The sequence below is a fragment of the Lacerta agilis genome, chromosome 12 (assembly GCF_009819535.1).
Source record: "Lacerta agilis isolate rLacAgi1 chromosome 12, rLacAgi1.pri, whole genome shotgun sequence".
NCBI classification, from domain to species: Eukaryota; Metazoa; Chordata; class Lepidosauria; order Squamata; family Lacertidae; genus Lacerta; species Lacerta agilis.
The window spans coordinates 25,556,958-25,700,558 of record NC_046323.1 but is presented as its reverse complement, the minus strand read 5'-3'; the positions used below and the strand labels follow the sequence as shown (position 1 = coordinate 25,700,558).

At 43.3% G+C, this 143,601-nt stretch overlaps 5 protein-coding genes and 1 long non-coding RNA gene across 9 annotated transcripts in view; 3 read left to right on the top strand and 3 right to left on the bottom strand.

Annotated features, from left to right (window-relative positions):
• Positions 1-2,746, bottom strand: part of SOSTDC1 (sclerostin domain containing 1) — a 4,467-nt gene extending 1,721 nt beyond the window's left edge. Inside the window, exon 1 of the mRNA XM_033165764.1 lies at positions 2,414-2,746. Coding sequence (XP_033021655.1) covers positions 2,414-2,609 — 196 coding nt within the window. The 5' untranslated portion in view covers positions 2,610-2,746. The remainder of the gene's footprint in view (positions 1-2,413) is intronic.
• Positions 2,747-34,463: 31,717 nt separating this feature from the next.
• LRRC72 (leucine rich repeat containing 72) lies at positions 34,464-52,909 on the top strand. 2 transcript variants are annotated; one of them, XM_033165872.1, is made up of 8 exons: positions 34,465-34,574; positions 38,385-38,454; positions 40,980-41,061; positions 42,906-43,019; positions 48,792-48,881; positions 50,145-50,303; positions 51,568-51,595; positions 52,708-52,909. In XM_033165872.1, exons 3-8 carry the CDS (start codon positions 40,995-40,997, stop codon positions 52,871-52,873), a joined length of 624 nt encoding a protein of 207 aa, XP_033021763.1. In that variant the 5' UTR covers positions 34,465-34,574; positions 38,385-38,454; positions 40,980-40,994; the 3' UTR covers positions 52,874-52,909. The 2 variants fall into 2 exon arrangements, with proteins under 2 accessions (XP_033021764.1, XP_033021763.1); XM_033165873.1 differs by lacking the exon at positions 38,385-38,454 and having other exon boundaries at positions 34,464-34,574.
• A 1,509-nt stretch (positions 52,910-54,418) lies between these two features.
• Positions 54,419-71,593, bottom strand: ANKMY2 (ankyrin repeat and MYND domain containing 2). Its single transcript, XM_033165549.1, has 10 exons — positions 71,495-71,593; positions 68,644-68,708; positions 64,382-64,520; positions 62,664-62,762; positions 61,028-61,188; positions 59,610-59,824; positions 57,648-57,783; positions 56,738-56,866; positions 56,291-56,432; positions 54,419-55,093 (listed from the first exon to the last, which is right to left on the bottom strand). The coding sequence occupies exons 1-10, from the start codon at positions 71,559-71,561 to the stop codon at positions 54,870-54,872; spliced, it is 1,377 nt and encodes a 458-aa protein (XP_033021440.1). The 5' UTR covers positions 71,562-71,593; the 3' UTR covers positions 54,419-54,869.
• A 496-nt stretch (positions 71,594-72,089) lies between these two features.
• Positions 72,090-115,876, top strand: BZW2 (basic leucine zipper and W2 domains 2). Of its 3 annotated transcripts, none has more exons than XM_033165253.1 (12): positions 72,090-72,222; positions 89,455-89,519; positions 90,882-91,058; positions 92,296-92,399; positions 92,856-92,921; positions 98,616-98,751; positions 102,318-102,427; positions 103,253-103,423; positions 105,000-105,146; positions 105,633-105,771; positions 111,163-111,285; positions 115,442-115,876. In XM_033165253.1, the coding sequence occupies exons 1-12, from the start codon at positions 72,110-72,112 to the stop codon at positions 115,477-115,479; spliced, it is 1,389 nt and encodes a 462-aa protein (XP_033021144.1). In that variant the 5' UTR covers positions 72,090-72,109; the 3' UTR covers positions 115,480-115,876. The 3 variants fall into 3 exon arrangements, with proteins under 3 accessions (XP_033021144.1, XP_033021146.1, XP_033021145.1); XM_033165255.1 differs by lacking the exon at positions 72,090-72,222 and adding an exon at positions 72,497-72,518; XM_033165254.1 differs by lacking the exon at positions 72,090-72,222 and adding an exon at positions 87,659-87,681.
• Positions 115,877-124,435: 8,559 nt separating this feature from the next.
• Positions 124,436-131,030, bottom strand: LOC117055648. The gene is made up of 3 exons (XR_004427664.1): positions 130,920-131,030; positions 126,398-126,524; positions 124,436-124,479 (listed from the first exon to the last, which is right to left on the bottom strand). It is a non-coding gene; the product is annotated as an uncharacterized LOC117055648 (long non-coding RNA).
• Positions 131,031-131,107: 77 nt separating this feature from the next.
• TSPAN13 (tetraspanin 13) overlaps positions 131,108-143,601 on the top strand; it is a 14,939-nt gene continuing 2,445 nt past the window's right edge. The window contains exons 1-3 of the mRNA XM_033165346.1: positions 131,108-131,289; positions 140,466-140,633; positions 142,855-142,935. Of these exons, the coding sequence (XP_033021237.1) occupies positions 131,227-131,289; positions 140,466-140,633; positions 142,855-142,935 (312 nt within the window). The 5' untranslated portion in view covers positions 131,108-131,226. The remainder of the gene's footprint in view (positions 131,290-140,465; positions 140,634-142,854; positions 142,936-143,601) is intronic.

Genomic DNA, 143,601 nt, shown 5'->3' with positions numbered 1-143,601 from the left:
ATGGTATCAGAAGTTAATACTGTGTAAAAGCTCCCATCCATCTACCTGACTTGCATGAAATCATTGTCCTGGATCTTGATCTAAAATGGATTTGATCCAAGATGTTAAGTATTTGTTTAGCTAGTGTGAAGATTTATGTGTGTTGTTTTGGGAGTTTAGGAAATTAATATGCTGGATTTAAATAACAGCAATACAAAAAAGCTCAATGTATGCATACCATCTTCAAGGAAAACTCTAGCTCTGAGGAAGATTCTTAGAAAACTGTATTCTATACATTTTTCTTTGTCAAAATACACAGTTTTCTTCAGGCGACAGTATTGCAACATTGCTTGTCAGTATGCTTACTTAAAACAGGTAATACTGCTAAACCTGAGGCAATATTATTTCATTTTTTAAAAAAGGCAACTGACATTGTACCAAGGCACTGAACCAGCCGCAAATACAGACATGTTTGTGCCTGCTTACATCTGCAGAGATATACCCTCAACGAAGTAAGCACAATTCCTTATTTTAATAATTACCCTTTGAAATGAACACACACCATGAGTTTCAACACACACCTTTCACTCTTATGCTTTCTCTTTCTTAAAGAAAGTGGAAACTGTGCAATGTTATTCAAGAGCAATGCAAATAGCAGAATTATAGTTAATTAGCAAAGCGTCATGCCCATGATATTTCAACTTATGTTTGCTGCTTTGATTTCAAGTGGAGTTGAATTACCTTTATATTATTATTATTATTATTGACTTTTTGAAGTCTCCTCAATATGAAGGGATACTTGTCTGGAAGAGCTTATGGGAAAGGTTTGTATTATATAGGCACAACCTGGGGGGGGGGGTGTTAGGTGTAATCTAACACTCCATGCACACTGGATTTTTCAACCAACTCCGTTTTTCAGGAACCAGCAGGTATTCCTTAAGGCACACTCTGCAAGGAAGTTCTTTTGTGCAAGATGGCACCAATAGGGTTCACACAAGAGATCTTCTCCAAATTCTAGTAGGGCAAAGCTGAATTTGCTAATGTGCCAACATGCCATGGTTATGTCCATCAACCAATTCCCTCTCTATGGTGACATTCTGCGGGAAGTCCTCACCCAGGGTGTGTGTGTGTGTGACTATTTATTATCTGAAGTGTCTGCAGCTTCACAGACTATTCCCCACTGACTATTTTAAGAGGAATAGATTTCTGCACACTATTCCTCGCCCAAATAATTTTGATCCAGGTCTGCATCCTGCACCTGGCTCAGGAATGTGAGTGAAAGGAAGTGGTTGCCACTTCGCATTGTCTGTCTTCTTCAGTGTTTGCATGCATACAACTTTAGCTCTCCTCCCACCCCCATAGTGACAGTTCGCTGACAATGAATGCATACCGGGCTGTTCATGTAATCTTGCATTGACAAGATATTTCCTGTGTATTTAAACTATGCTTAGCAGAAATGCAGGCAAGCCTTTTTCCCTTGTTTTAAAAAAACGTGGTCATCAACTTTTTTTTACCCTTTTGGGAGACAAAGATGTTAATACAGAACCAGTGTGCCTTTCATATCTTTCAAATCTGGTTGATGGCTCAAGTCAACTCGACCCACCCCCTTTTTCCAGTCTGTGCCCCCCCCCCTTTTCCAGTCAAAAGCCTAATCAGGGGAGCAGGGCATTTTCAAGGCAAGTTGGAGCAGAGATCCGGGGTAGGTTGTGAACCTGTTTGTTGACACTGACTAGAGGAGTTAAGCAGGTAAGTGCTAATTCAGGAAGTAAAAAACTAAAATGCTGGAACCAAATCAAAGCTTGGCTGCTGAAAGTAAATGTTAGCTTTGTGAAGGGGCACAGGCGAATGAGCTAGCTGAAAAGCCCGCTGTTACAGAGAGAGAGAGAGAGAGAGAGAGAGAGAGAGAGAGAGAGAGAGAGAGACTCTAGGAGAGAAAGCATTGTCTCTCCTGAATTACAGTACTTTGTCCCTTACAAAGACGCTTTATGAGAAATGAAAGGTAATATCAAGTAGCCCCCGATTTGGAAGGAGAAAAAATAAATAACTCAAGCACTTCTCTTTTTCTCCATTTAATATTCTGTCTTTTGCTCCCAGTTCAGATCTCATGAGCACAGGATTCAGGAGAGAACTCCCAAATGCAAAAGGCCTGATTCTGATTTGGAATTAATAATAAGCCTGCCACGTTTTTGCCAAGAGAAGTCATTCATTTTCATTTATTTTTTAAAGCGTGCTTGGAGAGAGCGCCGGCCCCCCCACCCTTGAGACGGAGTTCTCCACAAGAACTTCTAAAGGGGTGCATCCTTAATGGCAAACAGAATTCGACTCTTGAAACACCCTATGTAAAATAAAATAAAATAAAATAAAGGGCAGGGACTGTACTTGAGGAGGGAATAACGCACAGAGCGCATCCGTACAACTCCAAACAGATACTTACTGATCCGGTCGAATCCCGGGTGTCTGCCTCCATTTCTCGCTTGGTTCAAGGTGCTGTTGTTGCTGGAGCTGGCCGGAATGGGTTTCACCACGTGGGAATAAAGGATCTCTGTGGCATCGTTCTTGAAAGCCCAGCAGCCCTTCAGGAGCAGGCAGGCGAGCAGAATGCCAGAGAGCTGAAGAGCGGAGAGGAGCATGGCTGGCTCAAGCTGTGCGCGCTCCTGTTGAATCCCAGCTCCTGCTGCTGCTGCTGCTGCTTCCTCCGCCGCCTTTTCTGCAACTGTGAAATTCCTCCCAGAGACTCCCTTTATATAGTCCCAGAGGCTTGGCACTCGTGTAAGCTTGGGGAGAGCTTCAGGATGAAAACACAGACAAGGAGAGGGTGGGATCCCCTGGAAACAGCAAAGGATTCTTTTTTCTTTTTTTTTACCAATGGAAGGCTGGAGCAAAGGAGGAGCTTAAGGAGGGAAAGTCACTAATTGCAGGATTCCTAGGCCAGGTTTTTTAGGATGGGGAGAGGGAGGGAGGAATCTAAGAACTGTTCAGTAGCAACCAGACACTGTAGAGGGGATAAGCTGGTTTGCAGTTTTGGACACTCTGCATACCTGACCCCCTCCCCCCTCACCCGGTGTGATTGATGCTGCATACTGACAATATGTTTAAAGCACATTCAAAGCACATTTTCTCCTTCAAAGAATTCTGGGCACTGTGGTTATGGGTTGCTGGTGGGAGTTGGTAACTATGGGAGGGCTAAACTACAGTGCCCATAATTCTCTGAGGGGAAATGATGTGCTTTGAACATGTTTGGATTCAAGGTTTCAGGTGTATGCAGCCTGAATCACTGTTGCCGGCAAGGATCTGTCTTCCTAAGACCTTCTGTGTTGGTTGGTTGGGTGGGTGGGAGAGAGAGAGAGGTGGATTTTGTCTATTTATGTGAAAGATGCAAAATTGTTCTGCACACTGCGGAAAAAAGGTTCAGGGCAAGCATACTTTTCTGGAAGCGGGAGAAAACTGCAGCCCACTATATGTGTCCCGTGAATAATTTAAAGATGGCCTAGAGAAAGATTTTAATAATGTAGCTTTGATCAACGCAAAGCTTTCCTAAAGCAACGTTTGTGTTAGGGGAATCGTCTCTTCTCAACATGCAGAGTGCTAGGAAGTCTCTGCTGTACTTCTCTAACACTGCTGACAATGATAATGTGCATTCCTTGCCCCAAAGGAAGTTTCTTTAGACAGCTTCTGCAGCTCACATGGCCCAGGTTAGCCTCATTAAACCCAGTGGGAATACTCTAGCATAAGTGGCACATAACTTGGAGCTTTCACTTCATGAATCGTCTACTGCTATTTGAAGGATGTGAAAGTATATTTTACATAATGAGTAATAATAAGCTGTTCTGCAAAGAGGGGAAGGAAATCTTGCTTTGACCTGTAGCGTTCTGCTGATGTCTTACTTCCAGATATTAAACATTCATTTGAGATTCCTCTCCCTGAGATACTGGGCAACTGGTCCTGCAATGATCACATGCACTGCCAAGCCACTAACCATAGTTTAAGCAAATTAGTCTTCCCATGTGACTGGCATGCCTCCACTTTGCTCCTTCCTCCGTTGGGGGGAACAAGCATGCAGTATACCGTAGCTGACTTAGTGTTATGTCTGACAGCCAGTGAGATGAGTGGTTAGAATGTTGGACAAAGGAGGATTTGCGAGATCTGGGTTCTAATCCCCACTTGGCCATGAAACTCACTGGGTGACCTTGTGCCGGTCACTGTCTCTCAGCCTAACCTACCTCACAGGGTTGTTGTGCGGATTGGATGAGGAGGGGGAGAACCATGTATGCCACCTTTAGTTCCTTTGGGGGGGCATAAATGCAAAAAATAAACAAATAAATAAACCAGTGCTCTTAGCTGGCTTTGTTCCAACAACCAACGTTTGTGGTCCCCTGATTGTAGCTTGTTTGGCAGAAACATACTTCAAAGCTGAATTCCTGCAAGGCAATCTCTGCACTTGATCTAGGTCAGGGTTTCCCAAACTTGGGTCTCCAGCAGTTTTTTGGACTACAATTCCCATCATCCCCAGCCACTGGTCCTGCTAGCTAGGGATGATGGGAGTTGTAGTCCAAAAACAGCTGGAGACCCAAGTTTGGCAAACCCTGGCCTAGATGCTGCAGTTAGTGCAGAATGCTGCAGCGTGATTGCTGACAGGAGTGAAACCTTGTCTACATATAACACTTGTGCTTGGAGGTCTGTACTGCTTGCCAATTTGCTGCTGGGACAAATTCAAGGCGTTACTATATACAGTCATACCTTGGGTTACAGATGCTTCAGGTTGTGCGTTTTTGGGTTTCACACCGCGCCGAACCCAGAAGTACCGGAATGGGTTACTTCCGGGTTTTGGCGTTCGCGCATGCGCAGAATTAATTGCTAAATCGTGCTTTGCGCATGCGCAGAAGCACCGAATCGTGACCCGCGCATGCGCAGATGCGGCACTGCAGATTGCGAACGCTGCGGGTTTGCGAACATGCCTCCCACACGGATCACATTCGCAACCCGGGTGTCCACTGTAAAGCCCTTAACAACTTGGGTCCAGTTTATCTGCAAGTTCACGTTGACTTATGTCCACTTGACCACTTCAATGTATGGAACTGGCACTGGCCACATAAGGCCCATTCTGCATTTGTAAGAAATCACTTTAGAACTCCCAGCAAGTACATCTATTTCCAAGTAGGTGCACCAACCTGCCATTTCAAGTAGTGCATATTTTGCATGCACATACCGAACTTGTGCAAACGGAGGCAAGGGACACATGGTCAGAGCAACACCTCCAGGTGTTGTTGGACTACAACTTCTGTCAGTCCCAGCCAACATGATCAATGGTCAGGGATGATGGGAATTGTAGTCTGACAAGTATTTGGAGAACCACCGTGAGCTAGCTGTAACACATCACAGGGCACTTCATATGAGTGCCTGTATAGCCTCTTCTGTGGAGCAACATTATAGCACATGCTTCCTCTATTCAACCCCCAGAATTAGAAAAAAGAAAAACCACCTATACCCAACACGCTTGTGCAACCTCAATTGCTTGATGTACGATTTAATCCAATTCAGACTGATGTAGCTAGATTTAGCTTGAATGCCAAATACTGAATTCTGGCTGGATGTGGCATCCCCAAGGCTTTTACCTTCACCATTTAAGTTAATGAGAACGATGCCACTCATGTCAATGATGGGAGACCGCGCACCACCCAGGTGACAGCTTCTGTGGAAGAGACGGAGGCAAGCAGGAGGTGTTGAAAAGCAGAACCCATAAGTCTCTTGGCAGCTGCAAGTGAGGAGAGCTCGATCCGTACCTGCCTGTGTTATTATAACTGGCCACACCCTTTTCTGGAATAGCAAGAATGTTGCAGGTTGGAACGGCGGTGTATTAGCAGTTGCTTTTGTGTGGAAAACCTTGATCAGGACTTGGCGGTCCTGTGTCTCGCCACAGCCAGACGATCAGCTCTCCTCTTTTATACCTATCCAATTTAACCCACCTAAAAAAAAAAAAGTAGACATGATGAAATCTATTTTGCTTTTATAAAGCAATTATAAAGTAAGGCTGCTTTGTATTAAACGATTCGTAAAGGCGTGCTCAGCTGTATCAGAAAGATATTGTATATAATTATGACTTACCCAAAATATGCTTCCTTTGTTTTTCCATGTGCAGCCTTCTTCCTCTGCACTACATAATGGGGAACAGAAGAGCCTCGTGGAAGTGAGCGCTTTCTGTCCAATAAACAGCAATGGCAACACACTAGGCATGTTGCTGGTCTAATTTCCGAAGTGGAATCGACACAATACAGATTTCCCATTGTTCTGCTTTAGATTTCTGCAATGGTGTGGTTGTAAATTCTGAAGTGCTTCTATGCCACACACACACACAAAGAGAGAGAGAGAGAGAGAGAGAGAGAGAGAGAGAGAGAGAGAAACAAACAGAGAATTTTTGACCAATGCAGACATTATGGCTTCAACATCAGACCAGCTTTTTTCCCCCTCACCCCCACTTCCCCTGCTTTGCTTTAGGTCCAACCTGAAGAACAGCTCTGGTGGACTCAAAGTATTGCTCACTGCAATTGTGACATTTTGGTTGGACTCATAATAAATGGAATTTTTCAGAACAGAAGTGGCAGTTTAAACCTTAGCCAGTAGTGGTCATTGGGGAGGAGCAGAAGTGCTAACCTCACCTTCTATCGCGGACATTGCTGCGGTTTACTGGGAGGAAGCAAAGTGAGGTGGCAGTGAGGTTGGCGTGGTGCAAATGTACTGGCAGAACCAATGTGTTTGCACTGTGCTGAGCTCACCACCACTTCTCACCTGCAATAGGATCTGCAATTTCGAAGTGTCTCTTGCAAGCATGTGAAATTATCCAAGTCAAGCTTATGTCTTACAAGTATTTCCTCTCCAATAAAGTTGTCTCTTTGTTCAATGTTTTCCATATGCTCTGCATACTTTATGTATATTTGCTCCTGCAATTCTCTTTGAGGCTCATCAGGAGATTTTTAGATCATTTGATCTGTGAGATCACCAAAACATGGGCGACAGTTACTAACATGTCATATCCAGAAGATGCAGTCTCTCTCTCTCTCTCTCTCTCTCTCTCTCTCTCTCTGTGTGTGTGTGTGTGTGTGTGTGTGTGTAATAGATACTTTATGTAGTCCAGACAACCATGAGATCATCTTGGTAGATTGCCTCACCTTTTGTTAAGGTATTCTGCAATCTGGAAGTATTTCTGAGTGACCATCTGGATCCTGGATTCTAAATTGCATTTCTTTTCTGTCTTTGATCAGTAGACTGTCAGCATCTCTCTAATGAAGGCTTTGCCAAACTTATCTGTTCCTTTATGATCTCCTGATTGAATAAGTGTGACATCTTGTCTATGGGCTGCTCCTGTCCCAGTCTACAGCTACTCCTCCTATTAAAAAGGACTCCTTGATTAATTAGTGGTATTGGCCATAGACAGCATAATGCCTTTGAAGTCTATATTGCCTTCCTTTTTGCCCCCCAGGTAAAATATCGCTATTGATCTATAAAGACCTATCCTCTTGGAGCCCTGCCTGACAGATCTTCTATCCCAGTTGTGTCGCACTGACAGCTGACATTTTCTACTTCCTCAAAGGTTTGGGATCTGGAGGTGCATTTTTCTCAGAACCTCATTGGTCTGTCAAGAACTGGAAGAGCTGCCAACTGCAGGAGATTCATCACTTTCTTGTCAGGCTGTGGGGAAAGTAATCAGCTCGTATCTCCAGGCAGGATGGATCTCTTTTGTGTGTGCATATTGAATTTAATATCTGGTGACTGGGCAGTAGAAAAATGGCAAGTTGGCAAAGTGAGGCAGTTTAGAGCAATTATGGTTCGCCTTCGGAGCAGTTAAAAGCAATTATGACCGAAAAGAAGTCCCTGGCTCAGCTATTGGCGCGTAACTCAGTGGGTGGCCTTACACAAGCCACTGTCTCATGCCCTCAGTCCAATCCATAATACATGGATAATCACACTGCCCTTAGGGTTGCTTAGGTAATTTATGGGAAAGAGTTTGAGTACTTAGGGGAAATGCTATATAGAAATACTTAACTGGTGTACTGAAGAACCCTGTAACTTGAAACAGCTTTAAGATATAAATTCAAAAGAGTAGCCAAAACAGCAACAGATTGTGCAATATCTGGCTTTGATCTGGCCCATAAACAGGGAGGACAATGAGAGCACACCTGATATCCCCCTAAACCTAATATGCCTACCTCACTTCTTATGTTGCTTATGCTGCTGGACTTTATGTAGATAAAAGTGGGGAATGCAGATTTTGTAGGGGTAGGGGAATGGATCTGACAGGTGGATCAAATCTTTATCGCCCACCCCCACCCCCATGAGCCAAAATTGACACCTGTCCACCTGTCAATCACCTGACCCCACAATGACACCAGGTGACCCATTTCAGTCTGCATTTTTGCAGCTGATCATTGGGGTTTGCAAAGCACTGTGCATGGGGCTAACGGTGCCAGAGGTTCACTGCTGCTGATGTAGATCTGTTGATGTTCGGGTGTGGCATGCATGCATCAAACTAACACGTGTAGGTTAATTTCCTGGCAAAAATTCCATAATCAACAGTGCAGTGCAGTCCAAGCCTAGACATGCCACACATTGGATTTATGTGACCCGGCCACATTTTGATGTTACTGCCCTGCATGACAGTCTTGCAACATAGACGTCTAGGGATGCTGCAGGTGGGACACATATGGCTGGAGAGCATGGGGGGCCCACCTTTGCTCCTCTCCATGCATGAGGTAGATTGAGGAGAAGAATCTGATCTATCCCAATATTGGCTAGCTTTCTCAGAACATCCATCCAAATTCTTAACTCCCTACAATCCCTAGAGACTTACTGGAGTCTTTAGTATCCAAATAGCATAGGAAGTTGCCTTATACTGAGTCAGACCATTAGGTCCCTCTAGCTCAGTAGCATCTACACTGACTGGCAGCTGCTCTCCAGAATTTCAGACAGAAAGCCTCTCCAAGCCCTACCCAGAGATTCTGGAGGCTGAACCTGGAACCATCTCCATACAAAACAAATGCTTTACCACTGAGCTATGTATGTCCCTTCCCAAGAGTTTGGGAGTGAGGAGGGGACAGCAGAGAACGCAGTACTCTATCAATGTCTGGTGCTAATTAAAATAATTAAAACTTCCCCTCATGCAGCTGGATCTCGCCAATTGCAGAGAAAGGATTATGGGCTAGAAGACACCAACTTTTTCTGATATAGTTCAGCTCTTTCTCATGTCATGAAGTCAAGAAACCTACTATAATATCTCCATAATATGTTCAGTACAGAGATGTAGAGTTACACCCATGAAAAATATATCTTGTTGCTTTGATGTACGTTTTAGCAGTGCTGGTTTGCTGGGGTACATTTTCTCAATGACTGAAGGGATAGAGGGATCGAAAGGACAATTGTCAATATATGACATCTAATCGATTTTACAGTTTGGTAGGATAGTTCATCCGGGTTGCATGTTTCTGTGGAATTCGTTAAGTATACTTCTCAAGATGCTTATTCTTGCTTTTTGCAACGTCATGGAAAAACATGCATCCTTTCAGCTGAATGAATCTATAATAATGCACTGCATAAGTCCTGTAAAGGTCATACAAGATCATTCCTATTCCATATAATGTTATGGTCATTTATAAATCTGTCAAGATCCCATCCCCATTGTGCCCTAGGCATCAAGATGATATCTAAAGGGGAAGGTATTTTTCAGAGCAAACACCTGTCAAGCAACACAAAAGTCCCAGAACATATGCATAGACAAGTATAAATTACTAGATCATAGGCTTGCCCATGCAATCCTCACTTCCAGTGTACATCAAAAAGTTAAAAGCTCTGCCTTCGCCAGATAAGACTGGAGTTGGTGAATCAGCCCAAGCTGATAAAAAGACATTCCTGGCCCCTGATGATGCCTTCAAGGGAAATGCTGAGTTGAAGAGCATCTCCAAATGACATGTTTGACCCTTGGGAGGGGGCATGCAACCCCATCCAGAACCCACATAACTTCCCTCTTGTTTGGATTAGGTTTCAGTTCATTTGTCCTAATCTACCCAAGACACCTGTTTGGGGTTTCCATCAACTTCTTCGGAGGGAAAGGAGAGTTACAGCTGCATGCCATTCACATATATTGATATCTCCAGATGACATCACCCAGTGGTTCCATGTAGATGTTCAGAAGCAGAGGGGGGGAGAGATGGAACCCTGTGGCACCCCAATGCCAAGAGGTGGAACAGACATCCTTCAGCATTCACTTTCAGAATGCTACTGTCCATGTGCGACTGGAGGCACTGCAAAACAGTGCCCCCAAGTCATATCCCAGAGATACAACTGGAAGGATGCCATGGTTCAGGAGAACCAACGGGGTTGCTTGCACTCGCCCTGTCTATTCCCCAGCACAAGTCATCTGCCAAGGTAACCAGAGAGGTTTATTTCCCAGATCCAAGCTGGAAACCATTCAAATGGCTCTAAACAAACCAGTGTCCTCCGGGACTCTCTTGTGCATGAATGGTGCCATTTTGGCTGCACACTCACCTCTGAATATCAGAAAAAGAGGGGGTTTTTTTGTTTTGTTTTTTGAGAACCCAAACATTTCACCTCTAGCCAGTTTTTCAAAACAAAGGCACGCTAAATAAAGTGTGAGACAAGCAACTGCCAAATGGACGTTGACGTTAATTGCTTTGCATAGTGTGGTAGCGATGGAATTCAAGCTACCCCCCCCCCAGTAATAAGCCTAGCAATGAACTTCAAAGCAGAATAAAATACAATCTGGAGCACGATAAAAGAACAAGTCCAAAAATGAATATAAAATCATAATCCATATAAAATTCTTTAGGACTTAAAAGAGAGTTGTTGAGCAACAGGTTTGCATAGTTTGAAGGCCTCGTAACGAATACATTAGAGCTGCAAAAGCAGAAAAATAGAAACTTTTTAGAACGTGGTGCTTCCATTTTCCTGTGAATGCTGAATCTATTCCGAACATTTCAAGGATGTAATATGAAACAGGGACAAAAAATAATAATGATCACAGATAACCTCTTCTTCTGTGTATCTCTCTCTTAACATATTTGAATACAGAATTTGATTTCATTTACCTTTCTTCCATGCCTATTCTTAGCAGGCTTGATTTGTTCTTCCTAACCAATGTGTTTCCCAGTTATAATGAAAAAGATAATCAGTCTTAGCTGGGAATGACAATTCACAATGCAAAATATTGTTACATGCCACCCCCAATCTCTACCGATCAGTGACAAGATTTCAGAGGGGTTCCAAGCACTTACCCAGGGTTTTGTTTGCTCTTGGACCATTAGGCACTGTGGAGACTGTAGTGTCTTTACAAAAAATGGTTTATTTATGCATATTTACAGCCTGCATCTAGATGGAGAGAGTTCCCGGATCCACATCACAAGAGAGTCCGTTGTTGCTCTCCTCAGAGCAGGAAACTCATATCTACAAGCAGAGGGATCAGCCATGCTGCCTGGCCTGTGACTTGTCATGGTTTGTTCTTCTTAGCCCCACATGGCTTTCTCCCACTTCCTCCCCCTGCTTCCAGGAAGAACTTGCCACCCATGATGCCTCCCCTTCCACTTACATCATCACTCACTGTAACCCTGCCAACCTTCTTTCACAGAGTCAGAGGATATTTTCTCCAACTCCACTTCTCTCCTGCTTCTTATACCTTTTGCAAAATGACCACCTTTCTCCCGTAGTCTACATAATCCAGGGGTCAGCAACCTTTTTCAGCCATGGGCCGGTCCACCGTCCCTCAGACCATGTGGTGGGCAAGACTATATTTTTGGGGGGGGGGGGATGAATGAATTCCTATGCCCCACAAATAACCCAGAGATGCATTTTAAATAAAAGCACACATTCTACTCATGTAAAAACATGCCGATTCCTGGACCGTCCGTGGGCCGGATTGAGAAGGCGATTGGGCCGCATCCAGCCCACAGGCCTTAGGTTGCCTACCCCTGACATAATCCAACACTGTAGCCCTAGCAAACCCTGTTTCACACATTCAAAGGATTTTTCTTTGATGAGCCATTCAGGCTTTGTCCCCTGTTAATGACCCACACTTTTCTGCATTCAGTACAGTTTTAATGGAACCTTGATTAAATTGTGCCTTTAGTAAATCCCATAACTGATATATATATTTCTGTGAAATAATGTAACAACTTTGGTGACAGTGATGATGTTTCGCATACTAAAGTCAACTGTTTTGCCAGTAATGATTCAGATCCCAGTTCAACCGCAAGGCCATGAGCCACAGGCATCCTTCGTGAATAGCTATGAATGCAGCCCCAGAACCTTGGGGCTTTGCCCTTGGGCTGTCAATGGCTGCTGTGGGTGGAAGGGGGATGCTAAGCACTTGTGATGCCCCTCAGCACATTGCTTAAGCAAAGGTCTCTGAGCTGCCGCTACCACTGCTATTGGCACTGTGGTCTAAACCACAGAGCCTCTTGGGCTTACCAAATGGAAGGTCAGCAGTTCGATTCTGCACAATGGGGTGAGCTACCGTTGCTCTGTCCCAGCTTCTCCCAACCTAGCAGTTTGAAAGCATACCAGTGCAAGTAGATAAATAGGTACTGCTACAGAGGGAAGGTAAATGACATTTCTGTGCGCTGTGGCATTCATCACGGTGTCCCGTTGCACCAGAAGCAGTTTAGTCATACTGGCCACATGACCTTGAAAGCTGTCTGTGGACAAATGCCAGCTACCTTGGCCTTTAAAGTGAGATGAGCGCAGCACCCCATAATCTCCCTTGGCAGGATTTAACTATCCAGGGGTCCTTTACTTTTTACCTTTACCTATTGCCATGCACATTGCACAATAAGCTGCAAAACTGATACCTTCCTTTCTTCCCAGGGGCATCTGTGGTTTCAGTTCACTATGTGCAGGATGCAGCAGCAGTAGATGTTCAACCACCAGCTTGCCTTTTGGTTCAAGTTATTAAAGAAAAAGAGAAAAAAAGGAAGTCCAATACTGGGCACCTCAGACTAAGTATTAGGGAGTGTGCATTGGCTCTGCATGTACACCAAATGGTACACACATTGTTGCATTTCCCCCCTTCTGTGCTACCGAGACTCATGGGCACTGGTTACCAGTGACTGAAGGCCTAGACGCTTTTAAACTTCTCCCTAAGTGGCAGATTACAGGAAAGCATGAAGGTCCTGGAACATCAAGTCCAAAGGGTGCACCTTAATTCAGAGTTAATTAAAGCTGGAGCAAGATGATTGAAGAGTGTATCTTCCTAAATTGCGGATTAAACTTTTAATATATCGTGCTAATTGTGTTTAAATTTGCTACTTTGTTTCCAATTATTTAAGTGTTTTGAAATCACTGCAAGAGCGCCTTAGAAAAATATGTACTCAAGAGCAAATCCGTCCGGAAAAATCTGGCACAGTTGCATGGTGTTTCTTCTTCTTCTTCTTCTTCTAAATAAGTGCTTGCCAAACCTGTTCTTTGATCCAGCAAAACAGTCATAATTTAAAACAAGGCCTAGAGGCCTTCAAGGAATCAGGGAGGGATTTCATTCCGCTCTCCTTCCTCTTTTCCCCAAGGGGACCACTTCACCTTGCTCAGGTTGTAATCTACAAAGCGCAGCTCCCACACAAGCTGAATGAAAATAAATGGGTCTGTGGACACACACACACACACACACACACACATTATGCCTTGTGTGGAATGCAACGCCTTTTGGGAGCTGCATTCTTTAACCAGATGCATATTTGCAGATTCCGCCATGCAGAATCAAAGGTAGGATAAGATGCCTAGTTTTCATTTAAACGGTTAGAGAATAGTTACAAATTAAATGTTGCTTTTAAAAAGGAAACAAAAAGGATTAACCAGAGGAAACAGCCTTTTTTAACATTATTCAAATTTGATAATTCTATCAAACTTTCTATCTCAAGGAAATATTTTCCACACGAACTTGTCTGCCAGAATGCTTGCTCTCAATCCCAAAGCATTTTAATCATGAACTGAATGAGTTGTATGATCTGTACTCTTAATCGGCATAGCGTAGCGACAAATTCGGAAGTGCAAGAACTCATCATGGCAGCCTGCAAAGGTATACCAAAAAGGACTAAAAAAAACCCTGAGGTGGCTGTTGCTCATCCATGATTATATAAATGTGCCCACCCACCACGGAGCAGTGGTACACAGCATAACAGGACTGGCATAACTGAAAGGACTGGTGTAACTGAAAAGCTAAGCTCAATTAAACTCAGTATTGCCTACTTCCGACTGCATAGGCTCAGCTTCTGAAACACATTGTGCATTGACAAAATATATTGAACCAGCTGAATTGCAACCATTAGCTTTTCATCAGAAATTCCATCTTGCAGATAAGTGTTGCTCTTTAAAATGCTAGCACGGAGTGGGACCCCCTCTAAAGAAAAGGAAAGATGTATGCAGCCTCTGTTTGATTATTTCCCTCATTCATTCCCTTAGTCTTCCACTAAGAAAGCCTCACCTCCCTCACTTTTGCACTGTAGCAGAAGTTATAGTTAATCACATATTGCTGTGCAGAGCAGTGCATAGATCTAGACTGAAAGTATCAACTAGCACTTCAGGTATAGCACAATGTTTCTGAATGTTTCTCTGGAGTTGATCATGATACATATAGGATTAACATCAAACAAGTTTCCAGTAAGTAACATTGCATTACTCCTAGAAATAACTCCCACTGAAACCTGTGGGACTTACTTTCATCATTAAGACTAGACTGTCTCTCATAAATGGTTTCTAAATAATTGTTTGCTATGATACTTTTTGCATATACGTGTTTGTTTCTCTTTAACTGCAAGGTCAACAACTCAATTATGGATATGAAAGTCATTATGCTTTTCCTGGCTCATCTATAAAGCTAAACATTATCATCTGTAATCATATTTTGGCAGTCACAAACCTTGCTGATGACACACAATCTAGACCTTACTTCATTTCATTACACTATAGCATCTACTAGTACTGCTTAAACATCAACCTTCCCATTTTGGGGGTCATCCAAAGCCAGTTGTGTTTTCTGTCTAAATCTGTATCAAGATAACTCATGGAAATAATGCTCCCTTTTTTTCGGTAAGCATCTAGCAATCTCAAAGTGCCTGATGTTCCACAAAGCAGTTCAGTAAATGAGGGTGTGTGTGTGGCCGTATATGCATAGTTCACTAGAGGCCATCCAAGGAACATAGCACATCTTATCTGTTTATCTTTTTGTTCCAGAAGAGCTTAAAGAAGCGAATTGTCTTGAAGCACGACGGCATTTCTCAACTCCTAATGAAAGCATACAGTTCCCCGTTCTTCACATTACAAGTTAGGCTATTTGGAAAGCCCAACAGCACACATGTCTTGAAAGCTGTGATCTCCGTAAATAAAAGCTCAAGTGAAGCCATCAAGACAGTAGAGTAAAAATCCAATGCTTAACTTCATCTGAAAATAAGGTGGCAGAGACCATATTATAACACGCAACTTCTCTGCATGAAAGCCGCATACTCCTAACTTTCAAAATGACGTCTGTGCATTGGTTCAAAGCACAGTATATTTACCCTGCATTGAGAAAGCAATGACCCAGTTCAGATATTTACTGGGCAATGAGCCTATTTGATACCATCAATCATGACATCCTTCTGGACCATCTAGAGGAGCTGGGAGCTGGGGGCACTGTTATACAGTGGTTCTGCTCCTTTCTCCTGGGCCATGTCCAGAAAGTGGTGTTGGGGATGAGTATTCAGACCCCTGGGCTCTCACTTGTGGGGTGCCTCAGGGTTCCCTCCTATCCCCCATGCTTTTTAACATGAAGCTGCTGGGAGGGTTTGGGCTGGGTGTTCATCAGTATGCAGATGATACCCAGCTCTACCTCTCTTTTAAATCAGAACCAGTGAAGGCAGTGAAGGTCCTGTGTGAGTGCCTGGAGGCGGTTGGAGGATGGAAGGCGGCTAACAGATTGAAGTTGAATCCTGGCAAGACAGAAGTGTCCTATACCCCCTAAATTAGCCTCCTTCCCTCAGATTTCCTGCAGGGTGCTAGTAGTGAAGTAAGTTTCAACTGCAGCCATCTTCTATAGCTGAAAATGCAAGGAGGGGGTAGCCATTTTCTCCTTCAGGCACCAAAATGTCTTGAGCCAGCCCAGCTCCTCTATCATAGCAGATGGAATATTACCTAAACCAGGATACTGTCACCTGTATGGGTGAGCTCTGCATCTGTGATGGGTTTCAGCTCTCAGCCAACCATGAAATAAAGGTTGTATCCGATTCTAATCCTACTCAGAACAGATTCTTTAAAATAATGCAAATGACTAACTTGGCTCCATTAATTTCAATGGATCTTCTCTGAGCTTTAGACGAACCCTGAAATTTGCCAAAAGCTGTTGGACATCGAAGAAGAGGGTTGGCTCCAACATGTTTCCACTTAGGAAGCTTTATGACTGCAACATTCACAACAACAAAGGATGCCATGATAATTTATTCCAATTTTCTCAGTCTATGTGCTGGGGAGATTATATTATCCTTACATAAATATAAAACAGATAGCTTTCATCAGAACTCATCTTTTATATAATGGGCTTACTTACACCAGATGTTTAAGTGAGATGATGATATAGGATGGAAATATTTTCAGCCCCAAATGTTTCCATACCATGTGTCAAGGTTGTACAAAAGTCAGGAAAAATACAGTCGAACAATGGTTTTCAATCTGTGTTCTGGGTAAAGTTTTGGTTCCTCTGCTTATAAGGGATTATCAGAGTGACCTTATCATGTTAATATCAACCTTGCTCCTGAAGGTTTCCCTTTTGGCAAAAAGGAATTTATTTATTTTTCAGTGAAGTTCTGGAGAGGGTAACTATTGCTGAGGAAGATCTGGGCTGGAACTCTGACAGCAGGATGGACTAGTCGGGCATTAACATTTTATCCCTACTACAGTCCATATATGGACTGGGCTTCATCTGTGTTGTTGACTTTGGAAGAAAAATTACCATTTGCACTAATGGAAGAATTTATTCCAATGCAAACAGCAGGTATGTGGTGGGGGGATCTGAATTGTGACTGTAAAGGAGATAAAAAGTTAAAGAACCCTTGCCTCAGAGTCCAGGAAAGAGTGCCTGTTATTTGCACTCACAGTTAATGCACAACTCATTAACTTAATGTGCAGCTCGTTAAGGGAAAGGGATTTCACTCAGGGACAAAGTACCATATATACTTGAGTATAAGCCTAGTTTTTCAGCACATTTTTTGTGCTGAAAAAGCTGCCCTCGGCTTATACTCGAGTCAGGCGGGTGGTGGGGGTGGCGAGAAAGATGCCCTTTCTCTCCGCTCGTGCCGCCACCCGCTCTCCCTAGTCAACCATTCCTTAAGAAGTGTACAAGAATGGCGGTTCTTTACTCTCCCCAGGCAGCTTGTTCCATTCCTGAACTGCTCACATAAATGCAAACTTGGCAAAGGAAGAAGAGGAAGGAGCAGCCCAAAGGGTTGCTTTCGGGCTGCTTGTTCCTCCTCCTCCTCCACAGCAGCAAAGCTGAACCGGCTTATACTCGAGTCAATAAGCTTTCCCAGGTTTTTGTAGGAAAATTAGGTGCCTCGGTTTATACTCGGGTCGGCTTATACTCAGGTATATACGGTACATCCTTTCCATGCAGAAGTCGATGGTGTCTCTGAATAGGCTGGAGAAAGATTCTGGTCTGAAACCTTGATGGAGCAAGCTTGTTTTCTCCTGCTCTGGAGGGTAGGACTCGAACTAAGAGATTCAAGTCACAAGAAAGGAGATTGCGACAAAACATCAGGAAGAACGTTCTCATGGCAAAAGCTGTTCAGCCATGGAACGGTCTCCCTCAGGAGAAGAGCTGTGGGCTCTTCTTCACTTGAGGTTTTTCAGCAGAGGCTACACGGCCATCTGTTATGATGCTTTAGCTGAGATTCCTGCATAGCAGGGGGTTGGACTAGAGGACCTTCAGGGCCCCTTCCAACTATGATTGCTCAGATTAATGAGCTGGATTGGTGCCGTGACTGGTTGGGCACAGAGGAATGGTGGGAGGAACCAGCTGGGGAACCTCCAAGGGCAGAAGGCGGGGCAGCGGTGGTGGGACATTGATGGGTGAGAAGAGGGAGAAGACTGGGAAGAAGAGGTGTTGGAAGGGGCAACAGGGCTTAGTGAGTTGGGAGAGTCTGTGGCAGAGAGACGTCCAAAATCAGAGGCAGAAGCTGAAGCAGGAGAGTTGGATGTGGGGGGCCAAAAGGCAGAGAGGAAGAGTCATGAGTTTCTCCCCCTCCTACTGTGGCAAGCTTTTCTCCCCTCCCCTCTTCTCCCAGAACCAGGAGAGGCATGAAAAGGATGGAGAAGAAGAAGAGTTTGGATTTGATATCCCGCTTTATCACTACCCGAAGGAGTCTCAAAGCGGCTAACATTCTCCTTTCCCTTCCACCCCCACAACAAACACTCTGTGAGGTGAGTGGGGCTGAGAGACTTCAAAGAAGTGTGACTAGCCCAAGGTCACCCAGCAGCTGCATGTGGAGGAGCGGAGATGCAAACCCGGTTCCCCAGATTACGAGTCTACCGCTCTTAACCACTATACCACACTGGCTCTCACACCACACTGGAGAGATTGGTGGTGTGAAGACGCAGTCTCTGATTGCTTGGGGGGGAACCTGGGGGGGGGGCTTAGACAGCTGTGAGGACGTGGGTACTTTCCGTCTTGGCAATGCATTTTCATGGAGTAAGACCACTGGGTCGTGGTTTTGCCTACCTTATAGCAATCATTACAACTTTGGAGGTTTAGGCATTGGGTAAACCTTAGTCTTGGGTGGAGGGGAGATTGTGGTCTCTGCCTCCCACTCCAGATGTTAAACGGATCAGGGAGGAGTTGCTTCTGTCCATGTGCCCAGGCAGGGGCTTGGGCCTCAGCATTCCTCAAGGTGTCGATCCCCGTGGGGGTCCCCCTATTTGATGTCAGTCATGGGAAGCCTCTGCTGCCGGGTTGACACTTGGTGTCACTTCCAGCAGGCGGTGCAGAAGCATATGATTGCCCGGTGCCTATGCCCAACCTCTTACATCTGTAGTCAATAAAGTTGTGGCCTGATTTGACTCCATTTAGGCTGTGTTGTGTCCTTCATTCCTACCCAGTCGAGGAGGTGGGGAGTGTGGAGTCTGGGCATGCATCCCTCCCTTCCTCCATCCCTGGCTATTCAACTTTCTCACAGTTCCAGCTGCTCCCCTACTGCACTGTACATACTTTCCTGTGATGCAATTAAAAAAAGAAGATAATGGCAATGATTTCCACTTTTTGGCAAGTACGAAAGGTATAAACAACAGGGCATGAACATGCCACTAAGATGCCAGAAGTGAAGGTGTGTGCGTCAATGAGAACACATTTGTCTTTCCATATGTCAGCAAATCCTCATAGCAAAATTCTTATGAGCGTTTTTGACAATTTGGTGTTGAAACATTTAAGACAGTCAATTGGCTTCATAATGGAAAAGATACAAGAGTTGTCTGTGGTTTCATTAAGGCACATCTTGCTTTGGTACCTGAGGGTCTGAACTGAAGCCCACTGACATCAACGGAGGTATTTCCGTTGACTTCAAGGGTCTTGGATCTGAATATTATTTTTTTCCTGCAAAGTAAAAAATGTTGTCGAAGAGTGCCCCCCAGGTGGAAACATTTTTGCTTCCTTTCTTATTCCTAGCATGCATGTTACAATATGAATCAGGATAGGAGATAGGAGAAATCTGGAGGGTAGGATGTAAGATGAAAATGATGAAAAACGTAAATGAAGGAGTGGCATTTAACCATTAAGAAGATAAAACTATTTTTGCCAGTTACAGCAAGAAGAATGGCAGCCACTGTTCATGTATCTGCATCTGAAATGAGGTTTCATTAACTTTTCAATTGCTTTTACTGGCATTGAGGTTATGCATTAGAAAGAGTCAAACACACTTAAGTAGTTGCTTAATAATAATAATAATAATAATAATAATAATAATAATAATAGGGATCTCTTATCAACCCGGTTGAAATCCTCCAAATTGTGGATGATTTTCTTTGCGCTCTGCCTCTCAGCATGGATATGCTTTGTGTGTGGTAGGAGTATCTCCCAAAAGCTCATTCCTATCATCTAAAATCTCAGACATGCATTATGTTTTATCATTTTTTTACAGCTATAACAAGAGCGAGCTTCTGCAAGCTACCCGCAAGCATGTTTCAAGCAATCGCCTTGATCTAGAGATCTCTGTGACCTTGGACATGAATGCAGGTCTTGTGTGCACAAAAGCTGCCCTAATTATTCCAGTGGAGTGGGAAGATCTGCATATCCAGACAGATGCAAACCATATGCAGTCAGAATGCCTGAGACTCAGCTATACAGCTGTAAATAAAACGTTTTAAGTGTGTTTTAAGTGCAAGACACAATGTGACACTAGATGGCGATGGTGAGCCTTATGGAAAATTCAATGTGTTTTTTTAAAACGCTTTTTAAAAAAGCATTTTCAGAATGATTATTTATTTATTTATTTATTTTAAAGCTTGCAGAAACTTGATTTAAACCTTACAAAAATAAATAAATAAACAATACAATTTTCTCAGTTACTGTATACATTTCTCTTCTTACATCTACTGATCCCAGTATAATGCTCTGGAACATATCTTTGCCCCCATACCAGTCCTTTTCACATTAAAATCAGAACAATTTTTATATTTCTGTATATTCCACCTTGGACTCTACACAACTGACTGCGGCTAAAGTCCAAAACTTACTCATTAAAAGTTAAAAACTTGATGGTAAGATGAACCCAAACCCACCACTGCGATCCTGATCACCATTCCACGGCTGAGCAATAATTCAAATCCTTTACTTAAACATCAGACAGGACCCTTCTCGATTAGGCCACTGGATGAGGTGTAGTGCTCTTTTATTGTTAAGGTTAGAGGCAGACAGTCAGGGATCCACAGGAGGAGAAATGACCACTGGGAGGAGCGCAAAGAAGAGGCGCCATGTTGCATCTGAAACAGTGGAAGCAGATGCCTTCATGTGCCCCACTGTCCCAGCTGCAATGAAACATGATCTCTCCTGTGTTGGTCTCTGCAGCCACCCCAGGCACTGTAGCTCTCCAATGGTTTGACTTACCCCTGATGGCATCCTCTTCCGTTGCCTCTCGAGACAGGCCGATGCCAACGATTTTGGCCAGCTATTCTGTATTGCCTCATGTGGATCGTTTCATGCTTCTGTTTCTATATATTGTTGTTTTACAGAAAGCAGTTCCTAAATGCCGGAGAGGCAAGCTGTGCACCGGTTTAGAAACAACAGCTCTCCTCGTCAGCAGACCCACCAGCGCATTTCTTTGGTGTCCTTTCTTCATAACAATGATTTGTGAACCCTTTGAGATAGTTTAGAACGTAAGGAGCCGTAATAATGACCTGCATTATACTACTGCAGCTGCCTCCATGGGAAAAGTTGTGCAAATGGAATATTTATTTATTTATTTATTTATAAATCTTTATTGAGAATTGTAACATTCATACATTAAAAACAATGCACAACAAAACAAACATCACACACACACACATAACCATAATACATCAAAAAGAAATTTGAACAAAACAAATCATACATATTCATTCATTGAATCATGCTATCTATTAATAAAATATCAAAATTCACTACTTAAATAAATAAATCATAACCGATCCAAGTTAATCATAAATCATAAATCATAATACCTAGTTGTAAACCTGATTTAGGCTTCCGCCTGCCCTCCTCCCGGGTTGCTTAATTTACTCATTACTGCGTTTTCCAATCATTTAACCAAAATTCATGTGAATTTATCGACTTTTTGTCTTTCCTTCCCTTTTTTTACCAATACAGAATGTTAGAAATGGATCCAAGTTTTTATATTCGGGCACTGGTTTTTCATATATGTTCCAAATTTCTCCCATCTTTGATTAAACTTTGATTACTACCACCTCTTATCACTTCTGTTAATTTTGCCAAATCCAGGAAGCTAAATAATTTTTCTTGCCATTCCTGTATACTAGGTACTTCTTGTGTCTTCCAGTAAGATGCAAATGGAATCTTTAATTGAGAATCATGAGATTTCTCTTCCCAAGCTGGATGGAGGAGGGCTGCGGTTCTGTAGAAAAATGGTTAATTTGCATGCAGAAACTACCAACCAGAAACTGGCATCTGCATGTAGGGCTGGGAGAAACCCCTGTCTGAAGGAAGGAAAAAGGTGTCTGAAGCAAAATAAACAATATCCTTTAAATTAAGAGACTATGTTCTGACCACTCACGTTCTACAAAATAAAATCAATCCTGAAAATATAGGGTGTGCCTAATAAGCCAACATCATCCTGGCCACGTTGCTCAGTCCAAAGTCCGGATGAGATCATGCCTTATTGCTGTTAGCTGCAAAGCAGCCTGTTATCCTCTAAGAGCCCTGGAAGTAAAATAATAGTTCTCCCAGGCTATCATTAGAGAGCCTGGGAACAGGGGCGGCCTTTGTAATATGGCGTCCTGTGCGAGGCCAACATTTGGCACCCCCAACTAGACCTTCTCCATTATGGATCTTCTCATTTTTGCATTTCCTCCACCTGCACAACTCTAAATCCAGTGCTGCTGGGAGGTGGAGGGACTTTTACCTCCTTTAACAGAGGATCCTGTCACCTTTCATTGAGAAGATGGTGAGCCAGCAATTGTGGCAAGTACCCAGGAAGTCTGAACAAACACAACTACTACTACTACTACTACTACTACTAATATTAATAATAATAACAATAACAATAATTTATTTATACCCCACCAATCTGGCTGGGTTTCCCTAGCTACTCTGGGCAGCTCCCAACAGAATATAAAAAGCACGATAAAACACCAAACATTAAAAACTTCCCTAAACAAGGTTGCCTTCAGATATCTTCTAAAAGTCAGATAGTTACTCATCTCCTTGACATCTGATGGGAGGGCGTTCCACAGGGCAGGTGCCACTACCGAGAAGGCCCTTGGCCTGGTTCCCTGTAACTTCGCTTCTCACAGTGAGGAAACCGCCAGAAGGCCCTCGGCGCTGGACCTCAGTGTCTGGGCTGAACGATGGGGGTGGAGACGCTCCTTCAGGTATACTGGGCCGAGGCCGTTTAGGTCAGCGCCAACACTTTGAATTGTGCTCGGAAACGTACTGGGAGCCAGTCTAGGTCTTTCAGGACCTTAGCATGGGTGGTGGTGGAGGGGCCGAATAATACAGTATGGGTGCCCTTCAGTGCTGGCTGGGGCTGATGGGGTTTGTACTTCAAAATACCTGGAGGGCACCAGGCCCGTGAAAGCTGATGGATAACCCATTGACATGCCCAGTTAAATTCCTGGAAAGGCCCACGTTGGATTTTGCTTCCCTGCCTTGAAGGGCTGCATCCCACATTTCTCACATTTCATCAGAGGTTACTCTTGAAGAGACTTGGCAGAAGCAGGGGTGCCCCTGGGTATTCTGCAACAGGGTGTTTCTTCACAGATTAATTTAAAAGGAAAACAAATTAAAATGGAAAACTTAACTCATTTGCTTTTTTAAAAAAATTCTTTCCTTGCTATGTCCCCTGAACCCATTGTTTCTTTTCTAGTCTTCTTCTTAGATTCCCCCCCCCATCCTAAATGGATGAGGAGGGACTGTTCTTCTTCTTTTGGTCCATGTGTTCATGATGTTTGGTGCTGATTTACAGCAACAAAAAAATACAATTTAATGCAAGCCTTCTCCCTTTCTCCAAATTTCCAGTTTGGCTGAAGATAAATCACATTAATCCCCCCCCCCCCCCGACTGTGGGTTGGGAACAACAGTTATAGTCAATAAATTTCTCTAGATGGTTTTCCAAACATGCATTAGTCGCCCGGCCTTTCCCATGGAGGCAGCTGTAACAATATAATATGCTTTGTGTACAAAGTTCATTCTGAAATATCTCCAAGGGTTTACAAACTCTTATTATGAAGAGAAGACATCAAAGAAATCCACTGGTGCTGACGAGGCAGGCTGCTGCTTTGCAACTGAACCATGGTTTGTCTCTTCAGTTGTGAAAGCTGAAAACAACAAAGAAAGATCTGGCTGCACATACAATTCAATATCATATGTGCCTGCTTGTACCTTCTTCAGTTTCTGGCATTTCTTCCAAGTTAAAGTTTTGCAACATAAAACTTCCCATATTATGGTTTAAAGACAACATTTCCGGCGTCTTTTCTTTAGAATCACAAAGATGTGTGACTTCTCCTGACCTATTTATTGAGCTTCCTTCCTGATTTGCTTGCACAAAGCTTACGTGAAGGTTAGATTATATATTTACTGAGCATTTGTTCCAATTTGTTTGCAGGGAGATAAATGTGGCAATGAGCCTCGATCCTCTTTTGTTTGCAAGGTGCTGTTTATGTCTTTCTATTAATCATGCACCCATTCCACACTTTTCAGTGTACTTCCCCGTCACTTTTTTAACTACAAAAGGCTTTTAAAAAAGTGGGTTTGTTGTACGTACTAGAGTGGAAGAGTACTGTACTTGAATTCACTTTAATAGTGCAAACCTAAATTTCCATGTATGCACTTGAATTCTCCTTACTGACAGCCTTGAACCATTACTTTCCCCCCAAATAACACATGCAGTGTTTATGGCTTTCCCCCAGAGAATCTTGGGAATTGTAGTTTGTTCAAGGTGCTGGGAATTGTAGCACTCTCGGGTGTAAATTGCAGTTCTCAGGATTCTTTGGGGAAAGCCACATGCTTGAATGTATGGCGCACATTACTGGGGCCAAGCTAGATGCAACAGAAACGAATCTGTACTGGTGGAGTCTCATTCTTTTTTTCCTTTTTAAAAATATTTGTTATTAAAGATTTTCTTGATTTACAAAGGTATGTGTAATGTCTCTCTCGTATTTTTTCCATGTAACATTTTTACAAATCAGTTACGTTTGCTGAGACATTAGGAAGAAAAGGGGGGAAGAAGTGGGTGGGGTGGGAAGATGGGTGGGGTGGGGTGACGATGTTTCTATTTTACTTAGTACATGTAGGGTTTGGTGTCAGCGTTGTTTGTGCAGGTTCTCTGTTGTTCGCTTGTGCTCCTTTGGTGGTGAGAGAGGTCAGGGTTGGCGTAGGGTGTGATTGTTCATTTGTGGTTGGCTGTGGTGGTCTTTGGTTTCCTGTGTGAGTGGGGTGGGTGGGTGTTTTTGATCAGGGTAGCCATATTGATTTGTATGCTGTCGGTAGATTTTTGTCATTGTCTTGTTGGGCTGTGTGTGTGATGAAGGGGAACCATACCGGGGTGAAGGCATCTTCCCCTATTTGTCCCTGTGTCAGTTTCTGCTTACTGGTTAGTTTTTCTAGTAGGGCTGTTTCCCATAATACTTGGTACCATTGGTCCATGCTTACTCCTGACAGGTCTCTCCAGTGTCTGGTTATGGTGGAGTCTCATTCTGAAAGCAAAAAAAGACCTAACTTATGTCTCTCTGTGGTCCTTTTCACCCTGCCCAAGCAACAACTGGTATCAGAGTTAGGCTGATGAGAGAAGCTGTAGGGATGTACGTTGTTTGTGTGTGAGAGAGGGAAAATTCACTAGTCTGCTTCTCAGTTCAGACCCCCACCTCCACTTTCTACCTGATTGAGGCAGTTCTGTTCTTAAACAAGCATCTCTTCTGGCTCCCAAGCAACTGCATTGGCTGAAAGCAACTGCGTTCAATCCACCGTCCCAAACACTTGCCAAAAACAAGCCACACATGTTGAATAACTAGAAAGACTCATATTTTGTAAACAGGAAATTCTGATGGCTGTAAAAAGAAAGGGGGAGGAGAGAGAACAGCATGGAAATTTCAGATTGCTCAGACCATGAATTTGGCATGTTAAGAGGAACATGAAGATGCACATATGAGGACGTTGGTCAAAGTACAAACAAGATGATGAAAACGGCTGAGTCACACATGCAAGCTCTTAACGGATGCTTCAACAAATATTACAAGGAATATCCTCAATCACAGCCTGAATGGAAAGCACTGTGTGGTCCTGGGACATAATTTTCTAATGAAGAAGTCTTTACGTGTTGTTTTTTATGTGGAGTCTGTCTCACCAATCTGTTCTGGCCTTTCGTGGAATGAGAGACCTTCGTTTCGGTATTGTTATGAGTATGTGGGTGCTAGGAACCCTAAATCCCTGGGTCCAGTAGTTATTAATCAGTGCTAAGAATATTAAGACTGAGTGCCAGTATTAAGACTGAGTGTGTATGAGGCCAGTGTTTCTTAAGCCATACGCGTGTGTGTTGAGCTGTGTGCTAGATGCTATTGATTCCCTGCAATCAGCAAGTATTAACAGCTAATTAAGCTAGGCAGCACTGCCACCCACCCTCAGCTGCGGCACACCTTGCACCTGGCAGCAGTGGCTCTGCTGCCAGGTCATGTCTGACCAGGCGGCAGAAAGCATCCCACCTTGGCTGCGGCGAGGCGTCCCTGGCCGTAGTAGCTCCACCTCTGCTGTTGGGTCAGGCCTGACTCGGCAACAGAGGACAGGAGGAAAGTGGGCAGCAGTTTCCCTGACCTTCTCCTACCCTGAACTGTGGCACACACTCCGTCGCTGCACCACAACAGTATGAACCCCAGGGCCCTACAAATGTTGAAACTGTAGTGAAAGCCATGTCAAATATTCAACACATGTGACAAGGTTGAAGCCACTGTGCAGCCATCTTGGTCTGAGGCTGTGTTTGGACCAAGAGGAGACCACTGACTGTGTTAACTGCGCAGGCCACAATCACACAGATGCTGCTGCTCTCCTTCTGAAATTATCATCTTACCTCACCTATGTCAGTTCCAACCTTGACTCCCCTTAAAGACCCTGTGGCTTACACCTAAATATTGCACAATAGCCAGGCCTCCTAAATGGAAGGCCTACTTCCATATCAATAGTAAAGATGGACACCCAGTTGTGACCCATCGGTTCTGCTTAGGTAAAGGTAAAGAGACCCCTGACCATTAGGTACAGTCGTGGACGACTCTGGGGTTGCGGCACTCATCTCGTCGCTTTATTGGCCGAGGGAGCCGGCATACAGCTTCTGAGTCATGTGGCCAGCATGACTAAGCTGCTTCTGGCGAACCAGAGCAGTGCACAGAAACACCGTTTACCTTCCTGCCGGAGCGGTACCTATTTATCTACTTGCACTTTGATGTGCTTTCGAACTGCTAGGTTGGCAGGAGCTGGGACCAAACAACATGAGCTCACCCTGTCACAGGGATTCGAACTGCCGACCTTCTAATCGGCAAGCCCTAGGCTCTGTGGTTTAACCCACAGCGCCACCCGCGTCCCACATCGGTTCTGCTTAACTTTCACTAACTCCCTGGGCTCCTCTGTCACCTGTATCTTCTGACAAAGATGACTGAGGAGAGGCTTTTGAGGAGAGACCTAATGGCCTTACTTCGCTGCTTCCTTTCTGGTCAATACTGCACAGGTTGAGGATTTTTATCCTCCACTTCATTATTAGTTCTGCTATATTTTATACAGGTGGTGGTGGTGGTGGTGGTGGGGTTGCTGGTAAGTATCGCCCCATTTTGGATATAGCCAGAAATACATTTCAAACTGAGATTGAGATTTATACCAAAATTCTTCTCAGTCAGTTCTAAGGACAAATGCTTGAAGATTGCCATCTAGTGGCTACAAGCAACGTAGGAACAAATACCGTACTTTTTTTTTTGTTTCATCTGCTAGATACTGTACCATATGCTTGCGAGACTACCACTACTGTATTTATGGCCTGCAATATACTTTTAAATCCTATTAATAACACACAGCACACACAGGTGTAGATAAATATGCACACAAACGTAAGTGTTTCCTTATGTGCATATTTAAAATATTTCTAATCTTCCTTTATTGCTAGCAATACCAGGTGTGGTACAGTAAACCAATTTAAAATCAACAATTATATCCAGCCAATAATAACATAAGATCAACAGCTGCCCAGCGGGAAGGATGTTTAAGACTGATATTACTTGTAATCTGTCTTGGGAGGATTTGTATCCTGAAAGACGGGATTAAATAACTGACATGAATGAATGAATGAATGAATGAATGAATGAATGAAAAATTAGTAAACAGCACACAATACATAAATACTGTGTTTTCAAACTTGGCCTAGAACAAATACCTTAGAAATGCCTGATTGTAAGAACAAATACCTTACAAATGACTCACCTGCATAAGCAAGTCTTCAGCTGGTGACACAACCCAAAAAGAGATGGTGGCAGCTGTATTTCAAAAGGGAGGGCATTCCACATACAGGATGCTACCACAAAGAAGGTTCTTTCCCATTCCCCCCCTCCCATATCAGATATCAATGGCAAAAAGATGTTTCTAAATTTATCTGGCAGGGGAAGAAACCAAGGATTAAGTATAAACTACTGTATTAACAGATACCAAAGAAAGAGGTGGCTTCTTTCTGAAATTATATTATGAGGCGTCATGTCTCTGCTGGCTACGGGAGTGGATAACGTTAAAAAATACAGATTAGACCTTGAGGGTTATGATAATAGATTTGGTTGGCATGCATATTTATGGTATGAGAAGACCAAAGTGCATAAAGGGTTTTTTAATCACTTGGTAAGAAAAGCAATTTATGGTGTATGGGAAAAATATAAAAACCTGTTAGAGCAGAAGACACCATGGTGGTTTTCCCCGGTGGAAGTGATATCCTTGAAAAAGACTAATGCTAAAAGTGAATGGGCAACCTATAATGGGCAACAGGGTAACAAGAAGGGCATCTCCTGGCAATCTTAACAAATGTGTGGGTTAATTCAGGGGAAATGCTCCTCAATATTTAAGTCCCAAATGCTGCACACGACTTTAGAGGTCATCTTCTGCACCTTGAATTTCACCTAGCTGCACACTGGCAGCCACTCTTCCAGGATCCTATAAGCCTAGGTTCCTTGAGAAGATGGCCTCTATCTTCTGTACTGGCCGAAGCTTCCCACACAGTTCATCACAGTAATTTACTTGATCAGACATTCAAATATGAATTTTCTTATGGAATTTTTGTTTCCTCAGAAATACAGAACCATGAACTGGCCCAGCCCTACCACTGGGTAGAGTGAGGTACCTGCCTCAGGCATCAGATTTGGAGAGGGGGCACCAGAGAGCATCAGCAACGTGTTAGAGAACAAAGCTATGTGTGTCCCACAGCCTGGCCTGCATCTCCTAAGCAAACTTGCTTCCCTCAGAAATGCTGTCTTGTTGACAGCACTGAAGTAAAGCTCAATTGCCAGACCAATTGGCTGAAATCGCTTCATGCCACAAAATCTCCTGGGCCAGCAGTCTTGCATATTAATTTAGCTCTGCTTAGGGACTAGGATTTTTTTTTTTTGTGAACCAACTCATGAAACAGATTCACAGTGAAATGCTAAAGAAGAATGTGCTTAACCTGGCATTTTCTGTTTCCCAACAAGGGTTAGCGAGAATAAGGTCTCAAATGCAAAGAATATGTAATAACCACTTATGTTGAGCTGTTGACAGAGAAGGGGTGCTTTATGCCAGTTTTCAAGTTTGATGAAACTGGGTGGCATTATTTTTCTGTTGGGAGCAGGAGGGGAAGTTAAATTATTATATTGCCTTGAGGTACTGAGAGTCATAAGTGATATGAAAGTGGCAAAACATCAAGAACACACATTCAGCAGGATCCCAGAAGGTGAGTCAGGAAACAGGAGTTGTGGGTCAAGCACAGTGGCCCTGAGAAAAAAACAAGATATAGGTCTGAGATACAAGCCAGAAATCAGGATCGATAAGCAAATCAGGACCAAAAGACAAAGAAGGAGGCAGAAGCAAGCCAGTGATCATGACTGGAGGATACACAGGAACATCCCAGGGCTCAGGAAAACCTTGTTGTAAGGCTCAGTTGGAATAGGTAGCCCTGCTATTACTCCTTCCTATCCAGAAGATCCCATGACTAGCCAGAGTGAGCAGAGTCAGTCTCAGGCCTGAGGGTACTTCACTGACGTTGCTTCAGGAGGTGACATGATGCCCTCCTTGCCTGAGCTCTCTTCCTTCTGCATTTCTTCAAGGCACATACAGTTTTCTTAAGTAGCCATGGGGAAGGTTAGGGATGGGCTGCCTCAAAATTTCTCTCAGGCCATTGATGGCTCCTTTAGAAGTTGATAATATGTTCTCCCTGGTCCATCAATCAACATGGAAACTAATTGTGTAAGTCTAGTTTCTGAATCAGTGGTGTAGCGTGGTGAGCAGAGGGGCACAAGCAGGTGCAATGCTCGCATGCTCCACCCCTGAGTTGACAGAGCCACCAGGCCAGGAAGACATGTGACCACTGCCACCAGGAGCAGCAGTGGCAATAGTCATGTGCCTCATGGGCTCCACATGCGCCCCTCCCCAGCGCATGGCTCCATCTCAGCTTCCCAGTCCACCAGGGTGGTGCAACATTTGCCCTGCTCCGGGCACTGGCAACCCATGCTATGTCTCTGTTCCAAATGTTGCTCTGTCTACTATTTCATATACCAGTATAATGGAAGTGTAATATCTGAATCTGAGTGAGTTAGCTACTATACAAAATAAAGTAGACCCTATCCCTATAATGTGTACAAGTGGTTTCAAAGAGTCAATACTCCAAACACTGAAGATGAAGGGTCAAAATGCTATTAGCTTTGATGAGCTATAAGTTGAGCTAGTTTTTAGTGTGACTACCTAAGCAGGGATCCAGGCTGAAAATAGAAACACATTCACTACGCACCCAAGTTTCAGCAAGCATCTTAATGTCGTCAAAAAATACTTCAAAGTCAAAGCCTAAGGCATCTGCTCCCAGAGGCCTAAAGCAAGCATCTTCCCCATTTAGAAGTCTGCTCTTTAGTGATTAATCCTGCTGTTGGAAATGTTAGTGATGACATAATTTTTCTATAAGAAATGAAAACGTTATTTCTATTCTTTTCTTTTATCATTTGATCTGTCCCCATAGAGTTCTAAAGTGAGAGTTTTGGCACATTTTAGTCTAAACATATTTTTTTCATGTGTGAGACCTATAATAAATACCCTGTTTTTATGTGTAGTTGTGCTTCAAAGTCACATATGTTCCTCCTTGGTGTATGGGACAACCATGTCACTCCAATTACCTAATGTAGTTTTAGTAACTAAAAAAGAAGAAAGAAACATGATACTCTGATATACGTGCTATGGTTTATATACTTAAAAGAAAACTATACTGATAAAACAGAGGCCCCACGGATACTAAATCCCCATGCAAACTAAATTTCTATGACACTATTTTTAGCTCCATCCATTTATCATTCATTTTATAGAGGTACAGACAAGGGCTACATTCATATCATACATTTAAAGTACCATGTTACCACTTTAAGCAACCATAAGGTAAGGGTAAAGGGACCCCTGAGAGTTAAGTCCAGTCCCGAACGACTCTGGGGTTGTGGTGCTCAACTCGCTTTACAGGCCGACGGGGAGCCAGCATTTGTCTGCTCCGCAGACAGTTTTTCTGGGTCATGTGGCCAGCATGACTAAGCCGCTTCTGGCACAACAGAACATCAACACCAAAGCAGCGCATGGAAACGCCATTTACCTTCCCGCTGGAGCGGTACCTATTTATCTACTTGCACTTTTTGGCATGCTTTTGAACTGCTAGGTTGGCAGGAGCTGGGACTGAGCAATGGGAGCTCACCCCATCGTGGGGATTCGAACCAACCTTTTGATTGGCAAGCCCAAGGCTCAGTGGTTTAGACCACAGCACTACCAGTGTCCCATGGCAACCATGGCTTCCCCCAAAGGACTCTGGGAGCTGTAGTTTGTTAAGGGTGCTGAGAGTTGTTAGGAGACCCCATTCCACTCCCAGAGCTATTACTCCCAGAGTGGTCTAATAAGCAATCCCTCTTCTTTACAGGGAATGCTGGGAATTGTAACTCTCTGAGGTGAATAACAACTCTCAGCACCCTCAACAAACTACAGCTCCCAGAATCCTTTGGGGGAAAGCCATGATTGCTTAAAGTGGTATCATAGTGCTTTAAATGTATGGTGTGAATGTGGCCAAGGAGATACAGGCACATAAGTAATTCAGTCCATGCCACCTTCCCCAGACTTACTTGTCCCTTGGGATTCTCCCCAGGCCACATTTTTCATCAGCCCTTCCTCATACCTTGCTCGAGTGTTTTCACCTGGCTGAAATGTGCCCTTGAACTCTGATAATTCTTCTGGCCTGCCTGGATGGAGAACTGAGGCAGGTGTGTAGAAATGCAGTTGTTTTTATTTGTAATTGTTTTTAGAACTGTTTAACTATTCTAGAGTGTTTTCCTTTGTTTCAGTTTTTGCTAATTGTGCATCTGTTTGCTGCCCTGGACTCCCCTGGTGGGGAAAGGCAAGATATAAATTCAGTGAATAATAAACCTGATGCGGAGGACACAACAAAACACACATGACCAAGAATATGACAACTAGAACTTGCTTTTCAACGGTTGACTCAGCACCCTGAAGGAAAGACAGTCGGAACTATTGATATTCCAGCCACAAAACAACACCACCCTTCCCTCCCTCAGCTCCATGATTGCTGTTCCCTTTTCCCTGATTCTTAGTGGCTGACTTTGCTGTGATAGTTGACTGGGAAGCGCAGTTCCAAAATGGCGGCTGTTTCAAGCTGCAACAAGAGCCTAGAGTGGGAGCAGGTGAGTGACTCTAAGCACTTGTCTGTGCCCGTGCAGAAAGGCTTTGTGTTCATATGGTGTGTGGGAAGGGACGCCACCAATAGACCACTTGAAAAGATAACCCCAGTTACAAATGCACCCTTTTTCTAATTCTGCATGTATCTCCTTTCCTTCATCCACTACAGACCGCGATGTCTGTGGGCAAGGCTTTGTGAGTTCACCATAAATGCCAGGCTGCTCCTCATCTCCACCAGTCTGAGGTAGCCAGGTGGAGAGGCTGGCCCCCGAGTGAGCAACTATAAGGCCAGCTGGCAGGTGTGGTCGCAAGGTGGAGAGCACATTCGCCTGCTGGCCTGATGCAAACAAGAGGAAAGTGAAAGGAAAAGAGGTGGAAGCAAGTTTCAGGTGTGATAGTTTGAATGAGGCCAGTGTGGAAGGCTGCTGCTGCCGCCGCCTGTCAGCATGTCTTTAAGGAAGGTTGAGTTAGAATGTCAGTTAGAGGCAGTCAAGCTGGATTCTGCTTCTCCTCCTTTGTGAATGAAGCATCCAGGGGAAGGTTGGTTGGCTGGCGAAGGGGGAGATTATGCACCCTGCATCCAGCCTGGGAGAGAGGTCTTTGAGAAAGCCTGGGGAGCCACTGGGCATCAGTGCAGAGGCTGCTGAGGTAGGTGGATGGATGGTCTGACTGAGGGTAAAGCAGTTTCTTCCTGCATCTTGAGCCAGTGTGGTGTAGTGGTTAAGAGCGGTAGACTCGTAATCTGGGGAACCAGGTTCGATTCCCCGCTCCTCCACATGCAGCTGCTGGGTGAGCTTGGGCTAGTCACACTTCTTTGAAGTCTCTCAGCCCCACTCACCTCACAGAGTGTTTGTTGTGGGGGAGGAAGGGAAAAGAGAATGTTGGCCGCCTTGAGACTCCTTCGGGTAGTGATAAAGCGGGATATCAAATCCAAACTCCTCCTGCTGCTCCTGCTCCTCTTCTTCTTGAATTTCATGACATGGCAGGGGTAAGGAAGAGACCGGCAGTTCCCTCTGTGTTGTAGAGGCAACATGGGGTGGGGGGCTTCTGAAAAGGCTGCAATTGAGGTCTCCAAGGAGCATGCCGCAGCCATCGCTGCCCCTGTGGCAGCAGCAGGCAATGCCTTCCTTAGAGGCCAGATCTGCTGTCCCAGTGGGTACTGCCACCCAAGGCAGCCACTGCACCTTGCCTCATGGGTGGGCCAGCACTGCAGATTACATCTGTGTCTTAAACGTCTGTGTTGTTTTGTTTTCATCTGTTGATGCAAGATTGGTAGTCTGAATTGCCTGGCAGCTGCAGTTCTGCACATCAAGGAATCCTAAAGCTGGTTTAAACAGTATCATGCTTGCATCAGTCTGGTCTGATAAGAAACTTTGGCAGAAAACGTCCAGCCAATTAAAAATGATATCATATGAACTGGCCCTAAACTCATGCTCAGCCATGAGTTTATTAACTCCAGTAGAACAAGGCTCCCCGCCCCCATACTCTTATAGCTATGCTTTGAATATATGATTTGTAGGAGTGAATCTTTTTTCCCCCCTTCCAAATTCCCATGACTCTAGACTGACTAATCACGAAAAACAAAGAATTAATAGCTGGGAGCTACATAGCAATCCTCATATCTACGTTTCTTCCTCTATCTTCCAGGAGCCAGTGTTGCCCCAAGGCATTCAGTGCTGTCTTCGCCACAAATATGTGGTAAGGCACGTACTGAAGCGAAAAGAAGTAAGGAGAATAAAAACTGGAATGTAATAGCTGTAGGTACCCCCCCTTCTATTTAAAAATAGGCGAGAAAGAGATCCTGTGGGTTCAGTTTCTCCTTTTATATATAATAATATATTTTGTTTGATTATGAGCATTGTTTCTGACACACAATTTGTTTCCAGGCTTTAGGAAAACAGTTGAAAATATGCGGCTATAAGAAAAATAACGAAGTCACCGATTTGTATCTTGGTGAAAAGTAAGTATATCATTATTTTTCTTCTTTCTTTTTGCTGGTTTAAGGCGCTGTTCTGTTAGGCTCAGCTGAAAAGAATCATTTTAAGACTGATTAATCTTTAAGCAATAGAAAGCAGAAGTTCTTTTTGGTTCCATGAAAATAAAATAGTTTGTTTCCAGGACCAATAAGTTGCCATTTCATTCTTCAATCTTTATTTTGTGAGGCCAGCACATTCCCTAGGGCTCATCACCCTAAGGTAAAGGTAAAGGACACCTGACAGTTAAGTCCAGTTGTGAATGACTCTGGGGTTGTGGCGCTCATCTCGCTTTATTGGCTGAGGGAGCCGACGTTTGTCCACAGACAGTTTTTCTGGATGTCCACAGACATGTCCACAGACATGGAGCCAGTATGACTAAGCCGCTTCTGGTGAAACCAGAGCAGTGCACGGAAACGCCGTTTACCTTCCCGCCAGAGCGGTACCTATTTATCTACTTGCACTTTGATGTGCTTTTGAACTGCTAGGTTGGCAGGAGCTGGGACTGAGCAACAGGAGCTCACTCCGTCGCGGGGATTTGAACCGCCGACCTTCTGATCGGCAAGCCCAAGGCTCAGTGGTTTACACCACAGCGCCACCCGCGTACCAGGGCTCATCTTAGAAAAGGCTAAATATCAGAATTCTCTTAGTGATGTGCTAATTGTGCTAGAAGAATGGTTTGCACGAGAGAAGGCACAGGAAGCCAGCATAATGAGCAGGCATTATTATCGTCCTTACCATAACACAGTAGGGGTTGCACTAGCAGTCAGAGAATGTTGAATGTAGGCCAGAGTTTGCACATCCAAACCAGCAAACTGATTTGTAGTTTCCCTCCAAATCTTAATTGCTCACCATGATTTGCTTCTGTTTTGCAGTTCAGGTATATGCTAAGCAGCAAGCAATTCATTGTATCTGCCCATACAAGGGGAAGAAAGGAGCAAAAAAACAAACAAACCCCACAGCATGGCCGTTTCCACACCTCCCAAACCATGCTTTGCAACATTACTTCTAAACTGGCTTACTTGTGTTGTGTTGATTGGAGCGGGGCTGCTATAAAAAGCTAATAAATATTTAAGTCTGTGCTGCATTAAAATCCTCCAGCACTGTTAATGAAGCACAGGAAATTCTGCTTCTGAGAAAGCTGTCATCTTGAGGAAATTGATTAGTTTAGTTGTAAATTGGAAAAGAATGCTGGAGGCCCAAAGGGCATGCAAAGACTAGAAAGACCTGCATAAAGGGGCAGGTTTTTTTTAAAAAAAAAAAATTATTGGAATTAAACTCTCCTTGGAAGAAATTTAATGCCTTTGGGTGCAATCCTCAGATGAGTTTCTCCAGATATGCTCTATTTATTTCAGTAGAATGTCTCTAGAGTAAGTGGTTTGCGGGCTGCAGTCTGTTCATCAAAAGGGTAGGCCTGGAGATATGGTGCGGGGGTGCGGGGGTGGGGAGGGGAATGAAGCCAATTAAAAATAAGTTTAAACTTTTGGAGAGAGAAATAGGAGATAACTTGCATGGGGATAGAAGTCAGTAAGGAAAAGTGGTTGTTGTGTGTGCATTGTCCAGAGCTCCAGCATTTTATATATCGGGTTCTACCATGAGTAAGAGCACGTGTTGCGATCGGGACCTGGCAAGACACATCCCTTCCTGTGGGGGTGGGGCCGGTAGCCGGCCTTAGCAGCTATAGGGCAGAGAGGAGTTACTGGGCAAAAGTAAATGTTGCAACTTGTGATGGACAGCTTAGCATCCTATATATTCCTCTGCACACAGGGTGATTCTTCTCTTGGCTTCAGCTTCTGATCACCCATCCCGCCCCCCTCTTTTTCTTAGGCCTCTGTGCTTGACCTTGCAACTGCCTGTCATGGGGTCGTCTGCTTTTGGGGCAGAGGCCCAGTAGGAATTTGTCCATCTGGCTGATTGGCTGTTGCCATTTGGTTTTGCCTACTGCAGTAGCAACTTGTCACAACTTGTAAGGTTGGCGGTTAGGCATTGGTTCCTGTGTGGATTGCTGGTATGGGCAGTGCCAATCCAGAATCATGATGATGCTGGGAATTCCGTTAAAGGAATCCGGTGACTCTTATGCTTTGTCCGAAGCCCCCGGTAGGGGTTAGGGCCGTGGCCGAGTCCCCGGGACCATGGGGAGAGGGAAGCGTTGTTGCCCCCCGCTCCTTAACTCTCCTCAGCAGCATTCTCCCAATCGCTGGTTCTAGGCCAGCCTCTGTCCCGGTAGGACAGTAGTCTGAACCAATGCCTACGCAACCACTCACCGAATTTGTATTTAAATAAAGTTGTGACCTAAATTATTGCCAAAAACCCAAACAAAAATTATGTCTCCTGTGTCAAGTCATGGGGGGGGGGGTGGCTTGAGGTCCTCGATACGCAAATAAAAGCATAATGGGATTGAGAATTTTGCCCAGGTAGTTCATGTTTTGTCAAGCGTCCTTTAAGTCACAGTTAAATTGCCAAGAATCTGTGCCATAACAGATTGCAGTATGCAGAGTATCTTTTCCAGGTTGGTTTTTCCCCTAGAGAGATCAATCCAACCACACTAGGCTTCCTTTGCCATTGTTAGACAGGATCTTCAAGCCTGGCAGCAGAACAAATAGAAGACAATTGTTCATTCACCACACCATCTAGCTCCCATTAGGTGGGAAGCAATACATCTCCAGCTATTTCCTCACCCCAAATAGTTCATAGCTTCCCACCGTCTTTAATATACTTTGATCATGACAAATGGAAAGAACATTGAGACATGGCTGCAATATATGGACGTTTTTTTTTTTTCCTTTTTAGATAACCACTTAGGGCCAAATGTGACATGGAAGATCTGAGGTACATGGAAGATCTCAACTTCTTTTGTTTTCACCAACAGCAGTCATGGGTGGAGGAAGCTGGGCTTTTATGAGTACAGGAAGCTCCCCACTTCAAAAGAGACCCCTCTAACTTACTGTGATGGTAATTGTGATGGCAACATATAAGGGAAGGAGTGGACCCTTGCTGCTCATCTCACACCTGAAGAGTGCTAATGTTAATTTATGAATGGACATTTTACCCACACACTCAGTTGCTTTGCAGTGTGATTACTCAGACCATTAAGTCTCTAATTAACTATGGTTTTTGTTTCATCCAAAACAACCAAGATTATCAGCTTCAGAAGAAGGCAGAATATTAAAACATGATATTATATCCTGACTTGTTCCAAAGCTGATCATCTGAAGTCAACCACCGATACTTGCTTTCCTCACCAAATCTGAGGTAAAATTGTGGAGACTGAGAACTGTTGGTGCTTAACAAAAGTCATTTATTTACTACTAGAGATGCTCAGCAACCACTGGGTGCGAATGAATTTCCATATACAGTGGTACCTCAAGTTACAAACACCTCAGGTTTCAAACGCTTCAGGTTACAAACTCTGCTAACCCGGAAGAGTTACCTTGGGTTGAGAACTTTGCCCCAGGATGAGAACGGAAATCATGTGCCGGCGGCACGGCGGCAGCAAGAGGCCCCCATTAACGAAAGCACACCTCTAATTAAGAACAGTTTCAGGTTAAGAACGGACCTCCGAAACGAATTACCAGCAAGTTCCTAACTAGAGGTACCACTGTATTACTTCATAAGCAGTGCTGTATATGCTTTTCTGACAAAAGAGGATTGCTTACTGCCAACAGTATGTGAGCACATTGAATCAAAAAGCAGCTGTTACTGATGCAATTACATAACTGCTTCAGTGCTTATTTCTGATGCATAATAGTTTATTAAAGTGGGTATTAACAACTGAAGTTATATAACTTTTGTTTCAGAGGATTAAAAGACATCCCTGATTTATCACAGTTCCGGATATTAAGCCATTTGTGGCTAAATAATAATAAGGTAATAAATATAAAGTTTACATTATTTTTTATATTTTTTACTTTATTTTTTGGCAATAAAAGGTAATGGGGGATTTTGTAGCATTAAAAAAAATAGCTTAGAATTTGTTGAATTTATAGACTGGGTCCAAAGCTAAAATGCAACCCCATTCATTTCAAGAAAAGAGATTTAAACATATACCTAACTGCCACAATGGAATCAAATTTTGGCTGTGTGTGTAGTACTAGTACAGAGGTACCTTGGTCCTCAAACTTAATCCATTACGGAAGTCCATTCCAAAACCAAAGCGTTCCTAAACCAAGGCGTGTTTTCCCATAGAAAGTAATGCAAAATGGATGAATCCATTCCAGACTTTTAAAAACAACCCCTAAGACAGCAATTTAACATGAATTTTACTATCTAATGAGACCACTGATCCATAAAATGAAAGCAATAAACAATGTACTGCAGTCACACACACAATCAATCAGTCAGTAGCTGAACTGGGTTCCACACAGTCATAAAAACAAAACAGAAAGAGCCACAAAAGCAAAAATGTAAAAGAAATAGCAAAAACAGACCTCAGCATATCACTCAAAACGGAAGCGTGGCACTCAAATCGGAAGCATAACACTCGAAACGGAGCACGTTTGGCTTCCAAAAAAAGTTCACAAACTGGAACACTTACTTCCGGGTTTGCTGTGTTTGAATTCCAAATTGTTTGAGTACCAAGGCGTTTGAGAACCAAGGTACAAGTATCACCATATGGTTGGGAGAAAGGGCTCTAATGGATGGAAAAACTCCCATGTGAAATTGCTGGTCAGCGCAAACAATACTGAACTCTGGGGACAAATGATCTGCCATTTGTCAGATACTTTCAGCGGCTTCCTCTGCTTCTGTATTGCTGAGACAGGGACAATTTGCCCTTGGGTACTTTCCCAGAGCCATTTGCTCCCAACCCCTGGAGAGCCGCAAACACCATCCTTTCCAGTTCAGAGATATTTGGTGCCCCCGTTTGAGACTGAACATTGAGTGCATTTAGGCAGCCTCTGCAGTGGGGCAGGTGCACTCCTTGGACTCTCAGGGCAGAATATATTCAAGTTTAAAAGCACAAAAACATTTATCAAAACATGAATACATGTTATAACAATTAATCAAGAAGAATAAATAGGCAGACGGAAGGCTTTTTGAAAGTCACACAGTAGCCACAGGTTCTGTCACTGGCTGCTCATGTATGACTATAAATACATACATACATTTCTAAAGCTAGGAAAAGATACTGTAATATTCCATATAATTTGGGAGAACATGCAGGTTTATCGCCTTGGGCTAAGAGTAATTGCATGCCATATAATGCCAACCATGTTGAAAGGCTGCCGTTGTTACAATGTTTTGCATCTTTCAGTATGCTAGCAAGCAGACAGCTTCTTTGTACAGCTCGGGCCTGTACAATGTAGGGGCCACCTGTATGCTTGCTTGCTTGCTTGTGCACCCCCTGGGTTAATTCCAAATACCTGCTGCTTGTTTCCCATACCTGTGGAAAGTTGAAAGGCTGAGAGAGTGGAAGTCTTGAGAGCAGTTGCTGGTGGAGGAATAGACATAAAGTACCAGGGATTGCGGAAGGGGAGGGGAAAGATAACCTAAACGTGAAATATAGGATGCAGAAAGACTTGTGAGGTGGAGAAAGAGCGTAAGAGAGGGATATTTTATATATATATATATATATATATATATATATATATATATATATATATATATATATATATATCTCAAAAGAGTGAGACTGTTGGATGGGAGAAAGGTAACAACACCACATTTATGGAATACAGAAAGTCTATGAGCGCTTTCACTCACACACGCAAACATTTTATTACATCTATCCACTTCCAAGATGCAATTCAAGGTGGTTTACAGGTCACTGAGCCTGGCTAAGTTCAGCAAGCTTTCTGCACCTTCTCCCTTCAGCCCATGTGCTGGGACCAGCTTATCGCTTCCACAGTTTGTGAGAACTGAGCCGTTGTTAAAGGTGACCCAGACTTCTTTGGGAGGAATGGAAACGATAGAAATTTAATAAATAAAATGGGCATTCCACCTGATCCTTGTTTAACGCTCTAACACTCTGTATTTTCTGAGAATCTGTATTAGCAGATTATATATCCTTTGCTGAAGCTCTCCTTTTCCAACTGTATGTGGTTTGTGCCAAATACAAAGGATGAAGAGGGTAAAATGGCTGAGGTTTCAGCACAGTGGGTGGCATTCAGTGAAGTTTTACTAAGAGCAGGCCTACTGGAATTAATGGACCTAACTTAGTTACGTTCACTAATTTCAACAGTATGGCAATCATATGACATCCAAAAACATGTTATAGGTAGATGCATAATATAGAGGAAAAGAACATTTCTATACTGCGCATTTTTGGACCTGTTATGTTTTTAATTCCTTATATTTCTTCACAGGACTTTTTAAACCCACAAAGATAGCATATAAGGTATAGTTCTTCACCAATAAAATCACATGAACCTATTGTTCTAATTCTCATAATTCAGATTCAGAATCTAACTATGTTGAAGCATAACTGCTGCTTGACAGAACTGTACCTCAACAATAATGAAATCCGAGATATATCAGGTATTGCATTAACATAATCTCTTTTGTACCGGGAGTGATTCCTGTGAACATAGATGTGTTAAATTTGTATGAAAAAGACTGTAAGAATGTCCTGGAAATAAGACGAGTGGTGCTTCATGAAAATAGAAAAAAGAGAGAGTGAGTCTCTAGTCCTAGAAAGAGGGCTTGGGGTCCCTTCCAACTCTATGATTTTATGAGTGTATGAAAGTTATGAAGCAAAATGTGCAAGTATCCTTCTAAGCAATTTCTGTGACATGACCCAGTGCGGCTGCTCTTGACTGTCAGTGTTTTTAACCAATTAAGCAATCAATGAAATCAAAGCTGTGATTGATAAGCAAGTTATTTCCCCTTAAGTGCACTTTCCCTGCTTCTCTCTTATTTTCCAGTTTTTGGAATTCAGAAAACCTAAATAATTACCAGCCAGTTGCCAATCTCCCCTTCTTGGATAGGGTTATTGGGTAAGTGGCTGTGGAACAGATCCAGGTGCTCTTGGAGGAAACTGATTTTCTGGATCGATTTCAATCAGGGTTTAGCCCTGGTTTTGGCACAAAACCCGCTTTGGTCTGCCTGTATGATGACCTTTGTCAGGAGAGAGAGGAAGTGTGTCCCTGTTTAATTCTCTTTGACCTCTCAGCAGCTTTTGATACCATTGACCATGGTGTCCTTCTTGAGCAGCTGTCTGAGGTGGAGGTGGGCGGCAACACTTTGCAAAGGGTGTTTCTAGAGGGTGATGCTTGGTGAATGTTCTTTGGCTCCGCGGAGCCTTCAATGTGGGGTTTCTCAGGGCTCGATTTTATCCCTCATGCTGTTTAACATCTACATGAAATCACTGAGTGAGGTCATCCAGAGTTTTGGAGTATTTTGTTGGCAATATGCTCATGACACACATCTCTACTTCACCTTTACATCTGCAGGGGAGGCAGTGGATGTGCTAAACGGTTGTCTTGCCTCAGTAAAGAATTAGATGATAGTCAATAAACTGAAGCTCAGTTCAGATAAACTGAAGTACTATTAGTTGGTGGTTCCTGATGGCTGGGAGGTTGATGGGTTTACAATCCATCTGAAGGAGCAGGTACAGAGCCTGGGCATTTTTCTAGTGTGGAGTGCCTTCCATCAGATTTAATTGGTGGCCCGGCTGCATCTTTATTTGGACAGTGATAGCTGAACTTCTGTTGTCTATGCTCTAATAACCTCTAGGTTAGATTACTGCAATGTGTTATATGTGGGACTGTCTCTGAAGATGGTTCAGAAACTTCAGCTAATGCAGAATTCAGTGACCAGGTTTCTCGCTGGGACAAAATGGTTTGAAAACGTAACACCAATCCTAGCTTGACTGCACTGGCTGCCCATTAGCTTCCAGGCCTAATTCAAATTGTTGGTTTTGACCTTTGAAGTCTTAAACAGCTCAGGACTGCAATACCTCAAGGATTGCCTCTCCCCATATGAATTTACTCCGTATGAATTCACCCCATCTTCATGTGCCTCCTCCATGACAGGTCTAGACAGGCAACATGAGAGAGGGCCTTTTCTGTGGTGGCTCCCTGTTTGTAGAGTGTTCTTCAGAGGGAGGCTTGCCTTAGATATCTTTAGGCTCCATTTCAAAACTTTCCTCTATAACCAGGCTTTCAGCCTTTTAACTACTTGTGACCTTTTAGAAGTGGGTTGGATGTTTTTTTAACGTTTAATGTATTTTGGTTCGAATGTATCCATCTGGGTTTAGTTTTTTGTTTTTTTGTTAATTTGGTTTTTGGTTGTAAGTCACAAGGAGATGTAACAAACTGAAGAAACAAAATAAATGCACAAGTAAGGCATTATTTTATTGTTAATTGTTGTTGTCATTTTAGGTGCTCTGAAACATATTCATGTGTTGCGAATCCTGATGCTTCACAACAATCACCTGAAAAACCTGGAGAAAACTGTGAAAGAGCTTCAAGGAATGCAACATCTGCAGACCTTAAGTAATCATTTACCTTTCCCTCTCTCTCTCTCTCTCTCTCTCTCTTTCCTCCCCATGCAGCACAGCATTGACAGGACCCACTCATATATTTAGTAGAAAACAGATAGTTTTGAGGAGAAGGATTGAGTAAGATATATTAGCCTTTTTTTGGAAATGCTATTTGCTGAGCAAATAAGATTCTCTAATTAAACATGCCAGTATCAGTTTTAACTAGTGTCTGCATTTGTTTTATTTTTTACGTTTACTGACAGAGCAAGGGGTAGATGAAAATGCTTGAGACTCTGAAATTTCATATTAAGATAAACAAGACAGTGCTGGCGCCACTAAGCGTTTGCTGCATTGAAATCGCCTTCAGGGAAGTAGGATTATAAACTGTTAACCTGTTGAAAGTGAAAGTGTAAGCAATCTTTCTCAGGTCCTCCCCCCCCTTTAAGGAATGTGCTCATAGATCATACCAGGGCTTTCAGAACTTTTAAGAAGCAGGAACTAATTTAATGCCTCGGTAAAGTAATTAATAGAGGTATTTAATATTGTTACAGGCCACCCCAATCTCTGCAGAGCGGTAGCAAGGGATTCCAGGGGTCTTGGCACTTAACCAGGGTTTGTGTTTCCTTGGGGGAAATGGTGCTGTGATATCTTAGAAATACAGTTTATTGACTCATGCTTACGCCTGATTTTTATGGAGGGAGAGCTCACAGCAATTATATCCCGAGAGGGGGGATGCTACCCTTCAGTCCCACATGGCGTAGTGTCCATTTCCTGCTCCTTCTTCCCAGAAACCTCTGCTCCAAAAACCTGTTGCAAAAGGACACACTCTCTTCCTGTGGTGGCATCGTGCCCCACAGTTACGCTGGCAACCTCCCCACTTCATCTCTGCTTTTGTCTTCTGCTAACTAACACACATCTGGGAGGAAGGACAGCATCTGCACGGTCAATTGTTCTTTAATGGCCCAGCCACATTTCTCCTTGTGTTCTTAATGGCAACAATATCAACTTTTGGGGTGGGAGGGGGCCTCAAATATTTTATTGGAGGTGTGTAGCAAAGGGACCTTGGCCCCTAGGTGTTGGCTCCTATGCCAAAGACCTTTCTATTCCAGCTTTCCATTCTCACAGTGGCCAACTTAATGCCTTTGGAAGGACCACTAACAGGAGATGAGCACATTTGTCCTTGGCAAATGGCATTCAGAGGCACATTGCCTCCAATACTTAAAGGTAAAGGTAAAGGGACCCCTGACTATTAGGCCCAGTCGTGGACGACTCTGGGGTTGCGGCGCTCATCTCACATTAATGGCCGAGGGAGCCGGCATACAGCTTCCGGGTCATGTGCCCAGCATGACAAGCCGCTTCTGGCGAACCAGAGCAGCACACAGAAACGGTGTTTACCTTCCCGCCGTTGTTGTTGTTGTTCAGTCGTTCAGTCGTGTCCGACTCTTCGTGACCCCATGGACCAGAGCACGCCAGGCACACCTATCCTTCACTGCCTCTCGCAGTTTGGCCAAACTCATGTTAGTAGCTTCGAGAACACTGTCCAACCATCTCATCCTCTGTCGTCCCCTTTTCCTTGTGCCCTCCATCTTTCCCAACATCAGGGTCTTTTCTAGGGATTCTTCTCTTCTCATGAGGTGACCAAAGTACTGGAGCCTCAACTTCAGGATCTGTCCTTCTAGTGAGTACTCAGGGCTGATTTCTTTGAGAATGGATAGGTTTGATCTTCTTGCAGTCCACGGGACTCTCAAGAGTCTCCTCCAGCACCATAATTCAAAAGCATCAATTCTACGGCGATCAGCCTTCTTTATGGTCCAGCTCTCACTTCCATACATTACTACTGGGAAAACCATAGCTTTAACTATACGGACCTTTGTTGGCAAGGTGATGTCTTTGCTTTTTAAGATGCTGTCTAGGTTTGTCATTGCTTTTCTCCCAAGAAGCAGGCGTCTTCTAATTTCGTGACTGCTGTCACCATCTACAGTGATCATGGAACCCAAGAAAGTGAAATCTCTCACTGCCTCCATTTCTTCCCCTTCTATTTGCCAGGAGGTGATGGGACCAGTGGCCATGAGCTTAGTTTTTTTGATGTTGAGCTTCAGACCATATTTTGCACTCTCTTCTTTCACCCTCATTAAAAGGTTCTTTAATTCTTCCTCACTTTCTGCCATCAAGGTAGTATCATCAGCATATCTGAGGTTGTTGATATTTTTTCCGGCAATCTTAATTCCGGTTGGGGATTCATCCAGTCCAGCCTTTCGCATGATGAATTCTGCATATAAGTTAAATAAGCAGGGAGACAATATACAGCCTTGTCGTACTCCTTTCCCAATTTTGAACCAATCAGTTGTTCCATATCCAGTTCTAACTGTAGCTTCTTGTCCCACATAGAGATTTCTCAGGAGACAAATGAGGTGATCCGGCACTCCCATTTCTTTAAGAACTTGCCATAGTTTGCTGTGGTCGACACAGTCAAATGCTTTGGAATTCTCTGGCTTTCTCCATAATCCAGCGCATGTTTGCAATTTGGTCTCTGGTTCCTCTGCCCCTTCGAAATCCAGCTTGCACTTCTGGGAGTTCTCGGTCCACATATTTAGTTCTCTTCCCGCCGTAGCGGTACCTATTTATCTGCTTGCACTTTGTCGTGCTTTCGAACTGCTAGGTGGGCAGGAGCAGGGACCGAGCAACGGGAGCTCACCCCGTCGCAGGGATTTGAACCACCGACCTTCTGATCAGCAAGCCCTAGGCTCTGTGGTTTAACCCACAGCGCCACCTGGGTCCCTCCAATACTTAAAGACATCCAAATTGGCAGACAACAATGCGCCGGTGAAAAATCCATGGTTCAACAACATGCTGAGTGAAGTACTTCCTCTTGTCTGGTATTATGACAGGGGGGAGGCTGTATAATTTCTCCAAATTATGCACGCCTCTACCATGTCCCTTTCTTACTTGCTTATTTTTTCTGAATGAAAAAGCCCCCAATGTTGTAAACTTTCCTCAAAGAGGACTTGCCCCATTGATCATTTTGACGCCCCCCCCTTTTCCAGCTCTATAACCTCCTTTTTCGAGGTGCAGCAACCAACACTTTAAGGCAGCATTTCGACTGCAGTTATGGCAATGAAGGAGAAATGATTAAATCTCTCCTGCTTAGCCATAAAAGTAGTGTTCTTTCTACTACTGCCATCTAGTGGTTCTTTGCATGCAATTGATTACCATGATTTATTTTTGGCCGAGGAACGAATTCACAAAAAAATAGATGAACGAAATTTTTCAGGATATGGCCAGGAAAAAAGAGATAGATTGTGTTTTTTATCCAGATATTGTCATTATTAAAAGAAATCACTGATACATTGAAATGTGCCTCACTTCCGAGTTGCTTCTCCGTCAGTTTTTTAAAGCTTTCCCTCCTCTGCCATGAGAAAAATGGAGTAGCATAATGAGCTAGTTCACAATTAATATTAAAACATGGTTTAGCGCTGTGTGTGTGTGAGTAGAAACAAGCTTCAGCCAAATCTTGTGCTTTCACCCTTCCTCCTCCCCTCTCGTCCTCCCTATGCGGCCAGGAGAAGGACTTTGCTAGCATTTACTTTGTGGGTGATTTGTTTGCATTATTAAATAAGCTTCAACCTGTTTTGAATGGGGTTGCACTTCTAAGGGAGGAAGTTTGTAGTTTGAGGATGCTCCGTGATCCAACACAGGTTAGCCTCAGAGGCACAGTGTGTGTTATTTCTGTTTCACTGGATATACCAATTAGGACTGTACAGTATCTGGGTGGAGATAAGCTTGCAGCAGTTATCTAAGCTCTGATAATCTCCTGCTTAGATAACTGTACTGTGTTATATGTGATGCTGCCTTTGAAAATAGCCTAGAAAGTCCAGCTGGCCCAAAATAGAGCGGTGAGATTATTAATGAGTACAGGTGTATATATAAATATACACCTGTATGCATGTGTGTGTGTGTGTGTGTGTGTGTATATATAATCTTTTAAAAAGGTGATAGAATGGATTGTGGAAACTATCAAGGCATCGTTTTATTTTTTAAGGCATCTCTTTATTAGCTGTGGTCAGCAAAATTCTTGCAAGGATCTTAGCAAACTGTCTCCTAACAATATCTGAGGCCACCCTTCCTGAATCCCAAAATGGTTTTCAACCCTCTAGGGGGATAGTGGACATGATTTTCACCACTCAACAGCTTCAAGAAAAATGCAGAAAGCAAAACCAACACCTGTATATGGCATTTATTGACCTGACTTAAGGCCTTCAACACTGTAAATCGTAATGCCCCGTGGACCGTCCTTTTGAAAATAGGCTGCCCAGATGAATTTTTGAACATCCTTCGAGTCCTCTGATAATATGACAGCAACAATCACAGATAACAATGGCTCTCAAAGTGCACCATTCAGTGTGGGATCAGGTGATAAACAGGGTTGTGTTATCACCCCAACTCTATTTATTAGTTTCATCACAATGATCCTAAACTTTGCCGAAGGGAAACTCCCCAGCGGAGTAGAAATCATGTACTGAACAGATGGAAAGCTCTTTAATCTGAGTAGGCTGAAAGCAAAGACCATTTTTCTTAGAGACAGTGGCCATTTCATGTCCTTTGAAGTATATCTATACTCTACCAGGGAAATGTCACGCCCTGCAGTATTCTGCTGGTATTACACTTATCAGCATTTCTTTTATACTGAGAAAGCCATTGCTGTGCAATGCAGCAATAGAGAATCACATAAGATAGTTATGTAATGAGCTTAAGGTCTGGAGGAGACTGCAGATGACTTACCTGCATTGAATTCTGAAGCATTTCAGCCACAAGACCAATGATTTTGATACGATCCCAGACACCCAATTCCTGCTAGTCACTTTTTCCTAATGGAATGATAACCAGCAATCTGCATTAAAAGATGTGATTTGCCCCTTTGGCCAGGATACTGGTTATTTGTGTAATCTGCTTTTTGTGCAACTGTGTAGATTTGGATTGGGTCGTCCAGAGTCCTTTTTTTTTACATGTTGAAGACAAAGAATTCTGGAACCAACTAATGCTGGTTCCCATTGTACACTCACTGTAAAAAGAAAGGTTCCTATTTCCCCACCAAAGAACGACCGTCAACTATGATGTGCAGGCGAATCACGTTGGGTTGGTTATATATATATATATATATATATATATATATATATATATATATATATATATATATATATGGGGAACTAAATTAAATGTTGTGCTGATCTAGACAGACAAAATGGAGTGGTGCCTTTGTCAAAGCTCAGTTGTCACACACAAAAAGGAAGACTAAAATTAGAGCAGTTTGATTTTCTGAATGCCTTTTTTGCGTTCACCAGTCTGATGAGGACTCTTGTGAGTGGCTGGACCAGTCACAACACCTCTCAGCCAGGAATGGAGAAGTGGAAATTCTTTTACCGTTATCATCTCCGTCTGCTAGATATGTTTGGGATTTGCTGGGGGTTATCTGTCTGTGTTAGCACTGGGAGGGCGAGATGCATTGGTGCAATACATGATGGGAAACTTGATCAGAGTATCAGAATCTCTGGTTAATCATAAAGGACAAACAAGAAATTCAAAGGCTCATAACAAGCGGCAAAAAAGACATTTGCTACAGAACCTTTTTCATGCACCTCGCAATGGGCAACAACATTCAGGAAGGATGTGCTTTGTGAATATAAACTGGTTGATTATGTCTGTATAGTATCTACTGAAATATGGAGGAGGTTGCCAAGTCTTTGCTCAGTTATTCTGACAATTGTTCTCTTTGTTTCAACTCCTGCAGACCTGTTTAATAACCCCATGTCTCATGATCGCAGATACCATCTGTACGTAATATACCACATTCCTTCAGTAACATTGTTTGACAGAAAAGGTAGAAACTGTTTCTCCCCTGCTTTCTTTCCTTAATAGACATGAAGGATAATCACTTAATGCTTTTATAATCACTTAATGCTTTTATATCTGAACAAGAAGCAATATATTTGTGGCTGCCCTTACTCAGCAGCCATCAATTTTGTAACATTACTTACAATACTTGTTAGTATTGGGTGGATACATTGCAAGACAGCAGGCACCTTTAATAGAATTATTTGGCCCTACTTTTAAGAAACCTTCATAGAAATGAATGTGCATCTATACCCTGATTAAGTGCAATTGTAACAGCTTATTTATCAGTTTCCAAGGGAGTTGTCTTTGTTCGTCTATTGCCACACAAGCAACAACATTTTATTGCGCCTTAAAGACACATAGATTTATTATTATTATTATTATTATTTGCCCTCCCATCAGATGTCAAGGAGATATGCAACTATACAACCTTTAGAAGACATCTGAAGATAGCCCTGTATTGGGAAGATTTTTAATGTTTTGTTTTTATATATTTGGAAGCCACCCAGAGTGGCAGAGCAACCCAATCAGATGAGTAGTGTACAATTATTATTGTTACTGCATACATTTTTGTCCGATGCATTTGTTGCATGAAGGATTTTATTATCCTCTGTTGATGGACGCAGTTGTTGTGTGGACATAAACAGTGAGGTCAGAAGGCCGCGAAATGCAAAAAGTACAGACCAAGCATTACAGACCAAGTACTGTATTTGAATGTTTGTAAAGTAAGCATAGCGGCCATTTGACAAAGCAGTTGCGAAAACACAAGTAGCTGGCATTGCTAAATTAATTTGCAAAGTTAATTAATTAGTTTCGTGGAACAAGCCCTGTGTAATGCTTACTAAAACTGGCCTATTCAAGGTGGACTATGGGAGCCTATCATTTAACACCTTTCACATACTAGCAGTAGGAAGTCCTCTCAATTCCCATAACCCAATCATTTGTAAGCGACATAGGACAGTTCCAAAAAGCAGTTTGGAATATAGCAGGGGAGACTGTAGCTCGTGGGGGTGGTGGTGTCAAAAAGCCCCACAGGGAGCAGAGGTAACCCATGGGTGCACCTAAAAGAGCTCTCTTGACTGTGGCCAGAAGCCTGCCTCTCTAGAAACATTAAGCTACTACTGACCGCAAATCACACAAGCTGCAACATCCCTTAATGCTAGGCTGTCACCCACCTAAAGAATAAATGAGTACAGTATGTCAGCAGCTGGTTGAGCTCTTGATAATGCCATCTATTCCTATGTTACAGAAGTAACTCCAAAAGAAAGAGTATCAGCTGTTCATATATATGACCATGAAAGGTCCCTCGTGCTTCATTCTATAGGATTTGGGAAGAAAATCGATGAGCCGTTTTTGCCTAAGCCATCATTTTGCCTAACACCAACCAGAGTGATGAGATTGCCTCCAGGTATTTAACAGTGATTTAGAAAAATAATAATAATAATAATAATGCAGATGAACAAGCATTGCCTCCTTACGTTAAATGACTTTCATAATTTATATAAACTTGTATAATAGCCTCGCTTTTTAGCAGTCTACTTGGGATTCTTTGAGGGCTTGTTGTGATTTACACGCATTGCCATTCTAGACTTCTCAGTAAAAGCTGTTATCTTTTAGAAGAAAAAACCACTGTTAAATTACTCAAGGTATTTACTGTATAATTCAGCTATTCTTCTCTCTCCTGGATATCTAATATTGGTCTTTGAGATTTTAAAGCTTAAAAAGAAAATGGGCTTGGAATGTGCTCCAAACACATAGCTGCTTTCCTTCTCATTTATAGGGCAGCTTTTTCGCCTGGTGGGTCAGATACTGCCCCCACCCACCCCTTTGGCAGTCAATGTTTGGCACATTAGGAGCAAATGAGCAAGCAGGATTGAACTCTACATATATCAGCTGGAGGGCAGGTTCAGTCCTGCTTCCTGCAGGGATTAGGTGGGTGAGCAACCTCTCCTGCACATCCCAAACCAAGCAGAACTGAACTCCCCAAGCATCAGCCTGATGGACATGTGTTGTCAGGTGTTGAACAGGCAAGCAAAATTTGGCCCACAAGTCATAGATTTCCAGTTTTATGGCAAGTCTCTTCAGTTGTATTGCAGTGACTACTGCCACAGCCATTGAAAATTCCTAATCTGTGCACAAAAATCTTTAGAAACCTCTACCTGCTGCTCCCTTTTTCTTAGTTATGTGTAGTTGAAGCATGTGACAAATGGGAAGCAAATATGATTTTGTCAACAGGGAGAAATCAATCACAAGTTAACTGTATACAGTGGTACCTCGGGTTACATACGCTTCAGGTTGCATACTCCGCTAACCCAGAAATAACGCTTCAGGTTAAGAACTTTGCTTCAGGATAAGAACAGAAATCGTGCTCTGGCGGCGCAGTGGCAGCGGGAGGTCCCATTAGCTAAAGTGGTGCTTCAGGTTAAGAACAGTTTCAGGTTAAGAACGGATCTCCGGAACGAATTAAGTACATAACCAGAGGCACCAGTGTATAAGGCTAAGCGAGTAACTAGAAAGAACTATCTCACTCAGTGAACCATTTAGGCCAAATTGCTAATTTACAAAACTTGCCATTTGAATCTAATGGAATTTAGAATTGTCTGTATCTGTTCAGTATTCTGCATGTCAGGGGGTATGCAGACATGAATAACTTTTTCCAATCTTTGTTTTAGGTTGCGAGTTTGGAAATCACCTGGTTAAGTAAGCAAGATCTGCTCTTCCTTTATTTCTAATCCATTAATATTTAGATACGAGGCTCCCAGTCTAATGCCAACTTAAAAACAAAATATTTATTTTGCCCTAATATATCATGCCTGTTTCATCTGATGCATGAAGTGTTATCCTCGGCTGGCAGATACAGGTTAGCCAGCCATTCCATTCACATTGCCCCAATGTGCGTAATTAACCGGCTACTGTGCATGGAGAAAGTGAACATAATCCGCTAATGAAAAAGGGAATTGTGTTCAGTAACAAAAAGACCACTTTCCCAACAGGCCTTGTAGAATAAGCACATCTCAAATGCATTTATTTATTTTTTACATTCTCTGGTCACTATGCAACACTCTCTAAGAAAATGCTGATTATTTCTGTCTCTAGTTCAGGAGCAGACAAATGGTTGCTTGCAGCCCGCTTTCTAATTGTATGCAAATTGCAGCATCCCCTCCTGCTGATAAGCAGGGGAAAGGAGGCATCGCTGCAGTCTCACCTCCCTCCCCTCCCCACTTCTTGTCATTGGCCAAACAGAGGTTGGGAAGAGTGGAGGGCTGTAGATACACATTTACTCCTCATTCACAATGGGACTCCGCACAAGATTCCTTCCATCTATAAATGTTTTTGTGTGTGAGAGAGGAGGCAGATGTGGGTGGTTATCTTCCCCCACCCCCGTAAAACCCTACATCCATTCATTTTGAGAGTACATGCCCATGAGGAATGGATTCTCACACGTTCTCAGCCCCACCTGTAAGCCATTCCTCCACCCACACAAATGAGCAGTAGGGAAACAGCTGAGATGTGCAGAAAGTGTGGGGAATGGCAGCAGTCTTGCTGCTCAGCTGGGAAGTGGGGGTACAGATAAAAATCTGTAGCGAAACCACCCCCTTTGCTTCTGTTCTTCATTCTATTTCCCCTGACTTCGCTTTACTTCTTGACTAAGGGGTACAAAATAAACATTAAAAAATATTTGCTATGCATTGGGTACCATATTAGTGTCAAATCCATTCACGTTTATACTTTATAGTTTTCTCATCGCAAAAGGAAACATCTGGTCATTTACTTTCTTTTTTTCCCGTTTTTTTTGTTTGGTTCTTTGGAAGGATTCCGTATGAGAACCCAGAACATGCTGTACTTGTGAGGGCCATGAGGCGATCCGTCATGGAGTTCGCCACTGTTGACTGGGAGAAGATGCCCACCTGCGAAGAGAAACGCCTTGGTAGCAATCCAGAAAAAAGGCCAGAGAGACTGACAATTAAGTTTCGATAAATGTGGCTTTTCTCCGACAGTTGTCTCTTTAAAAAACCGAACAAACCACATTTCTTTTGCTGCTCTTGGTATTGTTGCGCTTTAAACATCAATTAAAATCATTTCAAGCAGAAAAAAAAATCCAGGTATGTCGCCATTTTAGCACTTAATGCATAGTATGAAGGGGTGATATTTAAAGCTATAAAAATCATTGGTTAGTTAAACAAGCGTATGGTTTGAAGTTGGGTTATTGAGCAGTTGACCACGGTTTGCTGTAAGCCAGATTCCTGATCTGCATATAGGTTTAAGTTGAGACGCTTTCAAATGAAAAATAAACTTGGCAGCATGTTACTTGCCAAGTTTGGAGGGGCTTTAATTTCCTAAGGTCGCAATCTCTGGGGGTTGTAAAGCTAAGAAACAGAGTAGTTGTTTAGGGAGCTTGATTATGACTCAGGGGGCAGTAGGTGAGCTGACCACTGTTCTATTGGTGATTAACATCTGCATATAGGAGAATAAAGCCTTTCTGCCATTTTTACCAAGTATATAGTTAACAGACCAGAAGAGATTTCTCTTAATGCCTTTTGGGGGAGAATTTATTCATCCTTTCCCTGTAAATTCAGAGGGTAATATAGCACACCCTTATCTCCAAATAGCCCAAAGGCATGCTGCTGTGCATTTGGGCTGACAGATTGAATGCTCCTCAAAGAAGAAAGTAGCATGTAGCATGTAATGGATGGGTGAGTGGGTGGGTGGAAACGAAGGTAGAACTTGCTAGTTTTCTAGCTAGAGGGCAGTATGGAAGAGAATTCAGCCATATGCACTTCCATTTGCAGGTTCAAACGTTGCAGTTCAGCTATAGGTTTGACAATTAGTTGAGCCCTAGTCTTAAGATTAGAGCCATTGAATAGGCCAACTTTACTGACAGTTATGAATATACAAATTCTATACACTGCCTAAGATTTCCTTGACATCCATCAGATGTAAAGGACACAAACAAGTACCTGACTTTTAGAAGATCAGATATGCAGCAGCTCTGTATACGGATGTTTTTAATGTTTGATGTTTTACTGTGGTTTTATAAGTTGTTGGAAGCTGCCTAGAGTGGCTGGGGCAACCCAGTTAGATGGGCGGGGTATAAATAATACATTGTTGTTGTTGTTGTTCTAAATTCTAATCCTTTACACAACTCACCCTGTGTAATTTCATCCTGCTTCTCTAGTAGGAAATGGACACTTGGTTGCAACACCTCTGTATGTGATCCAGTGTTTCCGCTACTAAAGCTTGCAAGTATTTGGAGTAACTGGACCCAGGTCAACAACCCTTCCTCCTTACATTTGCAGACACTCCCAATCCAACTGGAGCAGACCTTTCATGCTCTATCTATTAGTACTTAAAGATTAGTGATGCTAAGTACGAACAAAATCATGATGTATCTTATAAAAGTGTAGCAAAATGCCACCATGAGCCTCTTTTCCTGGGGAACACTAATATTTTTAAGCTATGATGTGTTCTTAATCATTGAGCCACTTAAGTGGAAAGAGAAACTTCAAGGAAGTTAAGCCAACATAGATGAGCAGGATTTTGTTTAATGAAAACAGACTGGTAGCTGTACTGGCTTTCAAAATCTGTAGCCAGAAAAACTCAACTTTTAGATGGTTGCATCCCTTATGATCTAACAGTATCATGACCAAGCGCTTTATTGCACTGAGGTCTTAAGATATTTTTAAGATTTCACTAACAAATGGCCCTCTTCTCAAGACACCTTTTAAGTCTTCTACGCTTTGTGCAGGTATGAAGGCAGATGGGTATGCTCTTACAGTTTTGATCAGATGGTTCAGCTCTTGTCATCACAGTCTAGGATGATGGGATGTAGTTACACAGGACAAATAAGTTGACACATGCTGGATCACAGCATATGTCAAGAGTGAGCATTATAACCGCATTCCATTGACCTGCATATCCCGATGTTGTGGTCTAGAGGACATCCTCCATAAAGCCTTGAGCTCTCCAGGTTTTGTTACTCCTCAGACTCATGAGCTTTTTCAACGGTGATGTCTGCTAGACTAGTCTCTCCTTCAAGGGCCTTGTCATCCTGAGGGGATGGTGCAGGCACCTCCTTCTTGGGGACCATCTCCTCAGTTCTGTCTCCCACGCATTTTAGTTCCTCTTCTTTATTGTCTCCTGGTTCAGAGGCCAACTGCTCTTCACTTGTTAAAGCAGATTCAGCTGCACGTGTTGCCTCTAGAGGAGAAACACACGGCGTGAGAAATACATATATTGCAATGTGCAGCAAATAAATAAATAAATGCTCCCACAAGCAACACCGACTCCTTCATCCCAGAAACTAATGCTAGTATTAGAAGCTATTTTGTAGTAACTAATCAAACCAGGAATAGAAGTTAAAATGGCTCAGAGAACAAAATTAACCAAACTGTGATTCCATGGGCGGCTTCAGATAGCAGCTACTTGTTATAGAGCACAGGCAAACTCAACTGTTCCAAAACAGTACGTTGGGTTTAGAGGGCGGGTGGCTGCTAATCCATGAGAAGAGGGAGTGCATGTGATGTGCATTTCTATGGCTGCAATCCTAACTCAATTTAGTAGGGAGAAATCCCCACGTAACTCTGTAGGACAGGGTCAGCAACCTTTTTTGGAGGGTGCCAGTTCACCGCCCCCAGACCTTGTAGTGGAGGGGGCTTCTCTCTGTCCCCCTCTCTCTCCCCTCCCCCTGCCTACCTATGCTGCTGCCATCGGCTCCTGTGCCTGCCCTTGCAAGCGGCAGAGGCTGGCGGCGGCGGAGGGACGAGTGGCCCGAAAGGGCTGGCTGGCTCCGGAGAGGTGCTGCCCAAAGTGGCGCTCAGCCAGCTCCCTTCCTCCACTATGCAGGGCGAGAATGGCGGGGAGAAGCCAGGAGGAGGGAGGGAGGAGGTGCCCTGTGAGAGGGAGGGGGGAAATGGCACCAAAAAAATGGCGCCCCTGAAAAAATAAACGGGGGGGGGGGGGAATAACAGAATCACCAATCCACGGAACATCCGCAGACCGGATACTGAGGGCAATTGGGCCAGATCTGGCCCGTAGTTTGTCAACCCCTGATGTAGGATGTACTTCTATACAGATGTTATTGGGGGTTCCTTACTGACAGTGCAATCCTAACAGATCTAGGGGAAGAGGAATGAACCTCATTTATCCTTAACCAAAGCCAACACGGCCAATGCTTTGTTTTTGTTTAGAAAATTCATAACCTGCTTGACAAACGAAATAATCTGTTAAGTGTTGCAAGCCCAACATCTGGATTGCCACTGTTCCCCCCCACCCGTTGTTTAAGAAAACACTGAGTAGTCAGATGTTGCATGATTACTAGCATTGCTTTGAAAACCTCTCTGCTCTAATCTGGCCACAAACATGAAAGCTGTTGCAATGACAATGGTGTGTGCCAACCTCTCTTTTGCTTTGCTTCTTGCTGTTTCTTTGCTTTGGCAGCTTCCAACTCCTGCTTCTCGTGGGCTTCCTTTAATGTCTTGCACACTTTCTTGTGTGTGAACCAGTGCATTTTCTGGCAGTTTTGGTCACAGTAGATCACCTGCGAATGAAACAAGCCATGCATTCGAATCAGCCAGGCTGTATAAGGCACCCATTCATTTCTATATGGAAAACTGGAAATCTAAACCTTGCAACAGCTGGCTTATTTTAACAACAACAAATAGTTTGTTTCTGTTGACGTGTGAAACCAGGAACAGCTATTTCCTCACTTTCACTTTAGGAGATCCAAGATCTAGCACCTGTAACATCTATGCTGCTCCTATAAAGGAACAGTCTCCGGATACAGGAACAGTTGAAATCTCTTGCTGGAATCTCAGTCAGTAGTATTTACCTGCAGGTTCTTACCATTTTGCATACGGAACATCTTTTGGCTGCACCTTTCCCCCCACATGTTGTACAAAACTCAGCATCCACAAAGCCCACTTGGCCAGTAACTGCTTGTGTCAGTACAGAGAAAGCTGTAGGATCAGAGCCCTGGGGGGAAAGGATAAAGACTGTTCAAGTCATTGCAAACATACACCCCCCCAGCCAATGAGAAGCCTGCAGCTACAGCACTAATGCAGATATAGAAAAAAATCTGCATATTTTCAATGTACACTTTAGTACTTATGCACTGCTCTTAAATGCAAGACCTTAGCCTGGCATATGGAGGGAAGCAGGGAAATTATTTTTCCACTCTCCCAAGATTTAACTTTGCTGACCGTTCCAACGTAAGGTGGTGACATCATTGAGATTATTTGCAAAATGGGAATGAAAATCAATTCAGGGATGCATAAGCTTTGGCTTGTTGCCACTTATGTCTGAGTTTCCTGGCATGCGTAGTGTTTTGAGAAGGGAAGAAGGAAGAGGGGATTCCTATTACGCTAGACTTTAGAGTAGACAAAGGCACATTGTTTCTTATGCTGCTTCTGTGGCCTCTGAAGCTCAGTGTGGCAGAAGAAGTAAATTCCCCCATACCCCGGTCAGGGTTTTGGAAAAGGAAAGATTATGTTTCTGCCTATATCCTCAGCTGCACATGACACCCCCTCCTTTCCTCTCCTATAAAGCTAAGAAGGAACTCTAGCTCCTGGATTGGGGAATTCATAGACACTATCAGAATATAAAGGAAACTCATTAAAAAAAGACCTTCCACCCTCTGTATGAAATACAGTTCTTCAGAATAACTGAAAATATCAAGTGTACCCATTAAGCTGCATCTTGGGGGTTTCAAATGTTCTGCCAAAGAAAGAGAAGCTATTAAACTAGAGACACTCACAATTTCAACTGGGGCAATGCTTCTCACAAGCTGCTGGAGCAAGGTTGCTTCACAGTAAGGAAATTTTCGAATGCATTCTCGGATGAGCTTCTCTTGAAATACTGGAAAACCATCTGCATCTCTGCCTTTTAACAGGCTGGAGAGATTAAAGCAAAAGATGAATTAAAAAACTCATGGCAATCCTATTGGACAATCACTTAGCTTTATTTGTAGTTGTCGTGCTTGCCTTACGGTGCAATCAACACAAGATAATACCACCAAGGCAACTCTCTGTAAACAAACAATAAACATCCAAAAAAATGGCAAAAGTAGTTTCTTTCCCAAATACGTTTTATCTTAAACAATAGCAAACACAGTAAATAAATCAGTGTAATATATCAGTGGTTCAGTGCTCATTTCTTCTTTTTCCAAAATAGATTTTATCTTGAACAATTGCAAATGCAGCAATAAAGAGTCCACTTGTCATATAACAGTGGTTCAGTGCTCAAACCACTGGTGTTGATAGTGTTGATTGCAGTGGTCATTGTACCACCCCCCTGTTCATTGTTTTATTGTTATTTACAGCACCGTACACAGGCCAAGATTTTAATATTCAAACTACATACCCACAGCTTAACAGAGAAAGATGCTAATGCACGAGCTTTCTGTGTGCCACACTTAAAATACGTATCTATATCATTCATCTCTGAGATTTCACAATAACATTTCTGCAGCTAAAGATACTCTTGCCCTACAACAAATGATGAGGGCAACTAAAACATAGACCTGATTCATGCAACATGGTAAGCTAAACTATGGGCTATTGGGAACATAGGAACATGATTGGCGTAACTGGGCATGAGCATAAATCACCCCATGGGTGAGGTAATCGCAGGTGCAAGGCAGCCAAGCCAGCTGCTATGGTAACTCCCCAGTGCCTCAACCATATCTGTGATTAATGCATGTCAGCTCAGCAGTGTGTCAGTATGTTGGTATTACTTATCCAGTGTCATGTCTTGAATTGCTGGTTTATTTGGAGCAACAGAGATACTTTTTCCTTGCATGTACCAGCGTCTGCAAAAGCCTACTGCTGTTTATATCTATGCCCAGAACTGTTTTACTAAGCCTTATCTTCTGCAACAATAAACTAACTGGATCTTAAGCTCCTACCATGTAATGACTGGTACTGAGAACAACTTCCACTGCAGGGTATCTCACCTAAGATTCCCAACAGACATGTGGGTACCTTGAGAGGACACTGTCGCCACTTTACTCCTCCCAAGTCCTTTTTGCTCCCACAACATTGCACGGATCTAAACCAAGCTCTGGCTTAGCGTATCGTCCAGACCCGAGCTCATGGTTACACTGTGTCCTCACTAACCACAAGCTATAGCCAAAGCTTGCTTGGCTTGTTGTGCCATGTGAACAAGGTCATAGCACCTTTTACTTAATTATCTTGTCCATCAGTGTGAATTACTGCAATAATTTTTTTTTAAAAATGAATTACTGCTGTTACAGCAGAACAGCCTAAAAAGAATCAGCAGCATCCTCAGATCTTTAAACACGTTAGCAGATTAAAAGGCTGCAGCAAATATTCAAAAATAATCTTGGTCTAGCATAAAAGAGACACAGAAGAGCCTTGGGAAAGAGGATCAAGAAGAGAGGCTAGGATGAAGGAAATGATGAGCAGAATACCTTCCTCATGGGTAGGATATATATATATATATATATATGAATGAAGGGGGTTGTGTGTGCATCTCAAAAGATGCATTTTTTTGTCTCTTTCCTCAAACTAACGGCTTAACCTGTAGATAACTATGGAGAATATTCATCTAGCTGTAGATAGCATGGGGATTTGAAGGAAACTGAGCAGCAAACCATTCATTTTACCATTCAAGGTAAGCAGTTTGTCTTTACTTGGATAGAAATGAACACAAATACTTTTCTGGGTGCATTAAATGTCATTCATGGTGGGGATCATACCTTTTGATTAATCCATCCAATTTATCCTCTCGCTCCTTAAGGAAGAGGATGCATTTCTGGAAAATACAGCTAATGTAGTGCATTTTTATTGCTAGTACTTCATTCATCTCTCTCTGCTTCATACACTTCTCGCAAATCAGATCCAGCACTCTGTAGCATTTCTGCATTGCTTCAACTTCTGCTAGGAGAGGGTTTTCTTTCACTAGCAACACGATCTATAGGAAAAGATTAACAAGAGTTATCTTTCCTGGATAGATGATTTAAAACAGAATCAATAGGTGATTTCTAAGTGCTCACATTAACAGGACTTCATGCTCTTTTATCTTCTTAAATAAGCTATATTGCCTAAGAAACTTGCCAGGCAATAGGTGGATCACATTTGGAATATGACTGACCCATTTTAGTGTCCACAATGCACGCAATACTGATTACAGGAAGTGATAGTTATACAAAATGAATGCATCTTTGATCAAGCAACTGAACATCATAATCCTCTCTATTTCCAAGGTTCAGGGTGTTAAGTGACATTGCTTATGTAGCCAAAATGCCTATGTACAAGAGGGAAGTATCAGCAGACTTGTGGGGAACCCCCAAGTTTCGCAGAAGTACAAAAAATCCCCTAAGCCACAAAACCCACAGGAACCCACAAAACAACCCAACAAGGACCAAGCAAGCCAAGTGGGCCTTGGAATGCCAACAACTGTTACAGACAGGGAATGGAATGGAGCAATTCACACAGCAATTTTTTGTTTGCAGGTCTCACTTGTGGCTTCTAGCTACAAGCGTCAGGGCCCTTTCTGAAACTACAGGGTTTCACAGAAACTGATAAGAGAGATGAGTGTCACACAAGCAGATTTCAGCTCTTATTTTCCTTGCAAGTCCTTATGAGATGCTGTCTTGCTTCTGCTAAATCACTGGTCTTTAACTGGTGTGTTGAGACACACTACTAGGTTGTGAGCTAATCTAGGGTGGGCCATTAACAGCAGCATTACCATTGTACAAATATATGATTAAGAAATGGGCTCCCGGATGTCTGTTTGGGTTAAAAGTGGGTCCTGGATCTCAAAAAGTTGAACACTACTATGCTAGTCTTAAGGTGTATATCCTTCAGTACAATGGGGTACAATGATCATCAGTGGGCTAATCTTTGAGCGTTTCATGTTGGGGACTATTTTAAATAAATATCTATTTTACAATAAATATCTATCCATTTGAGAATGAGGTACTATAGCCCCTATGAGCAGGCCAGGACTATGGAATATGAAGAACAAGCTGAGAATCATAAATTAGTTGCTGGCCAAATTTTGCCACCCAACTCCATAGGCCAAATATTTTTTTCTTAGAAGGCCGACCTGAGCAAGTTTGTAAGTTATTTGACAAGTATGCCTGAAGGATAAGCCAAAATATGAACACTCTACCTTAACAGGATGCAAATTGGTAGTTGTAATGATCTTATGCAGAGGTCCAGCTAACTTGACTGGCAGTTTGGGTTCTTTGTCAAGTCCTTGTGGTTTTGTATAGTAATCTAACCTTTCTCGAGGAAAGAAGTTGTTGATAACAGTGACACAGTCATGTTGACCTAAAAAGAGAAGGGTGCATGTTTTATGAAGATGAAGAACAATTATTTCACACATGAAGCACAAATCACAGAGGTTGTTCACCATTTAGAGGAAGTACTAATAAACCACTGAAGAACTAAATGGATGTACCTTCACAAAGAGGCAATTTTTCAAGGCTCAATGCTTATATGTAATATGAAGTTTACAGAACTAAACTAACTCACCTATTCAGAGAACTTAGGATCTGATGAGCAAAGCAGCTTTTAAGACACATTATGAAACAGTTCTAAAGTTATTCCCACTTTTATAAGTTTGTTTTAGTTCACTGCACAAACTAAATCTAAAAATGGTGCTGCTAACCAGTCAAAAATTAAATTCTTTTGGAAGATATGACATTACATTACATTTCAAAACAGCTCATATGAGATTGCATGATTGATGCTGGCTCACCTTTCAGCCAGCGGTAGAATGCTTAGTGATTACGCCTCGTTAATAGGTGTGTGCTTTTTTAATTTTAGAAACAATGACTGCAAAGTTTCCAATGCAGACTGGCAATTACAGTGACTGAATCTCTGACTAAGTACAGTACTGACTGTTCAGATGTAGGGGATGTGATATGTGGGTGTAATTTTCCTCAAGTTGTAAGCAGATTCCTGCAATAAAGTGGTAGGTCTTTTGACTAGATGCACTAGCCTCCTTGTCTCACAATCCTCTTTGTGTCTGGTTTTTTGTGTGTGTAATCATCAAAAGACTTGACTTTAGAACACTTTTAAAAAAAACTATCGGGTGAACGGTCTCTCCTCACCAGTCCTTCCAACCCCTTCGCCAGGAAAAACAAACAAAAATATATTTTTCTTCTTCATAGTCTATCTTTAAAAGGAAATACAGCTCAAAGAGCACCACCATTTATTTATGTAAATATATATTTATATACAGTTGTCAGCTCTACTCTTATCTAGCAAACTCCTCCCTGCTGCTAGTTAAAATCTTCCTTCTCAAAGAAAGGGGGAAGTGAGCAAGGGGAATGACAGAAGCTGGCCACAAATGGAGCTAAACCCATTTTTGAGCTGGATTCAGATTTTTACCGAAAATCAGGTTGAGTTCGAAATAGAGCAGATTTCTTTACAGATTACGAATTCAACATCCCCCCCTTCTGCTTCCAACTAATGTTACAGAGCAATTCGAGAAAAGGAGCAACCACCCAATGAATATATTTTTAAAAATTCTTCCCCTTGAGTTAGTTAAGAAACTGGTACTGAACATCCCCTTGCCAATGAACATTAAATCAAATCAATTTCCATCTTCTCAGAGCCTTAATGCAGGGGTGGAGAACCTGCAGCATTCCACTTGTTGTGGGGCTGTATCTTCCATCTGCCCCAGGCAGCACAGCCAATAGTCAGGGATTATGGAGTCAAAGTCTAGCAACAGTTGGAAGGTCACAAGTTTCCCGCCCTGGACTTCATGAAGGGTAATTCAACATGGCCGCTCCATTTACCCACAAAGGCAGCCATCTGTGCTGCTGTCCTTCCCACTGAGTTCACGGCATCTGTGTCTGCTCCAGCCTCCAACATCATCCACGTAATTTCCTTGTTACCTAAACACAGAAGAGAACAGCTTTCATTTAAATTTTTCATAATGTAGAAAAGTTTCAGCCACATAAGTTTTTTTTGGTGGGTCGCCTCCCTACAAGACATTAAAACATTTCATTCCTCGTAAATCTGCAGCTTAAGGAGGCTGCTGCTGCTGCTACTAAACATTTAGAAAATGGGGAGCTGCTTTATACCGAGTCAGGCAAGTGCTTCATCTGGCTGAGATGAATACTGTCTACACTGACTGGCAGCAGCTCTTCCAAGTTTTCAGACGCAGGTCTTTCTCAGCCCTATCTGGAGACACTACGGATTGAGCCTGTGTCTTTCTGCAAGCGAAGGAGGTGCTTTTCCACAGAGCTACAGTCCTTACTCATACCCAGTAACTGGAAATGGAGATGCCCATTTGCTTTCTCTAGGTTTCACCCCGCCCTCTGTCTTGCCAGTATGAATAGATTCTGCACCAAGGCCTGACGGCTCCACCAGCCTTCCCCAGCGGCATCACTTTCTTCTGTCATCTAATCCATTTTTGGAAATTGCTAATTTTTTTGCAGCAAGGAATTCCATGGCTTAGCTTTCTGTGAGCTAAGTTCAGACATGTGCTCTGAAAGTATTATGACACGGCCTCCTGATTTTAGGCAGAATTTTCTAACCCAGAGGCTCTAGGTGAAGAGCACATTATTTTATATTTCCCCTTTCCACCCAATGATGTCTCTCAAACTTTTTTTTTTTTACACACATATCCTGTAATTTCTTTTACCGTATTCCGCACCCCAAGAGAAAACCGCCAGTTTCTTTCCTCCTCTCCTCCATGATCCTTTCACATTCACTTCTTCCTTCCATAACAACTTTCCTCTCTTATCTCCTTCCTTCCTTTCTCCCCTCCCCTCATGTTATTTTAATAATTCCTATTGACATTTCCTCTCACGTTCTTATTCCTTCAGCGCTTTCATCGGCTCTTTCCCCTCAGAGGAGGGAGGCCTCTTACACCCACAATCTGATATATGCATTCACAGATATTGTTTACTATTCATGCATCTACCTTTTGCTAGAGAGAGAGAGAGAGAGATTTAACAGACCCTGAAATCCAAACCATATTTTTGGGGGGGAAATGTTATTCCATTTGGAGCAACATCTGGACGGCTGATGTTTAATTTTATTTATTGCTTTAAAAACCCTGACAATTGCTATGCACACACAATATAAATACTGTACTCTGCTATACCTACAACACCTTAAATGGCTCAAGGACTGCCTCTCCCCATATGAACTGACCTGGACCCTGCAATCATCATCTGAGGCTCTTCTTCAAGTGCCTCCTCCATGAGAGGTCCAGAGGGTGAAATAGATATCCAAGAGCAAAACTGGGTCTTCAGAGTTGTCTGATTAGCTATTAATTCTATCCCAATTTTCCAGCAGAAGGCTGCTATCAGTGGCTTACAATAAAAACAGTATTTGGTTAAGAAAAGAATAGCAATCTTGCCTATAAAGTAGAGGTAGACCTTACCTCTAACACACCATCCTTTAACAAAAGATAAAAATTCTGCCTACGCAAAGACACGAAGGATTCCTTATCTGTACCAAGAAGCAGGTGTAATTAACTGAACGGGGGGAACCTCATAGGTACCTGAGAGCCCAGCAAACATCAGAGCCGTATATCCGTGTTCATGTTCGTTGCAGTTAACATCAGCCCCATGCCGCAACAACAGTTTGCAGACCTCAACTTTCCCTTTGTATGCAGCATGCATCAGAGGAGTCATGCCATGCTAAGGAAAGAAGAAATAAATGCAGGCGCTTTAAATATATCTGTTCGTTCTTCTCCAGTAGTATTTGAATACAAGCAAGCTACGCTTCTAAAATGAAAAGAAAGCACTCCAAATATAGCCTTTTTGATGTTCAGTTTGCTACATTTGAATACTATTTAACTATATTCTTTCAACAAAATCCAGCTTTTAGAAAACCAACTACCCTTCCACCCCAATTTAGCAGGGGATACCTTTGTACACATGGGACATGGGTGGCGCTGTGGTCTAAAAACCACAGAGCCTAGGGCTTGCCGATCAGAAGGTCAGCGGTTCAAATCCCCGTGATGGGGTGAGCTCCCGTTGCTCAGTCCCTGCTCCTGCCAACCTAGCAATTCGAAAGCACATCAAAGTGCAAGTAGATAAATAGGTACCGCTCCGGCAGGAAGGTAAACGGCGTTTCCATGCGCTGCTGTGGTTTGCCAGAAGTGGCTTAGTCATGCTGGCCACATGACCCGGAAGCTGTACGCCAGCTCCCTCTGCCAATAAAGCGAGATGAACGCTGCAACCCCAGAATTGTCCACAACTGGACCTAATGGTCAGGGTTCCCTTTACCTTTTTACACATTCAGCTTCAATGTAAGCTACTAATGAGAGGGAAACTTCAGCTATGATTGCATGCCTTATGTGTGGGCAACTGCAAGTCTTCCCCACCCCCCACAGCTATCAGTACTTATAAAAATTATACTAATGACTATATTTATGAAAAGCTTTTCAGTTTATGCTTTTGGAGTAGCTAGTATGCCTTGGTATATCAGCGTATAAGAGCAATTATGTTGCAAAGCATCAATAATATTTTTTTCTTTAGATTTTTCAAAGGGTGGAGGTTAGAATGAACACTGAAGTGTTTAAGTTTTTAATTCCTAGGGAACTATTCTAATAATAAACTGAAGTATTAATGAAAGTATTAGTAAGATTTGTTGTTGGTTTTTTTAAAGTGCACATCAGTTGCTTTCACACAATTAACAACATGTCTAATTTGGTAGGAAACCACACAATTCTCTTTGCAGGTCTCCCTGCTTGCAGCTGTTAATCTCCTCAGAGTTTGCAGTATGGCAATTTATATAATAGGCAAGTTTTATATTTGGGAAGCCATGTGGGAGAGATGGATCATTACCAGCTTTGGGTAGTTTCTTTAGCTGCAGGCACTGGTGAAAAACCTGTCATTTTAAGCAGCAGTTCACATACACTCTCTGTTATGAATCATACATTTGCTAAGCCAGAAATGCACAATGGCATTTAGGACCTCTGCTACCATTGTTTCTCATTTCCAGCAGCTCCCTTTGCTTTGTGTTCTTTTCTAAAGAGATTAAAATGCTTATATTCAGCACGCGAGTCTTCCGCATGCTGAAAATATATTTCAAGTAGTGGGGTGAAATTTTGCGCCTTAAGGAGCAGTGAGGTAGGTATTTGTACAGGTCACCTGTACAGGCAGCCAACTCTAGAGTGCCTTAAATCTGCTCCTTATGGATTGATAATGAGGATTTTTTTTTTTTAAAGACCACCACCTGGCCTCAGAGCTATATAGGAGAGCCAACTCACACATTATACAGCAGTTCTGGAAGACATTTCAAAAATAATCTCAGAAGTGGAGAAAAAAGCCAAGTAACTGGAAGATGGAATACGATGCTATACAAACAACACGTAGACAATCAATATGAAGAAACCACAAATTGAGTGCCTCATGTTATGTAAATATAGTGAGCTGGATTCAGATGAACAGGAATAAAACCGTCGCTGTCAGCAGACTTGCTATAAAAAGTCACACGGAAGAGGGAACAAGCTTGTTTTCTCCTGCTACAGAGGGCAGAATTCGAACCAATGGCTTCAAGTTATAAGAAAGGAGATTCCAAATAAATATCGGGGGGGGGGGGAATCTTTCTGACCGTAAGAGCTGTTTGACAGTGGAACAGGCTCCCTGAGTTGTGGACTCTCCTTCCTCAGAGGTTTTAAAGCAGAGGTTGGATGGCTGTTTGTCATGGATGCTTTAGCTGAGATTCCTGCATTGCAGGGGGTTGGACTAGATGACCCTTGGGGGTCCCTTTCAACTCTATAGTTCTATGAAAACGACATGACACAAAAGAGGAAAAGGGGATAAAGAAGATGAGAACAAGCCAACTTGGTCAACAGTTCTTAATGTGTCATAGTAGTAGTAATAGTAGTTCTTATAAAGATCACCTAGAATGGAAACAGTTCAGAGAGAACCAAATGGTCTCTCAGCAGAGCTGATGGGAGTGGCCTCCTTCCCATCCCTCCCCCTGCTGGACCCTGATGGAATGGCTCCTGCCCAGTGGTGGTTGATGGAGGAAGGGGCCTGATAAATGGGGTTTACAAGATCCCATTGAAAACAGTGGGACAAGTTAGTCACAAATCCCATCGATTTATATGGAAACAACTAAATGAATCCGGATCCATTCAACATCTCTATTCATTCACTGCAGTTATTTAATAGTTGCTTTTTGGGGGCCAAGCCTTCACAAAGCAACATATAAGGGGGTGGGGGCGGGGGTAGGATGACAACAGAACTGCAGGGAAAGTATGAAGCATTGAGTGACTGCAAGCAAATAGATGCAAGGCATATAATGAGATCACCAAAATTATCTTAAGGCAAGGCAATAAATAGAAAAAAATGTAAGTTTTAAAAGCCTTCCTTGAATAATGCTCTCCCCCACGCATTAAAAAGCAGCTCTTATTTTTTCTCATTTATGTCTTTAGAAACGTGGTCCTTTTTTGTATAAAAATGATACATCTGAAGGACATTCAATACCGAGTCCAGAATGGATCCACATGCCCCGCCCCATGACAAAGTTACAAGGGTCAAATGCAGCAACTGTGCCCAACTCCCGACAGGGCAACATTTCCCATTGCATATTAAACAGACCAGCAGCTTTGTAGAGTATTTCCTTCTAAACTAGAGAAAGGATATTTTACAAGGGACTCACTGTGGAACCTGTCTGGTTATGAAACGGAATACAGCAGTACCTTGGTTTAAGAGCAGCTTAGTTTATGAACAACTTGGATTAAGAACGCTGCAAACCCGGAAGTAGGTGTTTTGGTTTGTGAACTTTGCCTTGAAGCAGAACATGTTTCGCTTCCTGTTGAGTGTGTTCCATTTGTAAATTGAGTCCCCCGCTGCTATGGGAAAGCATGCCTTGGTTTAAGAATGCTTTGGTTTAAGAACGGATTAAGTTCGTAAACCAAGGTACCACTGTACTTTCCCCCCAGGTACTGCATTAAGTGTTGATAAAGCAGGTTTTCTGGATGGTATGGGAAATACTTTCCTAGGAAAATCCTACAGCTCTTGCCAAGATGAACAATTTCACAAAAAATAAAATAAAATAAAATATCTACAGGGACAACAGTCAAAATCCAGCATGATACGAGGCAGGCTTAACCCACTGACTCAGCAATGGATTCTGGCCAGTTTGTGAGAAGTTAGTTGCCAAAGCACAAAACGTGTTATGGTACATATTCCCATGAGGAAGCTGATCTAAAAATACACTGTACGCTTTTTCCCATAGTAACACTTTTGAGAGACTCACCTTTGACCCCCCCTGCAATAAAAGTCAAACAGAAATAGCCAATTGCAACTACATTTTTTAAAACAACCCGCTGTGTTTGTGAAATATTCAGTTATGTAATATGTTGCTTTCACTCTTCAATCAATCATAAGGCCTTGGGAAAGTTGAGGTTTCAAATATGTAATCTCAGAAGATGATAAATAAATCTGACATTAACAAAAGTTCAGGTCGCTTTTCCATCAGAAATAGAGGATTTCTTATTTTTAAGAAAGCATTAGCTTAACGGTACTTTGAAAAATCAAAGAGAATATTTCGGGTCCAAAAAAACCCAGCATATTATACCTCTGTTCAGGCATGTTACACTAGTTCATTTTTAGCAGGGAATACTGCTTGACCGTAATCATTTTCCAATATACTCAATTGATACTTTCTGATTCCAGTAAGTTAAACAGGTTTCCTTGATAAGTATTATTTTGCTTACAGAAATCTGCCAGCCTTTGAATTCCCAACGTTTCTTTAATTTGACTCTACCCAATCTAGACACATATTTTGAGTCAAGTCTTTTACCTCATCCAAACAATTCACACGAACATTCTTGCTGCCAAGCAGTTGTGCAGCTTCTTCGGGGCTTCCTAAGGGAGAGGAAGAGTTTGTGAAGTCTACCGTTAAACAGAAAATCAATACAGTGAATCTATTAATTAGTTACATTTGTATCCTATGCTTCCTCCAGTGAGGCCATGGTGACGTTTCCTCCCCTTACTCCCTTGTGAGACAGGCTAGGCTGAGGAATCATGACTGACTCAAGCCCATCCAGTAAATCTCAGGGCTGAATGAGGATTTCAGCCTGAACTCACTCCGAATCATAGAATCATAAAATTCTGCCACGTTCTGGCAAACATTCGCCCTACCACACATATTGTAACAACATTGTATGGCTTACTGCCCCCAAATCGACACTTTTGTCACAATTGTTTTCAGAATGGGGGTTATTGTTTTTGTTTGTTGCCACGTTATGATTTTTTGTGTGTTTTTATATTGTAAACTGCCCTGTGATCCTCAGATGAAGTGCGGTGTGGAAATTTAGCGAACAAATAACAAGTTCAAAAACTAACATTTATTCTATTCACATGCAATGCTAAAGTATGGCTTAGTGCAGATGTAGGCAAACTTGGACCCTCCAGGTGTTTTGGGACTACAGCTCCCATGATCCCTAGCTAACAGGAGCAGTGGTCAGTGATGATGGGAATTGTAGCCCCAAAACATCTGGAGGGCAGAGTTTGCCTATGCCTAGCTTAGTGTAAATGTGTGGGTTCTTGGAGAGGTTATTAGGGTGTGATGTTTTTGTTTGTTTACTATGTTAGGCATTTATGTGTTTACAGTAAACCGCCCTGTGAGCCTCAGATGAAGGGTGGAATGGAAATTAATAATAATAAAGGTGGTGGTGCTACTTTGCTTGTCCTCTTGTCCTGCTGCTGCAGTGATTTAGTTTAGCATGCCATCCAACCATGGGTTTGTCCCACTCCATACAAACCATGAGCTGTGAAACCAAAAACAAAACGTGGTTGCAGCTAGTAAGAGTGCAATGGCCGAAATCTCTGCTCTGGGAACCCTCTTTTCCGTGCTGAGCCACAGTTTGACTAGCGCTATGTGTAAAGAATCTCAGTAGCTACTTCCGTACGCAGAAAATAACACATTAACATTGTTCCCCTGCTAGTGATTCCCAGCAGCTGACATTTAGAAGCACTGCAAAAAGGCAAGGCATTATTTCCATGAATAGATAGAGCACCATGACCGAATAAAGTAGCATTCAGCTAAATCTAGCACATGCAGTTTTGTGTGCATCGTGTGGCTACCTCCATCCCCAAATACCAGCAACTTGCAGCTGGCATGAATGGTGGCTCTCACCAAGTTAGTGATGATAATGGACACTGAAGTCACGTGATCTTCACAATACAAAGATCACATCCAAAGGAAACAACCACCTGCCAACAACTTGGGAAGTTTTGGCGCCAACACCACACCCATTAGTAAACAAAATAACCAACTCTGAAATAAGGGGGAAATCTGAAAGGCATATTTCCTCCATCCGCCAGTTAACACTCTTTTACAGAAGAAGCATGTACTCCAGCAAAGGAAGGGAAATAACTTTCCATGTCCTCCTGCTGCTGCTGCAACAAAAGTGCTGCTTAGGAGCAGCCGCTGACAAGGTGTGCTAGACCTCTGGAATCGTATGACGGAAGTGTTGATTTTTACACTGGTCACTGCAGCCTGCCTTACTTACTCCTCTCTGCACTCCACAGTGAGACTTTCCTTGAATGCAACTATTGAGTACACACCATGAATTTAAAGCACTCCCCTCCAAGTTATAATCCCCAACACCCATATACTCCAGTTCACAAGATTATTGGGGTGTGTGTGCTAGAAATGTGTGGTATGTAGGTAGCGCTCATTCAAATATTTACTCAGACATGAGACTCACTGGATGACCTTGACCCAGTCCATAGGAGCCAACTCTTAAGGGCCAAAGTCCCTTTGCCCCTCCCCAATAAAATATTTGAGGAGGCTGCCCCCCCAATGGGCATTGCCATTCAAATGTTGTGTGCATGCCATGTTTTGTGATTCATCATGTGGGGCTTACCTGGACCCTCCAATATTTTACTCAGCCCAGTCCATCTCCCTTAAAGGTTGGTTGTGAAAATAATGTTGAATCATATGAACTCCTCGGAAGAAGGGGTAAATGGGATAAAAAGAAACACAGTCCCTTGTCTCATTACTGCAGGCCAGTTTAGGGAAGTTTTTAATGTTTGATCTTTTATCGTGTTTTTAATGTTCTGTCGGGAGCCGCCCAGAGTGGCTGGGGAAACCCAGCCAGATAGGCGGGGTATAAATAAATTTTATATATAATTTCCCATTTAATATTATACAACATTAGCATCATCATTATCCACTATACCGCCCTGGCTCTTAGAGCCTATCGACTTCCTTCTCTCCCACCTCCTGGCTTTCAAAATTAACCTTGATATCAGTGCCATTTATATGTTTTCCAATTCTAATTACACTCATTACAGAATGACTCAAAAATTTAAATAAATATAGAAAGATAGAAAATTTCTCATTACAAGTCTTCGGAAGAGATTATTATTATTATTGCTTATTTTGCATGAAAATATGCACGACCTGATAAAAAGCAGCCGTCGTGCAACAGTCACAGGGAGCAGCGGCCAGTCAAAGCACACGAGAGAAGGCAAGGAAGCAAAAACCTAGGGAAAAAGCCCCCCTCCAGAAGCAACCGCATTAGCGCGGGCCGGACGCGCAAGGCCCCATCGCATAGAATCAGAGCGGCGGGCAAAAGGCAGCCGACACGCGTCACTCCGCCTCTCGGCTTGGCCTGCAGCCAGACTTCCCTTGCCCGCCTTACCTTTCCCAATCACTCCCAGCAACTCCTTTTCCTCCTCGCTCAAGTCCCCTCTCTTCAAAGACGCCATAGCTTTGCTGGCTGCTTTATTTCTTCCTCTCTCTCTCAGCCACACGCAAGCACCTTCGCCGCCCTCCTCCTCCTCCTGAGGAGAAAAATGAGAGCAGCCCCCAACGCTCTGCCAGAGCAGAAGGAATCTCGGCGCGCTCCCCCCACGCCCCCCGCCGCCCTTCGGCCAGCGGATATCCCCCTCTACGCCCGCGCCAGGATCCCCGCCGCTCGCGACATTGTAACTTCCTCTCCCGGAGCTGCCGTGAGAAAAAGAGGGGGGGAGGAGGTTAAACCACTCGCTCAAAAGACAGGGGGGTGTATAGAATAAGTAAACAAAGCGACGCTCGCTCCCCAGTTAGCATCTCAGCCTGGAAGGGGGGCGGAGGAGTCGGCTTGGACGCTGCCTAAAGAGGAACGCGTGTAGACAAGAGAGTGCCCAACTGGACATGCACAATTTCCTTAATTTTTATATTTCCCCCCCTCACTGGTAAAATGGTGCGGCCGGGCGGGGAAGGAGGCGGGGCCTGAGCCGGCGCTCTGCGTGTGTGTGTGTGTGTTTGCGCGTTAATGTGCCCGTCCTTCACTTCTCCATTGTCTGTGGCTGCTGCATCTGGCGGAGGTGCTGCTGCTGTTGTCTCTTTGCTTCTTCTCCTTAGACAAGAGCCACTTCCCCCGGAGAGGTAAAAGCTTGGCATTGTGGGGAGAGGGGCAGGCGCCGAGGTTGGGGTGGGAAAGAGGGTGCGGGTCCAGGAGGAAGGAAGACAATAGCTGGGGAGTGTCCGCGAAATGCACAAAAGAGGCAGAAACGCGCCTGCACGACCCTCTCCTGCAAAAGGCAGGGGGACAGAGGGGCACCGCTGCTCAATTGCCTGCTGACGCCGCGGCCGCCGGAAAAGCAGGGAGTTCAGCAGGCTGGGAGGGTCCGCTTTCCTCTTTACGCGGTGAACTTCGAGGTTGCGTGTCTTCCTTTAGCAAGGTGACACGAGACAACTCGGGCATCGGTGTTGCGGGGGGGGGGCAGCTGTCATTTATATGGGGCAGGGTGAGAAAAACAACAAGCCGGGGTGAATTGAGCGCCTCTAGGAGAGGGGGATGCTGGAGGGATAGCTCAGTCCGTGGAGCACGAGACCCTTCAACTCAGGGTTCTGGGTTCGAGTCCCACGCTGGGCAAAAGATTCCTGCATTGCGCGCGGGGGCGGCGGTTGGACTAGATGACCCTTGTGGTCCCTATGATTCTATCATTCTGGCAGTGAACTGCTTTCTGGTTGCTTCGGCCGGTGCTCGGCAGTGGCTGCTGCATGCGAAGAAACGTGTTGTGTATGTATGTGAGAGGGTTCAGACGTATCGCCTTCTCCTTGCCTGCATCCTTGGCGGGAGTCCGTTCTGCTGGGTGCAAACAGGCGGCAGAAGGAAGGAGTTGCCTTTGGTCCCTTGTAGAGCCTTTCTGGCTTTTGGTGAGGTGGGGGGGGGGCGGCGGCAACAGACCCACTGGGCGCTGGCTGCGGTGGGGAGGACGCGGTGGTTGCTTCGCTCCGGAGCCGTGCAACAAATCTGTGTGTGCAAGGAGGAGGGGACGGTGCTGCCTTGTGCGCAGTTTTATTACCGAGGCGCCATTGGAACTCTTAACCTGCGTGGTGCCACCAGCCCGCCTGGCTTCATGTGGGGAGCCATCCCATTGTCAGGTTGAGGCTGCAATCCCGTACCCATTCTCCGGGGAGTAAGCTCCATGAAACTGAATGGGACTTGCTTTTGGTGCATAGGATGGCGCTGGAAACGTTTCCCTTAAAAAAAAAAAAGATTCTTATGAAATCTGGACAGCGATGTCTTAATTTTCAGGCTTTTAAAACGAAGGTGTGCTTCAAAAGTTGGCTGAGATTCATTATTTAGTCATCCTAGCGGTTACAGGTGTTTTGTAAGCCTCTTAGAGGAAGAAAAAGTCTAGACATCGCTCAGCTGTTTACTTTCTGTTTACGCATTAAATTGGAGATCTGAGTTCTTTGAGTTCAGATTTTCTTCTTCCACTTTAAAAAAGGGGGGAGGGGAGGGAGTTGCGTAAAAGGGGGAAAGATCATTTCAAATATGTAATTGTTTTATATCCTCTGGATACAAGTCACCAGTATTGCTTAGACCCTTAGATTGGGTAGTTTTGCAGCCTGAATGAATTACAGTGAATTTATAAGTTAAGAGCCTTTTGCTGCTCTTTTTTCAGTTGAGGATTAAGGGAATTTCTACTTGGCATGCTTGAGTTGTAAATTAATACACCTCCTGAATAATTCTATTTTTGGTAGGCAAAGTGATTTAAATAACGTTTAGATCTTGAACTAGAGAAAATCTTGTGTTAAATGCAGTCTGATCCTAAACATGCTTACTGAGCAAGTAGTCCAGTTGTGCTCCATGGGGACTTAGCCCCTGCTAAGAGTTCTTCAATTGGAATAATCTGTGTACTTTCTCAGAGGCCAGAAGGGGAGGAACAATGGTGTTTCCCCTCTTCTTTCAATGCTTTACAGGTAGGGTGTGATGTCAAGCAGTGTTTGTGATTTCTGAGCATGGAACCAGAAAGTGCAGGTAGTCTACTGTACACATGCAGCAGAATAGGATGATGGGCCATAGAAGTGAATACAGGAGGTGCTCTTTTTGAACGATTCCAGTGTAAAACCTCCCTGGCAGTAAAACACACACCCCTCTTAAAAACAAAACAAAAACCCCATAATGCAGCAGACTGGAAAGTTTTAATTCGGCCCCTTCCTACTCTGTTAAATTTCCACTAGTAGGGAATTTTGTATGTATATGGTGTTGTTAAAAATGTGGGTTGTAAAATAGAATGACCCATTCTGTCATCATATTTTCAGGTACTCAGGACCATATATTTTTTATTTCCCACTCCCTTAGATATGCTGTGCTTTAAGGTAAAGGTAAAGGACCCCTGGACAGTTAAGTCCAGTCAAAGGAGACTATGGGGTTGTGATCTTGCTTTCAGGCTGACAGACAGCTTTCCGGGTCATGTGGCCAGCATGACTAAATCGCTTCTGGCGCAACAGAAACCAGAGCACACGGAAACACCGTTTACCTTCACGCCGCAGCAGTACCTCTTTATCTACTTGCACTGGTGTACTTTTGAACTGGTTTAGACCACAGCACCACCCGCGTCCCTGCTGTGCTTTAAAGACTCTTTGATGTAGTATGTCATGCCAACTTTGTGCAAAATGTTTAGTTTTCCAGTCCTTTAACTGGCTTGTGCAGGATGCAGCTGTTGAAGTGCGTGTAAGTTTGCATGTCTTCCTTCTGTTTATACACAAGATAGAGATGTTAATTTATTATATAAAATTCATAAAGGACTTTTTTTTAAGAGGAAGAACAATATAGTAAAGTACTGCGGCTTGACATTTTTGTAGTAACTCAGTGCCAAAGTTGGTAAAAAGTTTTGTGTAAAAAAAAAAAAGTTTCAGATTCCATGGCGTGATTAATTAGAATAGCTAATAACCCCTCTTTATGGTTTTCTGGTTTCTGCAAATTCACCTACAATTTACAAACATTATTTCCTTGGGGAAATGACCCTCTGGGATGCTTTGTAAAAAAGCAAAATGTCATCACTATGTTCACAATAAAACCTAACTTAGGCAACTGTAGTTTGACTGGAAAATAATTGAAACAGTAGGTCAGGTGTATTATAACTAATTAGAACTTTTGTTTTGATTATTGCTCGACCGTTAAAGAGAGAGGTCTCCTCTTCCACTTGCAGATGGTTGCTAAATGCATTTCATATGCCTTGATTCCATTATGCATATGGCACACACTGGCAATACTTGTAATTAGATGTGCTCCTTCATGTTGACATTTGAGCATCAACCCAGTCGTGGTTAATGGTTCACTATGAATCTCCACTAAAGAGTGAAAGCAACAGTTCACAACCCTTGGCTTTATGTTTATGTCTGCACAAGGATCCTGGTTTGTCTCACTCTAGCCAAACCACAATTGGTAAGCTAAGAATAAACAGTGGCTTCAGATAATGACTTGTTTGGTGTGAAGCAAACTATGATCCCTGGTTTGGATAGAACACTTAGCCACGGATTGTGGCCTGTCACTTCTGCCCCCCCCCCCCCTAGCAGGGAGGAGTGATCTGCACATCTGTGGAAAACTCTTAGCTTGACTGGGATATGTGAATGCAGCCAATAATGGATATTAAAAGCCATTCAAAGCTGTGGGCATCTCTCTTGCTTGTGCATATTGTTTGCTGTGGTTTAAGGTAGCAAAATCTTTTAGACTGGCAAAATAATAGATTTTGTAGTTATTATATGCATGTACCAATTCTTTTTCTTAAAAAAAATAATTTTGTGATTTTCATTTATATACATTTCACTAGTAGTTTAACAGTAAATCAAACATTTCAAAACGACTTATTTCCTCTTTCTGAAGTTCATTAATTTTTTTATCCTCATTCCCTGCATATTCCAAGTTATATTAAATCATTCTTTTATTTGTCTATGTTCATGTATCTATATTTTAAAAACTGTGGGTTATTACAATAGTCCTGTCAATGTTTTTATCTGTTTGTAAATATTCAATATACCATTTCCATTCCTTTTATAAAAAGTTTGTTATCCTGATTTCTTATTCTTCTTGTAAGTCTCGCCATTTCTGCATAGTCCATAAGTTTTTGTATCCATTATTCTTTTGTTGGGATTCCTTCATCTTTCCATTTCTGGGTGCATGTAGCATTTCTGAATCACTTTATTTTTTTGGTGCTTTATGGTTTTTGTCTCATTTTGTTAATGAACAAGTAATTACAGTGTATGTTAAGCAGTGCAGGGAAGATTGCTAGTCTATGGACTGGTCTAAAGTGTTTGATTTAGAACAGGCAACTAAAGTTGTAAAGCAATAGCTCCCCGCCCCCATTGTATCCTGAGAATGTTTTCCATCACCCTACCTCCTCCCCTTGTGTTAGGTATATATGTACTCGCCCTCCCCTTGCAGAAAAATAAATAAATCAATGTCTATGGTTGCAGCCTTTTTCCTGTTGTGTGACTCTCTGATTTGACATTGCTTCAATTCTTCCTGTGGTTTCTTCTGAAAATGCAAAAACAAGCATGTGCCACTGAATATTTAAGGATAAGATTGTAGGTTTCTATTTACGTTAAGCTGTCTTTTTTTCAGCAATATCAACATGACCTGTGTAGGATGTTAATTCAGTATGTAAGAAGAAAAATATGTACATTAGTGCCTACCACATTTATTTTTCTGCTTTGTGCCTGTAAAGAGAGATGGGGAAACTATTTATATCTTTGATCGCTTTAAAAAAATATGAACACTTGATTCCATGTTTATTAGAGGGGTTTGAAAGAATAAACACTGTACAGGTTGAGAGATTCTTGTGCAGCCCAAGGAAAGCTAATTGGTCACTGAAGAGGTGTTCTAGTCTGAACCTTGTTTCTTTTCCAAAATCACACTCATCTCCCGCAAATCAGTAACAGGTGACTAGGTTGTATGCAACTAAATTTACTCAAGAGTAGATCCAATGAAATTCATGGACCCAAGTTAGTCATGCCCATTAATTTCAATTGGTCTACTCTGAGTGTAACTGGGACTGGATAGAATCTAGTGTTTCTAGTCTCTTCTATATTTTGCCATAATGTTAAAAATGTTTTTAATGGAACATCCAAACCATGGCAATTGAAGTATATTCCCGGGCATTCCTGGCCTAAGGCACTTCATCAGGTTTCTATAGACTCACAGAATTGTAGAGTTTGAAGCGGTCAAGAGATTAAGAACCTCATGCTCTATTGACTGAGCTATCTCGTGCCAGGGTATTGTAATTCTTTAGGCAAAGGTCATCCCTCATCAAAAAAAGGAGTCTGTTGGTATAGAAAGTCTTCTGTCCACCCTCAGATTCCTTTCAAAATTGTACATACACTTTAGGTAACTAATGCACACATAAACACCCCCATGTAGGAAATATGTCAATTGTAAGGTGACTGCAATGCTTTACGCTTCTTGGACTTCTTGGACATTCTCTATCATAATATGGCCACTAGATTAGGTAAAGGGACCCCTGACCATTAGGTCCAGTCACGGACGACTCTGGGGTTGGGGCGCTCATCTCGCTTTACTGGCCGAGGGAGCCGGCGTACAGCTTCCGGGTCATGTGGCCAGCATGACTAAGCCGCTTTTGGCAAACCAGAGCAGCGCACGAAAACGCCGTTTGCCTTCCTGCCGGAGCGGTACCTATTTATCTACTTGCACTTTGATGTGCTTTCGAACTGCTAGGTTGGCAGGAGCAGGGACCGAGCAACAGGAGCTCACCCCATCGCGGGGATTCGAACCGCTGACCTTCTGAACCCACAGCGCCAAGGGGGTTAGATAAATTCATGGATAATAAGTCTGTCAGTGGCTACTAGCCATGATGATTTATGTTTTACATTCAGTACTGCAGGCAGTATTCCTCTAAATACCAGTTTCTGGAAATCATATGTAGGAAAATTACTGTAGCCCTTGTGTTCTGCTTGTTGGCTTCCCATGTGAATTTTGTTATGAGGACAAAATTCTGAATTAGACACACCCTTGGCCTGATCTAACTGGTACCTTCTTAGGTCCTAACATTTGTCAGCTGGTTCAGTCTGCCCTTAGTTGCTCTTCTGCTAAGCAACTTGGGACACATTTTCCTGTTCAGAATTGTGCAACATATAGCATAATGATAAGATATTGCTGAGGAATAGTAGACATGGTGGGGAAGAACATGAAATGTGACATTTTGGAGAAGGGCAGGGAGAACACGTCAAAGGATCCCTAATTGAAGATGTGGCAAAGGAGCTGTTTTTTTTTTTTTTTAAAGCAACCAATCTACAATTTTTTAAGGCCTGGTGCTGATATGCAGGGCGGGGTATGTTTTTACTACATTTCAGCAAACCTTAAATCTCAAAAAAAACAAAAACAAAACAAAACCCAACCCAGAGGCTTCAAACAGCATGAATACAGAATGAATTCTCAGTTTTCTGTGTAGCCAGAAGTTAAACATGTCTGATCCTAATAAGAGCATTATGCTGTCAACTTAGCCCATGAATAGGTTTATTGAAATACTTTCATTTTAAACTTGGAAGTAACATGCACATTATTTCTGTATATTTATTAAGTCTTTTATTGCCAATAATTTTATTGTCACCAATTTCCTTTTAAATTCAATTGTGTGAGTGTAATTGCTGTTCCTGCGGGGGGGGGGGTTGTTTTGTTTTGTGTGTGTCTTGTCTTGCTATGAGCTCAAAGCTGAAATAAACTGATTTGATTTTCATTTTTTAAAAATCCAAGGTTGAGCATGATAAAATAACCTCAAGAAGCCAAAGGCACGGCAAAGGAGAACAATAAATATATCCACATTGCTTGCAGAATTGTAAACCTCTCTCTCTCTCTTTTTAAATTACAAAAATATAATACAAAAAACAAAACAAAACAAAAAATGGAAAAATTACATACGGCATATTAAACAGTTTTTCCAAAACTTATAACACACTCAATGTTAGAAATGACTTCCAATTAATCTCACCGTATTTTACACATTAAACCTTTTGTATCGCACAGTTACAGATTTCTTGGTTATTTTCTATTTATCTCTTTCATTTTTTTAAAAAAAATTATTTTATACCCAGTTCAGTCTAGTTCTGACATTAGAATTGTAAACCTCTCTCAGTTGGTGACATTTCTTCCTCCCAGGCCACACCCCTCACCATGAACTTCTTAAGTGTTTTTGGCTCCATTCCGTTTTTTAAGTGCATTTGGAATTTGTCCTTGCTGCGGTAATAAATACTGATTTCTTGAATGGAGGGATGTATGGGTTTGTGTGGCTGGAATGTAGCCGTATTGGACTGCCAGAGTCACATCCCTTGCTTCTTCCACTTATGCCACTGCCCAAACTCACTTTCGTCTTCAACAACACTGGCACGTGGCCTCAGGTTGAGAAGCATGCCCTACTCCCAGTCTACACTGACGGGCTCTCAGGGTTTCAGAGAAAAATGTTTCCCAATCTTCCCTGGAGATGCTAGGAACTGAACCCATGTGCTGTATCACTGAGCTATGGCCCTTCCCTTAATGCTTTCTACTACCCTGCAGTGCACACACACACACACACACACACACACGCAACATTTGCTGATCCACTTGCAAAATTCCAGGTTGTCAAGTTCCTGAGCCAGCTGAATTCTTCCATTATTTCCCCTCACTCCCTGTCGTTTCTGTTTCTTTGGAGTTCCTGGGAGATTGAGCATCAGTTTGTCAGCAACGCTCACAAAATAGCTTGCTTATTAGCAAAGTGTATTGAGTTGGAGTGGCATCAATAAATGCCCGAAGAACAGCAGGCTGACATATCTGCAAAAGGCGGGTTTCTCCGGGCCTTTAATTATCCACTGTTTTTTGACTATGTGTTTTAGGGGTAACCATGTCAATGAAATTACCGAGTGCACTCAACATGCCTCACTTCACAGATACTCCATTTGTGGCACGTCTACCCTTTCTTTAAAATGGTGGGAAAAAATGAGGTTATAGCTATATGGCGGAGTAAGAAGCTTCAGGAATGAGTGAGAGCATTTTTTGTGCTCTCTAGGCAACGATCTGCTGGGAACTTCTCTTGAGCAGGCCCCGTGAAACATAAATACAGTGGTACCTCAGGTTACGTACTTAATTCGCTCTGGAGGTCTGTTCTTAACCTGAAACTGTTCTTAACCTGAAGCACCACTTTAGCTAATGGGACCTCCCGCTACCGCTGCGCCACCAGAGCACGATTTCAGTTCTTATCCTGAAGCAAAGTTCTTAACCTGAAGCGTTATTTCTGGGTTAGCGGAGTCTGTAACCTGAAGCATATGTAACCTGAGGTACCACTGTAAATTGCACACACGAGAAAATTGTGGGGTTGGCTTCTTCTTCTTCTGAGTCCAAAACCAGGTAACTGACAAGCTTCATGAGAGGAAGGCCCAGACTCTGAGTTTTCTTTCTTCCTTTCAAAGAACATTATGAAGCAAAATGCTGGCACCATTCAAAGCAATTACGTACTTTGTGAATCCCCCTCCATTTTGGAGAAGATCCAAGACCAGCTTCAGAATAGCTCCAATGTCCCTTCCCCAAACAATGAAGAAGGGACTTTTTAGTTTATTTTGAAGCTGTTTTGGGGTCTTCCTTGGTTCATTTGTCACCCTAGAATTTTCTCTCTAGACATGGAGAATGGGGAAGGGACTGCTTGGCTTCGTTTTGAAGCTGTGTTTTCATCTTTCCTGACAGAGAAGTGATGGTCTCCCAGAGAAAATAAGTTAGGAAATCTGGGATTTTACTGTAGGTGTGACCTGGGCAGCAACTTGTCCACCAAAAAAGCCAAAGGTGGTCGCAGTGGCAGGCGTTCATATTTTATCATGTGTTTAATTTTGTGGTTGGAGGCGGGAGTGTGACATGTTCAGAAAGTTATGGCAGAAAGATAAACACAGAGTGTGGAAATATACCATATAGATTCAGGCTTCATTGTTTGAAAGGATTGCTAGGGGCGAGCTTTATTTTGGGTGTTGTTTTAAAGAACTGGCACATTCAGAAGGAAGGATAGGCTAGAACGGGGTTTGGGGAACCTTTTCCAACCACAGTGCCACATTCCACCCAAGGCAGCTTTCTGGGGGCCACATTCTGCTAACAGTGGGGCATAGGCAATAGCGGGCAGTAGATCTGCAACTTGCTTTTGCACATAGGCTACATTTTGGTCAGAACATTCTACACACAGATTCCCCTACCCATTGAGGCATGTGAAGAGACTTTATCACTGTTCAAGGATGTGTTCCAGTAAGGCAGAGGCACTTTGGGTTGTGAAGCAGAGTCCACAAACACTGGGACCTGAGAAGAGTCTCAGGGGCCAAGTAGAGAGGCCTGGAGGGATGTATTCGGCCCCTGAGTTACTCACCTCAGGGCTACAGTTCATCACTGTCTGGCATACTGGCTTTTTACAGGCTTCAGTCATATAGCTCCTCCTATGTTCTGTTTAAAAATTAATAATTCTTGATACTAATTCAAAGAGATACAAAAACATGCAAAGTATATTTTTGCAATATACCGAGATAAAACGGCTACTTAGTCTATAAGAGAACAAAGCCAGAAGGAAGAAAGGTCATGGAAAGGAGAAACCTAAAAAAGAGAAAGCGAGGAAAAAACTAAAGATGAAGAAAATAAAAGAACTTCTAGTTCTCTGCACTGCAGCTGTATATGCTATTCATTCCTCAAGATCCAACCATTCTATCGTCTATAAACCAGTATTTTTTCAATCTTCAAATCCAGATATTACAAGATCATTTTCTCTTTCATGCAAAAAGTCTATAAGAAATGTCCAATCCTTAACACCTCTCCTACATTTGGAAGTGATACTGTCATTGAAGGCTATTACCACCACTGTATTGTCAAATGGTTTTTTTCTGAATGGGAAGACGAGCAGCCCTATGCACCAGTTTTAGCTACCTTGGCCTGTGTGCGCATTCATGGGTGGACCTTGCAGCTGTTGCTAGCTGTCATTACGTGAAATACATTTGACAAACACACAAAACGTAACTGGCTGTGCATTCACATAAACAAAACTCTTCTGTATATTCTTATCACAATATCAAATGTTTATCTTGCACATAAACAACACATGAAGTGCAATAATATAGATGGAAGTCCCAATAGATCAGTTCATTCATAAAGACCAAATATCTGCTAGTTTCTGTTCCACATAGGTTCATAAAGTCCAAATTGGAGCCTACTACAGTTCCACAGGGCTAGCCTCGTTTTAACAAAGATGCAGAAAGTATTTTTGAATGGGCTTTAAAGTCCTGTGGGTCCGTCATTCATACTTGGGCAGCATAGATAACTTCTTGTGTTCTCTTCTGTTCTTGTACTGTGGCGACTTATTTCTCTATCCATCTGCAGCAAGGATGAGAGACAAATTCCATATAGCCCTGGCAGCATTTGATGGGGATTTCACAAGAGGCTGCTGCTCTTCCATCTCATCCAGATGCATCCTTTCATCCTGTCAACACTTTACAGCACTTTCCTTTTTCCAAACTTGAGTGATGCACGTACACTTGTTTTTCCACTTACAAATTTAGTTCGTGTCTAACTTTGGATGTTCTTTCACTTTGTTGCACAATGAAGTAACAGCTTTTCAGACCTGGCTGGGTCTGCATCCTGCAAAGCATCTCTCTATCTCTGACCGCATACAAACCATACGCCTAAAGCACACACCCCTCAAGAATCTTGGGAATCGTAGTTTCCACTCAACAGAGCTGCAATTCCCAGAATGCTTAACAATCTACAGTTTGACAGATCGCTCTTCTTCCTAGGCTGAGAGGGAAAATGGCAAAAAACAGGTTATTTACTGGGATAGAGTGACATTTGCAGCTGTTGTCAAAGTTGCAAAAACAACGAAGCACAGGACTGAGGGAGGGAGAAATTTCTGGAGAAACAATGGGATATCAGCTCCGCTCAAGGCATGATGGATAAGAGCAACAACTGTGAAAAGATAGACATAACACTTTACAAGGACGGGAAGAAACATCATGGACAGAATAAATGTCACACACAGGAAGAACAAGGAGATCCTCGCTTGTAGTTCTATAAATCATTTAATGTGTCAGTACGAATAGAAGTTTTAAATACTGCAGCCTGTTGTATAAGGGATTATTATTATGACTGGAATGTAATTGAAATCAATAAGATTTTGGAATGCAGAAATAAAGAAAAGCATCAATTATAGCACGTGGGCCCCCACTAAATTATATAATTTGGTATTTTAATGATTGATAATAGTAATTTTATTTTAAATTGGTGTTGTTATAATGAGGCTATCATTGGATTATAATTAAAAATTAATAAAAAGTATTATAAAATAATAATTACAATTCCCAGGATTCTTTGGGGTAAAAAAATGTTCTTTGAATGCATGGTGTGTACACAGCCCCTACTTTTTGTAGTCGCTCCCCGGTGGGCCATGGAATAAGCTTTTAAGAAGCCAATTTGTTGCAATATTGTTGGACTCCACAGGCTTTCTCTTGTGTTGTAAAACCTGCATCTGAGCAGGAATGAGTGTGCTGCGCTGATCGCTGCCCAATCTCCATCTCCAGTAACCTGTAGTCGGCAAAGTTCTGAAACAGAGAGCTTAATAATTAAGATTCTATATTATAGGGTGAGTCACAGTGAGTAGAGAAGGCTCCCCACTTCAGAACTTTGCTTTCCATGAGTTGGTGGTGATGATGCTGTGGGATGAGCTTCACACATTCATCTCTGCTCACATGTAGGTTTTACAGCACAACAGAGTACGCACATAATCCTTTTGTTCCACAGCAAGAGGCTGGGTGCCGAATAGGGTGCCGAATAATGACTAATCAAGGCCTTGCGCTTTTGCTTTATAATGTAAGAGCATTTTTCTCTCAAAGAGGAAGCATGATGGCAAAATCTTCGTTTGTGTGCCCTGCTCTGAAGACGCTTTTCCAGGGTGATCCTCCGCTCCATCGGCTGGCATGCGGACAGCAAGTTTACATGTGCTACTGGCTCTAGCACTGCCGGCTCTGCATTTTGATGGCATCAAATCAATCAGTGTACAATGGGAGTGAAGATAGCATTGATCAACGCCATGCCTTTCAGTATAGGCCCCGCCTGCACTGCAGGCTCTGTGGCAGCACAAAGCAGAGAGGATAATTTCCCACTGGCCTGCCATCATGTGGTCCAGGCTAGGGGTATCAGAGAATTCTGACAAAAATGGAAAAACAAGTGACGAATACATGCCAGAACGGAAATCTTACATCCCTAGTCCAGGCTGAGATGTCAGTCATCCCTGCACAGCCCTCTGTTATCCTGCTGCCATTTCTGTTTCACTACTTCCACTGCTCATGGAGCAGCTACCATGAACAATCTGATCATTTGAGATGGTTAGGCTTTCAACTCTTTTCACTGCATGTCCTCACCATATATTCTGTTCATATGGTATGCCATATGGTGCTCTTTGCATGGGAATTTTAGATGAGGCTAAACTCGTTAAAAACTTGCCAAACTTAAGCTTATATAAATAGGAAATCAACATTATTGGAGGGTAGTGGGATGCAGCTGGAGGTTAGCTTTGCCATTTTGTTTTGAAGGAACTGTGACAACATTAACTGCATGCCAGCTGCAATATTTTGTATGTGCTTTGTTATATTTTTGGGAATGAGGCCTGCAAAAGGCACACGAAAAGACCCAGCATAACCTGGGTGGAGAATGACTTGCATATTTTTTTATTAAAATGCTACACCTGTTTCCTCCCTCTGCTGTCTCAAAAACTGGAGTCGCGCTTAAATTTTAGTGCTTTCTTTTGGATAGTGCTCCGCTGTACTTTCTTGCATGTGCATGAATGCTGCAATTCACTCTTGTGATTAAAAACATTAAGGAAGGAGGCCCCAAAGTGTGTCTGTACACAGAATAGCCAACGATTCATTGCCCTCCTCAGGGATTCACTTACCAAAATGACAAGCATTTCACTAGTATAATGTACTGGCGATGCTGCTGGCGTGAAACAAAATAGCCAAGATATCCAAGTACCATTATTAGCCTCCAGTTCTGTTATACAACTCTGTAATGCAGTTAGACTCTTCTGGACTCTGCTTTTGTTGGAGGCAGTTTTGATTCAGTGCCTTCTGCTTCCCCCTCCCCCCTTCTCTCTCTTTTAATCATCCACTTTTCTTCTTCATCCATGCTTTGATTAAGTCATACTCCAGCATGTAAACAGAATTACCCTTCTCTCTTCCCCTCTGTCCATGCCTTGTTTTTTGTTTTTTGAACAACTGCCACCGTGCGTGCTTCTGTCTGACATTTAAAAAATGTTGCCTCTTGCACAAAAACAACCTGTTTGAGGTTGCATGGTCTGACATTTTGGAAGATGTATGCTTTCTGAAAAAAAGCAGATAAGGGTTACCATAATTGCAGTTTTGGCTTTCCGAAACTCAAATCATCGTCTGAAGGAAGTTCAGTGTACTGTATGATGCAGTGTAGATATCAAATCAGAGAGCAATAGGAATTTGCTGTGTGTGTTTCCTCAGAGGGAAGTCTTTCTGTGTTTAATTGGACTTACTACAACATGAGTGGGATTAGGCTTTGCAGCCTAATTCAATCCTTTTTTGAGAATCTCACATGCCTCCTGCCTCCCGAGGTATTATCCTACATAGGTGACTTTCTAGCTGTGTTTTAGAGAACTCGGGGATTTACTGTATGCTTATCAGAGTTTCTCAGCAAGCAGATTATTAAATGTGGACAAGCTGCCTGAAGAACAGCTTAGTGGTGGGCAACATTCCCCTGCAATGTGATGATATCAGTGCTCACCATCCACTCACCTGGAACAGCAACTGAGTAAACACCTGGAGCATGTATTGCAATTGTTTGCAACGTGCAGAGGGGGCCCAGGAGATGCTGAAGAGCTCCATGGCAGACAAGTGAATGTGGGAAATACTCCTTAAAGTAAAAGGTTAGAAAATCATAGTTTTGCATCATCCCCCTGCCCTGTCACCTAGGGCGGTAGCCATTATGATTCCTTGTCAGCCATGTGTTGGATGATCAGAAGTACGCAAAGCCTTATGGCAATGCTGTTGATTTCATTGCCGTCCTCTTCCAAGCCTCACAGCTGCTTAGATTTTTTAAAGACTGGGCTAAAGACTCCTCCATCGCTCGGTCCCAGCTCCTGCCCACCTAGCAGTTCAAAAGCACGTCAAAGTGCAAGTAGATAAATAGGTAGCACTCCGGTGGGAAGATAAGCGGTGTTTCCGTGTGCTGCTCTGGTTTGCCAGAAGCGGCTTTGTCATGCTGGCCACATGACCTGGAAGCTGTACACCAGCTCCCTCGGCCATTAATGCGATTTGAGCACTGCAACCCCAGAGTCGGACACGACTGGACCTAATGGTCAGGGGTCCCTTTACCTTTAAAGACTCCTCCTTAGGGGGGTGTATTTACACCAGCTTTTAACCTGCCTTTCCTCCCAGCAGCTTGGGCTAGGTTGAGGTATGTTGTTTCTCCCCAGTCCCCTTCACTTAATTCCTACAATATCTGAAAGGGATTATTGTTCGAAGCCCAAGGTCACCCTGCAAGTTTCATGGCTGAGTGAGGATTCAAACCTAGATCTGCTCAGTTTTAAGTCCATGACACACAAATTCATTTGTAACTGTGGCTGTGCGAGGTCTATAAGTGTGTGGGCCCAGGATGTGGTCTGTAAAGAGATACAGGGCCACCATCTAGTTGCTGCTAAGTAGGCCTGGTCATCTCCCAGATGGGTAACTGCCTGGGAATAAACCACTTCTATACCACCTTGAGGTCCACAGTGGAAGAAAGGTGGGGTATAAATGTAAGCAAATAAACAAATGCACTTCCCAAGGTCAGGGGTGGGGAACTGGGGGTGAATGTGGCCCTCCAAGCCTCTCTGTATGGCCCCCAGGACTTTTCCCAGGTCACACCCACTCCTGGCTCCTGCTTTGCACCATTCCTGAGTGTTTATGCTTGGCTGGAATGTGTCATTGGACACTGATAATGCTCCTTGCTCCCTTAGACAAAGAATATAAAATGGTTTGCGTAGAAACCAGCCTACTCTGCAAAGGTAATAATTGCATCTATTGCTCTACCCAATTTTGTCTTTAGCCCTACTGATGTGTGGCCCCCAGAAAGTTATCCAGAAGGGCATGTGGCCCTCAGGCTGAGAAGGTTTCCCTACCCTTACCCTACGGGAGCTCTTTTTTCCTCCTTTACACCAGAAATGAGAGGTTTTCTCATTCTATCCTGCCACAATTAGTGCCGTGGGTCTCTCTGTTCTGTTATTTTGGCTGTTGTTTTTCATTGTTTGCCACATTCTGGCGTAGGAGACTGCATTCCTCTCTACATGCAGACCTGCAGAGTCTGACCTGACGCGCCTGAAATGTGTCTGACTAGCAGTTGATGCCTTTTGCCCTTTCCTTTGCTCTTTCTCCCTCTCGTGCGTATTCCTTGACCCCGTGCTTTAACAGCTACCTTATAAAGCCCCGACCAAAGCAGATTAGAGAGTGTGATGCATTTTAAAGCTAAATATAGAAACAAGATCCTGTTCTGGTACTAATAACCTCTGGAGTGACACTCCTGTACGCAATTTGTCAAATCTGCTACAAGTGGTGAGTTTGCTTTTTCTCCTCTTGGTTTTTGCTTAGCTTTGGCACTCACCCCTCCCTCGTCACCTCAGTGTTTTTAAAGGGCTTATTTGTGCATTGGAGGCTGCGTTGGGGGGGGGCAGGGAGTTGCTTCTGTTCCACGCATATCCACTCAGAAATAAAAACACGCATTAATAGAAGCAGGATGGTGACCAGAAGTCTGCACAACAGTTAGAAGCCTCTGAGCCCTTGTGGAAAAAAGGCTAGCAGACTTCATTAGCCTTGTTGCCTCAGTCTGAGAAAGACTTCCCTTGGTCCCAGTGGGGAAGGGAGATCCACCTTGCATATTTTTAGATCTCTGTTGCTGCAGAGTCGGGTGTCTGTTGTGTTTATTCAGTGGCTGCTCTTGGTGCCAGCTTCTTGTGTTTATTTCAAGAGGCGCCTGCCATCGTTAATGCACGGGGGTGTTTATTTATTTATTTCATAGACTCGTGGAGTCAGGCAGGGCCACGAGGACCATCTAGTTCAACCCCTGCACTCTTTCGCCCAATGTGAGAGGCTCAGACTCACTGCCCCGGGATTAAAGAGTCTCATGCTCCACCAGCTGAGCTATCTATTAGACTGTTTTGTAATGTTTGAACCCCTTAAGGTTTGCTGTGTCAAAAACGTGCTGTTTCCAAGAAAGAGAGGAGGTGGTTTCAGAGGGCAGGCAAATGAAAACTTGACCCTTGCTCAGATATGGGTGTGATTCAGTGTTGTTGTTGTTGTTGTTTTGATGCAGCTGTTTCACCTTGTGTGGAACTGCTCTTGCTGTTTGCTAACCCCCAAAACCATTAACACCATAAAATATAGCAGCCAGGGAGTTTATCCTAAGAATCAGATTGAAGCAGGAGATAGTCAGAGGGACTCAGACACTTGCTAATCTGTTCTGGGTCTGTTTATTCCCCACACTAAGTTTTCTTCTGGACAACTCTTGCTGAACTGAGGGCTTAAACACATCTGGAAAGTCTAAACTCTGGCTTGGGACTCTTTCTTCTGAGACTCTATCTGCAGTATATATTTAAAGCAGTATCATTCCAGTATCATAAACGGTCATGGCCTCCTCTGAAACATCCTGGGAGCTAGTGGCTTGTTCTGGAAAATTCACCTTGGAAACATGGTGATGTTGGAACATAGAGGTGGATTCCTGGTAGCAGAGTTCAGGATTGAGAAGGGGCTTGTTCTGATCTTCAGGAAACACAAGGAATGTGATAGATTCAATAACCGGAATGAGTAAGAGGCAAAATCTTTTGGAAGATAAGGAGTTGTTTGGATGCAAGGTAATCACAAGAGAAGGGGGAAGTTGAAGAGGCGACCAGGGAGTTGATTGAGAGAGTGGGAAACTGGAGCTAACTGGGATTTGGGGTCGTACAGCAGGAAAGATTAGGCTTCATTGAATGGAATGTGTGGAGTTTATATGGCCACCTGCAAAAATTAATAGCATTAAGTGGTAATCGCTTGACATGCAAGTTTCATCAAGTGTGGCTTTTATGGGTTCCCGAATCAGTACCTATCAATGTCACCAGTAATTTGTCCTTCACTTGTCTCTGGGATGGGGAACTTGAAGCCCTTCAGGTGTTGCTGGACTACAACTCCAATCATCCCTGGTGGCCATTCTGGCTGAGACTGATGGGAGTTCCTGCATCTGGGGGTTCCTTTCCTATATAGTTCATATTATACTAAGGTTTTGATATCCTTTTGATTTAAAATATCTCCATTAAAACTGTACATCTGTAACATTCTACACTTGTATTCCAGAAATTTTATGAATAAGCATCAGAAGCCGGTGCTAACAGGCCAACGGTTCAAAACTAGGAAGAGGGGTAGGTTTGATCATTTTGTTTTGTGAACGTTATATACAGTTTATTGAAGACTTTGCACAGTGCTGCCTGCTGTGTTTTGTTTCCCCTGCTTATCAAATCAGAATTTAACATTAAAGAGTAGAGGGACTGAATCAGTTGACTTGTGGGTATACATTGAGCTCCCTGTGAACAAAAGTGTAATACTTATTCACCATACTGGAAGACTTTTCTCTAGCACAGGCTTCCTCAAACTCAGCCTTCCAGATGTTTTTGCCTACAACTCCCATGATCCCTAGCTAGCAGGACCAGTGGTCAGGGATGATGGGAACTGTAGTCTCAAACATCTGGAGGGCCAAATTTGAGGAAGCCTGCTCTAGCAGTATTCATGTCACCTATATTGTCTTAATAGAAACTTTGTTTTTTAAGAAATCAACATCAAACCATGACTAATAACCCTGGCTTGTTTTAATAAACCAGCTTTAATGCTAGCCACAGTTCCAGATTTGGAGATACAGTGGACGCTCGGGTTGCAAACGTGATCCGTGCAGGAAGCACATTCACAACCTGCAGCGCTGCATCTGCGCACACACGGGTCACGATTTGGCACTTCTGTGCATGTGCAAAGCACAATTTAGCGCTTCTGCGCATGTGCGAGTACCGAAACCCAGAAGTAACCCGTTCCAGTACTTCCGGGTTCAGCGCAATGCACAACCCGAAAATGCGCAACCTGAAGCGTCTGTAACCCGAGGTGTGACTTTAACAGCAAGCCATGGTTAGTTGAAAATGGAAGTCCTTCTGGTCTCTTCATAGACATATCAGTGGAGAAAACAAGCTTGTGGTTTGTGTACATAACAATAACCAAACCATTGTGATGTATAACTTTATTTATATATGAAGGACTCTCCCATCTCACAGAAGAAACATGATTCTGTTATACCCTTCTACCACAAGAGGCCAATCCAGTGAAATATAACCAGCTTAACTATTTTGTATGTTGCTCTCTGGGACCAACACTGTAACATGCCAAGATCATTCATAGCAATATATCAGTTTGCAATACATTGCCCCATTGCTCGGTTTGCAATACATGCCCCATTGCTCAACTTCCTCTTGAGAGTATGACCTTAAATGCAATTAAGAAAAGGTGATTGGGAAGGGGGGGGGGAATCAACAAGAAAACAAAATATTTCATGTGCAGCTTTATATTGTATAAATTCTGTAACCTAGTGAGTAGCATGTTACGATGCATATGTAAGGTAGGAAGAGAACAATTCAGCAAAGGTTGTTTGAGCCCCTGTAGAACAGAATGCTTGAATATGACTGAGAAATGGAAACTGGTATTCAGCTTCCATAAAACAATTTGACTCTGGCTCTCTGTTTTAGATGAAAAAGAGAAATTTGAACCAACCGTCTTCCGGGATACAATTGTCCAAGGTCTCAATGAAGCTGGTGATGACCTGGAAGCTGTAGCCAAGTTTCTGGATGCTACAGGCTCAAGGCTAGATTATCGCCGCTATGCCGACACTCTGTTTGACATCTTGATAGCTGGCAGCATGCTAGGTATGTATGTCACACTGAAAACTCTCAACACTTTCAAAGCTGATCCTGGAAACATGCCCTCTTGGTCTGGCAGCTAATGTTCAACAACTGTTGCTCTCCCCTTGGTCTGGATCCTCCTCTTCCTCATTTTCAGTTATCTGTGTTTTGCTTTCATGTTTCTCTTACCTTTTTGGTATAATTTGGCAAACTTTGTCGGCTGTGCCCAACTAAGTTTAACTCAAGTATAGACCCACTGATATTAATGGACCAAAGTTAGCCCTATGCATTAATTTCAAAGGGTGGTCTTCAACTTAGAGTACACCCATTGAAATTAATGAACATGGCTACATGGAGTCCATTCAATTCAATGGGTCTACTCTGAGTATAACTAGCATTGGATGCAACCCTAAAAATGTTGAAATAGTGTTGTTAAAGTTAGATGTAGAGTGTATCCAGAATAGCAATGCTGTGCTCTTTTACATTAAACAAAATGGCAACAGGTTGGACCCTAACGACTAGAGAAAGTTGGTCAATATATGGGATTGTAAAGTCTACACTGGACTCCTCCAAAGGACCTGTTTATTGAGCATTCATCCTGATTTGCTTGCAGAAAACTTACATGCATTGAAGCATTGCACAAAGCAGAATTGACTTCCCCTCACATCTGTCAATAGAAAGGGAGGTCAATCCTGCTGGGTTCAGGTGCTCAGTGGAGCTCACTGCAGGGAAGTGAGCACACCCAAACCCAACAAGAAGTATGATGGAAACCACTGCTAAAATTGTCCTTTCCCCCTTTGCTTTAGCAGTGGTTTCAATGCAAATGCCTTTCTGAATCAGGAAGGAGCTTGCACTGAATACTGTCAAAATGGGCAGGCTTTAATACCACCCCCTTCAGTTTGGCTGCACTTTGAAGTCCCAAAGTCCCTGTGCTTTCAGGCGCCGGACAGGTGGGTGGCTCAGCTCACCAGTCAAATTTGGCTCCTGAGAGCCAAAAACGTTCCCCATCTGTATTGTTGTACAGTGCCATTGTCAATGGGTGGTGCACAGAGAGGGTGAGGCAGCAGAATTGACACCTCACGGTATGTGGTGTTCAAGCCATTCCCATCGCCAGAGGTTTGTGAATTCTTTATGCTGGCTCTTATTTCACTTTTTAGGTGCCTCCATGACACATGTGTGCAGCATGTACATTATGAAGAATAAAAGCTGGCTCTTTATTTCTAACTTCCAAGATATGTTTACATTGCTTCTATCTCTTCAGCTCCCGGAGGGACAAGAATCGATGACAATGACAAGACCAAGATGACCAATCACTGTGTGTTTTCCGCAGATGAAGACCATGATGCCCTCCGAAATTATGCTCAGGTTCGACCAATTGGATTTCATGATGAAGCTTTCATGTCGACTACAATACTATACAGTAATACACCAGCTGTTTCTATTGTTCTCTACCAGACCCAGAATATAAAATGGCTGCAGTGTCCGTTACTTCTGGCAGTATTTGGCACTGATGCATTTCGCCAAAATTGAACATCTCTACAGATTATGGTTTTTATTGGAGTAGCAAATTGCTTGAGGCAGTAGGATTTCATAATTATGAAAGTATTTACCTAAAAGCATTTTGTTGTTCTGGAGTAAAGTTATATGCGATTGGGAAGTATCCTGTATCATACTTGCAACAACACTTTCTTGTCTTGCTAAATATAGGAAGTATATTTTTATATGTTGTTTCTGTTTTATCACAGATTAATTATGAACGCTGTAGGAACAGTTAGGTTCTACTTCTCATATTAAAGATGGCTGCTTATCTTTATATTTTAGGTCTTCAACAAACTCATCAGGAGATATAAATATTTGGAAAAGGCATTTGAAGATGAAATTAAAAAGGTATTATTGCCAACTTGGGGTGGTGGTGGTTAAAGTCTTCCTGTATTATGTTCAGAGTCAGTAGCTGTTTTTTTTTTTAAGCACTAGATGCTAAGTTGTGAGATGGTGACTTCATATTTAATAGGAGGGTTTGTATTTACACACTTTTTCTAGGTAAGACAATATGGAAAGCCTGTGTGTGTTTTGGGGGTTGTGCATGTGTTGAGGAGATCTCTAAGCAGCACTCATGCAAAATTACATGGTGCGGGCCCTTGAACTTGTACACGATAGGATGAGAATTGTATATTTAAGGTATTTTCTCTTTAAGTTATGCAGCTCTCCTTTCCTAACCTTAACTTTACTGTTAATATTGTGATGAGTAATACTGACTCATACACTCCCAGGCACAGAAAGCACTTTATGCTCGTTCAAGCAGCTGTTTTTCTTTTCCACCTCCATCCTCTGGGGACTCTTCATTGTTAATGGTTTTTTAGCACAGTTGTGACAAACTGTTCTGTTTATTTTAACATATCAGGCTGGGAGCTTATTTGAGGCTTTGTGTACTGCAGTAATAAGTAATGTTCTGCATTAAAGGCTGTGCACATAACAGTGCCCATTGCATACCACACCTAGGACTCATCTACACTCGTGGCTAAAAATGAGTTTAAAAGGGGTTAAGATAATCATACAGACATGTGACATTCTTTTAAATGTGACACTAGAGGGTGCTGCAGAGCTCTCGCAATCAAATACCCCAGAGGACAGGATCACACTTCAAAATGACCTTAACAGATTAGAGAACTGGGCCAAAGCAAACAAGATGAATTTTAACAAGGAGAAATGTAAAGTACTACACTTGGGCAAAAAAAATGAAAGGCACAAATACAGGATGGGTGACACCTGGCTTGAGAACAGTACATGTGAAAAGGATCTAGGAGTCTTGGTAGACCATAAACTTGACATGAGTCAACAGTGTGATGCAGCAGCTAAAAAAGCCAATGCAATTCTGGGCTGCATCAATAGGAGTATAGCATCTAGATCAAGGGAAGTAATAGTACCACTGTATTCCGCTCTGGTCAGACCTCACCTGGAATACTGTGTCCAGTTCTGGGCACCACAGTTCAAGAAGGATACTGACAAGCTGGAAAGTGTCCAGAGGAGGGCAACCAAGATGGTCAAAGGCCTGGAAACGATGTCTTATGAGGAACGGCTTAGGGAGCTGGGTATGTTTAGCCTGGAGAAGAGGTTAAGGGGTGACATGATAGCCATGTTCAAATATATAAAAGGATGTCATATAGAGGAGGGAGAAAGGTTGTTTTCTGCTGCTCCAGTGAAGCAGACACGGGGCAATGGATTCAAACTACAAGAAAGAAGATTCCACCTAAACATTAGGAATAACTTCCTGACAGTAAGAGCTGTTCGACAGTGGAATTTGCTGCCAACGAATGTGGTGGAGTCTCCTTCTTTGAAGGTCTTTAAGCGGAGGCTTGACAGCCGTCTGTCAGGAATGCTTTGATGGTGTTTCCTGCTTGGCAGGGGGTTGGACTGGATGGCCCTTGTGGTCTCTTCCAACTCTATGATTCTATGCCATGATGTGATCCACAGAAGGAAAGGGAAATATGGTCTATCCCGATAACATGTATGTGTGTTCAATTTGACCAACATTATGCAAATGATCTGGATCACAGTGGTCCTTTTGATCATGTGTTTAGTCTTGCTCCTCCTTCTGTTACTTCACTGTAGCTCACTCCATGGTATGACTTCCACATCTCTCCCTTTACATTCAGCAAAGTATGTTATTGCATCTGGAAGCTCACAACATAATAAATTAGTTAAGCCATGCTCTGGAAGGCATATATGTAAAGCCTTTAGCGGGTGTTGGGCTTCTTTCAGTTTGTTTCAAAGGGCTGTAGCTTGCTAGGGGAGCAGATCCTTTGTGTGCAAAAGGTTCAGTCACTGGCATTTCCATCTTCTTTCTGAAACCCTGGAGAGCCACTGCCAGTCACTGTAGGCAGTGTGTAGAGTTCATTGACTGTTCCATCAGTGCAAGGATTTATTCTTACTCAGAGGAACTGTCTCCTCCTTTCCTCCATGCACCCACTAAATCTATTCTAGGCAAAGAAATTACAGTAACATAGGGAATTATGTTGGTCCATCTTTTCTGGTTATTGTCTACAGTGATCGGCTCTCCAGGAATTGAAGCAGGAGATACTCCCAGCTCTACCTGGAGATGTTGTGGATTGAACCTTAGACCTTTTACATGGAAAACACATGCCCTACCCCTAAGCTACAGCCACAGCCTTTCTCCAAAAGGCAAATGAGCTTCCACTCAGGCATTCTAGTTCATTCTTCTTTCATGGAACTTAAGGTGGTATGCATGTGGTTCCAAGGCTGCATCCCATCTAGGCACTACTTCTTCTTCTTCTTCTTCTTCTTCTTCTTCTTCTTCTTCTTCTTCTTCTTCTTCTTCTTCTTCTTCTTCTGTGATCCCTCATAGCTGAGTAAGATTATCTTCCATAAACACGGTTTTAACAGTGAGTCTGTAAGTGACTGTGGAGACCAGTTCTGGATCCACACGTCTTTCCACAGTGGAGACATAGTTTCTGGGTGGGAATTGATCACGGTGAGGGTTTGCCAAACGTGCCTTCCTCTTAGCTCGTTTCTCCTTATCACCCTGAGTTTGTGCTGCTTCAAAGTCCACAACACCTTTGGTAAAGGCTGTTTTCCAATTGGAGCACTGGCAGGCCAGAGTTTCCCAATTGTTGGTGTTTATACTACATTTTTTTAGATTTGCATTGAGAGATTCTTTAAGCCTCTTTTGTTGACCACCAACATTACGCTTTCCATTCTTAATAGAGTAGTTGCTTTGGAAGACGATAATCAGGCATCTGCACAACATGACTGGTCCAATGAAGTTGATGTTGAGGAATCATTGCTTTGACATTGGTGATCTTTTGCTTCTTCCAGTACACTGACATTAGTTTGCCTGTCTTCCCAAGTGATGTGTAAAAATTTTCAGAGGCACCGTTGATGACTAGACCCAGACGTGCTTTAGCTCTAGCAAGGTGCTGGCCTCATTAGCCTTCAGATCATACCCTGCGAGATCCTAGCACTAGAAAGAGTGCTTTGATTAATCAGTTACTCCTGCAGCAAAAAAAAGGAGGAGTTTATGTGCCGCACTGGGGCACACCAGGCATGCTGATTTCCCCTAAAACCATACTCTCTTCATGTAGTGCACGTAGTTATACCAGTGATTTTCTACCGGCTCACAAATTGGAGTCCTGTGGGTGGCAGGTCAGTGTTATTCTGAAACTCTCCAGTGTTCTCTGACCTCCCCTACAGAGCTGGAAACCAAAAGTCTAATAGTGATAGGCAGGGAAGAGTTCTGAATGCAATCAGTGCCTCGAGTTGCTGGCGGTAATAACAACTTGAAGCTGAACATTGATGGTTTCTAAGTGGGTTAATTAGAATTGGAAATTTTCCCCATTAGCTAATTCAGTCAATGCTTAACAGTTGAGTAAGGGACAAATAACGCCTTTTGAACAAAGGAAAATGATATCCCATGAAATTACAAATGTGCTCCAGGGTTGTCCGAAGCCAGAAACACGGGCCTTGTTTCTTCCGTGCTGCTCATCTTTGTGGCAAGCAGAATGGCATGCTACCTCACCTCTTTGTCAAGTGTGTGTGTGTGTTTTCCCAGCTTCTACATTATTACTATTATTATTATTATTATTATTGAAACCAATATGCAATTATGGAAAGGCACATTAAACAGTTTGATAAATCTGCCGCATGCACTTTGCAAATCGTTTTCATTCATTGTGTTGCTTCCCTCTGAGCCACTTGGATTCTGACCAAGCATGGGAAGCACTGGAGGGTGAGGTTTCAGAATGGGAGGAAGGGGGAAGAAAGAGACTGTGCAGCAGAGCCCTCTTGATGAAACAGCCCATCCCCAGATGTGCCTGGATCCACTGATGAGGCAGGAGACCCACGGCCACCATCATTGGCCACACTGGCTGGTGCTGATGCAAGTTGAAATTCAACTTGAAATGGCTGCAGGTTCCCCATTCCTGATCTATAAGAAGATTGTCTGCTAAAGGGGGGAAAAGCACCTTCATATTTACTGGAAACCTTTTAAAAGTTACCCGCATCTCATTCCGTATGGAGAAGGGGTTTCTCGCTCTGGGTGCTTTCCATACACTCAAAGGTGCTAATATTTGGTTCACCCCTGAGGGGTTCCATGCCCCTTTCTTCTTCCCTTTGTCCTTCTCCCAGCATTCCCTTTCCTAGGCTAAATGGCGCCCATCAGCACTGTGCATTTCAAGCCCTTATTCACAGAGAAGCAGAAACTTGTTTTTTTATCTTCTTGTCCACAATCATCTTATTTTCAAACCTGTTTTGTTCAAAGACTAAGCTGACACTCGAGATGTTTGCTCTCAATTTTTCTTTTTAAACTGAACATTCAGGTTTCCAGGCAATTGGCGCAAAAAAAAAGGAGCTCATTAGTGATTTTCCTTTCAGCCCAAGCTATTCAGGGTTAGATTTTGTTTGTTTGTTTGTTTGTTTATCTCTTACGAGCTATTCACCCTCAGGTCTCAGAGTGGGTTACGTAAACTAAAAGTGCAATCACAGAATCATGAATGTCAATGAACAAAACCATAAAACAGCAGTTGTAAAGCATAAAGCTGTGAACTGCCCTGAGACCTCCGGTTTTAGGGCAGTATATAAATTCAATTAATAATAATAATAATAATAATAATAATAATACCACAAATTTCAGTAACACCATTTAAAGGGAGCAGAACTTACAAATTCAAATTTGCAGACCCTCATGGTGTCTCTATTTTCCAGGGACATCCCTGATTTAGAGAAGCCATCCCGGTTTCTGATTTGATCCCAGAATGCCCCATTTTTCCTTAGGATGTCCCTATTTTCATCATGGAGTTATCTGACCCCTGAGCAGCCTGAAGGCAATCCTGTATAGAGAAGTTAAAAAAAAAGTTTAATGATTTATTATGTTTTTTATATACAGTGGTACCTCAACTTACGAATTTAATCCGTTCCAAATGCACATTCGTAGGTTGAAAAATTCATAAGTCGAAAAAAACGATTTCCCCATAGGAATGCATTGGAAACGAAAAATTCCAAAAAAATCCTAAGTCGAGTAAACTGCATCTAAAATTCGTAAGTCGAGTAAACCCCATCTAAAACCGCCAACGGATGTCCATTCGTAAGTCGAAAAATTCGTATGTCGAGTAATTCGTAAGTTGAGGTACCACTTTATGTTGGAAGCTGCCTAGAGTGGCTGGAGCAACCCAGTAAGATGTATGGGGTATACATAGTAAAATTATCATTATGGAATGGGACGTCCCATACCTTCCAACATTTCTCCAATCAAAAATCAAGCCCTAATTCCTAGCTATGCAGAGGCTTCTTGTGGATACTTGAGAGAAAGGCACATACCGATATCAGAAGGGTTGTTTCTTTTTTACTGACATCAATCATAGGTGAGGCCTGTTTTTAGGCCCCTGGCTCTGACCCAGTGGGAAGCATTTCAGAACCTTAGGCAAAGTTTTGATAAATGATATTTATAGGATTGCCAGTCACATCAATAGATCTGTGCAGAAAAAAGGCACTCCGTGCTGGTGTGTGTAGAAGTGGGCTGGCATAATAGTTTCATTGCTTCAAAAACTCTGTCTCTTTCCTGTTTTACAGCTCCTGTTGTTCCTTAAAGCCTTTTCTGAAACAGAGCAGACAAAGCTGGCAATGCTCACTGGAATCTTGCTAGCCAACGGGACACTTCCTGCGACCATTTTAACAAGCCTTTTCACTGACAACATTGTCAAAGAAGGTAATTTTCTTTTTTTCCCCTTACCTTCTCTTGGATTAGGTTGGATTTATCATTTTCCTACACCCAGGGACCTGAGGCCATGGAATCACAGCTGTCAACCTTTTCCCCTTTCCCCCCTTTTTTCCAATGCTATAATATGGGAATTTCCCACCAAAAAAGGGGGAGGTTGACAGCTATGCATGGAAAGCTCTTCCTCCATGGCCTAATTTTCGAAATGCCTTGAGATATGAGCAGCTTATTCTGTCATGCATTTAGAAATTAAGATGGTTTTGATATTCATTGTACAGTGGTACCTCGGTTTAAGAACAGTCCTGTTTAGGAACTATTCGGTTTACGAACTCCGCAAAACCGGAAGTAGTGTCCCGGTTTGCGAACTTTACCTCGGTCTAAGAACAGAATCCGAACGGTGGAAGGGCACCGGTGGCAGGAGGCCTCATTAGGGAAAGCACACCTCGGTTTAAGAACGGACTTCTGGAACGGATTCAGTTCGTAAACCAAGGTACCACTGTACTAATTTTTTGTGTGTGTTCAGTAAATATTGCCTTCATGAGATTTTTTGGGAGTATCCAAACTCTCACCTTGTTCACAACAAACAAATGGCATTTTTGCACCTTTTGTACATGCGAAAAGAGATGTCTCATCAGTAGAGGAAAAGTAAGGAAATGGATATTTCAGAGGAGCAGCCTTTAATGCCCTTAGCCTAAGGCCCAGTATCTGCATATTTCAATAGCATGCTTAGAACTGGCCACATTACCACCTTTCTTATTAAAAAACAGATGAGGTGGGTGGGGACACAGGGGCAAAATAGATCAGGGGAAGAGAGGTTTTAACCTTCCCTGCTTGTTGATTGTCCAATAAAAATTCATGCTTTTCCCTGAAGACTTATAGGGGCAAATAGCATATTTTAAAAGGGGTGATTTTGCGCAGAAAAACGGCATTGATGCAGGGTGAAATTCTACTGCCCATGTGCCAAAGTGCCCCTCTGATATGTAATGGGAGGGAGTTTGAAAGGGTAGCTGCAGCCATACTAATGACTCAGACCTCCTGATGAGATATTATCTGCAGAGGGCCATGATCCTGCAGTGATCAGTTGGATATTGCTAGAAAGCTCTGATCTTTGGCCTGTCCTTTTCTCACTGGAGCCACAACTGAGCTCCTCAAATAACCTGGCATACTGATTTGTCCCCACTCGCTTTGAAGACAGGATTGATCTGAATCGAAGCTTCCTGGTGCACAAAATAGAAACCTAGCATGACTGTTTGGACACAAGTTTCTGCTGGGTGTGTTTATGATTTCAAAGCTGACGGTAGACTAAAAATCACTTGGGCATGTGCAGAAGAGACTGGTTTGCATATGTTCCACTGACTGCTGTGAGCTGTTTATACCTCCTTCCTGCTCCACAGTGTTTGGGGTTGAATGCATTCATGTCATTGTGGATGTGGGAGGGAATTGGACTACAACTAACAACTTCTGGAATCATTAGTCTTGCACCCTGTTCCTAAGCAGGTTGACTTGGAAATTGATTTCTGCATGTGCGCATAGGACCTTAGACTTAATACCGTGTGCAGGCATGATTGCAGTGTGAGGTATTCAGCTAAATGAAAAACCACTTCCAGTTTAAAGAACCAAAATAAAGCATTGCGATCTCAGTATAGCTTTTTGTTGTGCTTCGTGCCACTTTTGTATATAGAAAAGATTCAAAGTACGGCATAATAGCGAAGTTCATTTTAGTCATTCTCAACAGACGATATCCATGGTAACTCAACTGCTTGTAGTGACATTTGCCCAAATAAGACAAGCCGTTCTTTTTCCTTTTCCCAATTGTGTTCTGGAATAAGAGACATTTGGCCACCCAAATATTTAGGGTTGCCTCCAGACTGTCGGTATTCTGTGGGAGAGATTCAAGCGAAGACCAGAAATGTAGGTTTGTGCAATTAAAGCGTTCTGTTGCCCTAGAGGAAGGGGGAAACACTTTTGAAAAAGGAACAGGCCTTTTCTTTTTCTAAAAGAACTTGGGAACGTGAGTGGGGAATGCAAAGATAAGTGAGGGATGAATAAATGATTAATGGGAACATATATAAACACCACACAAGCAAATCAGGATGAATTTGTGGTGAATGCTCATTGTCGTATAACCTCCCTGCAAAGAAGAAAAATAAATGCTCAATAAAGACCCGACTTAGTCTAACCTTGGTCCAAAATGCAGCAGCCAAGATTGTTGGCTGGGGTTGCATTTAGATCTCATATACGGTAACCTCTAGTTTAAAACACCTGCATGGTTTGCCTCTTCACTTCCTGGCCTAATTCAAGGTGCTCATGTTAGTGTTTAAAGCCCTATGTGAATCGGGCACCACATACCTGAAAGACCCACACCCTTCACTTCAGGGGCACTAAGATCAATGGAGGGTGCCCGTTTGGCAGTTCCTCACTCTCAGAAGTTTGAGGGGTGGTGGCTTGGGAGAGGGCATTCTCCATGACAGCCCCCAAGCTGTGGAACTCCATCCCCACATAGGTGCTCCTACATTCTTGTCATATGAAATGTAGTCCTGTGTAACTACAGAGGTATGGAACCCCTAGGCTGCAGGCCAAATTAGGCCTGGCAGGCCTCCCCATGTGTCCTGAATCATCCAGCTTTTCAACTGAGTTGGACCATTTCTTCCACTTAGCTCAGTATTATCTACAATGACTGGCAATGGCTCTCTAGGGTTTCAGATGGGTCGTATCTACCTAGGTCTCTCTTCATGCAAAGCAGATGCTTTCTCTTTCCCCATCTGGAAGGAGCCTGCTGCTTCTTTCCCCATCCTCTTTTAGATTTTGTCTACTCCTGCTTCCCAGTAAAAGAGGTTTATGTGCCCATTTTACGCCTCCTTTCTAGCTTTTCTTATCTTTACTGCTCAGTTTCCCTCCTCTGAAATGCAACTCTGGCAAGAATTCCTTTTTTAAAAAATGGGAGACCACTTCTCCCTCCTTACACCACTCTTTAAACTTCCAGGAAACACCTCTCAGGGTGCTCTCTTTCCCTTTGCTTTGAACAGGGCTTCTGAAGTCCCAGCCATCAGCTGACTGTCCGATCCTCAAAAGCACAGGGTAAAGGAGCACTTTGAAATGGGGCTTCTGAGCTGGAAAGTTTCCCTACTGCTGCTGTAGACAGTGTAAGATGTAGAGCTATCTCTTGAATTACAATAGGGAAAGATATATCTAAGAGGGCTCAGAAACATGATTAAAAAGTTTTAGCTGCACTCCTAAACATAGGCAGCAAGAGAGGCATCGAAATCTCCATGGAAACACAGCAGAGGCCCAGATGGCCTTGTCTTCCGGCCCTGCGTTGCCTACATTCACGACATTACGGTTTTAGTAGGTACACGCAGCAGCAGGTAGCTGTAATAGAGATCCATTTAAAGCCATAAATCTGTGAAGCAGCCTCTCGTTGGTATAACTTCCGCCTGCAATCTATGTCAGTCCCATAATTAATGTTATTGCTTCACATTCAGTGATTCTTGCAAGATCCTTCTAAATATGACTGAATTAGCAAGATGTACTTTTGAGTGCCCCCGCTTCTCTTCTAGGTATTGCAGCCTCTTTCGCTGTCAAATTGTTTAAAGCGTGGATGCTCGAGAAGGATGCCAATTCAGTCACCTCCGCTTTAAGAAAAGCTAACTTAGACAAGAGGTTGCTAGTAAGTATTTCCTTTCCTAATGTTTGCCTGGGGCATTGCGAAATGGATGTAAGATCTCCAACTGTGTATTCAGATTGGATCCTGCCTTAGGAAATACAATTGATGACTTCAGTACTGTAATGATTCAGACCCTACAAACCATAGGCGCCAGCTATAGGGGGTCCTGGGGGCCCAGACACACACAAAGTTTTTTTGGGGTGCTTGGCACACACAACGTGGGCTCCGCGGCGTAACTTCCGGTTTCTATCGAAAGTTGCGTTGGACCCCCAAGGCAACGTTGGAGGCCCTCCCCAACCTCCAACGCAACTTCCAGTACAAACCTGAAGTCACGTCAGAGGTCTTGCGAAGCCTCGTACATGATCTCCAAGGCTCCACAAGGCCTCAAAGATCACGTCCGAGGCTCTGCCAGGCCTTAGAAGCACTGCTGCGGCAAATTGATGTAACGGGACATCATGACATCACGACATCATGTTACTTCATGGGTGCCATTGAACACGCATAACTTGGGGCCCAAGTTGCCGTCCCTGCTACAAACAGACAAGAGGACTGAAGACCAACTTGAAAACAGGTTTATTCACCAGGAGTGGCTTAGTCTTGCTGGCCACATGACCCGGAAAAACTGTCTGCGGACAAACGCCGGCTCCCTCGGCCAGTAAAGCAAGATGAGCACCGCAACTCCAGAGTCGTTCGTGACTGGACTTAACTGTCATGGGCCCTTTACCTTTAAGAAGAGGTTCTGTGTTTCTCTTTTGTATAAATATCCATGCCTCTACATCTATTTTACGTGGTTTTGCAAAAAGTAAGTGAATTTCCTCCTTCTTCCAGGAACTGTTTCCAGCCAACCGGCAGAATGTGGAACATTTTGCCAAGTATTTCACTGACGCTGGCCTAAAGGAGTTGTCGGATTTCCTCCGGGTCCAGCAGTCACTGGGGACTCGGAAAGAACTACAGAAAGAGCTTCAGGAGCGCCTTTCTCAGGAATGCCCAATTAAGGAGGTGGGGAAAGCTTTTCAAACTAGAACGAACAAAGGGAAGAATTAAAAGAACGCTGATTGCGAAAGAGGATGCAGCACTGAGTTATTAAGAAAGGGATAGCTACCTGGTGTGCCTATTAAAAATATATTCTGTAAGTGTATGCATCAGATAGGGGCTGATGGGAGTTGTGGTTCAAAAATTTGGAGGTCACTAGTTTGGCAAAGACTGGTAAACTTTGTGTGTGTGTGAGAGAAGCACTTTCTGAATTCAGAATGCAGACTTCGGAAGTGGCTAGAAACATTTTAGGTGCTTCTTTTGGCTGCTTGACTCTGTGGGAAGGTGTGTTGTCACATACAGAAGCAGCTGTTGATGCTGAGCCATTGCCAAGAGAGAATCATTGCTTACTGTGGCATGAGAATTGTCAGTTTGCATTTCTTAGTGCAGAAAGTATTGCTCTGATGTGTAGAGATCTTTCCTATTCTACTTAATTCAAGAGGGTCCTGGAAGCTTCTCTGTGTGAAAGGAACAAGCAGAAAGTTCATGATGTTTGGGTTATTCCTTCAGAGAAGCCAAGGTCAGCTGGTTTAAACTGGGTCTGTTATCTCTTTCTGTCAAGGTCATGCTGACTATAAAAGTAAGGCCAGAAGGAGCCTGGGTTTCACACTTTCTCTTTCTATCCCTACATAGTATGCTTAGTGTTAAGGTTTAGTCCAGGTGTAGGCAAACTCCGGCCCTCCAGATGTTTGGGACTACAATTCTCATCATCCCTGACCACTGGTCCTGTTAGCTAGGGATGATGGGACTTGTAGTCCCAAACATCTGGAGGACCGGAGTTTGCCTATGCCTGGTTTAGTCTCATTATAAGTTATTGTAAGTTTAACCATTTCTTATGGACAGTGCCAATTCTGAATGTATTGGATTTGTGACCATTATGCTCAATTGCCTTCAGTGGCAATAAAGCGCTGCTGGGTGAAATACAATTGCCTCTGGTCTATTTTTGGGGGGACCCTGCAACGTGTTTAAGTCTTTACTCTGCTAACTAAACAACGGAGTTCTGCTCTGGAACAATATTCAGTGGAATTTCATGACAAGAACGATAGCAACGTTTTATTATAGGCTACCTTGTAGGCTGGCACTGCACTGGTTAAGCAGAAAGCAGTGCAGCCGCCTGGACGTTGCCAAATGGAACAGTTTTTAGGGAGAAGTGCCGCTTGTTGTTATTTTTCCAATGTGACGGCTGTCCTCTAGTGGCTGCCAGGAGAATTATTTCTACTCCCCATATGGTGTGTTGACACTATCCTAGTACAAATGCTCACTTGCGCCATGGTGTGAAGTGCAGTGAACCCTCTTTAAAATTTATACTCTTGAATGAATCCCTGGCCTGAGCGTTCTCTCTAAACATTGGCATTTGTACCGAATCAGCAACTCATATTAAATATAAGACCTGTTTTCTTTTATTACTCCTCCAGCCCTGCAAATAAAATCGTTGGGAGGGAGTTTTGCAGCAGACAGGAGGTGTGGCTTAAGAGTACGGCTTCAGTTTATTCTTCTCTTTTTAAAAATAAATAAATGAATAAAACAAAATCTTCCACTGCAGATGGTGCTTTATGTAAAAGAAGAAATGAAGAGGAACGACCTGCCAGAACCGGCTGTGATTGGACTCCTCTGGACCTGCATAATGAACGCTGTTGAATGGAACAAGAAAGAAGAGCTGGTCGCCGAGCAAGCACTGAAACATCTGAAGGTGTGCAAGTGACGGCTGGCTTGTACAGTAAGAACAGAGGATTGGGTCCCTTTTTGTGCAGCAGTCCCAGCACATGTGTGTGCGTGGCTGTCAAAGACAGGAGGTGCGCATCCAATAGAAAGCTTGCTTTGCATTGGCAAGGAAGGCTAGCATTATGCGCCGGTCGCAGCGATAGATCTCATCCTCTCAAAGCCTGCAGGCATGTTCAAAGCTCCCAACAGCACAGGAGGAGCATGGAAAGCTCCCAGGTTCATTCACTCAAGGCTCTTTGAGAGCAGCTCATTGTAAATCAGTTTACTGGATAATTGCAGGCATGCAACGGACAGGTTATCCAGAGTGAATAGCCCACTGGTGTGTTTTGCAGATGTGGCAGGCGACAATACTTTATCCTGGGTGGTGGTGGTGGTTGTTTTGCAGCAAAATGTAACGCTTTCTTCTGTGTTAGCCTATGAAAGAATAACTTAATTTCTTCTCTGGTTGTTTTAGCAATATGCACCTTTACTGGCTGTATTCAGCACCCAGGGACAATCAGAGCTGATCCTTCTCCAGAAGGTTCAGGAGTACTGTTATGATAACATCCACTTTATGAAAGCCTTTCAGAAGATTGTGGTGCTCTTTTATAAAGGTATTTTACCATACCTCCTTCCTTCCTTCTGTCCTTACTTCATTGTTCAATTTACATAAAATGTTTAAAGAGGGTTCAAAGTTAAAACATCAGGACTCCAATAGTTCTTCCAATAGGCTTAGCATGGGGTACACAAAAGGATATCTCCACTGCTTGTTTTTCTCTTTCTGTTTTATAAAAGCTGAATGTGCCAGGATTGTGCTGCTAAGCTGCGGGCTGGCCTGCATCTTCCTGCCCTGTGAATTGCTGCAGCTCCAGTGTTATTGTGCTGTAAAACTTCCTATTTAAGAGATGTCTGGTGATGCTGCTTTAGCTTGCAGTGCAATGATATACAGGCGCATTTAAACCTGGGACTTGTCTGCTGGAATTGTTACACGGGAACACAGGAAGCTGCCTTATACTGAGCTGGACTTTTGCTCCTCGTATCTCAGTATTGTCTACACTGACCGGCAGCGCATCTCTAGGGTTTCAGAGAGGGTTCTCTCCCAGCCTTAGCTGGAGATGTCAGGAATCGAACATGGGAGCTTCTGTGTGCAAGGTGGGTGCTCTTCCTCTGACCCACAGCCTTGCCCCATCCAGAAGGAGCCTGCTGTTTCTCGCTGCGTCCTCTTCAACTTCACGTATTCCCGCTTTCCAGTAAAGGAGATTTGTGTGCCCTAATTTGCCCCCTTCTTTTGCATTTCCTTGTTAGCTTCCCCCCCCCTCTTTATTGCTCAGTTTAAGGAGCAGTGCAGGATGTTAGAAGCAATTTCCGTTCGATGATCTATGCTCCATTCACATGATAGGCTTCCTGGAGGTAAGGAGAGCCATCCCATGAGTTGCCTTGAGGGCTGCAGAAGGTCAGAAGCAGGCTTTGTGGAGGTTTGTAATTGGTAGCTTGGGGCTGTCGATTCTTAACTGGTCTCTTGAACTGGGTCTCTACTGAAAGCGCTTGAAAGCTAAACACAGATCCTACACCTTAACAGACTCTAAATAGCTTCCCTTGGAAATTTCAATTAACAGCACATCTCTTATTCTGTCTCTTTGTTCAAAAAGATCCAGGAAGGCACTTTCAATTCTTTAGCTAAGCTGTCAAATCCCCACCTCCCTCCTCCATTTTCCTTTTATATAAGGGAATGGGTTCGTGGCTTGTTGTCATAGAGACTATCTGTCTTTCTTTTGCAAGGTGTTAAGAGTATAGTATGACATTGTTGCTATAAATAGTGGAAGGAGGTGGAAATGGCTTCAACAGGGAAGTTTCATAATGCTCCTTGTTTGCATTGATTGTAGTGCCCTAATGGCAACAGTAGACCGAGGGATTTGGGTCTGGCAGCTGGAAGTTGATGAGCCGCCTTCTCACTCACCGATGTAGCTAAAAAAGACAACACTCAAGCCCTTAATGAAATGGAGGGGGGAATGAAGACTCTACTGAGGACAGACACCAGGCTACTTCAAAAGCAATGATCGCAGCTTGCAAATGCTTCTGAATACCAGTTGCTGGAAACCACAGGAGGGGAGAGTGCTCTTGTGCTCGGACCTTGCTTACGGTCTTCTCAAAGGCATCTGGTTGGCCATTTTGAGAATAGGACGCTAGACTAGATGGGCCGTTGGTCCGATCCAGCAGGCTGTTCTCATACTGTAAATATAATGAATGTACCTCAAGCCTTTGCCAACTTGATGTCCCTTGGATATTTTGGACTACAAATGCTACTATTGTGACTGTGCTGGATGGGGCTGATGGGAGCTGTAGTCCAAAACATCTGGAAGTCACCAAGTTGGCAAAGGCTAATGCATATCATCAGCGCCAAACCCTGATCCGTAATGCCACTCCTGCAGAAATACAACTATCCCAAAGATGTCCTTGCATCACATGGTCAACCGCCATGTGTTCGATTTAACTGCAGATATCTTGCAACGACAGAGGATGAGATGGTTGGACAGTGTTCTCGAAGCTACTAACATGAGTTTGGCCAAACTACGAGAGGCAGTGCAGGATAGGCGTGCCTGGCGTGCTCTGGTCCATGGGGTCACGAAGAGTCGGACACGACTGAACGACTGAACAACAACAACATCTTGCCAACTAACCCAGTGCCCCTGACTCTTGTCCATTCATATGATATGAATTATTTTTAAGTTCATTTAAAAAAATTGATTACATCCCAGATTTGCAAAACAGGAGCTATCTGTTGCCTTGCAGATTCCCCCAAAGGCATGTGTGTGTGTGTGCCTTTGCTCCTTGTGTCTATAACAGTCCCCTAGGGCCGAAGGAGTGGGTGGCTGGAATTGGTTCCAGCCACCGGGAATGTCTCCACGAATTGCTTCATAGGCTTTGCTCAGACTGACATCACTTGGGGCAGCAACCGGGAGCTACACTTCCCACAACTGCTCAGCTAAAATTGCGGCAGCATTTAAAATGTCATCTTAATCATTTTTAATCATAAATAGCTAACTATAAATCCCCCCTCTGGTGTTCCTTGTACTTCAGAAAGCAACTTAGGGGTCTGATTAAGTGCACCCTGTCCTGCATGATTGCTTAATTGAGCAACTCTCTGACAAGAGAATATTATATTTTTGGGGAACTACTGAAGGCATGAATAAATTACAAGTTGTCTTTCTCAAGATTAAAGGAAAATTCAGTTGACCTTTTAATTCACACTGGTGACTCGTTCAGTCTATTTTTCTGTGCTTCTTCAAGGCCTATTCAAGATCCCTTCATTCTCGTTTGACTCTTAAGCAGGTTGTGCATAAGGAAGATAGTTCTTTCCCACTTCCATGTGGTCCCTGGATTTTTTCCTTCTACAAGTTCTATTGTCTCCTTCAGAAAACTCTAGCTACCTAAATGGATTCCAGTCCCCGGCAGCAACCAGACGAGGGATCCAAGTCAGTTTTAGCACCTGCCTGCAAGTTTTGCAGTCAATAGGACTTCAAGCAGTACATAAAATAACCGCTAAGTGATCTGAACAGAACCCAACACAGAATACTTGTTGACATTTGTCTTGTAGTTAATTACAATGTCCCTGTGGGCATGTGAGATTAGCTGAGAGGCTTCCTAGCCAAGTCAGGAAAATGTGTGTAAAATGGTCCTTACTAACTGAAGCTGAATCTGTTCTTCAGCACCAGCAACATTGAAGAGTTTCTGTCCCTGTTTCAGGGACTTTCTCACCGGATGTTGAACCATAACTCCTGTAACCTTTGAGCATCTGAGGTTGATGGGAGTGGGGGTCTGACAACAGCTGCAGAGCCATGGGTTCCTCATCCCTACCCAATACCCCAAAATCATCCTAGGGTAACAACACCCTTTTCCGGTTTGCTGTCTTCTGCTTGAAACCATAAGGCAGCTCTCTGGGTGGCCAATGTTCTTCAATGCACTGCTATTCCACCCACTCCAGAGCTCTCAGAGACAGTGGGAACTCTCACGGGGTCTCATAAGACCTGGGAGTGCAGGAGGAGAGGCTGCCTTTGCTGTGGGGGTCTGCAGTGCAACCAGCAGAAGCAAAGAACTGGGATTACTGTTGATTCCAGTTAAAAGCCAGTGCATGTGATTATTACAGCACAACATAAAACAAATGCAATGAAGCTATTCACAAAGTAGTGCAGCAAGCCTTAAAAGGAACATAAAATCAAGAAACGGCTATTCAATTAGTTTGTTCTGGGAACAGATGTTGTTGTCTTACAGCAGGGCTGGGGAACCTGTGGCCTTCCTGATGCTCCTGGGCTCCAACTCCCATCAGTCCCAACCAGCACTGCCAATGGCAAAGGATGATGGGAGTTGGTGTCCAGTAGCATCTGGTGGGCCCAGTCTTAAAGTTACTTCAGTTATACAGAAGTCGCCACTGTGTCAAAATTGGTAAATCCCATATAAAGATTATCATGTACATGCTCATCACTGGATTTTCTCTGCAAGCAGATACATCAGTGATTGGCCTCTGCAAACAATAAACTACACATGAGTAAGTTTTCATGTGAGGTTTGTGAAAATCCTCACATGGAAGCTGCTTCTGTGATGGAATTCTGACAAAAGCAGCCTATAGAGTTACCTGGCACAGTCAGTGCAAATGTGACCGGCTTTCTAAAATGGTTGTGGGAATCTATGGAAGATAGATCCCTTCTACTTAGAGCATGGAAAGGGCAACCAAAACAGTAAAGGGACTGGGGCAGCTCCCCTTTGAGGATATGTTACAACACTGCAGGATTTTAAATTTTTGTAAAAAGAAAACTAACGGGTGATACAATAGAGGTGTATAACATTATGCATGGTCTAAACAAAGTAGGTAGAGAGAAGTTTTTCTCCCTCTCCTAATGCTAGGACCCAGGTCAACCAACGGAGAGGAATAGACCCTGTAGCTCAGCTGTAGAGCTTCAGCCTTGCATGCAAAAGGTTCTGGGTTCAATCTCTGGCATTTCCAGTTAGGACTAGAGCAGACTTCCTGTCTGAAACTGTGGAGAGCTGCTGCCAGTCGTTGTAGACAATACTGATCTAGATGGAGCCAATAGGGTGGCTTGGTATTAGACAATTTCCTACATTCCTAATGTGGTAAGATTCAGGACAGACCAAATAAAGTGCCCAGTTAAGCTCTGGAACTCACTTCCGCAAGATGTCATGGTGGTCACCAACTTAGGACAGTTGTAAATTAATAAGGCTGTCAGTGGTTACTAGTCATGATGCCTACATTTAATATTATGTTTAGTATGAAAGATAGCTCAGTCAGTAGAGCATGAGGCTCTTAGTCTGAAGGTCATGAGTTTGAGCCCCACATTGGGCAAAAGATTCTTGCATTGCAGGGGGTTGGATTGATGATGTTCATGGTCCCACCCAACTCTACGATTCCATGATTTCCTCTCGTTTTTGGAGCAGCCTGCCTCTGAATTCTCATGAGCGGGAGAGTGCTGCTGTGCTTACGTTCTGCTTGTGTGAGAACAGAAATGCTGGGCTGGATATAACCTTGGTCAGACCCAACAGGGCTTTTCTGATGCTCTGTTGGTGCTTATTATCCATAGCAACCTGAAACAAAGAATCCATGTTTAGACTATAAACACCAGATGGCTCCCGCAAAGATGGCCATCTTTGCCCTTGATGGAGAATGAATAGGCAACACCAGGTGGGCAACTAGCCTTTCTGACTGACGTGTTGCAGATCGTTAACGTTTTAACCAGAAATGGAGGAAGCAATTTTATGTAACGTGAAATTATTTTAAGTGCTTGATTACTGAAAAGTAGCGGCGCAGTTAAGTCTCCCTTGTTTCTCCGTTTCCAGCTGCAGCCCCTCCTATCAGGCTTTGCTGATGATTGAAGTGGTGTGGTCACATTAAAGCCCTTAAAAAAACAAGCTAGCAGCAGTTTTGGGGTTTGTGTATGCTAATTCTCTGCCCTGAAACACTTCCTAACTGTATACTCTCTGGTTTTGAATTGCAGCTGATGTCCTAAGTGAAGAAGCCATCCTGAAGTGGTACAAAGAGGCACATGTTGCCAAAGGCAAAAGTGTCTTCCTTGACCAGATGAAGAAGTTTGTTGAGTGGCTACATAATGCTGAAGAAGGTAAGGTTCTCCCCCCCCCTTTTTCTTTGTATATCTGGGATATTAAGGAAACGTCTACTTCATTTCACATTGCCCAGGTTCTGCAATGGGACCAAGCTTTACATCAGGGGTGAGGGACTTTTTTTTCAGTCCAAGGGTCACATTCCCTCATGGACAACTTTCTGGGGGCCACATGCCAGGGGTGGGCAGGTGCAACAGATGCAATTCTTATTTTTGTATTCCAGCCACACGCATCACAGGTTTTCTATGCCTGCAACTTTCTATCCAGGCAAGCAAGAGGCATTATTGAAAGTTCAGGATGTGTTCCAGCCAGACAAAAGAGCTGGAGAAGGGTGTGTAGGAGAACCAGCGAGGGCTTCAGCCAAAGGAGGAAGGGTCTTAGGAAGAGTCATGGAATTCTACTCAATATTGATCCAGAGCGGATTCCAGTGTATAGTTAGTAGAGTAAAAATTTAAACACGTTGCAGGATTCCCAAAAAGTAGACCAGAGGCAATTAATATTTCATCCAGCAGAGCTTTACTGCTATTGAAGGCAAATGAACATAATGGTCACCAATCCAATATACATTCAGGATTGGCACTGTCCATAAGAAATCCAGTTGCAGCAGACTTAAAACTTAGAATAACTTATAATAAGACTAAACCTTAACACTACATACAGAACACCACAGCAGAAGGAAAGAGAGACAGAAAGAGAAAGTGAAACCCAGGCTCCTTCTGGCCTCTTATTATAGTCAGCATGACCTCGACAGAAGAGATAACAGAACTAGTTTAAACCAGCTGTACTCAGCTTCTCTGAAGGAATAACCCAAGCATGATGAACCTGCTGCTTGTTTCTTTCACACAGAGAATCTTCCAGAAGAACCCTCTTGAATTAATTAGAATAGGAGAGATCTCTACACATCAGTTCAATACTTTCTGCACTAAGAAATGCAAACTGACGAATCTGGCCTCCAGGCCTGATGTTCCCAACCCTCAGATTGCACTGGTCAGCTCCAGCTGGTGGGTTCTTCATGTGTCTGGGCCATTTTTGCACAGAAGTGCAAAACTGAACCTCCCCCAATATGTGTGAATGTGACCACACCCACCCATCCAAATACACTTTATGTTGGTTAAATGGCTTTCCTTGAATCCTGCCCCACCCTCAGTTGGGGATTTTAGCTTGTCCTCATTCTAGTCGGGAAAGAATTCTGAAGGGATGATCGTCTATAAATAAGCATTTGTTTCTTTTGCAGCAGCCTCTGGAAGGAGTTAAGATGACAAACAAGATGTCAGTCAAGTTTGCCCACTACAGCATAGCTTATATATAAAACAGGATACAGTATTGATATGTGATTCAAAAACATTTGTGGGTTTCATGCCACAAATATATATTTATTTGGAGTGAGGGGGCTTTGCCAGGAGCTCAGTTATGGGGTACAATTTCAGCTGCAATGCTAAGCACGCTTCTCAGCAACAGCTATGGGGACATTAGCTTTACTCTGTTCCTGAACCAAACGATCAGTGCGGCTCCTATATGTGCAGAGCTCTTTACCAGCATGAGCCGTTCCACTTTTGATTTGTCTCTTGATTTGATCCAGATTCTTGATTTGTCTTAATCAGCACCTCCTTGTGCATTATGTGAAACGGATATGGCACAGTTGCCTAGCTAAGGTGGGTGAGAGTGAATCCTACTGGCCAGACCTTTGCAAACACTTAAAGGAAAAAAACTGTCCCAGAGCTTCCCACACTTTTTATGTTGGCGACACACTTTTTGGGCGTGCATCATTTTGCGACGCAGTAGTTCAATTTCACTAGCAAATCAGAGGTTAAATTAACCTTTCTCCAGCCCCGGGAGGAGCACGGGGAGTGTTTGTGCGACACTGCAGCCGACACACAAAAGTGTTGTGACACACAGTTTGCATACAAATCTCTGAACATTTGCCAGAATCACTGGACTGAAGGTTAGATATGGATTCAAACCCATAGGCAAAACTCCCCTTGCTTTGTCATACAAGTACAACTGTTAGAAAGGGAGGGAAGTGACTGGGATGGAAAAACTCTAATGGAAAAAGAAAAACTTTAAGGTGCCAACTCAACTGTAGAAGCTGAGTTGGACTGTGTAATAGAGAGTCGTTTTTCTGGTTCCAAGAGCTGCTTTCTCCCCCACCTTTCTTCCGATGACCACCCATGGAGAGTTATTTTTGCTTTCTGCAGAAAGCCTTTAAGCAGCTCCCCTTGAAGACTAATCCCATATTAGCTGCACATGAGATTGGCAGGTTATAATTATTAGGACTCGCCTGCTTCCCCTGCAAAATCCAAGCTTATTATTTGCTTTTAGTCCGTTTCTATCAACAATCAAAGGTTTCTGGCTCCCTCCTTTTATTTTTTATCTTTTATGGCAATGGGCTTACCGGTACTTGTTAGAATTGATGTGGAGAGTAACAACCTGTGTCAAGATCTTGTAATGATTCCAATAGAAATGTTGGCAAAAAAACATTCTGTCCCGAAATGTCAAAGAGCCCTGAAACATTATTTTTAGTTTAAAAATATCTTGGGGCTTTCTTTTTTTGTATTTTGGCAAACAGCAGGCAACCTGCTTTCCCCCCTTTCCTCTGCAGAGATTTCTGCCTTTAATCTGCCTCTAGCAAATTCAGAAAGTGTAGCTGAAATCAGAATAAAGAGAAGGCTCTGGAAAATCAGAATGAATGTGTCAAACGCACACATACGTACATATATATAAGAAGGTAGCCGTGTTGGTCTTCCATAGTCAAAACAAAATAAAAAATAAAAAAAATCCTTCCAGTAGCACCTTAGAGACCAACTAAGCTTGTTCTTGGTATGAGCTTTGTCTGAAGAAGTGTGCATGCACATGAAAGCTCATACCAAGAACAAACTTAGTTGGTCTCTAAGGTGCTACTGGAAGGAATTTTTTTTTATTTTTTATATATGTAAGAGAAAGAGAGAGATAATTGGTTTAATTTAATACACGTTTTGCAATGTGCTTGTGTTGCTGTGAATCAGATACAGTATATTGCAGGGCTGGGAAGGCTTGCAGGTTGTTGTTATTGTTGTTGTTAATTATTACCCTGAGAGTCACCAGCCAAAGCCAGGTGCAAAAGACATATGCTTAGAATTTAAAAAATCTGGCCCAGGGTTTTACCTTGAATACCTGAACTGAACTGAACTGATCTGTCTCCCTCCCTCATCCCCAACTACCACATAGCCAGCTTCCTTCAGTTCAGCAGACTTACAGTCTAGGGGAGGAATCATTTGGTTGTTGCCATTGTTATATAGTTGGGAAGTGGGAGGTCCTTGTTAATCCTTGTTTCAAATTGCCCAGAGATCTACTAGCAGATCCTGATCCACCCTGATGCATTGTATAGCCTTACTGGGAATCTTGGCTCTATCCCAGGCATAGGTAGACTTGGCCCTCCAGATGTTTTGGGACTACAATTCCCATCATCCCTGGCCACTGGTCCTGTTAGCTAGGGATGATGGGAGTTGTAGTCCCAAAACATCTGGAGGGCCGAGTTTGCCTATGCCTGCTCTATCCCTTTGTGGCGTAAGACCAACTTGTCCCATCTCTCGTGCCAGAGAAGCTGCTGCCATTGGGGGTCAAGCCTCCATGTGGGATGCTGAGGAGCCACCGAGAGACAGTGGGCATGAGAGTGGGGAGACAGCCTTTAGTCCCAAGGGCTATGGGAGGGGTCCTGTGTCCTTAGTGCAGGACTGCTGCGGGACTACAACTCCCATGATCCCTGACTTGCTGATTGATGGAAGATGGAGCCCAATAACACCTGAAAGTCTACAGGTCTCCCACCTCTGCTGTAGTACAATATAGTGCATTTGATTCATTGATTGAGGACTCAGCTATATTAGCCATGTTACAGCACTATAACTGCGTTATAAACATGCGGCATCAGATGGCGCTGTAGAGCACTAAACTTTGTCTATGCAACTTTAATAGTGTTTTTATCTTTTGTTATAACGATTTAATTTATGACTTACTTATAGTGAGATTTTTTTTCCTGTGTGTAGTAGATCCAGCCTTAAAATAACATTTGGGGCTTGTTAAAGGAATAACTGTAGAAATGTTGCCACATGAATTGTTTTAATAGTTGGAGAAAAATCTTCACTTTTCCTCTGCTCTCTCTCTCTCTCCCTCCCCTCTCAGAATCCGAATCTGAAGGGGAAGAAAACCAAGATGGATGAACAAAGCACAAAACATATTTGCTGTGGCCGGCTGCTTCTTGCGGAATTTTGTACCGTTCAAAGAGAAAGACTCTTATTCCAGTGTCATAACGAAAATTCTAGGCTAGGCTTTCCTTTTGTTTAGAAGAATAAAATGTTGGAGCCCTGAGACATTAAATGCTGAGACTCTTCTTCTGGCGCACTGTAGGCAGAGGCATTCAGCAAGGAAACAACATATAGGAAAACTGAAGTAATATCCTTTAAGGACTCCTTTTTTATTAACAGTCTTCAGGTACTACATATGAACACTTCAGTGTTTCTCCATAGAGATGTTCTGTGCGTGTAGCTCAATATTTGCTTGTGTGTGATTTGACATAATCACATTTTGGGGGAAATTAAATGGCTTTAAAAAATCTTACTTTCATGTTTCTGCGCATTTTTCTTTTGCTTCAGAAGTGGGCTTGCATGTGACTAACTACTGCTGACCTTCTGCAGAAGGATTTAATAATAATTTTGCTATTTGCACCCTGCCCATCTGACTGAGTTGCCCCAGCCACTCTGGGCAGATGTTTTAGAAGGTCCAGTCTACACTTTACCTCAGCCTTTGCCAACCTTGTGCTCTCTGGATATTTTGGGCTACAACTCCCATCGGCCCTAGCAAGCATGACCAAGCTGGCTGAGGATGATGGGATTTGTAGTCCAAAGTATTTGTAGGAAACCAGATAGGCAAAGGCTGCTCCACCTGGTGAATGTGGCAAGCTTCTTCCTTGGTGTGACTCTCTCTGCATCGTTTTTACACCTGTGACAGACTGCTCCAGGAACACGTGGTGCTGGGTTCGAAACTCTTTGGGTTTCCATGAAAAATGTGTGGCAGTTATCTATTCCAGGAGAGATGAGAACCCTGTGGCCTTCCAAATGTTTCTGAACTACAACCCTCATAATCTGTATCCATTGGCCATGTTGGTTGGGGCTGAGATGCCCTAGTCCTGTGTTACAGCAAAGGGAAAAACAACTTTCCACATGGAAACGCTAATAGCATGTTTACCAACCCTAAAACACCTATATTAGAGTTCAGTTTGGGTTGCTTTGTTTTTAAATAAGAAATAACAACTTTGTGAATTCCCTGCCCTCCTCTCATACAAGTCGTCCATTGCTGTTTTTCATTCTATTATATATATATATATATATAGCTTAAAACCCATTTCTATTAATCTGAACCTGTAATTGGTTATAATAATCGATTAAAACAACTTTTAAGAGACTTCTGTATATGTTAAATAAATAAACAAATTTTAAAACACTGGCTGGTTAATTGGCAGGATTTTTTTTTTTTTAAAAAAAACCTACAATATTTTTAATATAAGGACTTGTAAATTGGTAGCAAGCATCATCTCAAGCGGCAATTCCCTTTTCACAAGAGAGGGGTGGGGGAAGCCTTTTGCTAAGACGACGCTTGCTACAACACAGGAGCATTATTTTAAAACAAACTTGCATTTACCCATGTGAAAATTAATACGAATGTAATTGATTAGTTATACAACTCATGGTTAGGGAGCAATCCTACAGCAAGATCTGCTGGGCTGGATCCAGCAGATCTTCAGCGGAGCCAGGAGGTTCCCAACGCAGCCAGGCTATGCCGACTTAGCTCTGTCATCTTCACCTCAGCTGGAGAGAGACCTCAGTGTAACTCTTCAGTCCTGAGCTGATCCCAGTGGATATTAAGCCAGCATATGTTCTGAAAAGGTGGTGGGACAGAAATAAGCCTTCCCCAACCTGGTGCCATCCAGATGTTTTGGAGTGCAATTCCCCCTATCCCTTGAGGTTGATGGGAGTTGTACTGATAGAATCGCTGCGTTCAGGAGCCAAAACGTTTGACTCCCAAGGTGTTCGGCTTCCAAGGTATGGCTGTATAAGCTTTGTCATCTAAGTGGAACATAGAATAGTGTACCATGGTTTCACTGAAGTCGCAGCACCAAAAGTAGAAAGCAAAATCCTACTGGCAGACAGCTCTCGGCCAAGTAATAATTTAAGGTGTATTGCTTTCTGAAAGCAAAATGTAAAGGGCTTGCAGTAACTATGACAACTAAATAACGAAATTGCTAATAGAACAGTGTGTGACCATATCCAGTTAAGCCTGCAGGGAAATAGTGTGGAGCGGTAGGGTGCCCTTATGCAGTGATGTCACTGTGGGCAAACAGTGCTGTCTTTAAGTATTGTTAAATACTTGTCAGCAACATTAGTGGGATTTTATTTTTTTTAAAGAAAGGTAGCCATGTTAATCATCTGCATCAGAAACAATAGTATTTTGCAGGATCTGAAAAGCAGATAACTTTCTCATTGGGGGTGCATGTTTCTAGCCCACAATAACAGGGCCTGTTATTGTTGTTGTTAAAATTTGTATACTGTCCTATACCCATAGATTTCAGGGAAGTTCACAACATGCACACACGTGTGTGTGTGTGTGTGTGTGTGTGTGTATACAGTAAGTATATATACTAGGTGATGTATATGCAGTGGTTACAGACACTTCAGGTTACAGATGCTTCAGGTTACAGACTCCACTAGCCCAGAAATAGTACCTCAGGTTAAGAACTTTGATTCAGGATGAGAACAGAAATCGCGTGGCGGCGGCACAGCAGCAGCGGGAGGCCCCATTAGCTAAAGTGGTACCTCAGGTTAAGAACAGTTTCAGGTTAAGAACGGAGCTCCAGAACAAATTAAGTTCTTATCCCAAGGTACCACTGTATATATGTATATGTATCCATGTGTCCACACACACAAAATACAATATATTACATCTTGAGCATGTTAGCGGACCTTGAAGAGTACCTGTTTCCTACATTTAAAGCCAGAGAAGTCTAAACAGCATCAGGAATCTACTAAGCCATATCCCCCTCTCCTTTAAAGCCATCATTGAAATGTCAAAATATAAACAATCAATTGTGAAACACAGAGTAGTGCATAGGAATCTGCTTTATACTACGTCAGAATAATTGTCCAGCTAGACCAGGAGGGGGCATCCTTTTGTTTTTTGACGGCAATGGGTGGAGCCAGAGACAAATGTTCTAGATTAACTGATCCAGAGAAAAAAAAGATTTACCTGTTTCGATATGTGTCATGTCTACCACATATTAGAATATCCAATCCTATATTGCTGTCTTCAGAAGTAAACCCTGCTGGGTTTGCTGGGGTTATTCTTTAAAAAAAAGTATGCAGCAGATTTAAAATAATGTAGATACAACAGACCAATGCAGCTACTGTTCTAGAAAGTCAGTGAAAGTAATTTCTTGCTGACTTTAGTGGGCTACTCACATTTATACAAAACCTTTTTACATTGCAATTTGTTCTCAGCTTCTTTTCTCCAATCCATAAAAGGGAGTGGGTGGGTGTTAAAATGCCCCTTATGTAGTCTTAAACTGCATAAACAGAAAAACAATGAGGAAATGAGCAGAAGGAAAGGAACTCCAGTGGCACCAAGGGGCTCAACGTGGCCCTGTGGGGGGCAAGTTGCTTGCCTGTGATTTAGATCAGTCTTGTCTAGAGTCAGGGGATTTTTTTTTTTTCACTACATGCTATCTGATCCTTTTAATTGGAACAACAGGAAGTGGGCTGCATGTAAAAACATGCAAGGTGTTACCACTGAATTGTAGCCCTCCCCAAAAGACCCTGCTCTGCGTGTTCACGTTTGTTTCCCAGACCGTGAAATATCAATGGCTGCTCTGCACTTAAACAGGGAAGGAGCATCATCATCATCAGAAGAGCGTAGAAAAGAGAACTTGTCTGGTGCTTCTCTTGAGGAATCAGCGGGTCCAGAGCAGGCTTCCTCAACCTCGGCCCTCCAGATGTTTTGAGACTACAATTCCCATCACCCCTGACCACTGGTCCTGCTAGCTAGGAATCATGGGAGTTGTAGGCCAAAAACATCTGGAGGGCCGGGGTTGTGGAAGCCTGGTCCAGAGGATCCTTACGTCCGTGACAAGGACAAATAGCCTTTAATGGACAGGCTATCAAACACTTGGTGCCAAGCCATGCATTAGCGTTATTCAAACAAATATGTTTTAAAAAGAAAGACCATTTGTTTCCATATAATTTGGTTGAAACCGACCTTCCTAATAGTCGTAAAAGGATACTTGCATGTTCGGCTCCGCTCAAAGGTTGTTAAAGCCCCCTTTGTTGACTCATGGCGCAGTCTGTAAGAAAAAGGAAGGAATAGAAAATTTCTATAGGAATAGAAGGGTTCCTTTGCTCGATGGATGTTATTAAATGTCTGCTTCTGTAGCAATTTCCTGAGAAGTTACTAAGGGGCCAAGAGGAAATCCCTAAAGTGTCAGCATCTGGTGCGTTGTTCTCCGAATTGTTCTTATTCATATCCCATCATTTGAACTGGGCTCTGATGCCTATATTTGATGGAAAGTAACTTAAACACAGATCGTGAGTTAGGATGCTGGTGTTGCGGAAGGAAGCGGATGCAAGTTTTTTGCAAAATCGACATGACTTCAAAGAGTTGACTTTCTTCCTCACATTTCTAACATTTCCTCAACAAAGGTCTCAATTTGTGAACTGTATTTGCTTCCTTGTTGGAAGATGTGAGACTAGACCACTCCTCCAGACCAGGCAACCTGTTCATTGAATAATTGTCGAAATCTGTTTACAAAAAGCTCATGAAACGGTGACCCCTGAGATTCTATCTGGTTTTCATTGAGCATTTGTTCTGAGTTGTTTGTAGGGAGGTTATATGACAATGAGCGTTCATCCTGATTTACTTGTAGGGTGTTTGTACATCTTCCTATTAATCATTTGTCCATTTCACACTTTTCAATGCTTTTCCCCATTACTTTCCTAACTGCAAACAGTCCAAGTGAATTTGTTGTGCTAGGGCACTTTAATCTAAATTTCCCAGTATGTGCTAGAATCCCTGGGTTGTTTGGGGCATGCATGCCTGAACCAGATATCTAAAGGGCTCTTATGGCTGGTCAGGTGGCAGAATTTGAGTGTCATGGAGACTGGCAATAGTTCTGACCTACTAGGCACAAACTATCTCTGCAATCTTAACTGAAATGAACATGAGCCACACAAGATCAGCCCTTATGCAGCTCCCATGCGCAGACCTGGGGTAGCAGAGTGTACATTCTGCATGTATGAAATATTCGTCTTCGCCATGAGCAGAGTGAGTTGCCTGAGGTGAGCCTGTTTCTCAGCCTCTGACCCCTATCTATAACATGAGGATAAGAATACTGGCTTCCCTTACAGTGGGGGCGGGGAACGTGTGGTCTTCTAGATGTTGTTGGACCCATCAGTCCCATTCAACACACAAAAATAATGGATGAGGAAAATGGAAGAGGCAGGCACACAACTCCTATGATTACTAAGATGCCATGGTGTGTTAAGCTGCATTGCATTTTAACATACCGGTAATAACCTCCGCTAGAGTTTTGCTGTTTCTTAGCTATCTACCTTGAGGAGGACGAATGGACTATTTATTTAAATAGGGTAGGTGAGCATTGGATGAACATCTTCACAGGCATAAGCCTTAGCCCAGATCTTGATTCTGATCTACCGATAAATGAATTTTGTGGTTTCTTTGGACTTGCATTGCTCCTAATCTAATACAAACCAACCAGAATAAAAAATTGCACTGAAGCGTTTGGTTAAATAGAAACAAAAGTTTGGGTTCTATTTAGTTTGAAGTGTCATTAATTGCAAAGCAACTGATCCTACATACAGTATTATCTAAACCATGGGTAGGCAAACTAAGGCCCAGGGGCCGAATCAAGCCCAATCGCCTTCTAAATCCAGCCCACGGACGGTCCAGGAATCAGCGTGTTTTTACATGAGTAGAATGTGTGCTTTTATTTAAAACGCATCTCTGGGTTATTTGTGGGGCATAGGAATTCGTTCATATTTTTCCCCAAAATATAGTCTGGCCCCCCACAAGGTCTGAGGGACAGTGGGCCGGCCCCCTGCTGAAAAAAGTTTGCTTACCCCTTATCTAAACCCTGAACTTGGAAACAGCAACTTTGTGAAACCTGCTCGTTTATTTATTCGCATGGGAAAGTCTTTCCCTTGCTGGAAGCTAGTCAGGCAGTATTCTAGACATACAGTAGACTCTGTGCGCCCTCTAGTGTGACTTACTGGGTGTTGCATGCAGATTCCGTTTATATTTCAAGTCATCTGAACCTAAACACACCACAGTTGTCATTCAGTGGTTGGGCTCTCACTATCAAGTTAAAATGAAGTCAGATATTTATTTATTCTCCTCTTAATTATCCACCACATTTATGTGCTGCTTTTCATCCAAGGCATTCAATTTGCTCGGCGTTTCATTAAAACACTTTACTCTTAACCAGTGCTATTTCTCTGGAACTCACCATGAACGCCTCCCTCTTTCTCTTAGAATGGCAATGGCACCCACCTGAAATGTGCCAGAACTGAGTTCCGGTGAGTTCCCCCCTGAGGAAAAAAAGCCCTGCTCTTAACACTCTGTGGGGGGTAATCCTATGGCAAGACCTGCTAGGATGAGAAGTTTAGAATAAGGACGTAAAGAAGACAAGCCTTTCAGATGCTGTTGGAAAACCCACAAACAGGACAGCTGGTATAAATCCCTCAGAAGGGGCAGTCCTAGGGTGGGCTATTAAACCCATTTAGTTTGGTTACATGACACAGCAATCCAGCACAGAACAATCCTGTAAAGGCTCCCCCCCCCACCGCCAGGGTTAGGCAGAGCAGCAGCAACAGCCAAGCAGGGTAGGGATGGTGGGGGGCGGACTACACCGGGTGTCATCACGGAGGGGGGTGACATTCAGCAGCTGCCCGTGTCTCCCACCTACCCCGAGCTGTCAGGGGAAAGGGGGAGTTGCGCTGCTCTGCCTGCGGCCTTCCCCCTTTGTTTTGACAGTCCCGTGCTCCCGGGCTACTGGAGGAGGCATGCAGGCAGACAGGGAGATGACAGGAAGGAGGCCGGCGAGCAAACAAGCGGAGGGTGGGGGGCAGGAGAGAAGCAGAAGCTCCCTCAGGTCAGGACCCAAACCCTGTCACACCCCCCCCCCAAAAGAAATCTCAACAGCTTTGGCCAACCCTCCCCTAAAAATAGCTCAATAACTTTGGTCAACCCTCCCCTTAAAAAAGCTCAAGAACTTTGGTCAATCCTTCCCTTAAAAAAGCTCAACAATTCCTGTCAATCACAATGGGTAGATCACAGCCAGTCTTTTTATACTGTGAGTAGATCACAGTCTCTTGGGAGTCCAACTCGATTTCAATGTTTGTGGTGGTTGGGGGGGGGGGGTTGACAAGAAATTTTCTGCACCGGGTACCACCTGACCTTGCTACGCCACTGCAGCCAAGCTGCCAAATGAAGATTTGATCTGGCGTATCTTTACCAGGGCTTAACTTGCTCTGGCTTGCTTTACACTTGTGCCTAGGGTTGCTCTTTAAGCAGCATCAGACAAAAAAGAAAATGGAACAGGGGGGAGAAATATAAGGCAACTCCGATAATCCTGAATATCGTTTAATTCTGTTCAGTAACGATGGTACGCAACGACCAGGACGTAAGGGTGTTCTGAGAGGGGTAAAGCCAAAATGGTACTTGGTTTCAGCTATGATTCTATGTGCGCTTCCAAAATTAATGTGACAATAAATTAACAGGTCTCCATCCCAAGTAAATTCAGACTTGTGGGTTACTGTGCCAAAAAAAAAGAAGTAGTCTGGGATCCACTGCTGAAACAGATGAGAAGGGGGGAATGGAAGTGAAGAGAGCAGAGTTCAAATCTTTTGTTTAGCCACGAAGCCCACTGGGTGGGCTTAGGGCCAGTTAATTCTCTCTCGGCCTGCGCTACCTCACAGGGTCGTTGTGGAGATAAAAGAAAGCAGGAGGGGAGAACTTTGTACGCCACGTCAAGCTGCTTGATGGGTTAAAATAGGATTATTTCACACTCTTCTGGTTCTTTTAGACAGCTACGTTTCTTGGAGCAGGCACAGAGATATGAGAGGATATGTGCCTTTGGAAACCATATGGCAGAACAGCAGGAGGCCTTCTGGGCTGTTAAATGCTTCTCCAGCTCCTTCGAGCTCATTAAGCAGACCTTCATTTTCAACTGGTGATGTTTTATTTAACAGTGAGCGGGTCTCGTTTTTTTCCGCTTTCCCATCAGCTGCTGCCATATTGCTGGGTGGTGTCAGCCTGTCACCAACCGGAGAGGCTCAGATTGGGAAGTCAGGTCGCAATCTGCCTTATCTGGTGCTGCGCTGGGGGATTTGTCACCTGCAAGGCGAGCTGCGACAGTTCGCTTCCAGCTGAATAGGCTCCCTGGTATTGACAAGCTGACGGGAGTTTAGCCTAGTGTTAAAAATAATAGGTACAAAAATAAGAAAAAGAGACTCGCCAGGGATGGGGTTGAAATCTGATTTTGTTTGCAACTGATACTTGATTGAAGCGCAATTACGGTATGCTTCAAAATTTGCACTTCCTGGAATGTTGCGATGCAGTTCTCCAGCCAAATAAGGCGCGCAAAAATGGATATATTAGGGGAAAGCGTGCCTACAAATGCACACATTAGTGAAACAAACACACAAAAACACACTACATTAGGGGGAAATTCTAACCAAAAATTGTCAAAAAGCATGCCAAAAGTGGGAGAAATTTGCACTAAGACGTTGTTGAATTTTACAGTGACGTAAAATTCTCCTTTTAATTTCTCCTTGCTACAGAAATGAGGAGCCATGAATTTCAGATGGGGAAAATGAGACGCTGAACTGACAGATTCGCTCATCCCTATACTGACCTTAAAACTCTGGCCATACTCATATGTACACAATCTTCACCCCCTAAATATGTAAAAGCCCCCAAGCTGCAGTCACGTCAACCTTTTGTATTACCATAGGTTCCACTTGAAAAGTCACCATAAAGTGAGCAAGCCAAAGCTGTGCACCAGGTTGGGCAATGAGCAAATGCTCCAGGTTTGAAGAGGCCTCGGCACATATTTCATGGGCCACATTGGCTTGCCTTCTGTTGGGTTACACAGCTGCCTAGCAAGAGAAGGTAAGGTAAACTGCAAGAAATCCACACAATTGAAAACCGTCAGAAATAGCAGGGTCCCAAGTCATTATAGGGTGGATGAATCCCTTTCGATCATGGTCAACTGTCCTGCCCATGGAAAGAAAAAGAGAAATTCTGCAACACCGCCTTGTGTTGCTGGAGGGGGGGGGGAAATACAGAAATGATAACATTAAAGGTTGAAATGTGGGTTAGCAAGGTTGAGCAAATGAAGGTTGGAATGCGAAGGTTGTCATTGCAAGAGAAGGATGGAAAAACGTGTGTGCAGGAGCTACTGCTATAACTGTTAAGGACAAAGGAAGGAAGGAAAGATAAGAAAGCTGCTTCACCTCATGATTGTAGTAGAAGGAAGCACAGCCATAAAAGACCTAGCTTCCCGCCCCCCTTTGCTTGAAAGTGTATAAATGTGCGTGCTGTTCTCATATTCGCTGTCCCACCCTTCAACTACTTGCTGGCTACTACGTTGTGTTTAAGACCTTCCAAGTGTCCCGGTTTTCCAGGGACAGTCCAGGATTTACAGAAGCTGTCAGGTATCTTAATTGATCCCGGAAGGTCCAAATTCCTTAGGATGTCCCTATTTTCGTACACACACACACTCTTTTATTTATGCATTTTACATATCTCAGTATATCAATTATACAATTGTCATAGTTTATCTTACACACTTTGGCTCCCACACACATCCCTCTGTGGGGGTCCGATTTAGTCCTTGTCGAGCTGTATCACCTTAATTACCACCCCTCTTCTGCTTATTTTTAAATGCTGCTCATATATCTAACCCCGCTTATCTGATTTGTTATGTTTCTTTAAATATTCGCTAAAGTATTCTCGCTCTTCTTTTATATCCAACTCATCCCGATTTCTTACCTTTGCAGTCAACATTGCTAGCTCAGCACATTCTATTACCTTATTCTGCCAGTCTCCTTTTGTGGGACAATTTTTGTCCTTCCACCTTTGGGCATAAATTATTCTGGCCGCTGTTACTGCATAGAGAGGAAAAGACTATGTACTTTCTTGGGTATTTCACCCTCTACTATATGTCCCTATTTTCATCGGAGAAATGTTGGAGCGTATGGAGTTATGCAACCCCCAAACCAAGAAGAAACTATACAACCTTTAAAAGACATCTGAAGGCTGCCCTTTTATTGGGAGGTTTTATTTTAATGTTTAATGTTTTATTATGTTTTTATATATGTTGGAAGCTGCTCAGAGTGCCTGGGGCAACCCAGTAAAATGGGCGGGGTATATTATTATTATTATTATTATTATTATTAGAACGTCCCTATTTTTATCGGAAAAAATAATAGAATCATAGAGTTGGAAGAGACCACAAGGGCCATCCAAGTCCAACCCCCTGCCAAGCAGGAAACACCATCAAAGCATTCCTGACAGATGGCTGTCAAGCCTCTGCTTAAAGACCTCCAAAGAAGGAGACTCCACCACACTCCTTGGCAGCAAATTCCACTGTCGAACAGCTCTTACTGTCAGGAAGTTCTTCCTAATGTTTAGGTGGAATCTTCTTTCTTGTAGTTTGAATCCATTGCCCCGTGTCTGCTTCTCTGGAGCAGCAGAAAACAACCTTTCTCCCTCCTCCATATGACACCCTTTTATATATTTGAACATGGCTATCATATCTCTTCTCCAGGCTAAACATACCCAGCTCCCTAAGCCGTTCCTCATAAGGCATCGTTTCCAGGCCTTTGACCATTTTGGTTGCCCTCCTCTGGACACGTTCCAGCTTGTCAGTATCCTTGGATGTTGGAGGGTATGCAAAAATGTCCTGTTTGACTGACAACTGGATCTCATGGGCCGTCCAGGCGGAACCCACAGGTTATTGAGTCCTGAACCCCAATACCCTAACAGCACCACTCGTCTGCTCAGTTCACTCACGGGTAGCCAGAGAAGCCATGGGGTCACCAGGGGAAAGTTGCTGCCCTTTCCCATGGAAGCGATGATTCCCGCTGCTTAGATATATTGTCCACTTGCCAGCGATGCCATTGAAAGACAACAAAGGGGCCTGAAAGAAACAAGGACTGTGCGTGAGACGGAGCAGGGATAAAGGAGACTCAGGACAAAGCAAGCAAGAAGAATACAGGCACTGCAAGTCTGCTTGCAGCAGCAATATTACGCGAGTGCAAGAGAACTGTGCTATGCATAAAATATCAGCCTTGGGAAGAAGACACATGCGCTGCATTTCACACATAGCACCACCTGTCTTAGAATATTTGCACCATAGGCTTTGCATCACTTTTGCGGGTATGCCGACCTGCAAAAATATTAGGTGCAGCTACAAGTATATTCAGTGGGGTTGGGTGAACCAGGTTTATCTTGTCCGTTTGTCTGTTGCTCTCGCTGTCCACCAACATGTGCAGTTGCGTGCCAAAAGCTGAATCTTGCACACATACACACATGTGGCTTTTGATAACAATCACTAATTTTGCACTGCAGTCCTACCCATTTCTGCTCAGAATTAAGCTCCGCTCAGTTCAATGGGAGTTACTTCCAGGTAAATAAGTTTGTAAGGCTGGGTTTCACGAAGGAAGGGGTAGCATTTCCCCAGCAACTTGTTTTGAGTCTTGGGGGGGGGGGAATGTGACTTCTCTCTATCAGATTAAACAAACTGGGTAAAATATATTTGGACTCACAGTACAAAGTTAACCTCCAGCTGTGATTACTTTGCTTCCTAAACTTTGCAGTCTGCAGTGAAACTGTCCTCGCAGGAAAAGAAAGTTATTTGTGCCTGTGAAAATGTGAGGTTGCAAACGTTATTTTCGGTTGCTTGCTCCCAATTCTCCCCAATTCTTGCTTGCTTTCCCCTCCCCCCACAGGTGAGAAAAAGACTGCCAGTCAGTTGGGGGAGGGGTTCCCCTTTTAATAATGCATGATGGAAAGGGACCAGGACAGTGGAAGGCGATGCTGAAAAATTCAGAGCTATGACAAAGGGAACATGACTCTGGTTATTTGATCTCTGCTTTTCTGCTGGCTCCACCAAATCATGTGCTTGTGTAGAGTATCGGAGTTGCGTCAATACGTCTAGACAGCAGATCTTTTTTTGTAAGCTACCTTAAAACTCAAATTTGGACGTCCTTGCGGATAAAGGATTAAATACTGCAGCCCCATTTCAGAAAATGCACGGATCCCAGTGAACAGCTTCATGCTTACAGGATGGTAGTTCCTTGCATGCATTCCTACATTGTTTTATTGCGCTCAGAAAAATGGACCAATTAAAAAAGAGAGAGCATCAAAAAAGAATGCCACATCAAACAGGCACACAGGAGCCCAATGTGGATCAGGTGCACAACTGCTACCTACTCTGGCTCTCAACAAGAGGAATAATAGAATCATATAATTGCAGAGTTGAAATGGAAGCTGAGGGTCGTCTAGTCCAACCCCCTGCAATGCAGGAATCTCATCTAGGTCATATATGATCCAACCTCTGCTTAGAAACCTCCAAGGAAGGAGAGTCCACCACCTCTTGTCCAAACACCTGTCACTGTCAGAAAAGTTCTTCCCAATGTTTAGTCAGAATCTCCTCTCTGGTAACTTGGTTTGAGTCCTACCCTCCAGAGCAGGAGAAAACAAGCTTGCTCCATCTTCCACGTAGCAGCCTTTTAGATAATTGAAGATGGCTTTGTGATGGACAGTAGAGTCTGGTTCCTCTGAAACTCCACCAGTGTGCTGGAGCCTCTCACGGACTGGCTACAGAGTCACTTTGGGGGGGGGGGGAAGACTAAAAGGAGCAGTTTCTGAAGGAGAAGGTTAGATAGGGGTTTGGTTTTGAGAAGGGGCAAAGGTTCAGGTTAAGAAATATGGTTTGATTGGAGTTGCGAATTAGGGAATGAGATAAGGAGAACTGGTTCTGAGTGAAGTTCAACTTACACACTGAGGAGACTATCCATAGCGAGAGGAAAGAGCCTTGGAGCTTGGATAGGGAGACCTGGTTGAGGGTCTGGGGAAGGTATAGAGACAGGAGTGTCCTGGGAAGGCTGTGAGTGAACCGGGAAAGGTAGATCTTGTGGGAATGCAGGCTACCTGGGTGTCAGTATAGCCAGGAGGGGAGAGTACTTCTAGGTACTGAAGACTCCTGGCCCAAGGGGTGAGGTGATCCCCTGGGTCTGAGAATACCTCAGATGTAGGATTGTTAAAGGAGTAGGTAACTGAGGAGAAGTGAACCAAAGTATTAAGCTATAAAGGAAGCAGGATGGTGTCAAAAGTATTTAATTGTAATATCTAAGTGAGAGAAACAGAGTTGAGCATTTTACCAACTTTTCTAGAAACCTGGATATTTACCACCTGACTTTTTTGTAACTGAAGTTTAAGAAGAGTTGTTCCTATAGTATTGTGTTTAAGACTGAGTCATCTCATAGTTACTTAAAGTAAATAAGTTAACTTCTACCTGAAAGGACGCATTTCTTGACTCACTTTGTTTCATAAACTTCTTGTTTAATAAAGCTTTTCTTTTTAGTTTGATCAACTCCTGCTTGAGACCCTAAATCGTTAAGTTTTCCCTCACACAAGTCCCCCACTAGATAATCTGTGGTAAATTGTAGAAATGTGTTTAATTGGTATACTGTAAGGTGGGTGCACTATATTTAATTGGGGGCAGTTAGTGGGAGTGGATCTGCCACATTATTAATTGGTGGTAATAAGTGGTGGGTCCACTCCAGCTATCAGTCTCCTCTTTTCAAAACTAAACACACCCAGCTCCTTCAGCTGTTCCTCATCAGGCCTGGTTTCCAGACCCTTGATCATCTTGGTTGCCCTCCTCTTCACGTGTTCCAGCTTGTCAATATCCTTCTTAAATTGTGGCGCCCAGAACTGGATGTAGTATTCCAGATGTGGTCTGGCCAAGGCAGAATAGACTTCCCTTGATCTGGACACTATATTTTGTTGATGCAGCCTAGCATAGCATTAGCTTTCTCTTTCTTTCTTTCTTTTTGCTGCTGCTGCTGCATCATACTGTTAACACATGTGAAGCTTGTGGTCCACCAAGACCCCTAGATCCTTTTCACATGTTCTATATCAGTAAGCCTGGCTTTTGTCCTTTCACCCACAAACACGTTTCATCCAGAATGCTTCTCAAACCAGTTTGAATATGTTCTATCCTTTGCAGCTGGGCAGCCTACTTGCATCCTTCTACCTACTGCATTTCCCCTCCTTTTGACTTTGCTGCATGAAATGTGACTAGTGCATGACGCAGCATCTGTGCCAGCTTGCTCTTTAAACTGTGGACTTGCCACTCCAAATATTGACACAGGCCTTTATCTTTTCTCCCTAGCAAGCTGGGCGATTCACTGAAATAAAACGCCTTGAGTGTGCAGGTACTCAAGACCGTTCATGTTATATTGGCCAGCTGCAGAATGGAGTACAGAGTTCATAAAGGTTGTCAAATACATGGCAGAAGTGGAACTCTGGGAGCTGGTTAATATAAGAGACTGAAAGCCCAGCAGTGCTCACTTTGGCCATATGCATAATATACGTTTAAAGCGCTATGACACCACTTAAACAGTCATGGCTTCCCCCAAAGAATTCTGGGAGCTGTTCTTTGTTAAGGGTGCTGTCGTCACTAAGATAACCCCAGACAGGTTGTTACAAAGATTGAAATCCTAAACACCATTACTAGAGTGTAGACTGCATTGAGCACAGTGGGACTTACTTCTGAGTAAACACACATATTTCCCCACCATTTATAAGCTGCCTGATTGTAATCAAACTTCTAAGAGGTTTACCACCCCCACCCCCACCCCCAAAAACCCATAGCATTGCACCATAACCAAAATTTTATTTTGATGGTGAAGATGCTGCCTTCAGTCTCAGGGTGCCAAGGAACGTGGCATATAAAAAAAAATAAGAATTGTTTCAAAATACAACGATTCAACCTCGAACATACTTTAAACAATGGTCCAGATAACTATTGGGATGCACCTATTCCTTCCGAAAGAACACAGAGACCTATACGATTTCCTGAAGGCTGATTGATTGATTGATTAGATTGTACACAACCAAAGGTGATTGATTAGAACAGATGGTAGGCAACTGACTGCAGTAGCTAACCTGGTGCCCTCCAGATGTTATTGGATACCACTTCCCACCCCCCTCCCCTGACTATTGGACCTGGAGGCCACCACCACCTGGAGGGCACCACGTTGGCTACCCACCGTGGTCGATCACTGGAACCCCACGAACCCGCAGAAAATGGCGCAAAGCGCTTTTTGACGCCGGTGCTCTTAGCTGCTCCCTCCCCTCCTCGAGCAACCAGAATTGGGTGAGCGTCTGTTTGGCTTTCGGGGCGCCTCTGGCTCTCCCATTTCCTCGCGCGCAGCACGATCACCAAGAGAGGAGGCGCCCCTCCCTTCCCGGATCTCGGCCCCCGCCGGGTCAGCGGGCCGGGCGCCTATTTGCATATTTTTACCTTTGTCTCCTCCGGCCAGCCAATGGGCGCGCGTGGCTGCTGCTCCTGGCCCGGCCCCCTCGAGCTTCCCGAGCTGGTGCAGCCGCCGCTTCTTCCAGCTCGCTGGGAAACAGGGGCTTCTCCGCCGCCCTCGCCGCGTCTGATCCTTTCTGCTAGGAGCGTGGGATCCTCCGGCAGCTAAGGACCGCTCCTCAGCCAGCCAAAGAGGGGGGTGGGGTAGAGTAGATCCACCCACCCCCAGCTGTTGAAATCTACTCGATCGGCAGGCGATCGCCGCAGTAGCGGCGGCCACAAGCGCAGAGGCGCGATGGTTTGCGGCGGCTTCTCCTGCTCCAAGAACTGCCTGTGCGCCCTCAACCTGCTCTATACGGTGAGTGGAGGCGCACGTCGGGGGGAAGCGAGCCGGCCGGGCGGGGCGCGCCTCCCTGGCCCACGCGGGGAGCCTGGCGCGCCTGTTTTCCCTCGCCGCCCGGAGGCAATGGGCCCCCCCTCCCGCTTCCTCCGGTGGGTCGGGAAAGGGCCACCTTTGAGGCCTGGGCGGTCGCCAAGCGGAGCCTCCCGAGTTGGCCTGGGAAACCGGGTAGCCAACGGCTCCTGAAAAGCCGCCGGGCCCCTTAGGCGCGCCGGCTGCACCTGTTGGGGTGAGGCGGAGGAAGGGGGCAGCCTGCAATCCGCTTCGGCAAGCGCCTCCCTTTCTTCGTCTTGACGCCGGTTTAAAGGGCTGCGTGGCCACAAGCCGGTTTTTTTTGGGGGGGGGGGTGTCCTTTTTCCGGAAGTGAATTCATCGCTTGGGTTTTTTTTTGGGTGGCGCAGAAAATTTCCCCATCGAGGTTGCCCACCTTGCCCCGGTGCTTTTAACACGACTGCGGAGCAGACAGCAATAATTCAGCGTTGTCTCTCCCCTTCCCAACAGTGGGGGAAACTTCGCTTGTTGAGCTTCTGCCTACTGGGCATCTGTTTCCAGGGACAAGCAGACACCTGCCAGGAGAAAATGGCAAAAGGGGTGCTGGTGGGTCATATTGAGCTGGGAAATCTTCCATGACGTAGCCTTATATTGAAAAAAAGAACTGGGCCAGGCAGCAGGTAAACTCAACGTCTACCTTTCCCCCTTAGCTCTTATTCTTTACATACCATGTTTGCTACACCTGCCAGGTGAGGAAGTCAATTCTGCCCCATCATGAACCTTACAAACTTCATCGTTTCCAAGGTGCTGCAGGATGTTAGCTGCAATCCTTTCTAGCCCTTACCTGGGAGTAAATTTCACTGAATTGGGTGGAACAGAGTAGACATGCTTAGGATTGTGCTGCCTGCCTTGCTTTTCCCCTTTGTTTTATTGTTGCAAAATAGTAACTTATCAGTGTGGTGGTACCTCGGTTTACAAACTTAATCCGTTCTGGAAGTCCGTTCTTAAACCAAAACCGTTATTGAACCGAGGCGAGCTTTCCCTAATGAGGCCTCCCGCCATCGGTGCCCTTCAACCGTTTGGATTCCATTCTTAGACCGAGGTAAAGTTCTCAAACCAAGACACTATTTCTGGTTTTGCGGAGTTTGTAAACCGAATCATTCTTAAACCGGACTGTTCTTATACCGAGGTACCACTGTACTATGGAAAATGGTCTCTTACGTTTCCGATTATGATATATATATATTAAGTGCCACAGGCTTTATTAATTTCTTGAACCTATTTTTCATATTTAATCCCTTTCACTTTAAAACACATAAAGAGAAGTAATTTCCTCCTAAGTTTAGGAAGCCTATAAGCCATGTGATCACAGCTTTTATCCTTTGTTTCCCTGATGTGGCAGCAGTGAACTCTTTAATCTGTTTAAGATGCCCTGTATCTCTGTGTTTTGACTGGGACTGTATGTTGGACAAAACTTGTTTCTTTTTTTAAAAAAACAAAAACAAAACAAAACTGCTGGTATGGATCCCTAAGCAATTATTTGAAAGTGAGCTCCACTGAAATCAGTAAAAGCTACTTCCGGCTATAACTGAGCCAGAAGTAGGAACCTATGGCACTTAAGTGGGCCAGAATCACTTTAGTTTACAAAATGCTTTACAGTCTTTGCTGCTACTTCATATAGTGCTAGGATCTCCAAGACGGTGCCCATGGGCACAACGGCTACCTCAGACACTGTTTCTTCTGTGAAATGGGTATTTTGAGCTGCCAGTGGAAGTTCCTTAAGCTTCCAAATATGCCCCCAGCCCCCCCAAAAAAGATTGAGGACTGCTATAGCACAAAGGGTAACTTAGAATTGAACAGAATTAATCAGGCATTATTATTTTTAGAAAAAAAGGTGCTGGTGCTGGTACTTGCCATGAAGTTGTTACACGCTTTTAACATTTGAAGAAAAAGGTGCCGGTACTGTGTACCCTTGAGTACACCCCACCCACCCACCCACCACAAAGCACTGGAATTAGTGCACAGACCATATCAAAATAGAACAGGATGAAATACAACGCGATATCCATCTGGAAGTGAAACATGTTTAAACAGTTAACCTACAGAAATTGCTGCTGCAAAATGTGACACTGGGCCATATGTAGCTTAAACCAGGCAGAGGGTGCCTGCCCTGTGGAACGCCCTCCCATCAGATGTCAAGGAAATAAACAGCTATCCTACTTCCAAAAGGCATCTGAAGGCAGCCCTGTTTAGGGAAGTTTGTAATGTTTAATGCTGTGTTGTGTTTTTAATTGTGATTGGGAGCCGCCCAGAGTGGCTGGGGAAACCTGGCCAGATGGGTGGGGTATAAACAAATTATTATTATTATTTTTAAAGGGGGGGGGGGGTTGGACAAAATCTGCCCATAGGCTGTCAGTGGCCACAAGTCAGGATCACTTCCAGGTTCAGAGATAAATTGAGCCTGAATACTAGTTTGCTAGGGAGTGAATAGTTGCCCCCATGACCTGCTTGTGGTCTTGTCTCAGGCATCTGGTTGACTACTGTGGAAGACATTCTCCTGGAGGAGATAGACTTCATATGAGCTACCTTGGAGCAATCTCACATTCCACAGACTCAAACAGAATGGGTGGATCCCTGTGCCCACTTCTTACAGCAGTTGCTTCTCTCCCCCTCCCCAAAATGATGGTTACCCTTGAAAAACGATATTAATCCTGCAATCCTAAAAAAAACCAAGCTCAAGTATTGTTACCCTAGAGAATAATGCTGCTTTATGTCTTCCCATGCTTACACTTACCAGCATCAGTCATGGTCAAGCAAGAGGTACCCCTAGACATGGAGCAATGCCAATGTTTGTAGCTTTAAAAGGGGGGGGGAAGGAAAACTTTAAAGGAAAAGAACTAAAAGGAACCAAACTAAAATGGGAAAGCTAAAAAGGAATCAGAAAAGTTAAGGCAGTTCATAATCCTGAGAGTCTGAGAGGAAGCATACTGACAACTGAGTTGGTGGAGGAATAGAATGAAGTGGCGGGAGAGGAAGGAGGCACATAAGATATGTAGAAAGAATCATCACATTGTTTGCATAGGTCTTTCCTTGGTCCACACTGAAAAATGTCCCCAGGGACAGAACAGAGAGTTCTCCATAGACATTGATGGACATATCCAATATTTTAATGTAACTGGTGGACTTTTTTCCCCTCAGGATGGGGGGAAGCCAAATGGAAGACAGAGGAGACAGTCACCTAAAAATATGCCAATGAGACTTTAGAGCAGTCTTTCTCAACCTTGAGTCCCCAGGTGTCCCCTAGCTAGCAGGACCAGTGGTCAGGGATGATGGCCAACATCATCTGGGGACCCAAGGTTGAGAAAGACTGCCCTTAGAGTGTTAAGTGGTATGAGATGCTGGCTGACTGACTGGAGGAGTAGAGAAAAGCCTGGGGGGGAGTACAATGGAGCAGAATCTCACTTGTGCTATTAGAAGAAGAAAAAGCTATGTCAGCCAGGGGTGTATCCCTTCCAAGGACGTTCTTCGTAATATGTCAAAAGCCACACCGTACACTACATCCTGACACATACATGTGAGAGCATCACAGATACGTATGTGTGATTTGGACACTGTGGGCAAGGATGTAACCATGGCAAAGGTGCATATCTTGCCACGTAATGTGTGGAACATCTCCGGGTCTGGCCAATCGTAATCTGCTAGGCATTTAATTACGGGACGTGTAAGTTACACCTGTCAGCTCATTTTGATTACCTGCCTTTAAGTGCTTGGAGCAGGGAACCGGAGTAGGCGGGGGAACAAGATCAAGGAGACTGGTAAACAAGGGGTTTGAATAATGCTGGACTCCGGAGAGCTATTTAGGGATTTCCAAGGGATTACTGCAGCCATTTGAAGTTAAAATTTGATACTGGTTAAAAATCCTGACACTTGAGTAGTTTTTGAAATTAATTAACTAGAAGAATCACGGCATTCTTTGTAGCACTCAGGGTGGCCTGCGATAATGTAAATGATAATATCAGGTCGTGCTGGAGCAGCTCTGTTGGTTAGAGCGCTGTGCTGATAACGCCAAGGTTGCAGGTTCGATCCCCGTGTGCAACATCTGCATATTCCTGCATTGCAGGGGGTTGGACTTGATGATCCTCAGGGTCCCTTCCATCTCTAGGATTTTATGATGAAATGCTGGGAGGAAAATAAAACAACACTACAATTAAACAACGGAAGAGCAATAACTTGGTTATCTGCTGTACCTGTCTGTCTAAAAACAGGAAGGGAGGTGGTATCCATCCCTTGAAAAGATCTTAACTGGGCATGTTAAATTTCTGCAGGAATACACTCCTGAGGGAGTCCCACTATCTTGGTGGGGGCACAGAGAAAGCCTTTGCTGTGTCCAGTTGTGCAGGGGTGGGGAATCTTTGACCGAAGGACCCCTCCAGGCCTTTAAAACTGGCCCTCGGGACTCTCGAAGCCTTGCCTCCTCCCAGACCACACTCCTCATAAACCCTCAAGTGCTCTTGCCTGTCTGGAATGCATCCTTGAACTGCGATGTGTCTCTAGAAGCTTCTGACTTTTGCATGGGCGGAATGTAGCTTTCTGTACAAACATCCTTTGCTCTGCCCCTGTTTACTTTTCACCCAGCCTACTTTTGCTCCTGGCCCTGCCTGCCACACTGGCATGTCCCCCACCTCCCGCTCCAACTCCCCCAGAAGGTTTTCATGGGGGATTGTGACCCTCTGACCTAAAAATGTCACTCCCCACCCTGCAGTTGTGCTTGAGCCACTTCTGGGAAAATGAAAAACAAATAAATACCAGTCTGCTCAACAGCTCTTACGGAGTAGACAGGCTTGTATGGCAGAAAAAGCATATATAATTGGTGTTTTACCTTCACAACAACAGGTTAGGCTCATATATATAGACTGTATGTGAGGAGCCATCATTCAATGGGTAGAGGACCATGCTTTGCATTCTGAAAGTGGCTGGGGAATCAGGTAACAGGTGATGGGAAGGAATCACTAGCATCCCCAAACTTGGCCCTCCAGATGTTTTGGGACTACATTTCCCATCATCCCTGACCACTGGTCCTGTTAGCTAGGGATGATGGGAGTTGTAGTCCCAAAACATCTGGAGGGCCAGGTTTGGGGATGCCTACACTAGCAGTCGCAGATATTCTCCAGGGTCTCAGAGTCTGTAATAGTAGGCTACATGGATAAAGAGCCTGACCTGAAATAAGGACCTCTCTAATTTCTGTGGTAATCTTGTGAGCTTTGTATCTGAATTGGCTGAGTATGAGTTGTATCCTTTTCAAGGCACCCCAGAATGCACCTCTTGGAAGCACTTCCTGTTTCATTGGTGCTTTTTGGAACATGGGGGGTCTGGACATCTGGACAGCTGCTTTGGGTGCTTGTACCCAATTTCTAGTTCTGATTACTTAACACCCGACTTGGGTTGGCTTTACTGCTGAGGGTCAAGCCCTTAAAAAAGAAAGAAAGAACCGTTTATTATGACTTTACATATCAAAGAAAAACAAACGAAGAAACAAAACTCAGAGCTTATATACACCTCCTATTTGGTTACAGCAAATGTAAGAGCAAAACATGTGGCTGACAGAAAATGTTTCACAAATGTACAGGCCACAACACACACACAAAATAGACACTAAGTGAAACAATTGGGGAAGCATCATAGAAGTACTCAACCAGCCAAACGTAAAAAGAAGAATATTAACTCAGTCCTCCCACATGTGTTGATGAAGAAAGCCCCAATCATGCTCTTTCCCTCAACATGTAATAAATTAAACTAACCATTGTACATGAACGCACACAAACATTTTTTTCCTCTCCTTGGATTCTTCCCCTCAGCTGGCAAGTAAGTTTTTTCATAAGGGTCAGGGTCAAGCCTTTCTGATGTAGTTGCTGCACCCGCAGCCTCAGTTTGAGTGGAACATGCCATAGACCTGCTAGTTTCCTTGAGGAAGCTTCTGTTGTGCTGTAACATAATAGCTGCTCCTGCCCATGGACAGGTGAAACATTTGGCATCAATAATGAGCTAAACCAGGCATGTCCAAAGTGATTTTTGGGGCCTAATCCTGCCCCCTGCTGGTTTAATCTGGCCCCTGCGGCAGTTTATTTCCTGGAGTAAAATCGTAAAAAAAAACCTCAACAACTTTAATCCTAAAAGAAGCCCAACAACTTCAGTCCTAAAAAATGGTTAACAACTTTGGTCGGCCCTTTGATCTGCCCCCACGGCCCTTCACTTCATCAAATCTGGCCCTCTTCGAAAAAAGTTTGGACACCACTGAGCTAAACCGTTCCTTCCTTTAGGCAAAGCAGGTAGGGGCACATTCGTGACTGGCTTGCACTGGATAAGTGGTTTAGGCAAATTTTTAGAGCGGGAACGGAGAATGGTTTTCAGCCAGAAGGCCACATTTCCTTCTTGGCAACCTTTCAAGGACCACATGTCAGTGAATGCCAGAGGCAAAAATGGGCCGAGAAACCAATGTAAATGTTACCTTTATACGGTAGACTATTTTCTATGCACATTCTCACATCCCTCTCTGTCCAGGAAAGCAAGAAATCATTAGTGTTTTGGTACACATTTCAGTCAGAGGAGAAAACACAGGGTGTGAAGCAGAGCAGGGGGATTTGTGGCCTGAGGAGACTTCTGAGGGTCTCATTCAGCCTCCAACTCTGCAATTCCCTGCCACTGCTTCAGACAGTAGCAGATTGCAGATTTTGCTAGTTTATGTTGCAAGAAAGATGTTTCCAATAAGTGTTTGTTGCTTATTTCGGCTGCGGTCCTATGCTTGGGAGTGTGTTGTTGAACACAGTACCCATTTACTTGAGAGTAAGCCACCATTGAATTCAGTGGGGTTTTCTGCAGTATGCATAAGGATTGCCCTGTAAGAATCACCAAATCTCGAATTTTGTTATCAAGCATGTTACTCAAGAGACTGAACGGTTCTTCTTGGGGTTTATTTTGGAAACTTGGGGACTGTTTTACTAATTTAGCTTTAAAAGAATTAATTCTTGCGCAGACATCACTGGGAGCTTTCAAAGGTGATGTGACAGGTGAATGTAAAAAAATGTGACTGCTGTTCACGTGTGTATATTTAGACTCCTAATGGAGTATAGAGCAAGAAGCCCTCGTTCCTTTCTTTGGTGACACCATGATAAATGTAGGCTCCTCCCTTCATAAAAGATTTTTGACTTCATGGGATGTTTGATATGCCAAACAATAAGTAGTTAGCAATACTTGTGCAATCAACCAACATCTCGACCTGCTTGGCATATTTTGTAGAAGATGTGTGAGCTACACCAAAGGCCCTTGTAATAACTCCTATAACTTAGAAGGTGCGTGGATGATTCAATCCTGCTTCACAAGATGGCCCTGATGATCAGTGGAAAAATACAATGGGAACTATTGGATTTTGGCTTCTTTCAAAAGTTGGTGGTTCTTGTTTTTGTGAAATGTATTAGCAGACTTCCCGGTTTAGAGTACTGGAGGAAATCATTACTGGTTTGGGAAGAACCTTCTTTGAAAATCGAAACCTTGCAACTTACCGGTACGTTGCAGTTCAGTCCGGTGCATTTGCTAGGTGAACCTTCAAACTTCAGATATTTCTGCAAGATAAATTCTTGGCCTTCTCAGTTGACTGCTATCTAACATTGCCTTCACTTCTCCCACGTTATAGCACAGACTTAGGTGGCTCAAACTTACTGCGGTTTACGGAAAGGCAGGAAAGGCAGGAGCTTCCTGCATATAAAAACATGACCTTGCAATCTGACCTAGCTGAACGTAATCTTCCACTTCAAAATGTCATCCAGAACAGGAAAGACAGCTGTATCCCCAAGGTTTTCAAACTTGCTTTGATCAAATTCAGACAAGAAGGGCTTGGCGGGAGTAAAAAGCTGTCTTCCTATTAACGATACTGGATGCACTCTTCTCAGCAAATGACGTGTCTTAGGTCAAGTCTTCATCTCGCTGCCTCCTGTGTCAGCAATATAGAGAATGCTGAAGATAACACGTTGGCAGCTCAGTCTGCAGTTACGCTTCTGGGGTGTGAGATTTCTCAAGCCGTTTGAACAGCCGAGGATCACAATTAATTTCCTGTGCGACTTAATTGTTGTGAAGCACTTCTCTTCACTTGCTCATGGGTGTCGAAACAATGCAATCTATCAAATCAACAATGTATTATTCATCCTTCTGGGTCATTACACAACGGCCTGATCTGACCTGCTAGTAGAATATTTCCAAGAATGTTATAGGACTGATACCTGTTCATGAGGAAAAAAAACTCCCTACCCCGCTCCGTTGGCTATTTGGAGGCACTGGTGACTTGAAAGAACTCATCCCAGTTGGCAAAAAGTCTGTTTTGCTTGGAGTAACAATCTCTTCCTGGTTGTTTGGGACAAGTAGATGTCAGTTCATAATGGAAGCTCCATGGAAGCAAAACCTGTATAAAAGGAAAATGGACATGAAGGCTATTTTCCTTCCATCCACTGCTCCTCCATGTGCCCCCCCCATTTATGTTTAGTTCTTCCTCTCTTTTTTAAAACACCCCCAAAAAAACTTCCACTTGAAGTTTTCAACATGAGCTATGCAACCCAATCTTTGGCTTGATAATTTTATTCTATTTATTTATTTCATAAAATTTATATACCAATTGATTGTTTAAAAAAAACAAAAAAACCTGAGCAGGACAAAACAAATGATATTATCAGTTTACAAAAAAAAAAACCCAGTTAAAAACAGCTATTGAAAACACTTTAAAAACAAGCAAACTCCACAGTAAGCTAAAATCCAGATTAAAGTATGTGTTACCATTCTACATATCTGGATAGGCTTGCAAAAAAAAAAGAGTTTTTTGCAGGCACTAAAAAAAAGTGCTGTGAAGGTGCCTGTACAGTATTACATGCCACTGTTCCGCAGTTTGGAGCAGTCGAGTGGGTATATATAGGGTAATGTGATCTTGGAGGGAAACTGGTCCCAAATTATACTAAAAGTAACACCTTGAACTTGGTAGTAAGTTTCACCGAGCTCCGTGGGACTAATTGCAACGTGCATGGATTTCAGCTTTATATCTTTCTCTCTTTTTTGCTTTTTAGGAAATCCCAGTAATCCTTTTTCCTCTCTCGCTTTCCTTCCAGTTGGTGAGCCTGCTGCTGATTGGAATCGCAGCATGGGGCATTGGTTTTGGCCTCATCTCCAGCTTTCGGGTGGTCGGAGTAGTCATTGCTGTGGGGATATTTCTCTTCCTGATTGCTCTGGTGGGGTTGATCGGCGCCATCAAACACCACCAGGTGTTGCTCTTCTTCGTATCCTTCGACCTGGGCAGTTTTTCTAACACACGACCCATTTTCCACAGAGCTATTTGTAACCCTCTTTTTCCCTCTTCATCTGCCTCGACGAATCCTTGCATTGCAGCTCAGTCTAAATGCGCAGTCACCTAAAGCACAAGGAACATTTATCACGTGGTTGGCCCCTGACCCAGTTATGACATTATTTATTTTTTTCCAAAAAAAAAAAAAGCTGTTTCGTAAAGCAAACAGTTCTCCATCTATAAATGGGTCACAAGACAGTGGTGGTATAACTGGTTTCCTTGAAATAGTTACAGATCACCGATAAGGAATGCCAGCTTGTTTTCTGGGCTTTCTGAAGCAATTATATATCTTACGCTTCCTGCAGCAATCCTGTTTTTCTTCTAGAAGGCGGCACTGCTTATTTCACACACAAGATAGTAGGGTGCATACTTAGAAGCCCAGCGAGAGAATAATTCTTGTATGTACATGGGAGACCCACTTGTCCTTTCCCAGCTGCCTAAAACCCCTGCTTGAATTACTTACGTAACTGCTTCCCAGCTGGAATAGATTTATCATGTACATATACTAGCTATGGTATGGTCTGTCCACTGTTAGACTTTGCATCCATGCATTTCCTCCCTACAGAAAGTGCATTTAGACTTGCAAGTATCCAGTGTATACCTAAAATTAACATTTTAGTTAGTGACAAGGGACAGGGACTTTTTGGTTGTGACCTTCCACTTAGGGAATAATTTTCCCAGCGAGGCCCATTCCTGTCTTTTCAGCACCAGATCAAGGCACTCCTCTGCTTAGATTTGCTGGTATGTGATAGGCTGTTCATTATTAACTACCAGCTTCTAATGATCTTTGGCTATTGATTATGTATTGTGCTGATATTGATCGTGCCAACCTTTATGGGGCAAGGTGTGTTTGTAGTTTGTGTGTGCATAATGTGAATAAATTGTTTCTGTTTTTAATTGCCTCAATCTAAATTTTGGATGTTTTATACTTTTTGTAAGTTGCCATGTCTGGGGTTTTTTTAAGTCACATGGGAAATATGATGATAAATGTTAGTTAATATTCATTATATTATTTTTATTATTAATAATTCCCATCAGCCCCAGCCAGTATGACCAATGGTCAGAGATGATGAGCATTGTTATCCAGCAACATCTGGCGAGCTATAGATTCTCTGCCCCAATGTAGGAAAAATGATTTTTATTTATTTTTTAATTGTAAAAATATTTACATCCCACTATTGCATTAAAAAAAGCAAAGTGCTTTACAACAATAATACATTAAATCATAAAAAATAAAAATAAATTAAAAAATCAGCTAACTGTTATGGAAAGATGTGTTCTTAATTGGCTTCATAGACCTGGTGGAATAGAAGAGTTTTCAGCAAATGTCTGAAAGTTGAAACAGAAGGCACCTGATGAATCTCTGTTAGCACAGTATCCCCCAATATCAGGTCCAAGACACGAAGGACTCTATTTCTTTGTCATTGTGAAATGAGCTTCCACCGATTTGGGCAACAACCGGTGATCCTTCTGCAGATGATTCTGTAGCTGGGGAGAAAAGTGGCTACTCACTAAAATACTTCAGGTTACAATCCCAGACTCACTTACTCGGGGGTAAGTCCCATTGAACTTGCACTCGGTGGGGCTTACTTCTGAGTAGACATGCATATAATGGCTCATCTGACTGCTGCCAGCATTTTGGAGAGAATGGTATCAGTAGAGAGTTCCCCCATACACAATCTCACCCTTTCTTTGATAAGAAACAAAAGACCTTTCTTCTGCTTAAAAATGATTGATGGGTAATAAATCCACCCCCAAATTGCATTTCTGTCATGTGGGGGCTTAGCAAAGGCACTTCCAGTAATGAGGTTTAGGAATGCCACTTGTCAGTAGAGGTAATATGAAGAAATGATTGAACCAAGATGGTTTAAGGAGCAACTTGATCCAAGGCAGTCAGACTGGCAGGCTGGTCAATCAACCAAAACAGAGAATAGACTAGAGTCAGTTTGTTTCTGATTCTCACCCTTAGTGGCACCAGAAAAATATCCTCTTGTCTGTGATGATTACCTTACTTTGCCTCTTGATTGGGCTCCATCTCTTTCAAGCCAAGAGAGGCTAGTTTCTTGGCTAAATAACCCCATTTCGTGCGTACAGTTAACTTTGCGTTTTCATGAATGATGCACATGATCTTGTTGACCTTAACTACGTAACTTCAGTATATGATTATTCTCTTGCTAGTGTTCATTATACAGTTTTCGGTCTCCTGTGCTTGTTTGACATTGAACAAGGAACAGCAGGTAAGAGATGGCTTGTGACTTCTTTGCCTAAGACTGCTCGTAAAGGTAAAGGGACCCCTGACCGTTAGGTCCAGTCGCAGACGACTCTGGGGTTGTGGCGCTCATCTTACTTTATTGGCCGAGGGAGCCAGCGTACAGCTTCTGAGTCATGTGGCCAGCATGACTAAGCCGCTTCTGGCGAACCAGAGCAGCACACGGAAACGCCGTTTACCTTCTCGCTGGAGCGGTCCCTATTTATCTACTTGTACTTTGACGTGCTTTCGAACTGCTAGGTGGGCAGGAGCTGGGACCAAACAACGGGAGCTCACCCCATCATGGGGATTCGAACCACCGACCTTCTGATCAGCAAGCCCTAGGCTCTGTGGTTTAACCCACAGCGCCACCCACTCATAGCCGTGGCTAAATCTGTGTGCTGCTTTTCCATATAGAAGCACCTAGAGTGTCTTGCAACAGGGCAAGAGCAGGAATATGTGTCATTGCTAGAAATAATCTTGTAACTATTCAATTCAAAACATAGAGCAATCAAAATAGTTTTTCTCTAATAGCATTTAAAATTTGTTACAGAGTAGGCAAGTGCAGTCATTAAAACTCATTGTCCACTAATAATATCAAGCTTCAATTATATAAGCCCGAGATACTGGGCAGTGGGTGGTGCTGTGGTCTAAA

Coding starts and splice junctions, on each gene's coding strand:
- ANKMY2 (XM_033165549.1), bottom strand. CDS start 71,561: ATGGCGTCTTTGAAGAGAGGGGACTTGAGCGAGGAGGAAAAGGAGTTG. Junction 68,709..71,494: donor GCTGGGAGTGATTGGGAAAG/GTAAGGCGGGCA, acceptor CCTCTCCCTTAG/GAAGCCCCGAAGAAGCTGCA. Junction 64,521..68,643: donor GTGTGAATTGTTTGGATGAG/GTAAAAGACTTG, acceptor TTCTTTCCTTAG/CATGGCATGACTCCTCTGAT.
- BZW2 (XM_033165253.1), top strand. CDS start 72,110: ATGTGCCCGTCCTTCACTTCTCCATTGTCTGTGGCTGCTGCATCTGGC. Junction 89,520..90,881: donor GTTCAAAACTAGGAAGAGGG/GTAGGTTTGATC, acceptor TCTCTGTTTTAG/ATGAAAAAGAGAAATTTGAA. Junction 105,147..105,632: donor AAGCACTGAAACATCTGAAG/GTGTGCAAGTGA, acceptor TGGTTGTTTTAG/CAATATGCACCTTTACTGGC.
- LRRC72 (XM_033165873.1), top strand. CDS start 40,995: ATGTTGAAGCATAACTGCTGCTTGACAGAACTGTACCTCAACAATAAT. Junction 41,062..42,905: donor TGAAATCCGAGATATATCAG/GTATTGCATTAA, acceptor TTGTCATTTTAG/GTGCTCTGAAACATATTCAT. Junction 50,304..51,567: donor AGTGATGAGATTGCCTCCAG/GTATTTAACAGT, acceptor TCTTTGTTTTAG/GTTGCGAGTTTGGAAATCAC.